General features: G+C 40.2%; 2 protein-coding genes and 1 pseudogene across 17 annotated transcripts; 1 reads left to right on the top strand and 2 right to left on the bottom strand.

The window, feature by feature from the left end:
• Positions 1-866: 866 nt before the first annotated feature.
• Positions 867-1037, bottom strand: LOC112636682 (annotated as a pseudogene).
• Positions 1038-23689: 22652 nt separating this feature from the next.
• Positions 23690-70571, top strand: METTL21A (methyltransferase like 21A). Of its 12 annotated transcripts, none has more exons than XM_025404276.1 (5): positions 24386-24481; positions 25329-25504; positions 28189-28300; positions 29403-29456; positions 37407-39401. In XM_025404276.1, exons 2-5 carry the CDS (start codon positions 25358-25360, stop codon positions 37802-37804), a joined length of 711 nt encoding a protein of 236 aa, XP_025260061.1. In that variant the 5' UTR covers positions 24386-24481; positions 25329-25357; the 3' UTR covers positions 37805-39401. The 12 variants fall into 12 exon arrangements, with proteins under 12 accessions (XP_025260073.1, XP_025260067.1, XP_025260072.1 ...); XM_025404277.1 differs by lacking the exon at positions 24386-24481 and adding an exon at positions 24751-24892; XM_025404288.1 differs by lacking the exons at positions 24386-24481; positions 29403-29456; positions 37407-39401 and adding exons at positions 23690-24067; positions 69750-70495.
• CREB1 (cAMP responsive element binding protein 1) lies at positions 44831-124744 on the bottom strand. 5 transcript variants are annotated; one of them, XR_003122117.1, is made up of 10 exons: positions 124502-124744; positions 96586-96707; positions 91951-92097; positions 91167-91208; positions 84758-84858; positions 81997-82139; positions 77102-77284; positions 74899-75049; positions 50754-51323; positions 44831-49160 (listed from the first exon to the last, which is right to left on the bottom strand). XR_003122117.1 is itself a non-coding variant. In XM_025404272.1 (9 exons), exons 2-9 carry the CDS (start codon positions 96697-96699, stop codon positions 51179-51181), a joined length of 1026 nt encoding a protein of 341 aa, XP_025260057.1. In that variant the 5' UTR covers positions 96700-96707; positions 124502-124744; the 3' UTR covers positions 44831-51178. The 5 variants fall into 5 exon arrangements, 4 of the variants coding, with proteins under 4 accessions (XP_025260057.1, XP_025260058.1, XP_025260059.1 ...); XM_025404272.1 differs by having other exon boundaries at positions 44831-51323; XM_025404273.1 differs by lacking the exon at positions 91167-91208 and having other exon boundaries at positions 44831-51323.
• Positions 124745-144179: the final 19435 nt, after the last annotated feature.

Raw genomic sequence — 144179 nt, 5'->3', positions numbered from 1 at the left:
CTGTAATCCCAGCACTTTGGGAGGCCGAGGCGGGCAGATCACCTGAGGTCAGGAATTCGAGACCAGCCTGGCCAACATGGTGAAACCTCGTCTCTACTAAAAATAAAAAATTAGCCGGGTATGGTGGCACGCGCCTATAGTCCCAGCTACTCGGGAGGCTGAGGCAGGAGAATTGCTTGAACCCAGAAGGAAGAGGTTCAGTGAGCCGAGATGGTGCCACTGCACTCCAACCTGGGTGACAGAGTAAGACTCTGTCTCAAAAAAAAAAAAAAAGCATAATGATCACGATAAAGGGGGAATGGAATTAAAACTCTTTCCCTGCATAGTCCCGGCTATTCCAGAGGCTGAGGCAGGAGAATGGCATGAACCTTGGAGGCAGGGCCTGCAGTGAGCTGAGATCGCACCACTGCACTCCAGCCTGGGCAACAGAGCAAGATTCCGTGTCAAAAAAAAAACAAAGCAAAAAACAAAACAAAACACCTCTTTCCCTGACATTCAAGGTCTTAGATAGCAGGGATCTAACTCCCGTTTAAAGCTTAATCTCTTCCCTATGAAAAACTTTGCTGAGGAAAACTAGTTACTCAACATTCTCTCCCCACCACTATTGCTTTATTAGTGCTCACTGCTCCCTCTGGAATGCTGCTCTTACAAAGGCTGTCTGGCAGTTCTGTCAAGGATCATTTCAAATGCTACTTCCTCCATGATACCCCTCTTCTATGAACTCTTTTCTACTCTGATGAAGTTTCTTTTCTCTTTTTTTTTGAAATTAAAGATTTAAAAAAAATAAATGCTTATTTTATGTACAGAGAACTGTCATGGTTTTTCATTAGGTAGATGCCTTGGATAATCCTTTGAAGGAACATCATTTAGTTTAACTTAATGAAACCGATATCCTTCACATACTGACAGAAACACTGGTGGCACATATTGAGGCCGTATTTCTGGATCAGACCATGCTGGTTTGAGCAGACGCGACAAGAGCCAGAACCCTGGCCAAATTTTTGCGGGTGGCTCCAGTACAGTTGTTGGTGACCCATCTTGCTCTTGCTCTCAGGAGTTTAATGAGGTAAAGGTAATTTTTTTTTTTTTTTTTTTTGAGGTGGAGTTTCGCTCTTGTCGGCCAGGCTGGAGTGTGGTGGCACAATCTTGGCTCACTGCAACCTCTGCCTCCTGGGTTCAAGCCATTCTTCTGCCTCAGCCTCCCGAGTAGCTGGGATTACAGGCGCACGCCACCACACCTGGCTAATTTTGTATTCTTAATAGAGACGGGGTTTCTCCATGTTGGTCAGGCTGGTCTCGAATTCCTGACCTCAGGTGATCTGCCCGCCTTGGCCTCCCAAAGTGCTGGGATTACAGGCGTGAGCCACTGTGCCCGGCCTGAAATCTGATGTTTTATTCCTACAGAGCTAGAGCCATTTCCCTGACTAGTACAGCTTGGTATCCTTTTAGTGCTTGGCTCATTTCATTTCATTTCATATGGCAGGTGCTCAAAAAGTATTTATTAAAAAGGAACTGAAAAGTCAGAGACAAACACAAAGAAAATATAAATTAGGTTATACTGTTAGAAAATAGTTTGAGATGTCTGATGACACAAAAATACTCTCTCAACCCTATTTTTCATTGAGAAAAATGCCTCTTCCCCCAAGTCATTTGTTTTATAGGTTAGGTGCTTACACTTTGAGATCAGTTGTCACTTGGTTCTTGGCAAAGAGAAAATAAGATGTTTTGAGAATTGACGGTCATTCCGGTTGAATATGGATGCCAAGTTTTCTTCTGGGTAGAAGAGCCAGATGGCATAACTGTGAACAGATAACAGCAGGATGAAAGCTATCCCTCTTTGATTGTCAGATACTTGGGTCAGATTTTCAGATGATACATAATTAGTGGACGGGGACCCTTGGCCAGTAGCACATCCATTCACATTTCAATTAGAGGTACATGGTAAGGGTATGATATTATTGCTGGTATTATTTCTGTAGTTGAGCTAAGTACTGAAAAAGGGAGATAGCCCCAAGCCCAAAATGTCATCAGGCCAAAATGAGACTGGGTCACCCGCCTTCCAAATCAAACTTCAGGCTAATTCGATATGATTGGATGTGGTGTTAGTAAGTAGGAATCTAAAGCTTGAAGAGTAAGAGAGGGGAGATGATCAGAAGTGTGGAATACAGCTTTTGTTTTGTGTATTAAAGTTACGCTTCAATCTCCTCTCAGAGTGCTTTTTTTTTTAACCTCTTTCACCCACTTTATTTGTCCTACATCTCAATAAGCAAGCTTCCTGTGGAGCCATGTTTCTCTCTCCATTCAGAGACACGTTCCCATGATTTCTTTCTGCTTGGATTGTATGATTTACCTGGCTGGGCTCCTGTTCCACCAGATTGTTTCCCATAAAAATGCTGATAAACATTTATTTTTGAAAATATTTTCCAATTTTTTTTTTGTTTCTTCCTTAAACAAAAAGCCAAACACATACTTTCTCATAACAAGTAGACTAATTATGATTCAGACCTGTTTTGGGGGACCCATTAGTAGTCATAAAAATCAACTTACTGAGGCTGGGTGCAGTGGCTCACTCCTGTAATCCCAGCCCTTTGGGAGGCTGAGGCGGGTGGATCACTTGAGGTCAGGAGTTCAAGACCAGCCTTCCCAACATGGTGAAATTCTATCTCTACTAAAAATACAAAATTAGCCAGGTGTGGTGGTGCATGCCTGTAATCCCAGCTACTTGGGAGGCTGAGGCAGGAGAATCGCTTCAACCCGGGAGGCGGAAAATTGCCGTGAGCTGAGATCACACCATTGCACTCCAGCCTGGGCAACAAGAGCAAAACTCCATCTCAAAAAACAAAAAAACAAAGAAAAGAAAATATCAGTGTGTTATAGTAATAGGTAAATATCAGTTTATGAAACGCCTATTTATGTCACTTATATGTTGTTATGTTCTATGAGGCAAAATAAAATTTTTTCTTTTTTTTTGGATGGAGTTTTGCTCTTGTTGCCCAGGCTAGAGTGCTGTGGCGTGATCTTAGCTCACTGACACCTCCACCTCCCAGGTTCAAGCAATTCTTCTGCCTCAGACTCCTGAGTACCTGGGATTACAGGCATGCACCACCACGCCCTGCTAATTTTTGTATTTTTAGTAGAGACGGGGTTTCACCATGTTGGCCAGGCTGGTCTCAAACTCCTGACCTCAAGTGATCTGCCCGCCTCAGCCTCCCAAAGTACTGGGAATACAGGTGTGAGCCACCATGCCTGGCCACTTTTGTCTTTTAAATTAGGTAGGAAAAGAGTTACACACAAACACAAACCCATTTATAATGTTATTTATATTTACCTTTGCAGTTTTATTTTTACCTTTACTGGTGCTCTTTATTTCTTGGATTCTGTATTTCTTGGATTCAATTACTGTCTAGTGTTCTTTCATGTAGCTGAAGGATTCCCTTCAGTATTTCTTTTTTTGTTGTTTTGAGATGGAGTCTCGCTCTGTCGCCCAGACTGGAGTGCAGTGGTGCGATCTCAGCTCACTGCAAGCTCCGCCTCCCAGGTTCATGCCATTCTCCTGCCTCAACCTCTCGAGTAGCTGGGACTATAGGCGCCCACCACCACGCCCTGCTAATTTTTTGTATTTTTTAGTAGAGATGGGGTTTCACCATGTTAGCCAAGATGATCTCGATCTCCTGACCTTGTGATCTGCCTGTCTCGGCCTCTCAAAGTGCTGGGATCACAGGCGTGAGCCACTGTGCCCAGCCCAGGATTCCCTTTAGTATTTCTTATAGAGCAGGTCTACTAGTGATGAATTTTTTCAGTTTTTGTTTATCTTTGTTTATTTGAATGTCTTAATGTCTCAATTTTCGAAAGCTATTCTGCTGGATGTAGAATTCTTGTATGATGGTCTTTGTTTCAGCACTTTGAATATGTCATTCCACTGACTTCTGGCCCCTACAGTTTCAGATGAAAAGTAAGCTGTTAATCTCTTTGAGGATCTGTTGTACATTATGTGTCATTTTTCTCTTGTTGTTCTCAAGATTCTCTCATTGTCTTTGACATTAGATAACTTGACTATAAGGTGTTTCAGTGTGCATATCTTTGAGTTTATCCCACTTGGAGTTTATTGAGTTTCTAGGATGTGTAAATTAATATTTTCCATTAAATTTGGAAAGGTTTTGGCAATCGTTTCTTCAAATATTATTTTTACCTGTTTTTTTTTCCTCCCTCTGTGGGACTCCCATTATGCATATGTTGCTTAATTTGATTACCTTAGTGAACATTTTTATTACAGGCATAAGTACTCCTATAGGTGTATTCTTTAAGTGGAACTGCTATGTTATGGCAGTGACATTAAGAATTTTGATAAGGTTGGGTGTGGTGGCTCATGTCAGTCATCCCAGCATGTTGGGAGGCCAAGTCGGGTGGATTACTTGAGGTCAGGAGTTTGAGAACAGCCTGGCCAACATGGCAAAACCCAATCTCTACCAGAAATACAAAAATTAGCCAGGCATGCTTGTAATCCCAGGTACTAGGGAAGCTGAGGCACAAGAATTGCTTGAACCTGAGAGGCAGAGGTTGCAGTGAGCTGAGATTGCACCACTGCACTCCAGCCTGTGTTACAGAGTGAGACTCTGTCTCAAAAAAAAAAAAAAAAGAAAATAATTTTGATACATATTGTCAATTGTCAATTGCCTTCTCAAACCTTTATAACAATACATCTTCATACCAACAACGTATGAGCAAGCCCATTTTTCTTAGGAAATTTTTGGTTGATTACACTGAAGATGCTTTTTAAATACTAGATAAAGAACTTATTTTTAGTTGGCTAGAGTTCCTTAGATGTGGCTTACTTCCTCTCAGAATCTTCCATCAATGCTGCTGTTACCTACTCCTCTAGTTCCTTCTAGAATCATCCTTGAAAAACATTCATGAAGTAGGGGAACTACTGTTCAGTAAACTGAGCCCACTGCCCTCTCATGCAAACTGATACAATGAACAGCCAGAGAAGCACACAGTGCTGGCCGTCTTTCTCATTCTCCTCAATCTCCAATGCCTCAGAATTAGTAGTTAATCCTTTTATTCAAAAATTGCCATTGGAAAGACATAGTGCTCATGCTTGTAACTCCAGATTTTTGGGAGGCCCCAGCAGGAGGATTGCTTGAGGCCAGGAGTTTGAGATTGGCCTGGGCAACATAGTGAGACTCTGTCTCTATTTTTTTTTTAATTGACATTTGAGTAAAGGAAAGCAACAGGAGGAGACTTGGCAGGACCTATCCTATGCTGTTACAGTTTTTTTCCAATTATCCAATTGAGTAAAGTAGTGTATCACATCATACTGTGTGATATGGTTTGGCTGTGTCCCCACCCAAATCTCATCTTGGCTTGTAGTTCCCATAATCCGCACAGTGGGGGGTAATTAAATCATGGGGGCGATTACCTCCATACTGTTTTCGTGATAGTGAGTGAGTTCTCACGAGATCTGATGGTTTTATGAGGGGATTTTCCTGCTTTTGCTCAGCACTTCTCCTTCCTACTGTCACATGAAGAAGGACATGTTTGCTTCCCCTTCTGCCATGATTGTAAGTTTCCTAATGTCTCTCCAACCCTGTGGAACTATGAGTCAATTAAACCTCTTTCTTTTATAAATTACCCAGTCTCAGGTATTTCTTGTTAGCAATGCAAGAATGGTCTAATACATATAGAGACCTTTCATGTTTACACAGTGTATTAGTCCAGTCTCACACTGCTATAACCTGACCAAGACTGGGTAATTTACAAAGAAAACAGGTTTAACTGGCTCATGGTTCTGCAGGCTGTACAAGCATGGCACAGACATTGCTTGGCTTCTGAAGAGGCCTCAGGGAGCTTTTATTCACAGCAGAAGGTGAAGTGGGGACAGGCACTTCACATGGCAAAAGCAGGAACAAGAGAGGGGGGCAGACAGTTGCCACACTTTATAACAACCAGCTCTTGCAATAACTCACTATTGAGAGGACAGCAGCAAAGGGATAGTGCTTAGCTATTCATTAGAAATCCACCCCTATGGGCTGGGCACAGTGGCTCACACCTGTAATCCCAGCACTTTGGGAGGCCAAGGCAGGAGGATCACCTGAGGTGAGGAGTTCGAGACCAGCCTGGCTAAATGGTGAAACCCCGTTTCTACTAAAAATACAAAAATTACCCACTGCATGTGTGCCAGGCTCCTCTCATAAGTATGTATAGCTTTTCACTCCAACTTGCTCAATATGTATGATACTAGCCCTGTGAGTCATAAAACCTAATCTGTCCTCTCAAGAGGGAGCACCTTTATTTGACACTGGGGACTTTCTCTTCACGGCTTGGAAATTGATGTGGCCAATAAAGCTCTAAAATAACAATAGTAATATGGCTGGGTGTGGTGGCTCACGCCTATAATCTCAGCACTTTGGGAGGCTGAGGCGGGTGGACTACTTGAGGTCAGGAGTTTGAGACCAGCCTGGCCAACATGGTGAAACCCTGTCTCTACTAAAAATACAAAAAATTAGCCGGGCGTGATGGCGTGCACCTGTAATTCCAGATGCTCAGGAGGCTGAGGCAGAAGAATCACTTGAATCTGGGAGGCGGAGGTTGCTGTGAGCTGAGATGGTGTCACTGCACTCCAGCCTGGGTGACAGAGTGAGAGTCAGTCTCAAAATAAATAAATAAATAAATAAATAAAATAGTAATAAAAGTAACAACACACAAATAAAAGTTATGAAGGAATTTTTCACCCTCCCAGAGTTTTGGGATTATAGGCATGGGCCACTGCACTTGGCCCAGAATTTCTTTACAGAAAAATTTACTATCAAATGTTTTCATGGAAATAGTTTTCCCTGAAGAAAGAAGGAAAATCAGCTGGGTGCACTGACTCATCCCTGTAATCCCAGCACCATGGTGGGAAATTGCTCGAGGCAAGGAGTTTGAGACCAGCTTGAGACACATAGCATGACCTCATGTCTTAGGAAAAAAAAAAAAAGAAAGAAAGAAAATCCTCCAATGGATTTTAGTTGAAAACTTGGCGGGGGTGGGAGGGGAAAATACGAACATCAGGACCAATGTCCACTGATGCCATCCTGAATAACCAGGCTGTATTTACCAGGGCAAAGGGCTTTGGCCCTAGACAGCTAGCTTTGAACTAGCTTTGGGCCCCAAGCCTGCCATCTACTAGCAGTGTGACCTTTGCAATTGAGATTTTTGGTCTATAAGGAAAGGATAATCATCCTGTTACCTTAGAGTTATGATATGGTTTGGATCTGTGTCCCCACCCAAATATCATGTCAAATTGTAATCCCCAGTGTTGGAGATGGGGCCTGGTGGGAGGTCATTGGATCATGCTGGAGGATTTCCCTTCAGTGCTGTTCTTGTGATAGTGAGTGAGTTCTTGCAAGATCTGGTTGTTTAAAAGTGTGTAGCACGTCCCCCCGCGATCCACCTTCCTTCTGCTCTGGGCATGTAAGGTGCCTGCTCCCATTTTGCATTCTGCCATGACTGTAAGTTTCCTGAGGCCTCTCCAGAAGCAGAAGCCACTATGCTTTCTGTACAGCCTGCAGAACTGTGAACAAATTAAACCCCTTTTCTTTATAAATTATCCAGTCTTATCACAAGGTCAGGAGTTTGAGACCAGCCTGACCAACGTGGTGAAACCCCATCTCTATTAAAAATACAAAAATTAGCTGGGCGTGGTGGTGTGTGCCTGTAATCCCAGCTACTCAGGAGGCTGAGGCAGGAGAATCGCTTGAACCTGGGAGGAGGAGGTTGCAGTGAGCTGAGATAGCAGCATTGCACCCCAGCTTGGGCGACAGAGTGAGACTCAGGCTCAAAAAAAAAAAAAAAGAAAAATGTATCCAGTCTCAGGTATTTCTTTGTAGCAACGTGAGAACAGACTCATACAAGTTATATTATGAAACTCAAAGGAGAGAATGCCCACCAACCATCTTGCATGTGGTAGTTGCTCAATAAATGTTCATTCCTTTCTCACTTTTTTTTTTTAAGCCATGGGAGTTTCCTTCATTCCTGCTAACTTTGTCACTCTTTTTTTTTTTTTTTGAGATGGAATCTCGCTCTGTCACCCAGGCTGGAGTGCAGTGCCATGATCTCTGCTCACTGCAACCTCTGCCTCCCAGGTTCAAGCAATTTTCATGCTTCAGCCTCCAGAGTAGCTGGGACTACTGGTGCCTGTCACCACGTCCAGCTAATTTTTTGTATTTTTGATAGAAACGGAGTTTCACCATGTTGGCCAGGCTGGTCTTGAACTCCTGACCTAAAGTAATCCACCCGCCTTGGCCTCCCAAAGTGCTGGGATTACAGGCATGAGCCACCAAGCCCGGCCCAAAGTTTGCCTCTTTTTGCTTTCAGCATTGGTAATGTAAAACATTTCTCCTAGGGTTACTTTAGTTAAAAAATAATCTTAAGCTTGAAACTTGTATTAGAACAATCTATGTTCTATTTGATCATCTCCACGTCTGTAATGCAACCAAATGGGTTTACTGCTGATAAAAGTTAATGGACAGAGGCCGGGCTTGGTGGCTCACGCCTGTAATCCCAGCACTTTGGGAGGCTGAGGTGGGCTGATTGCCTGAGCTCAGGAGTTCGAGACCAACCTGAGCAACAGGGTGAAATCCTGTCTCTACTAAAATACAAAAAATTAGCTGGGCATGGTGGCAGGTGCTTGTAAGTCGCAGCTACTCGGAAGGCTGATGCAGGAGAATGGCTTGAACCCAAGGGGCAGAAGTTGCAGTGAGCCGAGATAGCACCACTGCACTCCAGCCTGGGCAACAGGGCCAGACTCTGTCTCAAAAAAAAAAAGAAGTACCCAATTCTCTATCCCTTTATCCACTAACTTTCTTTCTTTCTTTTTTTTTTTTGAGACAGAGTCTCGCTCTGTCACCCAGGCTGGAGTGCAGTGGCGTGATCTTGGCTCACTGCAAACTCTCCCGGGTTCACGCCATTCTCCTGCCTCAGCCTCCCGAGTAGCTGGGACTACAGGCGCCCGCCACCACGCCCGCCTAATTTTTTTGTATTTTTTAGTAGAGGCGGGGTTTCACCATGTTAGCCAGGATGGTCTCGATCTTCTGACATCGTGATCCGCCCGCCTCGGCCTCCCAAAGTGCTGGGATTACAGGCGTGAGCCACCGCGTCCGGCTGAGCCTTGGATACTTCTGTAATGTGACTGGCGTCAAAATTATTTTTGGCATCAGATTTTTTCCTTTTCTTTTTTTAACTGTAGGTAACACTGGTGTTCTAGAAATTCACATACACTGAACCCATACACACACACACACACACACACACACACACACACACACACAAAACCTGTCTTGAGAGAAAGCTTATCCATCCAGCTCTTTCTGTTTAAATTTTCTTTGCTCCTGATTCAGTTCTGTAAATATAGATTTATATTTAGCCACTTTTTGACTCTCCATATGTTCCTTCTAAAAACATTTCCTATTAAGGAAATTTACACAGTTGTTCTCTTAGAGAACTGCTGAGTGAACATGACTCTATACAGGTATGTGTTAGGTTTGTCTGCTGGTGGCATCGTGATTACTGAATCAGGAGTCAAGGAAGGCCCTGGAAGGAGGTTATCCTGCCACACAGCTCCCCAGCGCTTCTGGAAACCTTGTTGCTGATGTCTGGAGAGGGTCAGAAACGGTGTCTGTGGAGGCTGATTTCATACCCCTGCGTGTTCAGCTTTTTCCCACCTTCCTTCTTTGGCTAGATGTGCTCTGTGGTGTGGAGTGGGGACTGGACAGCCAGAGGAGGGGTCAGTCAGGTCACAGCACCACAAGGAAGAGGATGAACGGGAAGACGAAAACGAGCCCTCGTTAGCAGGGAGATGCGCCAATGCTTGGTCTCCCTGGGTAGGGAGAGCCTTGAGTTTCCAGCCCCAGCTGAGAGCCTTGGCTCCAGACCTGTCCTTCTTTTTATTTTATTTTATTTATTTTTTTGAAACGAGGTCTTGCTCTGTGCCCAGAATGGAGTGCAGTGGCATGATCATAGCTCACTGTAGCCTTGACCTCCCAGGCTGAAGTGATCCTCCCACCTCAGCCTCCAGAGTAGCCGGGACTACAGGCGTGTGCCACAATGCCTGGCTAATTTTGTTTATTTTTTGTAGAGACAGTGTCTCGCTGTGTTGCCCAGGCTGGTCTCAAACTCCTGAGCTCAAACAATCCTCCCACCTCTGCCTACCAAAGTGCTGGGATTACAGGCGTGAGCCACTGCACCCACCATGCCCTTCTTTAAAGGAGCCCATTCCAGCCACCCCAGAGGCCTCAGGCTGCTCCTGCTCTCTATGAAGCCCCATTTGTTTGGCTGAAGCAGCAGGCAAGGAGAGTGGAAAGGTTCCTTTCGGAGTCAGTGGGGCTGCCTGTGGAGTCTCTCCGCCGGCCTTTCGGAATCACTCTCTGCTTCAATTTCCTCATCTCTAAAGTGGGGTTCACATGCCCTTCTTTGCATCGTCACAAATGTGCATGGCACCAGCTAGTGCTCAATGAATATGGTGGTTATACCTCAGTCACTGGCCCCTGGGCCCCGCTTGGCCACCTGTCTGTGCCTGGGCCCTTTCTTGTTTTCCTCAATTTAGCATCATCTTAACAGCACATCTTGGATTCTCTTTTGATTCTTTTTTTTTTTCTTTTTTATTCTCTTGTCTCTCTTTGGTTTTTATTCTAGTTGATTTGCCCCAGTAGATGGTGAGTTCTGCTTCTTTCTTCCTAGAAACTTTGTGTTTCCATGGTAGCTGAATGTTACCATATTTACTTGAGCTAAAAACCCCTTGAAAAAAAAAATCAGCATGACCATGGGGAGGACATCAGGTATTCTTTGCTTGGGATGTTAAAGAAACCATCCTGTAGCCTTCATCAGCTCCAGACCTGTGAGGCCCGGGTGAGTTGAGGAGTGCTGCTTCTCTTCAACGGGAGCTCTGTGAATGCCTCCGGGCCTCTCTGCCCTGGAGCATGCATTGGCAATAAATTCCCTATGTGTGGCTCAGTCCAGATCTTTCTGCCTCTAGGACCAGGCCTGTGGGCAGAACCTGCACTCTCCTCTGCTCCTCCATGCTATAGGAATTACATGGGAGGCCTGCCCTGATCCAGCGCTGGGTGAGTCACCTTAGCATTCTTCAGAGGTCCATCTGCCTGCAGATATAAGCCTAGCCCTCCAGCCTCTTCTCGCTCAGTAAATAGACGGAATGTTTCTGCCTTCAGCTTCAGTCGTTGTTTTATTTCTCAGCTTGTTTAGAACCCAGAGAAGATAAAATGAGAGGCTTTTTACCGGTGCTCCCTCACAGACCCTGCCAGTACCGTAAGTAAATGAATGAAGCTTGTGGGGACAAGACAACAAGGAGGGGAGGGGACAATGGCACACTGAGGGGAGACCATAATGTCCAAAGGGGGAAGAGCCGGCTTGGCTCTAGCTCATTGCCATCTTGTGGGCATTTGGACCCATGTTTGCCAGATATTTCAAAATTTTCAAAGAAAGCCATTTCAAATAATTATCTCAATTTTACTATCTTGATTTTTATCTGACGTCTTGCTCTAGTTTGAATGTGTTCCCCCAAAAGGCATGTATTGGAAACTTAATCCATAATGCAACAGTGTTGGGAGGTGGGGCCTAATGGAGGTGTTTAGGTCATGAGGCTCCACCCTCATGAATGGATTAATAATGATTATAAAAGGGCTGGAGGGTGCAAGTTTGAACTCTTGCTCTCTCTCACTCCTTCTTTGTCTTTCCTTCATGGAATGACGCAACAAGAAGTTTCTCCCCAGATGCCAGCCCCTTGATCTTGGACATTCTAGCCTCCAGAACCAGAAGTCAATACATTTCTGCTCATTATAAATTACTCAGTCTCAGGTAATTCTTTTATAGCAGCGCAAAATGGACTACGATACATATCCCTACTTTCAAATGTTGACGCTAAACTAAAAAACAAAACACCATGAGAGTCAAGTCTGCATGGGACACACAAAGCACATCTGTAGATCAAGGCTTTCTGGAGGCTGCCAGTTGGGGACACTGCCTCCATCCTGCCCTGGATCCTCAGCACTGCATCCTCCCTGGTCACATTAGCATGTAACTCCACTCCCACTCCTGTACACACCATCAGGAAAAGAGCTCCAAATGCCCTGTGTCACCTGGGAGGAGGCACTGCTATAAATACATGAGCTCTTGGAATTACAAGCTAGCATTTTCACTTGACTATTTACTATTCTCCCCTTGATATTGTCTTTTGGTTTGACTTACTTAAAATGTACCCTCTTTTCTAATTACACACAAATTAATCTATAAACTATGAAAAGGCAAATGGCTCCTTACCTTTTCTTGGAATCATCAAAAGATAAGACAGTCAACAGCTTCTTCCCCAGACATGTACTACACCTATGAATATTATTGAATTCTAGGTTAATGAAACACAAATAATGAAAGGAACTACAAATTCTTCAGCATCATTAACTCAAAGGTATCTAATAAGTCAAATTCGCATTTAAACACTTTTGGAGTGAGGTGGGCAATAATTTGATGTGATGTAACATTCATTCATTCATTCATTCATTCATTCATTTATTCATTCATTCAACAAATAGGTTTCCAGCCGTTTCCAGCTAAAAGCCACAGATGTGACTCTAAAACCCAACAGAACACAACTCTGGAAACTTCTCCCCTAGCTGCTGCTTCTATTTTGTTGTAGAACAAGAGCATCAGGCAAGGCTGCAGTTGTAGTTGTCCAGGAGCTGTGATAAAAAATGTGATTTCATCAGCAAAATGAAGAATCTAAATGTAACTATTTATGCTGCATATTCCCCCAAGGTAGCTGAGCAGTTGTCTTGTTTTTTCTCTCTGCAGTCAGGTCTTACGGAAATACTGAGAAGCTAGAGAAGAACTTAAAAAAGATGGTGGTGAAAACAGTTATACCAAGACTCTGTCTATGGTTGTCTTTCTCTGGCACCAACTGGAGCTTTATTCCTTAAGGCTTTTTGAATATCCTTAAGCCAACTCCTCAGCTGTATGGTAGTGTCTTCAGGGCAGCCAGCCTCATCCTTGAGGGCACCCAGGGTCTGTGACTCACACAGAGAGTTGGGTAGTGATGATGCAAAAATGGCTCTCCTGCAGGATGTAAGTTGTTAGTGGAGTTTGGGTAGTTCAAAGCTTTCATTCTTCTGTTTTACTTAATCTTAAGAGTTATCTTGTGCCCCTTCCCCCTTGCTCCTGGCCGGTCAGTTGACAGTTTCTCTCTTCTGCCTGGCGGCTTTTGCAGTTTCTGTTCCCTTGTTTGAAATGCCTTTCCCTTGACCCTTCAAGTGGCTGTTTTCTTCTACTTTTAAAAATTTCCATTTAAATGTCACCTCTTCAGAGCCCTCTCCTTTCCCCAGCTCAAATGGCCTGCCCCTGTGTATTAATGGAGATAGGCTATATGCTGCAATAGTGAATAAACTCCAAATCTCAGTGGCTTAACATGACAAAGATTGATTTCTTGCTCATGTCACAGTCCACTGTGAGTTGAGCAACTCTCCTCTAAGCAATGACTCAGGTATCCAGCTGCTCCAGTTTGCCCACCTCTGAGGGCGTGCAGGTGGGGAAGAAAGGGCTTTTAGGCAGGGGCATTACGGCCCACATCATACTGGCCTGGACCCGGGCATATGGGCAAATGGCCTCAAGTTATTTCAAAGGAGGGGTGAAAAACCAGTTTTCTTCTACATTGAATTTTTTTTTTTTTTTTTTTTTTTGAGATAGGGCCTGGCTCTGTCACCCAGGCTAGAGTGTAGTGGTGCGATCATAGCTCACTGCAGCCTCAAATTCCTAGGCTCAAGTGATCCGGCTACCTTGGTCTTCGAAATTGCTGGGATTAAAGGCGTGAGCCACTGCGCCCAGCCAGTTTTTGTTTTTTCTCCTAATAAAAATTTTACTTTATTTTCTTTCTCTACTTTTGAAGAATAGATTAATTCACTTAATTTTCACAGCAAAGATAAATAGTAATATAATGATCATTTTACAGATAGGACATTGAGGCTCAGAAGGTTAAGTGACTCACCCACGGTCACCCAGCTAAGAACTGGGATTAGAATCCAGGACACCAGCCTCCAAAGCCCACTTTGAACACACTCTCTATCTTGCTTTCATGTTAAAGATAACAAGAAAACTGATAACATGTCAGTTGTATATTTACAGTCAGTGATAGGAAGTCAGTATTATAAGTATTCTTATTATTTAGTCCTTGAACAACAGTAACTTAGACAAAAGGTAGTTTTGCTAAGAAGGCTAAGACGCAGTGTAGACTAGTGGTTCTTAAAATATGGTCTGCAGCTTCTGGGGAACTCTAACACCTCTCTAGAGCATCTATGAGATTGCAACTATTTTTGTAATAATACTAAGATGTTATTTGCCCTTTTCATTCTCATTCTCCCGTGAGTATACTGTGAAGTTTTCCAGGGGCTCCCCGATATGTGATGATGTCACTGCTGTGATGTTAATCCATAATGGAGGTATGGCTGCTACCTTTATGTAAAATAACAAATAGTTTATTATTTTAAGTTTTAACTTCTAAAAACTTAACATTTCTAACACAATAAATATGAATGGTTCATATTTTTTTAAGGAGTGCAATAATTTTAAGGAGTGTAATAGATCCTGAGACCAAAACATGTGAGAACTGCTGCTGGGTTAGACAGTGCAAGGAAATGTGTTTTCTGATATCAGCTTAATCTCTAGTGTATAGCAATTAAGGATCTCAGTTAAAAAAAATCTTTAAAAATGTCTGTGTCTTAATTTCTTTCTTTCTTTCTTTCTTTTTTTTTTTGAGATGGGGTCTTGCTTTGTTACCCAAGATGGCATGCATGGGCGTGATCTCGCTGACTGCATTCTCCACCTCGTGGGTTCAAGCAATTCTCCTACCTTAGCATGCTGAGTAGCTGGGATTACAGGGGTGCACCACCACGCCTGGTTATTCTTTGCATTTTTAGTACAGATGGGGTTTCACCATGCTGGCCGGGCTGGTCTTTAACTCCTGACCTCAGGTGATCCACCCGCCTCAGCCTCCCAAAGTGATGGGATTACAGATGTGAGTCACTGTGCCTGGCTTTCAATTTCTGTTTCCTTTTTTTTTTCTTTTTTTTTTTGAGACAGAGTCTCGCTCTGTTGCCCAGGGCTGTAAGTGCAGTGGTGCAATCTCGGCTCACTGCAAGCTCCGCCTCCTGGGTTCACGCCATTCTACCTTAGCCTCCCGAGTAGCTGGGACTACAGGAGCCCACCAGCACGCCCAGCTAATTTTTTGTATTTTTAGTAGAGATGGGGTTTCACTGTGTTAGCCAGGATGGTCTCGATCTCCTGACCTTGTGCTCTGCCTGCCTCAGCCTCCCAAAGTGCTGGGATTACAGGTATGAGCCACCACACCCGGCCTCAATTTCTTTAAAGTGAGATTATAGCACACTTTTAATACTACCTATATTATAACATTGAATAAAAGATTAATTTAAAACATCTCATAGTAACCTGGATTAGAATCAAGAACTCTAAAAAACTTACAGAGGAGTATTAATAAGAAATTCAAAAATTTCCTCAATTTTCTGTCTCTTTTCCCTAATTCCATTCTTTCTCAAGAATATTAGGAAAATGGGTCCAATTTGTTATCAGCACAAGATTCAATCACTGAGGTCTTCTGTTTATTGGAGATTAGTAGTCTAATCAATTTATCTTCATTGATTTACTCAATTAATGAAAATTGGGTACAGGTGAAATTCCACAGCAACAAAACCCATTCTAACTGCCTGCTGTGTGAACGAATAGCTCTCAAACTTGGCTGATGGTTGAATGTGTTGTCCTATGTCGTTGTCATTATGGTAAACTTCAGTTTAAATAAAATCAAGTGGCCACTTTCTTCTAGTTCATTGCAATAGCTATATGTCATAATAACTTGATATTAATATTCATGTTACCTTATATAAAAAAATTGCTGTGTGGCACAAAGTAGCCCATTATCATGCACGATTAAAGGCTTGATAACAATGGATTCATTTAAATTATTCCAGCTTTTTGGAAACTTAAGATTCTAAATAGTAAATTAAAAAAACAGAGCCAGGCGCAGTGGCTCATGCCTGTAATCCCAGCACTGTGGGAGGCTGAGGCGGGTGGATCACCTGAGGTCAGGAATTTGAAACTAGCCTGACCAACTTGAAGAAACCCCTGTCTCTACTAAAAATACAAAATTAGCTGGGTGTGGTGGCACATGCCTGTAATCCCAGCTACTCCGGAGGCTGAGGCAGGAGAATCACTTGAACCCAGGAGGTGGAGGTTGCTGTGAGCTGAGATGGCGCCATTGCACTCCAGCCTGGGCAACAAGAGCAAATCTCTGTCTCACAAAAAACATAGTAATAAAAAAATAAATAAATAAACCAGGTGAAATTATCCCATACTCCTGTGGATTAATAGTGGCTAAGTGCTATTGAGTAAGTAATAACTCTGTGCAGGTGTACACATGGTGATTGGTATGTTTCAATGCATTCACTACCACTTCCCAATACTCCAAAGATGTAGGCATTATTATTATTCAATTTTTTTTTTTTTTTTGAGAAGGAGTCTCCCTCTGTCACCAGGATGTAGTGCAGCGGCAGGATCTTGGCTCACTGCAACCTCCAATTCCCTGGTTCAAGCGATTCTCCTGCCTCAGCCTCTTGAGTAGCTGGGATTACAGGCATGTGCCACCACACCCAGCTAATTTTTGTATTTTTGGTAGAGACAGGGTTTCATCATGTTGGCCAGGATGGTCTTGATCTCCTGACCTCGTGATCTACCCACCTCAGCTTCCCAAAGTGCTGGGATTACAGGTGTGAGCCACTGCACCCGGCCCTATTATTCAGTTTTTTACAAAAGTGAAGAAATTGATCTTTGCAGGATTTAAACTCAGTATGAGTCAATAAACCCGGCTCTCAACCACTATCCTATGCTTTTTTTTTTTTTTTTTTAAGACTGTGTCTCACTTTGTCATCCAGGCTGGAGATCTCGGCTCACTGAAGTCTCTTCAATCTCCCAGGTTCAAGTGATCCTCCTGCTTCAGCCCCTCAAGTAGCTGGGACTATAGGTACACACCATCACACCTGGCTAATTTTTGTATATTTTTGTAGAGACAGGGTTTGCCACGTCGCCCAGGTTGGTCTCGAACTCCTGGGCTCAAGTAATCCACCCCTCTTGGCCTTCCAAAGTGCTAGGATTACAGGCGAGAGCCACTGTGCCCAACCTATCCTATGCTTTAAAAACAAATCCCTAACAGTTTTTTTATTTTATTTTACTTTATTTTATTTTATTTTATTTTATTTATTTTATTTAGAGATGGGGTCTTGCTATGTTGCCAGTCTGGACTCAAACTCCTTGGGCTCAAGTGATCCGCCCACCTCAGCCTCCTGAGTAGCTGGGACTGCAAGTGTGTGCCATCACACCGGATCAAATTCAGAGTTTTGAAATAGAAATCTCCTTATTACAAGTTTATCCTCATTTGCTTGTCTTTGCTGTTTTGGTTTCTGACTATTGCGGGTTGAATTGTTCCTCCCTCTGCCCCGCTCCCCGAAAAGATACGTTGAAGTCCTAAACTCCGTCTCTGTGACTGTGACCTTATTTGCAAATACGCACATTTGCAGATGTAATCAGGTAAAGATGAGGTCATACAGGATTGTGGTGGATCCTAAACCCAGTGACTAGTGTTCTTCTACGGAGAGGGAGAACTGGTGACACAGACACATAGGGGTAGGACTGCCTTGTGAAGACGGAGGAAAATTGGGATTAACGTGACATCAGCTAAGGAACACCTAGGGCCACCAGAAGCTGCAAGAGGCAAGGACGGATTCTGTACCGGAACCTCTGGAGGGAGCATGGCCCTGCTGACACCTTGATCTTAGACTCCCAAAGCCTCTAGAACTGTGAGAGAATCATTTTTTTTTTTCCTAAGCCACCCAATTGGCAGTCCTTTTTATGGCAGCCATGGGAACTAATACAATGACTTTCTAGGCTGCGGTCCCACATGAACCTAGAGTCCAAGAGAGACCTTGACTTTTGTATCCCCAGGGAGACAGCAATCAAATGAACAGATGACCTGAGCACACTGAGCTCATAATTTAGTCTGGGTTCTTGAGTTATTTTGGTGGTTAGTTTTGGAGTGAGATCACTGTGAGTCATAAAAACCATAATAATGAGACTGCCTGAAAGTTTCTGGAACAAGGTAGAATATTAAAAAAAAAAAAAACAGCAGGCTTTTGAATTGAATGTAATGATGACGACAGTAGGTTTTTAGGGGAGGGTGGTAGAGTGATCATCTGCAAAGGCTGGGCACTGACCAATGGGAGACATGGTAATATCTCCATTTTGCAGATGAGAAAGATGAGGCACAGAAATGCTAATTCATTGGTCAAGATGGTCCAGCTAGGAAAAGACACAGCCAGGAGTTACATCTAGTCCTTTGACTCCAGGCTGGTTTTCTTCATTCTTGTGTTATAGACTGTGTTACTCTATGGTATGTGCTGCAGTGTTCAAGGAGTGTGTGCATACATCATGAGTTAGGTATTATTACCAATTCCATTTTACACTTGAGGAAATGGAGGCTCAAGGAGTTTTAGTGCCTTGCCCACGGTCGAATGGTTAGAGAATAGCAGATGTGGGACTCAAGTTCAAGTCCTGCAATCTCAACCTCCCCACTCCTTCCACTACACTGTTGTGACTGCTGACCAGAGGACTTGGCTTGTGTGGAGTTGGTACTCTTGAACATGTTGAATCTGAAATCACAGTAAAATGGTTAAGTAGGCAAAAGTGCAGGAAAAAAGAAAAGCAAGCCTTCTGAGAAGCTGCACTAGCCTAGGAGAAACCTAGAGGTTGAGTGGAAGTAGTGGGAGCGGGGGAAGGGGGTAAGACTGGAAACTGGTGGCCCAATGTCATGGGAAGGAACCCTGCAGACAGAAGGGCCTCTCGGGTCTAGTGCCATAAAGAAGTCTGGGAGGTCCAAGACAGTGGCAAGACCTGGTGTTGGCCAGGAGTAGCTCATCTCAGTAGGGCGCAGAGAGCAGAGACAGACTCCAGGCAGCTGACTGAGCAGTGCAAACCCAGAGGCAGTAAGCTTGGATCACTCTTCAAATCCTGCTTGTGACGGAAGGAGCAAGTCAGCACGGTAGAGAGAATGAAAAGAGTTCGAGTCTTCAGCTAACAGGGGACTCTCATACACATGTAAAGGCAAAAAGGAGATGGTGGTGGGAACAAATTAAGGGGCAAATCTCCTCAGGACTGGAGAGGGGACAGAACACTCAGGGTCATTTGTGGTGGTGGTGGTGGTGGTGGTGGTGGCAGGGGCAGGCAGCGTCTGCTTTTTCGTCCTGGAATGGACAGAAGGATAGAGCCAGAGATCATGCTTCCATTTTACAAACATGCATTGATGTTTGTGCTAGCTCACTTCGCTTGCAGACGGCAAGTGTGGTGAGGGGACTGATGTCTTTGAAATACAAGCCATCTGTTAGGATCAGGTTGTTTGGCAAATAGGATGGAAGTCAGCCATTATCAAAGCAGGTCTGAGGAACTAATAGAATGTTTATATTCTGATTACATTACTTCCTAAAAACAAAAAACATCCTTTTCACCGGGACTCTGGTTGCGTGTCATAGGCACTCCAGCCAGCTTAAACAAGAAAGGAAAATGTCTTGTCAGGTTAACCTGGGTTCCCATGGGACCTGAGAGCCCGGGTGCAGTCAGCAAGGGCTCAGGACAAGAGAGGCATCAGGAAACTGGCAGCTGGCAGCTCAGCCCCAAGTTTCTGCTGGTGTCTCTGTAGAATGGTTTCTTCACCTATACCGCACGGTGAAGATGGCCCATACAGGCATGGCTTTATATCTGTCCTTTGCTCAAGGGACCAGCCCAGACTGGATTGTTTTTCTTCTTCAGGAGACCAAAAAAAAAAAAAAAAAAAAAAAAAAGGCTGCTCAAATGACAGCTTAAGCTAATTACAGAATTTAATGGCTCAAATAACTGAAAATTCCAGGACAGCTGGATCCAGGTGGTCAAACATCATCAGGAGGCAGCCTCTTTCCCCACCAGCTCGTTCGCTGGCCACATTTGCTGCTAGTTTTGTTCTCTTGGGACCAGATGACCAATAGGACCTCTAAATTTCTATCCTTCCCCAACAGGCTGGTTCTCTGAGTCTCAAGCCTCAGAATGGGCTCTGGTTAGGCCTAGCTTTGGTTACCTGTTCATGTCTCACCTGCCTGTGGCCAGGTGGAAGGAATGTCCGAGGCCTGGGACATGTGCCTGATCAGGTAGTGAGGGCTGAGGATAGACCCAGTCCAAACACATCACAGTGTAAGCAAATGCTCTGCAAAACATGTTTGTTGGGCGCAGTTCTAAGTAGATAAGTTAACTCATTTTAATCTCAGGTTATCTTTTTACTAATATAATAATATATTGTTGTTTACTAATATAATAATCATATTATCCCTATTTTATAGACGGGGACATTGAGACACAGGTTAATACATTTCACCCAAGCCCTCATAGCTAATAAATTGCAGAGCTGAGTTGATGCAGAACTTAACTCCAGAAGCTGGGCTTCTGACCATCAGCAGAAGAGAACTGCCGCTACCAGGAAAATGAGAAATAGATGCTGGGCAGGCAATAACAACAGATGTCTGACAGCCACTCTGCATTCTCCTTCTGCAGAGAGAATTACATACCCAGTGCAGAGTTGGGTATCCACCCTGGCCTAAAAAGGGAACACACCTAGGGGGGACATCGGGATCAAGCTGTGCCAAGGTAGTAGCAAGGTGGCTGCTTCTACTATGACCTCGGACATGCACTAGTTCCAGAAGATAGGAGGGACAAAGGCCTAAGTGTCCTTCTACCATTATTTTTGCAGTCAGGAGTCATAGGATTGGGAAAAGTCCATTTCAGTCATTCAGATAAAAGTAAAAATCACCTTTTTTTTTTTTGAGACACAGTTTCACTCTTATTGCCCAGGCTGGACTGCAATGGCACGATCTTGGCTCACTGCAACCTCTGCCTCCCGGGTTCAAGGGATTCTCCTGCCTCAGCCTCCTGAGTAGCTGAGATTACAGGCATGCACCATCACACCCGACTAATTTTGTACTTTTAGTAGAGATGGGGTTTCTCCATGTTGGTGAGGCTGGTCTCGAACGCCTGACCTCAGGGGATCCGTCTGCCTAGGCCTCCTAAAGTGCTAGGATTACAGGTGTCAGCCACCTCGCCCAGCCAAAGCACTATTTTATACACTGTTACATTACGATTAAACTGCACTTCAGAATTACAAATAATGCAGAAAGTAAATCTATCTTTTTGCATATTCCCAACAAGACTGTCAGGAGAGGCCAGGCTCAGTGGCTCATGCCTGTAATCCCAGCACTTTGGGAGGCTGAGGCAGGAGGTAGGGGGAATCACTTGAGGCTAGGAGTTCGAGTCCAGCCTGGGCATCATGTCAAGATTGTCTCTACACAAAAAATAAAATTAGCCAGGTGTGGTGGTGGACACCTGTAGTCCCAGCTACTTAAGAGGCTGAGATGGGAGGATTGCCTGAACCCAGGAGGTCCAGGCTGCAGTGAGCCGTGATTGCACCACTGGACTCCAGCCTGGATGACAGAGTGAGAAGACCCTGTGTCAAAAAATAAAAAAATAAAAAGACTGTCAGTGTTCTTTTTTTTTTTTTTTGTTAGGCAGTTTCTTGCTGTGTCACCCAGAATAGAGTGCAGTGGTGTGACTTCAGGACTCATTGAAGCCTCCACCTCTGGGCTCACATGATCCTCCCACCTCAACCTCCCAAGTAGCTGGGACCACAGGTGTGCACCACCATGCTCAGCTATTTTTTAAAAAAATTTTTTAGACATGGGGTCTTACTATGTTGGCCAGGCTGATCTTGAACTGGGCTCAAGTGATCCTCCCACCCTGGCTCCCAAAGAGTTAGGATTAGAGGTGTGAGGCACCACACTCAGCCGACTATTCTGAACAATACATAATCTGCCACATACCAACTTGTTTTTAGGATTAAAAACTTATTTTCAAATATTCACACTGGACCACTGGCTTATTTTGATAAAAACAGAGCTCTGCTTAATGGCTACACTGCTATATAAGTTGCATAAGTTCCTCAGTATTCCTTTTGGTGCTTCCTGAGCCATCTGATACAACTTAGAACATTGGGAGGACAAGACAGTAAATGACAGCTTCCTAGAGAACTCGTAAGTAAATATAATGAGGCACATGTTCTATGTTAGAGCGCTGGAGAGGTGGGGAAGGTTTTGCTTTATTTTTTGAGGTCATATGCATGATTTCGGCAGAAAGGATGGAGAATAGGAAGAAGAAACAGAAGCGGCCCAAGGTTCCAGGACAGGCTTCAGGGATGAGCAGCCTGGGGTCTAGGGAGGTTTAGTAATTTCCCAAGGTCATCCCACTTAAAGAGTCAGAGGAAGAATTTAAAGTTTCCATATTTGTCTGTCCCCAAAGCCCGTACATATTCTTTCTTGTGCCCAATGCTGGTTCTCCCTGCAAAAAGGGGCAGAGAGAGAGAAAATAAGGGCAAGAAAGGGAGGTCTTAGATAAAGTGAAAGCTGAGAGGCAAGCGCAGGAGGTAAGAGAGAAAGTAAATACTAACAGAGAAAGCGAGAGGACCAAAAAAGAAAACGAAAAAGGAGGTGAAGACCCTCATTGGTGGTCTTCCAAGTTCCCTTGTTACCCTCGAAGCCGCAGTCTCCAGCCTTCCGATGGAAGATTAATCTGGAGGCCGGGGACGCCGCCTACAGGACGGAAGAGGCCGGGAGAGGGAGGTTCAGGCCCCCGCCAGGCTCCCACCGCGGGCAGCAGACGCGGGCCCCGGGGGAGCTCTTAAAAATATCTGCGCTCCGGGCGGTAGGGGTTGGGGAGGTGGCGGTGGCTCACGCCTGTAATCCCAGCACTTTGGGAGGCCGAGAAGAACTATCACTGGAGGTCGGGAGTTTGAGGCCCGTCTGGGCAACATGGTGAAACCCCGTCTCTACTAAAAATACAAAAAAAGCCAATTAGCCGGCCGTGGTGGCGGGCACCTGTAATCCCAGCTACTTCGGAGGCTGAGGCAGGAGAACTGCTTGAACCCGGGAGGTGGAGGTTTCAGTGAGCCGAGATCGCGCCACTGCACTCCAGCCTGGGCGACAGAGCAAGACTCCATCTCAAACAAACAAACAAACAAAAAATCCCACAAAAATTTCTGGTGTAGGCCATTTATCCCAGCTACTTGGGAGACTGAGGCAGGAGAATCGCTTGAACCCGGAAGGCGGAGAATGCAGTGAGCCGAGATCGCGCCCTTGCACTCCAGCCTGGGCGACAGAGACTCCGTCTCAAAAACAAACAAACAAACAAAAAATCAGCGCTCGGGGCCCCCTTCCATGGCCGGCTCTCGGGGCCGGGGCGCGGGTAAGGGAGTTTACCCCAGCTCGCTCTAATGTGCAGCCGCGCTGAGTGCGGCGGGCGACGTGGGGCGAGGGGGCCCTGGAGGAAAAGGAAGCCTGCCTCGGGAGGATGCCGGCCCCGCGCGGTCCCACTCAAGGGGACCCACTTCAGCCGCGCTCTCTGCCAGGGCCTGCGGCCAGGGTGCCAGGCCCTCGACACCTTCCACGTCCAGCGTGGGTCGTCACGGGTAGGTGAGCCTCGGCATCGGGAGGAGGGAGACTGGGGCACTGGAGTCTGCAGCGCCGCCCGGGGCAGGGGCTGGGACCGAGCGCGCGCCCGCAGCTCCGCGCTCCCGACTGCAGCCGGAGCCCGCCGCGTTCCCCGACCCATTTAAAAAACTTAACACTCGGGCGCCACGTGTTCACTTCCCCCACCGCGCTTTAGTTGAGAAGGGTTTTGTGACTTTTCCACTCGACTGCCGCCAAGCAGGCTATTACGCCGTTTCGGACCCCATAGTGGAGACGCGGGGACCAGAGTGACCACGCATTCTTCGGAGGTAGCTTTCTTCATCACCCGCTAACCCGCCACCTTTAAAAAACAGGCACAAGGCGCAAGCGAGAAAGTCAGAGGCAGAGAGCGGCGGAGCACATGCTAGAAAGGTAAGGAGCACATTCAGCGCCAGGTGGGTGGCTTTTCCCTCCGGCTGGGAGAGCCCGGGGCACCCCACGCTCTCCCTGCGCACCCGCGGCTGCTCGGCACCCCGGTCTCGCTCTCGCTCCTGCCCCCACAGCGCTTCCCTCGGCGGCCGGGGAAACGGATTAGGTCGTCCGTGTACTTGGGGATGCACGCGGGAAAACCCCGGTCCCCCCTCCCCGCAACGTCACTCCTCCTCCGCGCCACGGCCCGGCTCCGCCCTAGGCTCCGGGGGCACCTGCAGGGGGCGGGGTGCCGGGAGACCGGAAACGCGTGGCTCCGGGCCGGGGCGGCCAGCCTCCGCCTCCGCCTCGCGGGCTCTTTAAGGCCGGCGGTTTCCGCAGCCAGCCCTGGGCGGGGAAAGCTGAGCGCGCGGGCCCCACTCGGGGCCGCCTCCCGAGCCGTAAGTACCGGCGTGGCGACGCCTCCGCCCGGCCTGGGCGAGTCCTGGGCGCTCCGCCGGGAAGCTCACGGCGCCCCGCATGGCTGGGGGTTCCTGAGAGGCCCTGTGCCCCGCCTCGCCTGGTCTCCCTCTCACCCCTGAAGGGATGCCGGGGCCCGCGGGCAGGAAGGGCGCACTGGTCGGCCCGGGGAGAGGGGTGAGTGGGGGGCAGCTCTAGGGGGACCTCGGGGAGGCCTCCGAGCTCCTGCTGTCCCGGTGAGCCACTCGGAGGCCCCCAGTGTCGCTCCAGTCCCGGGAGGACGGAACTGCGGCGACCGTATATTTCTGGCTTATCAAACCGCTAACACCCAGTTTAAGGGCATGTTCGGTCCCATTGTTATCACTGTTGAAGCAGCCGATGGAGGAGGGGAGGTGGGTGGCGAAACCGTAACAAAAGAACCCGGGCCGCCCGGCTGGCTGCAGCTGCAGTCCCGACTCCCGGGTCTGGATTGGAAGCGCTGCTTTCTCCGCTGCCCTGGGGCCCTGGGCGGTCACCGCCAGTTTCACCGCCTGTGCAGCTCTGAATTCACGGAGTGGTAGCAGTGCAATGTGTAGGGTATTCTGCGGAAGTTGGAATGTTCTGGGCTTTTTTTTTTTCCTTCCCCGAAGACATCCGTTGACACAAATGCCGAGCCAAATCTCACTCAGGTTCGAAAGAACCATGCAAAAGAAATTGGACAAAGGCTTCCTTCACCTGTTTCTTTTTTTTCTTTTGAACTTGTAAAACAACCGTAAAAGCATTTGGAGTTAGTTAAGAGATAATGTATCTTTTGGCCAGAGCGTCACCCAGGATTCTTTTGCACGACAGGTCTGAGCAGAGGGCAGGGTGCTGGCGGAATGGCCCTGGTGCCCTATGAGGAGACCACGGAATTGGGGCTGCAGAAATTCCACAAGCCTCTTGCAACCTTTTCCTTTGCAAACTACACGATCCAGATCCGGCAGGACTGGAGACACCTGGGAGTCGCAGCGGTGGTTTGGGATGCGGTAAGTAAGCCCTGTGGGACCTCTGAAAACGTCCACACTTGCTTGTAAGACTGACTTTTTAAATTTTTTTTAAAACAGCCTTATTGAGATGTAATTCACATACCATACACTTCACCTTTTTTTTTTTTTTTTTTTTTGAGACAGAGTCTCGAGTCTCGCTCTGTCGCCCAGGCTGGAGTGCAGTGGCGCGATCTTGGCTCACTGCAAGTTCCGCCTTCCGGGTTCATGCCATTCTCTTGCCTCAGTCTCCTGAGTAGCTGGGACTACAGGCGCCCGCCACCACGCCAGGCTAATTTTTTGTATTTTTTTTTTTTTTTTAGTAGAGACAGGGTTTCACAGTGTTGGCCAAGATGGTCTCGATCTTTTGACCTCGTGATCCGCCCGCCTCGGCCTCCCAAAGTGCTGGGATTACAGGCGTGAGCCACCGCGCCCGGCCAGCTTCACCTATTTAAAGTGCACAATTTAGTGCGGTTTTAAAAATTTAGCATATTCCCAGAGTAGTGCAACTATCACTGCTTCAATTTTAAAACGGTTTTACTATGACTGCCATTCCAAACCGGTATCCCTTACGTCACTCCTCTTGTCCCCCCACATAGATTACATTTTTAAGGTGAGTAAATGAAAGCTGAGGAAAGTTAATGACTTGCCAGTAATTACCCACTGGGTAAGAGAGGATCGGAAGGAAAGCTCCCAGCTGCTTTGGACACGAATTATCTCTCTCTCTCTCTCTCTTTTTTTTTTTTTTGAGACGTAATCTCTCTGTGTTGCCCAGGTTGGAGTGTAGTGGCGCAATCCCGGCTCACAGCAGCCTCCCCTTCCTGGGGTCAAGTGATTCTCACACCTCAGCCTCTGGAGTAGCTGGGGCTACAGGTACGCGTCACCACACCTGGCTAATTTTTGTATTTTTTGGTAGAGATGGGGTTTCGACATGTTGGCCAGGCTGGTCTGGAACTCCTGACCTCAAGTGATCTGCCCGCCTCAGCCTCCCAAAGTATTGGGATTACAGGCATGAGCCACTGCCCCCGGCCGAGTTAGTCTCTTTATTCACAGAGTATTGTAAAGTGGCAGAGCCCAAAATGAAGATTATGTGTTTTAAGTTTTCCATAGTTATAATCATTAAAAAATTGTAACTGCTTTTTCACTTCTTCCTCTCGCAGCACTGTTCTGACTTGTGCCCCTAGCATCTAGCCCAAACCTAGGACTCAGTGGGAACTCAATGTTGAATGCATGATTGGCATAAATATAGTTTGACAGTTTTAACATTGTTAGGGATGTTAAACACGTAGGAATAAAAATCTCAATATCGTAGTAATACCACTTCTAGGAATCCAGTCCAGGTAATTACATGAAAATTACTCTGGTAATAATAAAGATACAGGCCTGGTGTGGTGGTTTGCACCTGTAATCCCAGCACTTTGGGAGGATGAGGTAGGTGGATCACTTGAAGTCAGGAGTTCGAAACCAGCCTAGCCAACATGGTGAAACCCCATCTCTACTGAAAATGCAAAAATTAGCTGTGGTGGCTGACACCTGTAGTCCTAGCTACTCGGAAGGCTGAGGCAGGAGAATCGCTTGAATCTGGGAAGCGGAGGTTGCAGGGAGCTGGGATTGCACCACTGCACTACAGCCTGGGTGACAGAGTGAGCGTACATCTCAAAAAAAAAAAAAAATAATAATAATGATGGGAAGTCTCCTAAATGCCATGAGGAATTGCCAGTTATACTCACAATATGTGGCTGTGAGAAATAAATTATAGTAAAAGTTATGTTAACTTTATATACTTCTTTCTGTAGGGTCATAAGCAAATGCTAAACCACACATCAAGTATCTAAAACTTTGGCCAGAACTTACCTTCTGATGCCCAAAATGTATGGTGAGGGCCCCTGTGGGGCGATGACCGTCAGTGACACAGCTCAGAGAGCCTTGGGCAATGTGTTGCTTTTTCCCTATGGGTGAAGTTGTGGCTTTGCTGACTTGAGTTTGGTTTAGGAACTGGGCGTTCCCTTAAACAAAATCATAGAAATTGTTCACGTCAGTTCTTGCAGAATAGTTGTGTAAACTTCAAGTGTAAAAGTGCCGTGATACAGTAAAAAGTTAAGTTTTCCAGGCTGGGTGTGGTAGCTCACGCCTGTAATCCTAGCACTTTGGGAAGCTGAGGCAGGTAGATCACTTGAGCTCAGGAGTTCAAGACCAGCCTGGCCAATATGGCGAAACCCCATCTCTACCAAAAAAACTACAAAAAATAGCTGAGTGTGGTGGTACATGACTGTGGTCCCAGTTACTGGGGGGCGCCGAGGTGGGAGAATCACTTGAGCTTGGGAGGCGGAGGTTGCAGTGAGCCGAAATTGTGCCACTGCACTCCAGCCTGGGTGACAGACGGACTGAGACTCTCATCTCAAAAAAAAAAAAAAAAAAAAAAAAAAAAAAAAAAAAAAAAAAAAAAATTAAGCTTCCAGATCCAGCAGGACCCCATTTAGTGTGGGCATCGTCTCTGGGCATTGCTGTGGGACCCTGTGCTTGCTCTAAGGGGGAGGTTACCTTGCTTCACCAGCTAAGTTCCTGTGTGTGTTAAATTGGGAATTGAACCTCGAAGTGGGAGAGGTGTGTGTGTAGCTGACCTGAAACCCTGCAGCTACTCAAGCACATGTTGACCTTAATCGTCCTCACACTGTGTTTTCACTCAGGCCATCGTTCTTTCCACGTATCTGGAGATGGGAGCTGTGGAGCTCAGGGGCCGCTCTGCCGTGGAGCTGGGTGCTGGCACGGGGCTGGTGGGCATAGTGGCTGCCTTGCTGGGTGAGTGTCATGCATTGACTCCTTAGTGAGTAGAACTCATTGAGAGGTGCATTTGCTGTTTTCTTAGCACAAAACCCATTGTGGGTTTTCCCCTTACTGGGTTATTATCTTTTGCTTATACTTATGAGTTGTGGGCCAACTGCTGGGGCTCTTAACTCCAGTGAGGCTAACAGGCTAATTTCGCTCTCTCTCTCTCTAATTTCTCTCTCTAATTTCTGTCTCTCTCACACACTGTTAATTTATACTTCCCATGGGAGATTGCTCTGCTCCCCTCAATTCTGTGATGCCAATAGTACGGTCTTAAAGTGAGTTGATTCCAGGAGAATAATCTTACCCATGCATAGAGTTTTTTCACGTTAAGGGGCTTTCTTTCCCATAGACTATCAGATTTAACCCTGTGAGGGAGATAGAACAGATAATCTTTTCTTCATTGCTGAGGGAACTTTCTCTTGTAGGGAGGTTTAGCCCCCACTATAGTTTGTACTGACTTCTTATTTTTAAAATTGTATGAACAGCATACCGTTCTGACTTGATATCAAGGCTTGTCATTTTAAAATTTGGTATACAGACATTAATTGAGGCCTGGAGCTGGAGCATTTTTAGGCTTCATTGTTATTTTTATTATTGACTATTGACTCATTTCTATAACTTCTGACATATATAGTTCAAGCTATCTAATCATAAAGATAGACCAGCTTTCAAGATTCCATGTATATTTATCACTTCCATATTGTCACCTGGTGCTCTTGTTAAAATGCAGATTCTGATTTGGCAGGGCTGGACTAGGGCCTGGGAACCTGCATTTCTAACAAGCAGTAGAAATGTCAGTAGTGATGCCGACACTGCTGGTTCTCAGACCACACTCGGGTAGGAAGGATCCAGGATTCTAGAGTATTCTAAACCCATCACATTGTCTACAGATATTTGAGGACCAGCTGAAGCCCCTCTTTTGTTTTGCCTGTTTTCCAGAAACCCAATTCTTTTTCACTATTCCTTTTTCTGCTTAGCTGTTACTTTCCAAAATTCGATAGGGAGCATGGGCAGGGGTGGTGGTTAAAAGTCTGTATAAATTGACGGAGATGTCCGTCTTCTTCGACCACAGCACTTAAGTCATCAATGAAGCCCTGGCTGGTACACTGCCTTTTATTCTTTTCAGGTGAGCCTTATAACATCCCCGTGTATGTTAGGTATTATTTTTAATTTTCATTTTTCAAACAAAGCTGGAATTCTGGGAGATTAAGCTACTTTCTGAAGTCCTGATCCCTGGAGATCTGGGACTCAAAACCAGGCTTGTTAGACACAGTTAGTTATTTTATTTTATTTATTTATTTTTTGAGATGGAGTCTCACTCTGTTGCCCAGGCTGTAGTGCAGTGGCACGATCTCGGCTCACTGCAGCCTCTACCTCCTGGGTTCAAGCGATTCTCCTGACTCAACTTCCTGAGTAGCTGGGACTACAGGCGCGTGCCACCATGCCCGGCTAATTTTTTATTTTGGTAGAGACGGGGTTTTACCATGTTGGCCAGGCTGGTCTTGAACTCCTGACCTCAGGTGATCTGCCCACCTTGGCCTCCCAAAGTGCTGAGATTACAGGAGTGAGCCACTGCGCCTGGCCTATTTTATTTTTTTTCTGTAATTCCAACTTCTCTCTCTGCTGATACGAGAAGAGTTGCATAAGGGGAAATGAAGTGTCTTCTGTTTCCTCCTGACAACCAGGGCTTCATGCAAAAACTATTGGCTGGTGTATAGACATGTTAGTGTAGCAAAGTGCATAGGCTTAGTTATACTTGGTTTTGACTTTTCTTTTCATTCTTACTAGTTTTGTGACCTTGGGCAAGTCGCTTAACCTCTAAACATTGATTACCCCATCTGTACATTGTGCATACTAGTAATATTTACTCCACAGTGAGGAACCAATGAGATGTGTGTATAACATCTGCTGGCTCATTGAGTGACACAAAGGAAGTGCTCCACGAGTGTTGATTACTTTCTGAGTACTGCTTTTTCTGATCTAGCAATCTGGATCTCTGAGGTTGGGAAAATCAGAATACGGTATTTCAGATACCACCATGAAGCAAAGCATGCTTCATGGCCAGGCTACACTGTGGCCTTGTGGAGTCCTTTCCTGCCCCACTGCAAAGGGTTAATTTCTGCCTTCTTTTCCCCATAGCGCTTGGAATACCCCCGCCTCTATCACAGCTCTGTCACATTTTATTGCAGGCAGGTGTTTCATGTGTCTCTCTCTCCCGGCAGGCCAAGGCTCCTGAGGAAAGGGACCATGTTTCATTGTGTGGCCTTGGCCCTTGGACAACACCTACCACTCAGTATTTACTCAAATAACTCTGGAATAAGAGATGAACAAACTAGATTGAAGGCTTTTTGAAAATCACGGAAATTTATTCTGATTCAAGCAGCAGAGACAGAGAAATAATTTTTAAACTTATGAAAATATTTTTGTTATAAAACTGATGTAACTCTATTACAAAAATAAGCTTAAAGAAAAGGGAAAAAAACTCACCAGTGATTCGAATTATTCATGACTCTGCAACATAGTTACCATTAGTATTTTGGTGTGTTTTGTCTCTCTCCATCTGTATTTTTAATCATCGTTGTAATTATGATTATATATATGTGAATATATATGTCTGTGGATGTGTGTGTGTGTTGTGTATCTGTATACACACACCTATACAAATGATGTTTTCACATTATGTCATAAGCATTTCTCTGCTGCTGTATGATTTTCATACTCACTATCTGTAGTCGCCACAAAGTATTAGGCTGGAGAAGTTTTGCTGTTGGAGCCTGAGGGTAACAAGATGTTAATCTCTTCAAAATAGAATCAGTGAGTACTAAAACAGGTAGCGATTTTGAAATATCAGGAAGAGATTAATTATTATTCTTTTAAAAGTAGCTTCCCTTTTTGTAACCGTAGTCATTTATTCCTGAATTTGGGGAGAACCCACCACAAGCCTGGCGGTCCACTGGTTGGAGCAGTAAACAGGCTGGCAGGTGTCCCTGGAAGCTTACGTTCTGAGTTTAGTGGGTAGAGGTAAAGAAAGAACACACACACACACACACAAAAGCAGTGCTATGTAGATATTTATATAGGGTGATGAGACTTTCCTGTTAAACCAGCTGCTAATTCCTGAGCAGTTCCTGTGTTCTGAGGACTGTGCATTACACCCTTTCATTCTCACAGTGACCCTGCATGGTAAGTAGGCCTTACCTACTTATAGCGCCCTTCCAGGTGAAAGGAAGGCTGCTTGGAGGGTAAGTAACTTGCCTGAGGTCACAAAGCTAATGGATTGTGCTTAGAATTTAATCCAATCTGACTCTCAAACCCTGGTTCTTAGTTTGAAAATCTCCCTGGCCTTAATGCTACTTGGAACCATAGTAGTCCCCCCTCATCTGTGATCACTTTCCCCGGCTTCAGTTACCCACTGTCAGCCTTGGTCTGAAAACACGTGACTAGAGTATGATATTTTGAGAGAGAGAGAGAGAGAGACCACATTCACATACCTTTTGTTGTTGTTTTTGAGACGGAGTCTCACTCTGTCACCCAGGCTAGAGTGCAGTGATGCGATCTCGGCTCACTTCAACCTCCGCCCGCTCCCTCCCACCCCCCCACCCTCGTTCAAGCAATTCTCCTGCCTTAGCCTCTTGAGTAGCTGGCATTACAGGCACCTGCCACCATGCCAGGCTAATTTTGTTTTGTATTTTTAGTAGAGATGGGATTTCACTGTCTTGGCCAGGCTGGTCTTGAACTCCTGACCTTATGATCTACCCATAACTTTTATTATGGTATATTGTTATAATTATCCTGCTTCATTATTTATTGTTTATCTCTTACTGTGCCTAATGTAGAAATTAAACTTTACCATAGGTGTATACATATCGGAAAAACATCTTATATACAGGGTTTGTTACTATCTGTGGTTTCAGGCATCCACTGGGGGTCTTGGAACATATCCCTTGCAGATAACAGGGAACTGCTGTATCCATAGAATAAAAACACCCCATCTTGAAGATAGGAGGATTCTGTAAATTGGGATGGGGTCAGGGAATCTGAACTTTAAAAGCTTCCCATGTGATTTGATGCCCAGCCAAGCCTGTGGACCACTGTCTTGAAATATAATGCTCAAGAAGATCCTATCTTCAACTTTTCTGTAATTCGAGTGCAAATCTCAGCTGAACTTTTGGCTTGTGTGTTTAACTGAAAGCTGGATATCTGTCCCTGGCTATTTCCCAGCACCTCAAATGGTATCTGTTTAAACCCAAACTCTTCTCTTTCTAAATGCGTTCTTCCTCCTTTATTCTGAGTTGGCATCGCCTTCCAAGTAGTCACTGTCCCCGCAACTCCTTGACTCCCCTTCTACCTCCCCTACCCCTTGGAGTCCCACTGATTCTGTCTTTTAACTGTTTCCTGGATCTATCTCTCTCTGTCCCCTCCCACTGCCTGGCTTGAGCTCTCATCATCTGTCACCCGCCTGCCTGACCACATCACTCTTTCACCTGGCCTATCTGCCTCTGTCTTTTTAAACCTACTTTCTCAATAGCTGTTAGAGTGGCCAATCTAAAATGCAAAATCGATGGCATGACCTGTGCTTGAAAGCTTCTTTGGCTTCCCACTGCCTGCCTGCAGGCTAAATCCCAGCTGTCTTAGTAAGGCTTTGTTATCTCATCCTGTCTGACTCTTCAGCCTCACTTTTTCTCAGCAAGATTGCAGTGCATGAAGTTCCTGGACACACATCCTGCTCTGGCCTGTCCCATCTGCCTTGGATGCCCTTTCTTCACACCTTTCCCTTGGTTCATGCCTCATCTTTTAAGTGTAAGCTCAGATTTCCCTTCCTTTGGGAATTTTTCTTTGACCTCTGCTCCTCTTGAAGAATTTCTCCTTTGTAATTTCCTGTGCACACTCATGCTTCTATTATTTTTCTTCCCACACGGCATCACAACTGTGTTTATATGTCTCTCCCGTGTGAGACTTTGAGTTCTGGGTAAGGACTTTCTTCCTCATCTTTGTATCTCTAGCACATAGTATGTGCTTGAATGTTTGCATAAATAAGGTGTTATAAAACTAAAACAAAAAGTGCTGACATGTTTATACATTCTTTTCCCATTACTAATTGACAGCATACTGTGTTGTCTTATTGGGTCAGTTTCGATTAGTCTTTTCTGAACTAAATACTGTCTCACCCTCCTTACCCAGCATAAATCTCACGGGCAGTCATTTTATCACCATCTTCATGTACGGTTGACACCGACACCCTGCCTTTCCTTGCTTCAAAACAAGCCAGGTTAACTGCAGCCTTCCACTGTCCCCGGTCTGTGCCTCTGTGGCTGAGAGGGACTGAAGGAAATGCTGCTGCTGGGTTTCACTGTATTTTTTTTTTTTTTTTAATAGGAAGTTTTACTCTTGTTGCCCAGGCTGGAATACAGTGGAGTGATCTTGACTCACTGCAACCTCTGCCTCCCGGGTTCAAGCCATTCTCCTGCCTCAGTCTCCTGAGTAGCTGGGAGTAGAGGCACCTGCCACCACACCTGGATAATTTTTTTGTATTTTTGGTAGAGACAGTTGGCCAGGCTGGTCTCGAACTCCTGACCTCAGGTGATCCACCCATCTTGGCCTCCCAAAGTGCTGAGATTACAGGTGTGAGTCACCGCACCCAGCCGGATATTCTATTTTTAAAAAAACATCTTACTGCCTATCTCTCACTTGAATGTAAGTTGTATGAGGGGAGAGGTTTCTGTCCTGTGGCTGATGGTAGTCGTTCAGATATGTGTGGAATTACAGGGAGTGGTCAACTGACATTAAGATCCTATTCAGACTTCTGGAATACCTACCAGATTAGAAGTAGTCTTTGAAATGCCTGGGACAGACATTAGAGAAGGCCTTTATGAGCTGGTAAAATGAATACTGAGGTGATGTGCAGATGACTCAGTCACTCCAATATTGCCTGCAGAGTGCTCTGTGTACTGTTAAGAAATTTCAGAGATACAGTTCTAACTCAAACCCTGGAAAAGGCTGTCTGCATTTTTTTTTTTTTTTTAAGAGATAGGGTCTCGCTCTGTTGCCCAGGCTGGAGTGCAGTGGCATGACCATGGCTCATTGCTCACATGACAAAATACCAAAAATAGGGAAGGCCTGTTTCGTGAGGTTAAAATTTTAAAAAAGAATGATAGGGCTGGGTATAGTGGCTCAGGCCTATAATCCCAGCACTTTGGGAGGCCAAGACAGGTGGATTGCTTGAGCCCAGGGGTTGGAGGCCAGCCTGGACAACATGGCAAAACCCTCTCTGTATATTTCTAAAAAAAAAAAAAAAAAAATCATAGAAGAGAGAAATTGGCTATTAAGAAATCCCAGTCCACCTCTCCTTAGGCTGTTATGAAGCAGCCAATCTATATGTGTTTATGTAATACATATATAATCACTGAAAAATTACTGAATTGTATGACAGTAATGTAAGTGAAAATACTTGTTGTTTAAGTGCTAAGTTAAAGTTGCTCTTTTTTTTTTTCCTTTTTTTTTTTTTAAAGACAGATTCTCACTGGGTTGCCAGGCTGGAGTGCAGTGGTGCGATCTCAGCTCACTGCAACCTCCGCCTCCCGGGTTCAAGCAATTCTCCTGCTTCAGCCTCCTGAGTGGCTGGGACTACAGGCGTGCGCCACCACTCCCAGCTAATTTTTTTGTATTTTTGGTAGAGATGGGGTTTCACCATGTTGGTCAGGATGGTCTTGATCTCTTGACCATCATGATCCGCCTGCCTTGGCCTCCCAAAGTGCTGGGATTACAGGCATGAGCCACTGTGCCTGGCCTAAAGTTGTTCTTTAAGTGCAGCCTTGACCTCCTGGGCTCCAGCGATCCTCCCACCTCAGCCTCCTGAATAGTGCCACCATGCCTGGCTAATTTTTTTATTTTTTGTGGAGATGGAGTCTCTCTATGTTGTCAGGACTGGTCTTGAACTCCTGGGCTCAGGTGATGCTACTGCCTCAGCCTCCCAGAGGGCTCAGATTACAGGTGTGAGTCACTTGGCCTGGCTGTCTGCAATTTTTATTGTCAGAAGAGATGAAAACTATCATTGAAATCTGCCCATTGGGCAATACACTGTCTAGCAATGAATGGTCAAAGTGGTAGGTTCAGGCTTCTAAAATTCAACAACTTGAGCATTTTCATCAGTATCTCATACTAGGACTGTAAATTTCAAATTGAATTACTGCCCTAATTTATGTGTCAAGATAAGAAACACTGAGTTTCAGCTGCCACTGAAATAGTGCTTACTACAGCTAGTCTGGAATCTTGTGGGAAGATTACCTATGAAGATTACAAACTGAAGAAGGATGCAAATGGAAAGAATTTTATGAAAGATTGAAACATAATTTTAAATTTCAGAATTTCTGGGGCCAGAAGTAAAGAGTATTACACGTATTATATCTTTCCTACAACGTAGATGAGGTGGATCCAACCTGATCTTATGTGCTTGTTCCACCTTAAGGTTGTCTTTTACCCACATTGGTTCAAAAAAAAGGATCTTTTTGTCAACAATCCATAAGAAACAGTTTAACTTTCTACACTGTGTGTAGAAACTTAGCATTAAGAACAAGCATTTTAACTTACAGTACTGTAATATACTTAAGTAATTTTTAAGCTTACTATTTTTCAATAACTATATACAGAAAACATGTAAGTTGGCTGCTTCATAACAACCTAAGGAGAAGTGGACTGGGATTTCTTAGTAGCCCATTTATTTCTTCCATGATTCTTTTTAAAACTGTAACCTTACAAAACAGCCTTTCCCTGTTTTTGGTATCTTGTCGTCTTTGCAATAACAGTCTGCTCCCAGATTTTTTTTTTTTTTTTTTTTTTTTTTTTTTTGAGACCGAGTGTTGCTCTGTTGCCCAGGCTGGAGTGTATTGGCATAATAACAGTTCACTGCAGCCTCAACCTTCCACGCTCACATGATATCCCACCCGTGCCTCCTGAGTAGCTAGGACCACAGGTGTGCACTGTGCTTAATTAAAAACAAAAATTATTTGTAGAGATGGAGTCCCCTGTATTACCCAGGTTGGTCTTGAACTCCTGGGCTCAAGGGCTTCTCCCACCTCAGCCTCCCTAAGTGCTGAGATTACAGGCATGAGCCACCCTACCTGGCCTGCTCCCAGATTTTTCATTCTTGGATTCCATGTTACCCTGCGGCCAACTGACTTAAAGATAATGACCTTTGGGAGGCCGAGGCGGGCGGATCACGAGGTCAGGAGATGGAGACCATCCTGGCTAACATGGTGAAACCCCGTCTCTACTAAAAATACAAAAAATTAGCTGGGCATGGTGGCAGGCACCTGTAGTCCCAGCTACTCGGAGGCTGAGGCAGGAGAATGGCGTGAACCCGGGAGGCGGAGCTTGCAGTGAGTTGAGATCGCGCCACTGCACTCCAGCCTGGGCGACAGAGCAAGATGCTGTCTCAAAAAAAAAAAAAAAAAAGATAATGACCTAATGAATAAAGTATGGGCCAGCTCTGTTGGCAGAATTCAGAAGCATCAGCCGTGTCACTGCTTAATTCTGCATTTTTTTTTTTTTTTTGAGATGGAGTTTTGTTCTTGTCACCTAGGCTGGAGTGCAGTGGCGAGATCTCAGCTCTGCAACCTCCATCTCCCAGGTTCAAGCGATTCCCCTGCCTCAGCCTCCCGAATAGCTGGGATTACAGGTACCCGCCACCATGCCTGGCTAGTTTTGTATTTTTAGTTGGCCATGTTGGCCAGGCTGATCTCCAACTCCTGACCTCAGGCGATCTGCCTGCCTTGGCCTCCCAAAGTGCTGGGATTAAAGGCATGAGCCACCGCGCCTAGCCAATTCTGCAATTTATGGGCACAATTTTAGCAAATAGCAGGTATGTCATAGAGGGAAATCCAGAGTCACTTTTGCCAGTAGTTAGTGCAAAAGGAGTTATGAGTCATTTTTCTATTGCAGCTGTCCATGAAAGGCATGATTGATATTCTGCGTATCAGATGCAATATTTAAGAGACACTCTACATTTAACTTGACCCCCTCTCTACCTAACAGAGCTCTACTGATGTGCACATCACTTTTTCTTTGTCCCACATTGTAGGTGCTCATGTGACTATCACGGATCGAAAAGTAGCATTAGAATTTCTTAAATCAAACGTTCAAGCCAACTTACCTCCTCATATCCAACCCAAAACTGTTGTTAAGGAGCTGACTTGGGGACAGAATTTGGGGAGTTTTTCTCCTGGAGAATTTGACCTGATACTTGGAGCTGATATCATATATTTAGAAGAAACATTCACAGATCTTCTTCAAACACTGGAACATCTCTGTAGCAATCACTCCGTGATTCTTTTAGCATGCCGAATTCGCTATGAACGGGATAACAACTTCTTAGCAATGCTGGAGAGGCAATTTACTGTGAGAAAGGTTCACTATGATCCTGAAAAAGATGTACATATTTACGAAGCACAGAAGAGAAACCAGAAGGAGGACTTATAATTGGCTATAATTTATAAGAATGCTGTCATTGAGTGTGTCACTTAAGGTCTTAGACTGCAAATCTAAACATATTTAATGAAATGTCTTACTGTACAAAAAGTCTAAAGCAAAGGTTCTCAGGGGAGAAAGCACATGTGCAGTTTTAAAACAAAGCAGTGCTTTGTCCCATTGCTATGAGTTTTAGTCATATTTACTCACACTGAAATCCAATTAACATTAAAGGATTAAGTGTGAGATTTTGGTTTATGCTATTTCTGTATCTCATACTACTCCCTCTTAATAAAGTTTCCACTGATGACATGAAGGCTGGTATAAAGATGTCTTTAAATGAGCAAGCTTTCTTTGGTAAGATTAAATCTTAACAAATTATTTTTAAAACCTTCTGATATATACAATGTTTAGCCAAGTTTTCTAATTTTCTGGATGTAAAACAAAAGGTTTAACATACATTCCTTGAGCTGTTAGTGCTATTGAAACCTTTTGCCCTGTTTAGATCCTAAAAACTTTTAGTTGGTTGAGTAGGATATGAGTTTTTTTGAGTCTCATATCATACTTTTTGCCTTAATTTCAGGTTTATATATGTTAATAAAGGAATTAAATAAAAATGAAATTTCAGTTACTTTTTGAAAGCACCTGAAATCTTGCTGGGTGCGGTGGCTCATGCCTGAAATCCCACCACTTTGGGAGGCTGAGGCGGGCAGATCACCTGAGGTCAGGAGTTCAAAAACAGCCTGGCCAACATGGTGAAACCCCATCTCTACTAAAAATACAAAAATTAGCCGGGTGTGGTGGCAGGCGCCTGTAATCCCAGCTACTTGGGAGGCTGAGGCAGGAGAATCACTTGAACCTGGGAGGCAGAGGTTGCAGTGAGCTGAGATTGCACCATTGTACTCCAGCCTGGGGGACAAGAGCAAGACTCCGTCTCAAAAAAAAAAAAGCACCTGAAATCTTGAATAGGTTGTCTTATTTCAAGTCAAAAGCTGAGGTGTTCCCCTTCTGCTTTACCCTTGCTCAAATGTCTTAATGCAGTTCTTTCCCGAGCTTTCCTTGCTTCCTTAATGCATAGGATGACATTAGAAGTTTTAAATCTCATCCCTCCCTGAGAGGTTAGCTTCCCACATATAAGCTCCTTTTGTATTGTACTTGTAATTGCTCATTCAACATTAGTATTGCCCCATAGAGTGTAAGCTTCTTGAGGGCCAAGAATGCTTCTGCCTCTTCCACTGTTGCTTCCCGAGTACCTTCTGTATATTTCATAACCAAATAATGAAAAAGATATATTCCATTTAAAGGACATTGACTTTGGGTTAAATGATTGTTATACTGTTTGATGATTATCTTTGATACACTTTGACATCTCACATACACACGAACTTTTCTTTTTACAATGCAAACGTTTAAACAATAGCTTAACTTTAGACTGCAAGAATATTATAATCTCAATATGGTATTTGGTACTAGAGATAGATTTCTTTTATAAAATCTTAAAAACAGGACGTTCTCTTCCTTTTGATCCCAGAGGTGAAAATATTCAGTATGTTGTTTTCTACATATATTGAAATAGCAGTTTCACTTTAATAAAGATGGATTAAAAGTTGTGAGCATTCTGTGATATACTAGTTCAACACAATTCTAATACACATGAAATGGAAATATCCATTGCTTACTGAATCCATAAAATGTCAGTGCTGCACCATGAATATGAAAGATGGTTTAAAACAAAGCCTGGCAGTATCACCAACACTATAATGCCAAGCCAGTCCCACTTAGGTATGTTATCGGAAATGCATATATTAGTTAGAGTTCAGTTTCTTTAAGATCCATAACTTTGGAGATGGGTGTTAACATGAATGGGGCAGGGTGGGTTAGAGGTGGGAGCTTCAATAATATGCCTGGGTGATCTGCCAAATGAGGTAAGCTATTATTGGGTTGTTTTCCATTTTCATAAAACATTAAGAATCAGGAAAATTTGAAAGCAGCTTTTTTCCTTTGACCTACAAATTAGAAGCACAGGCAAGAAAAAACAAAAATCATCAGAAATAGTTAGGTTGTCCAAGTGAAAAATCAAGTGATTTTCTTGGCTTGGGGCTTAGAATGTTGTTGCAGGTCAGGTTCCTTGGGGAAATAGACTCAAAGATTGAGATTAGGGTGTGAAAAGTTTAAATGGGGACGCTTTCTCCAAGATGAATATTCTGACCTTGGAAAGCAGACAGACTGGGAAAGAGGAAGAAATTGGGCTGGATGTAGTCAGGAAAGTCCTCAGCGAATTCTTTAGAGTTGAGATGGTCCTGCAGTTAAGCCATAATTAAGGCAGGTGATGGTCCTTTATGACCCTGCGTGGACTGGTGGATACAAGGGTCATAACCTGAAGCTGAAGACAGTACTGGAGAGGGAGTCTGTTGGGAGCCATCAGCCATCAACATTCCCAGAAGCTGGGGAAATGAGTGTTTCAGGTGTATGTGTGTGACAGAGAGCGAGCGAGAGCGTATCTGGGCAGCACACCACAGTGTCCACTATCAATGTCAGTGAAGTTGGGATGTATTTTTTACTTAAATATTTTATCCCATAAATGCACATTTTAAGTGTGCTTGTTTTGTCCTCAAGTTAAAGATAGAAACCTAATCCAAACCTATTTTACTAAGTCTTGATTCTCACTCACATTGCCCAATTTCTTTAAACAGTTATGCATTTAAATAATCCAGTGGGTGTCACTAACTTTTCCCCCAATTAATACCAAATACTGCTGCCAAGATGCTATGTTAAAATGTATGTACGATACAAGGTTCTTGGAACCCCACTATAAAGAATGCTGTTTTCCAAGTAGATTATCACTTAAAGGGTAGCTTGCTTTAGTTCATGGTAGATAGCCTGGATACCATCTTCAAATAGTAGTTATCAAAATGCTTTTATCTGTTAACACTAGATAGATTGCAAACTCAGGGCAGAATAACATCATTTGGAATGTTTTATCTTAGCAAATACAATTTATGCTCCTAGAAGGCAAGGATGATAGCACATGTCCATATATCGTTTTCTTTTTTTTTTTGAGATGGAGTTTTGCTTGTTACCCAGGCTGGAGTGGAGTACAGTGGCGTGATCTTGGCTAACTGCAGCCTCTGCCTCCTGGGTTCAGGCGATTCTTCTGCTTCAGCCTCCTGAGTAGCTGGGATTACAGGTGCCCGCCACCACGCCCAGCTAATTTTTTGTATTTTTAGTAGAGATGGGGTTTTAATTATATTGGCCAGACTGGTCTTGAATTCTTGACCTTGTGATCCACCCACCTCAGCCTCCCAAAGTGCAGGGATTACAGGTGTGAGCCACCATGCCTGACCTTATATTCTGTATTTCAGGTGGTAACATGGTGCCCTGTTCATAAAGGGAGTTCACACTGACTCATGAAAAATACACATTCTTTTACAGATGAGTTACCATATGCCTAATTTATGTGCTTTATTTCTCCTTGCCCAAGGTATAGGAGAGATAAATTTGCAGGAATATTAAAGTATCAAGGCATACTCTGAATAACAAAATTACCATAATGTAAAAGATTCACAAAGATTCACCTCCAATAATACCATTTAATTGCTGTTTATGGTAAGCATTTACTGCCAATTCTTTAAAAATGAACAAAAATAAAATTTTAAAGTACTTAAAAAAAAATCACTATATAATGTACCCCAGTACTGTTAAGTGGCCCTAGGTATAGGACTTCACTTAATAGTTGGTAAAACAGACCAATTTGTGTTAGTGTTAGACAAACAGTCACAACCTCACTGCTCCCCAGAATGTCTCTCTAGAGAGAAGTAGCTTTCTCAAGGTCTTTAACACGAATGTAGTAAGTGAGTATAGAGAACCCTGCTCTGGGAAACTGGAGACTTTTATTGTCTTAGCACTGACATAAACAGCATGACACCGGATAGTCCTTAGTTCTGTTTTACCTTAAAACGTGAAGATTTTTTTTTTTTTTTTTTGAGACAGGAGCCTTGCTCTGTCGCCCAGGCTGGAGTGCAATGGCACAATCTCGGCTCACTGCAACCTCTGCCTCCCGGGTTTAAGCGATTCTCCTGCCTCAACTTCCCAAGTAGCTGGGATTACAGGCGCCTGCCACCATACCTGGCTAATTTTTGTATTTTTTAGTAGAGACGGGGTTTCACCATGTTGGTCAGGCTGGTCTCAAATTCCTAACCTCAGGTGATCTGCTCGCCTCTGCCTTGGCCTCCCCAAGTGCTGGGATTACAGGTGTGAGCCACCGCACAAGACCCAACTTGAAGATTTAATTGTTAGCTCTTTCTGCTCTAAAATCATGTTACACCTTTCCTTCTACAACCAGAGAGGAGTTAAACATTTAGTAACACTAGAAAAGATGGCATATTGAAAACTTGTTTCTTTGCTGAGAACAGTTGTTTCTGAGGATGAGATTAGAAAGAAAACAGTATTAACAGAGATGAGAAAAGGAAAGTCTTATTAAAGTCTGTGCCACTTCTAATTTTAATTCCAGAAAAAAATGCCTAGACTGTAAAGTTTGACATAAAAACAGTAATCAACATAACTTAATAAAAATTGCTTAGCAGATACCTAATAATCATTAGGAAACAATATCCAAATATGAAGAAAACCATAATTCAGAAATAACTTTTACTTCTCAGTATTCTGGAGATATAACTTGTGTAGACCTAGTTACCAACCTGTGTATATCTGTAACAGTAAAAAATTTCAAACAGCCAAATGTCCCCAAAAGAGGGTACTGGTTAAACTATATCTGTACAATGGCAGCTGTTTATAAACCACTGTTTGTAGCTACCTTTTGTGTAAAAAAGGGAAAGGGAGGAGGAGAGAACATACATTATATTTGTGTATATATGTACAGACTGTCATGAAAAACATAACACAGAAAACTGCTTCTTACAGTTTGCCCTTTTGCATGTTCCATTTTTTTTACAAGTGTACATATTTCATAAAGTTTGAAAATAATGAGGACATTATAAAGCAAAAATTTATAGGTGAAATATTATAAGGGCCTAGTACCCAGAATATATAAGGAACTTAGAACCCAACAATAAAATTTCAGTGAACAAAGGACTTGAACAGACATTTCTCCAAAGAAGATACACAGGTGGCCAAACACAAGAAAAGATGCTCTACATCATTAGTAATCAGGGAAATGCAAATCAAAACCACAATGAGAGACCACACCCATGAGGATGGCTATAATTTTTTGAATGGCAAAATAAGTGTTGATGAAGGTGTGGAGAAATTGGAACCCTCATACGTCAATGGTGGAAGGTAAAATGGTACAGCGGCTGAGGGAAAGTTTGACAGTTCCTCAAAAAGTTAAATGTACAATTTCAATATGACCCAGCAACTCCACTCCCAGGTATATACCCCAAATAATTGAAAACAGGGACTCAAATACTTGTACAGGAACATTCATAACAGCACTATGAACATTAGCCAAACGATAGAAACAACTCAGCTGGATGAATCGATAAACTTATGGTACATATCCACAATGGTATACTTACTATAAAAAGTATACTTAGCTATAAAAAGGAATGAAGTACTGCAAACATGCTACAATGGATCAACCTCAACAACACGTTAAAGAAGCTAGACCAAAAAAGTAATACACATATTGTATGATTCTCACATGAAATATCTGGATGTAAATCCATAGAAATAGGAAGCAGATTGGTGGTTGCCAGGGACAAGTGGGGAGGAGAAAATGGAGAGTAACGGGGCTTTATTTTGGAGTGATGAGAATGTTTTGGAGCTAGATAGAAGTGGTGGTTGTACACCCTTGTGGATGTACTGCCACTTAATCGTTCACTTAAAAAGTTAATTTTGTTATGTGAATTGCATCTTAATTAAAAGCAAGGATAACATTCAATCCTGGACATTATCCTTCCTTTCCATTTAGTGTCAGGCCCCTGTTAGAATTCTCGTCCGGTTTGGTCAGTGCACTTAAGATGTGGAGAAATTAGAATGCAGTTAAGAGGGAGGATAAAACTGATTAAGGTAGTGCTTTTCTAGGTTTCCCCTAAACAATTTAACAGGTGGATAGTGGCACCACTTATAAGATGGAAAAACCAGCTGAAGGAAGATTTGGGGGAGAAGTTAAGAGTTTTATCTTGGGCCTGTGTTTTGCAACCAGAGTGTAAAAGACACGTTAACTCTTCAGTGGAGAAGCACTAAAACTAGAAATGGATCAGAATTTTCTCTTTGGATGTGACTTCTCAAGGATGGTCTTGTCACTTCAGTGCCTGGTCAAATGACAAAGATGGGCAATCTTTTCCTGAAGGTCCAAGCACCTGAACATGGCAGGGTGACCTCAGATTCCGATATGCTCAGAACAACCCTGGTTCATGCCTATTGTCCCCCATGTAATTAATACCACTCTCAAAAATGTCTCATTTTGTGCAATAAATTATGTCATCATTGTTGTAGAAAATAAATGAAATTAATTAATCCTTCCAATACAATGGCAGGTATAGCAGGCTTGAACACATCTTGACAGTGAAGAAACATACGAATATGCAGCTGCTTATTTTCAGATGTCTCAGAACTTATTTCAGAAGTTAATAGTCTAAGAGGTAATTTTATTATTCTTACATCTTAAGCAAAGATTAACCATATCCCTTCCCCTTTCCTTCCAATTTATATGATCAGAGTTTTAGAATTGCAAGGGGACCTGAGAAGGTATATATTCCTATTGTCCTTTCAGTGAACACATGTGTTTTATGACATCAGAGACAGCTGGTCATATGTCTCCATTGGTCATCTCGACAGTAACATCTCCAAATCCACAAATAGGCACTGTTCAATCTTACTGAAAAACAGGTTTTGTCCTGAAAATTAGGGATCCAGTAACTGAAGGTATGTTCTTGTTGTCTGAATTAGTTTTGTTGCCTTCCATCACAAGCTTGTAATATATTGTAACTTTAAGTCCAATAAAACATGGCTTCACTCTACTAGCAAAAAAACCCAACAAAATATCAAGAGATCCCATTCCCAAAAAAGAGACTTACAGAGTTTTTAAAAGCATGTTTATGTGACTGCACATAAATGTTTGTGTAAAAAGAGCATTGACAGTTGATACCACAAAGATTACAGTAAGAAAAAGCACTTTATGACAGTATTTCACAAATTCACAAGGATCACTTTAATATACAAAGCAACTGCTACCATTCTGAACACAAAGCAGCTATTATGTACATAGTGTTAATAAAATGCATTGTAACTCAGTACATTTTTTTCTTTACACATAAAGCACAAAAAGATTTAGGTAAAAAAATTAAAACAGGGATGTTTCTAGAATGTAGGGAATTTTATTAGAAATGTATTTCCCTCATTATTTATTTATTATTTCAACTCCAATAGAAACATCAGAGTTAAAAATCAATACCCTGTTTTGTGCTGACAGTTTTGGGGGAAGTCTTTACCCCAATCCTCAAGGAAAAACCAAAAAGCCAAACACCTTTCTAGGAACTTCCCTGATTATTTTGCTTTTAAAAAGTTTCAAGTGATATATCTGGGTTAGAAATAATTCCTTTTGTAGGGAGTGGGGGAGTTACAACTGACATGTGGACAAATCAGTCAAGGACAACTTTACATGGAAAACTGCTAACTAGCACTCTTCGTTGCCACCCCTAATAAATCTATACTCAAAAAAATGTTGACAAATTATTTCCCACTTTTAATATAAATAATTTTATTACATACACAAATTGGAGTGGCACTTGGATAAAAATACATCTATAAAGCATTTACCAATTCAATTTTAAAAACATAAGAAAATAAAACCTCCCAAACACAATGATAGATCATTTCACTTGGCCAACAAACATAAAATCATTATTTGCAGAGATTTTCTTCCTTCCCTACCAATTTTTAAACTATCTCAGATTTACTCTCACATCTCTGAGATGCTTCTCAGACAAAAGCTTCGAAATGCCATACTTCTATAGGCAAGTAATGTTAGGTCAAATGTGAATTTCCTACTCTTTGATAATTTTCAAAGACATTTCCAGAAGATTGTTCATTTCCTTTTACTTGCTGGTGAGAATAATTAAAAATGTATCATGTCATACCCAGCTGGGACCTGCACCCACCGTACCAGAATGCAGACAGGTCAGTATTTTCTTTCTGTGCTAAAACTGCCTGTTTATAATATCAACTTGCATCACCGGCTTTGTTCTATTTTATTTATATATTTTTAAAATTTTTCTTTTTTTAAAAAATAAATTTCAAGCTAAAACACCTGAAATATAATCCCTCCATTCAAACGTTATCTGGTCCCTCTTAAAGTCGGTCTGCCCCCTGAGGACACATACAAAGGCTTAAGCTACATTCACTAATCAATAAGAACTTATCATAAGCAGATGAGACAGATGGAACTTCAGCACCCTGTTTATTTGAAAATTTTCCATACTGACTCAGCTTCATGATATGTTCAGCCCCTCAAAGATTAATGCCTCTCCTAGCCATTGATTCTACAATGTCAAGGAAACCAGTTCCTAGTACATACAGTGACTGTGTAGTCAACTTAATAGTCAACATTATTACATTAAGAATATTCAAGATGTAAGCCACCCAACAAAAAGTTCTAGTTGTGCTTTGTACAACTGAGTGAACAAATTTATCTCACAACTCTTCACCTTCAGGCTTACTATGCACACTTTACTTTATCCTTCCTCATCTGCAATCAGTCAAATTTAGGCAGCATTTCTTTGATGTTAACAAAGCCATTAAAAATGAAAATAATTCAGTAAAATGATTACATGTGGTCTCTGTGAAGACAATTGCTCTAAAAAGTCTTGTACTATTCTAGACAAATTAGTGGACATTTTGGCATACTATGTACAGTATTAATGTGGTGAGGATAAAGTCTCATTAAAAATTGAAAATAAGTATTATTCACTTGAGTTATTTTCCCTTCAATCTTTATCCAAGATGAAAAAGAATAAAACAAGGTTTGAGCCCGTCTTTTAATTAAGTGGGCTAGTCATATCTAATTTCCTGATGTTCTTCTTTTACAGCTGTTTTTAAGGCTAGCTTTTAGGTGCTAAAATATTTTAATTAATGAAAAACTTCCATTTAAAAAGTCACATGATTTGAAGAGAGGAGAAAGACTAAAAAGTTGAGAATTACTTGATGAGGGAATTTCTTAAGTTGCTAATACCCAAACTGGGTCATTTTAAAAAGTGCAAGTTACACCAGACATTTACAAAGGACAGAATGTAAATATATTCCAAATAAATATACAACTTTTCTATTAGGTCCATGGGGGAAAAATATACCAACAGCTTTCAGGGCTACAAAGGCAACAAAAATAAAGCCTCTTGAAAATAACTGAAAAGGTATGTAACACTATTCTAAAACCCACTTTAATTCAAGATCTTAACTTTAAGATATATTAGCCCTATTTAATCCTGCAAAATGAAGCAACCGTGATCTTCAAAATAAACAGAGACCAATTTCTGGTAATAGCTGACTATAGCTGATCATAGAATTAAAAACTTGTTAAATATGAAAAGAAATCTAGATTGAAGTCACTTCAAGTAAGTAAAAGCATCCTGGTTTAAACAAACATATTTCCTCCTAAGCCTTTGTATGATTCCACATGTGACTCCAAAAGGTCAAAATGATAGTAGGGATTTGTCCTGAGAGACAAACTTCAGCCAGATGACATCTGATGGAATAGGCTGCCTGACTGGTATTGTGCTTTCAGAGACTAGCACTGCTGCTGACCTACTGTCAAAACACATTTTCTGACAAAACCCCTGCTCAAATGAAATGCCAAAATTCCTCCCCCAGGATGATTTTTGAAAAAATCAGTGGTTCCTTTAAAAAGCTATCTTCAAAATGTTCTTACCACTGTTATAGCTGCCACAGACAAATCATAAAAACCAAATACTTTTGGGGGAGATGCTTTCAAGTGACTAGTAACATATTTAAAAGTATCAAGCCAAAGAAAACTAATAAAAAATAAAACACTTGGAAGAAGATTAGAAGATAAAATCAATTGTTGAGTGCTGGAGTAATGCAGTCATAGAAACTACCAGAAGGGATGCAACAGAACACACAAAAATGTAAAATTTCATCTGACCTCAATATACTATAATACTCAGCATTCCTGACTTAAGAGCTCTCAGAGCTTTAGATTATATACTGTATGTATATATATATATATGTACACATATATTATACAAATGCCACCCCCCCAATAATATCTAAATGAAGAGAGCACCTATGACAATATTATGGTTGCCAATATGGTACTTGAGTTTGAAAAATAATGAACTTAAAATTGTATCTGATAGCAATTATTTAATAATGAACACACTGGATCTAGCCCTTTCTAAGCCACTTTTCAGTTAAACACTATCAAAGCTTGAAAACTCATAAGAGTAATATATCAAAAATAAACCCCTCCCCACTTCATTTTTATTAGAGTTAATCTGTCCTATAGATAAAAGTGCCACATGGCCCTATATTTGCAAAGTGAGCAATATGAAACTTGCTATTTTCTAGGCAAATCAGTAGCATATATACAAATTCCTATGATGACATTTTTATTCCCTTTTGGCCAATATAAAGAGAAAAACATTTATTACTGGTAATGTGGCCACATATGTTCTTGGCTACAAGGTTTTTAAAAATTATGTCATTTTCTTAATAAAGATTCTCAAAGTTTCATGCTTACAAACAAACCTCCCCACCATTCTTGCATTAAAAAAAGAAAAAACCTGCACAAAAGATGCTTGATTTTTATCTTTATAAACTGAAATCTTCAAGTCTCACCAAAGGTCTAAAACAGATTTAGCAACAGGATACATTTCTCACCTCACCATTAAGTAACTGACTTCAAAACCAGTGCAGTCATCCTCAAGGTATGAAGGACAAGGTCTTTATAACTTATAAATTCATCCAGCTCACATGAATGTGATTGCCTTGATTTATCAGGGACTAAGAGGGCCACCAACTTCCCAGTAAGTAGAAAGCCTCAACTTTGGAAAAAAAGCTTTAGAGAATACAAACTGCTAAACATCAGGCAATTTTTCATTTATAACACTTACGACATTCAAAATGTTCAATTCGACATTTTGACTCAATAAATAATTCCAACTTGTGAACATACTGTGACTTTGCTTGATTTCTGTTAAACCAGTTTTTTAAAATGACATATCTATGCTGTTACACAATTTTTATGCTATAACTTTCCCCATTAGCTCAGCAGGACAAACATCAAACTTTATAGTTGTTTGAAAGCCTTCTTGAGAATCTGGTGAACTGTCCAAACATAAAGACTAAATCACTCAATTCTTAGAATGATGCTCCTTCATAAACTCTGTTCATCCTTGAAAAAAGACAATGGTTTGTTACAAACAAAAATATACCATTTACAAATGTAATTAAAATCTTACTTTTTAAAATGGATCTAGCAATTAACACTTAAATCTTCATATTTTGTTATTAAACAAGCTTGACTTTCTTAAATAACTCTTGACTAAATAAAAAACATTAGTTTTCTAAGTGTCTCAACTCTTTTTTAAAAGGAATTTCCTTCCCAAATGAGAAATTTTTTTATTTTTATTTTTTGAGACAGAGTCTCACTCTTGTCGCCCAGGCTGGAGTGCAATGGTGCTATCTCGGCTCACTGCAACCTGTGCCTCCCAGGTTCAAGCAACTCTGCTGCCTCAACCTCCCGAGTAGCTGGGATTACAGGCGACCGCCACCAGGCCCGGCTAATTTTTTTGTTTTTAGTAGAGATGGGGTTTCACCATGTTGGCCAGGCTGGTCTTGAACTCCTGACCTCAGGTGATCCACCCACCTTGGCCTCCCAAAGTGCTGGGATTACAGGCGTGAGCCACTGCGCCCGGCCCCAAATGAGAAATTATAATCTAATATTATGTCAGTTTCCAATTTTTAAAATTCACCTTAGTCTTTTTTTTTTTAAAGAGTAACAGATTTATCAAGCTTAGTGAATAAAATGAGTAATAATTAAAAGTGGTATTGAAAACAATGTATGATATACACAAATACAGACTTTTAATCAGGAATTAAAATTATAAAATGACAAAGGCTATACAGCATATTGGAAAGCTAAAGCAGAACTAATAACTACTCTTTTTACAAGAGAACAAAAAATGTTTTGTAAGAATGACAATCCAAATATTGCAGTACAGCAGTCATTCAAATATGTCTGGAAATAACTTCCCTTGTGCACATCTAACACTGTACTTTTTATATCCTTACAACTTCTTTCATTTAAAAAATTCAGTAGAGATTCTCTGTTAAATTGTTAATATGGAAAAGATTTAAAATCAGTATTTTTCTACAACATGTAACATTTCATAAACAAATATATATCACTGCTTTATTTGACATCTTGAAGGCTTTCTTGGTGGTGGTATAATGTAAGTGCAATGGGCAACAGTAAATTAGAAATATCTTTTTATGTAAATGAGTGACAATATAAATATTTTTGAAGGTGAGGACAATAACATTTATTTAAAAATCTTGTTATATAACTCAAGGGATTGGTTTACTGATCAGCATTTTACTAAGGATTTAGTACTAACTAAAATATGCTTTGTACTTTTATTTACTTTGATTTAAAATTCAAATACCATGCTTTTTCATTCAGTTGGTTACTTCTTTTAATGTATTCAAAAATGTTGAACACATACAGAACTGAATTAAGAAGCAACAACTGTCCTATGGAAGAGCTGTATTAGTACAGAATGCTTTTAAGAACCAAGGACAAATTTTCAGTATTGAAGAAGAGAACATACATAGAAAGCACTCCAAATTCATTTCTAATTCCTTCAATACCATATTAAAGTTCTTTTTAGAGGGTATGTCTCTTAACAGTTTTACATAATTCACAATGAGAATGTGAAAACATGTCAATTTGGCAATCAACACTTCTTCATTGCACCTTACTTACTTTATGCATGCGGCCCACACATTACTTCAGCTCAAGAGGCTGGGGTAATTCTGTCCCTAAGGCAATCAAGGAGCTCAGCACAAACCTTGAAATCATTTTAAAAAAGATTTTCTTTTCCTCATTTCTCCCATCAATTTACAAGTAAACAAATTATTACTTCTTGAGGAGGGTGGGGGTTGAAAAGCAGAAGTCTCTTCATGATTCCTGGCGTTGAAAATTTCTTGAGGGGAGAAGTGGAGGCAGGTGTTGGAACATTCACAGTTTAATGCAAAAGCACAAATGAATGAAATTCTGTAGTTGCTTTCAGGCAGTTTTGCGCATAGAAAAAAAGAAATGTTTAGAAAATAAAATGTTTATTTTGTCTTTCAGGTTGTGGCCAAGCCAGTCCATTTTCCACCTTAACAGGTGAAAATTTAAATCCCAAATTAATCTGATTTGTGGCAGTAAAGGTCCTTAAGTGCTTTTAGCTCCTCAATCAATGTCTTGTTTTGATTTTCAAGCACTGCCACTCTGTTTTCTAAACATTTCACATATTCTTTCTTCTTTCTACGACACTCTCGAGCTGCTTCCCTACAAGCAAAAGATGGGAAAAATAATGCAAATGATTTCCACATATTTATTTTGGATTACCTTTTTTTTTTCTTTTTTAAAGAAATAGCTCACAGCAACCAACATTTTAGTATATATTAAGAATTGGAAAAGATATACAGAATGACTTGGAAATTACCTTATATTAAAAATTTTAATCTGGCCAGGCGTTGTAGCTCACGCCTGTAATCCCAGCACTTTGGGGGGGGCCAAGGCAGAGGGGGGTCACCTGAGGTCAGGAGGTCAAGATCAGCCTGGCCAACATGGCGAAACCCCTCTCTACTAAAAACACAAAAATTAGCAGCATGTGCCTGTAGTCCCAGCTACTTGGAAGGCTGAGGTGCGGGCATCGCTTGAACCTGGGAGGCAGAGGCTGTAGTGAGCTGAGATTGCGCCACTGCACTCCAGCCTCAGTGACAAGAGTAAGACTCCGTCTCAAAACAAACAAACAACTCCATAAACAAATAAGACCTAAATGACCACTTAAAAATTATACCTCTCACTATTAAGATATTCTGCGTAATTCCTGCAAAACTTGAAATTCTATCCATATCAACAACTAAGAAAACATTAAAGCTAAATTTCAATGTGTAACAATCCTTTAAATAGAAAATCTTACAAACTAATCATTTCAGGGCATTTAAAAAATCTAACAGTCTCTTCAATAAATGGTGCTGGGAAACCTGGATATCCACTGCAAAAGAATGAGGTTGGACCTCACCTTATGTCATACACAAATATTAACTCAAAATAGATCAAAGACCTAAACATAAGACCTAAAACTATAAAACTTCTAGAAGAAAACACTCTCTGACATTGGATTTGGCAGTGATGTCTTAAATACAATACCAAAAGCAGAGGTAACAAAAGCAAAATAGACAAATAGGGCTATATCAAACTAGGAAACTTCTGCATATCAAAAGACACAATAAATAGTAAAAAGGCAACCTACAGAATGATAAGAAATATCTGCAAATCATGTATCTGCTAAGGGGTTAAGATATAGAATAGGCAAGGTGTACGGCTCATGCCTATAATCACAGCACTTTGGGAGGCTGAGGTGCGAGAAATCTCTTGAACCCATGTGTTCAAGACCAGCCTGGGCAATATAGTGAGACCCTATCTCTACAAAAAATATTTTAAAAATCTAGCCAGGTGTGGTGGCACATGCCTGTAGTCCCAGCTGCTCAGGAAGCTGAGGTGGGAGGACTGCTTGAGCCCAGGAGGTCTTAGGTTGCAGTGAGCCATGATCCTGCCACCTGCATTCCAGCCTGGGTGACAAACCAAGACCCTGTCTCAATTAAAAATTAGTTAGGTGGTGTGTGTCTGTAGTCTCAGCTACTCAGGAAGCTGAGGTTGGAGGCCGGGAGGTCGAGGCTGCAGTAAGCCATGATCATGCTGCTATAGCACAGCTTGGGAGACAGCTAGTAAGACACTGTCTCAAAATAAAGGAAAAAAAAAAAAAAAAAAGATCTAAAAAATAAAAAGAAATTTTGAACCCAACAGCAAAATAACCCAATTTAAAAAATGGGCATAGTGACTTGAACATAGATTTCTCCAGAGATATATAAATGGCCTATAAAAAGATGCTCAACATAGACCGGGCGCGGTGGCTCATGCCTGTAATCTCAGCACTTTGGGAGGCTGAGGCGAGTGGATCACGAGGTCAGTTCAAGACCAGCCTGGCCAACATGGTGAAACTCCATCTCTACTAAAAATACAAAAATTAGCTGGGCATGGTGGCAGGTGCCTGCAGTCCCAGCTACTTGGGAGGCTGAGGCAGGAGAATCGCTTAAACCCGGGAGGTAGAGGTTGCAGTAAGCCGAGATTGCGCCACTGCACTCTAGCCTGGGCAACAGAGCAAGACTCCATCTCGGGGGGAAAAAAAAAAAGATGCTCAACATCACTAATCATTAGGGAAATGCAAATCAAAACCACTAGTTATCACCTCACAACCATTAGGATGGCTACTATCAAAAACCACCACCAGCAGAAAATACCAGTTGTTGATGAGGATGTGAGGAAACTGGAACTCTTGCATACTGTCGGTGGGAATGTAAAATGGTGCAGCTGCTATGGAAAATGGAATGGAGGTTCCTCAAAAAATTAAAAACAAAATTTACCATATGATCCAGCAATTCTACTTTTTCCTACATATCCAAAAGAATTGAAAACAAGGTCTCAACACCTGTGTTCATTGCAGCATTATTCACAATAGCCAAGAGGTGGAAGCAGCCCAAATGTCCATCAGCAGATGAGTGGTAAGCAAAATGTGGTATATACATACAATGTAATATTAATATTATTCAGACTTAGGAAGGCCCTCTGCATGCTAAAACACAGATGAACCTTGAGGGCATTATGCTAACACAAGCTAGTCTCAAAAAGACAAATATTGTGTAATTTCTCTTATGAGGCATCTAAAGTCAATGATATTCATAGAAACAGGACTTAGATTGGTGGCTGCCAGGGGCTTGGGGGAATGAGGAAATGGGGAGTTGTTGTTTAATGGGTATAGAGTTTCAGTTTTGCAAGATGAACAAGTTCTGGAAATCTGCTGCACCACAATGTGAATGTACTTAACACGACTGAACTGTATACTTAAAACTGATGAAGATGGTAAATTTTGTTATATTTTTTACCATGATTAAAAATAATATTATTTAAAAAATCTAACATAGATTAAAAATAATTAAAAATTATTCTTTAGCAAGTTACTCAATCTAAACCACTAAATTATTTTTTTAGCTCTGTGTGGTCAACGGCCACAATCTTGTTACTTAAATCTTAATTTTCTGACTGTAAAAAAGACATGGTAATATTTTCTACCTCAAAAGGTTTGTGAGAACTGGTGCGGTGGCTCACCCCTGTAATCCCAGCTCCCAGCACTTTGGGAGGCTGAGGCAGGCAGATCACTTGAGGCCAGGAGTTTGAGACCAGCCTGGCCAACATGGCGAAACCCCATCTCTACTAAAAATACAAAAACTAGCTGGGGATGGTGGCAGGTGCTCATTAATCCCAGCTACCTGGGAAGCTGAGGCAGGAAAACTGCTTAAACCCAGGAGGCAGAGGTTGCAGTGAGCCAACATAGCGCCACTGCACTCCACCCTGGGTGATAGTTTCCGTTTCAAAAACAAAAACAAAACAAAAAGTTTGTGAGGATCAAATGAGTTAATATATGTAAAGCACACAATATAATGCCTAGAATGTTGAAGATGTGTTAGCTATTATTATTTTTAGGTAACTTAAAATGGTAGTATACTGCAATTCCATTGATGTCTTCATCCTCATGTAGCCTATCGATTCAGAAAAAAGTACCATTTGCTTCTATTTTTCATTTTTATTTTTGAGATGGGGTCTTGCTCTGCTGCCCAGGTTGGAGTGCAGTGGCACAATGAGGGCTCACTGCAGCCTTGACCTCCCAGGCTCAAGTGATCTTCCCATCTCAACCTCCCAAGTAGCTGGGACCACAGGCAGGCACCACCATGCCCAGCTAATTTATTTTATTATTTTTTGTAGAGACAGTGTCTTGCTATGTTTTCCAAACAGGTCTTGAATTCCTGGACTCAAGCTATCCTCCTTGCCTCAGCCTCCCAAAGTGCTGGGATCACAGGCATGGGCCACCGCACCCGGCCTTGATACAAATTTTAAGTAAGTACGACTGATTTGCTAAAGTATGACTAATATGCTAAAGGCTCTAATAGGAACGGTGGATAACATGTGAGATCAGATGGGTTATTTCAGTAGTGGCATGGAAATTATGAAAAGGAATCAAATGGAAATGAGACAAAGAATATGTCTGATGTACTCGTAAGTAAAACTGACACAACTGAGGAAAGAATCAGTGAACTTGAAGACAGAACAACAAAAAGCTGTGTGACAGTCTCCAACATCTTAACATATTTATAACTGTAATCTCAGAAGAAGAGGGAGGACAGGACGGAAAAATATTTGAAGAAAATATATCTGAGAATTTTTTTGTTTTTTGAGACAGAGTCTTGCTCTGTCGCCAGGCTGGAGTGCAGTGGCCCCATCTCGACTCACTGCAACCTCTGCCTCCCAGGTTCAAACAATTCCCTTGCCTCAGCCTCCCGCGTAGCTGGGATTACAGGCACACGCCACCACGTCTGGCTAATTTTCTGTGTTTTAGTAGAGATGGGGTTTCACCATGTTGGCCAGGATGTTCTCCATCTCCTTATCTCACGATTTGCCTGCCTTGGCCTCCCAAAGTGCTGAGATTGCAGGTGTGAGCCACCACACCCGGCCGATAATTTTCTAAAATTAATGACAGACACCAAGCCACAGACAGAAGAACAATAAGTAAGATAAATATGGTGGGGATGGGGGAGGAAGGAGGGAAGGGAGGGAAAAATCCCTAGGCATATTATATTTGAAATGCTGAAAATCAGAGGCAGAGGGAGAAAAGGAACATTATATACACACAGATTTCTTGTCAGAAACCATTTAAATCATAAGAAAATGAAGTGACATCTTTTTTTTCTTGAGATGGAGTCTCACTCTGTTGCCAGGCTGGAGTGCAGTGGTGTGATCTGGGCTCACTGCAACCTCCGCCTCCCGGGTTCAAGCAATTTTCCTGCCTCAGCCTCCCGAGTGGCTGGGACTACAGGCATGTGCCACCACGCCAGCTCATTTTTTGTATTTTTAGTAGAGACGGGGTTTCACCATGTTGGCCAGGATGGTCTCGAACTTCACACCTTGTGATCCGCCCACCTCGGCCTGAAGTGACATCTTTAAAGTTCGTCACTTCAAATAAAAAAATGATAAACCCAGAATTCTATACCCAGCAAAAATATCTTTCAAATATGATGATGAAATAAACTTTCTCAAACAAAACTAGAGGGAATTCATTGCCAGGAGATCTGTTTTCTAAGAAATGTAAAAAAGAGTTTTTGCGGCAGAAATATAATAGATTAAAACATGGATTTATATAAGGAAATGAAGACAATTGAAAATTAAATATATGAATGTAAAATTAAAAATTTCTACTTGTGCCATAGTTTGCCAATCCCTGATCTAAACCATTTAAAAGACATGTAGCTCGGTAAAAAGGCAAGAGCTAAGTATATGCCACCTACAAGAATCCCACTTCAAGTATAAACACAGAAGAAAAAGGATGGTGAAGGATATATTATGCAAATACTAATCCAAAGGAGGCTGGCAATGGTGGTTCACGCCTATAATCCCAGCACTTTGGGAGGCTGAGGTGGGCGAATAACTTGAGGTCAGGAGTTTGAGACCAGCCTGGCAAACATGGCAAAACCCTATCTCTATTAAAAATACAAAAATTAGCTGGGTGTGGTGGCGCACACCTGTAATCTCAGCTATTTGGGAAGCTGAGGCATGAGAATCACTTGAACCAGGGAGGTGGAGGTTGCAGTGAGCCGAGATTGTGCCATTGCCATTGCACTCCAGCCTGGGCAACGGAGCAAGATTCTGTCTCAACAAACAAAAAAACCAACCAACCAAACAAACAAAAAACCCAACAACCCAAAGGAAACTGGGGTAGTTTTATTAATATCAGACAAAACAGACTTCTGAAGAAGGTATTGTCAGGGATAAAGAAAGATATTATATAATAATAAAGAGGTCTATCCTCTAAGAAGACATAATTCTAAATGGGAGACCTAATTCTCATGTATGAGGCCAAAGCTAATAGAACTGAAAGGAGAAATGAACAAAGAACTGAATACCTTAATACACTCTCCTCTCAGTGATGACAGACTGAGTCTCAGAGATGACAGAACAAGTAGAAAATTAAAAATGGTATAGTACATCTGAATGACATAATCAACTACACCTATTTGACACTGATATGATACTTGATAATTTAAGAGAATAAAAATAACACAAAGTATGTTCTTGGGCCATAAAACACCTGGGAAGATCCTTGATTATTTGGAAATTGAATATTAAACATTTCTAAGTCTATAGGTCAAAAAAGAAGTCTCAAAGGAAATAAAACAATTTTAAACTGAATGCAAATAAAAATATGACAACCCAAAATTTGTGGGACACAGCTAAGCCAATGCTAACATGGAAATTTACAGCCCATACTTATGTTAGAAAAAAAGGGCTTAAATCAATTATTTATATCAAGGGTTGCCAAACTTTGCTTCCCTGCTTGTTTTTGTAAATAAAGTTTTACTGGAACACAGCCATGCTCATTTGTTTTTGTATTATCCATCGCTGCTTTGGTATTACAACGGCAGAGTTGAGTAGTTGTGACAGATCACTGGGTCTGCAAAGCCTGAAATATTTACTCTCTGGCCCTTTATAAAAGATTTGCCAAACTGATCCAACTATTGTCTTAAGAAACTAGATACCTGCAGATGTTTTCTTAGAAACTGAAATAAGACAAAGGTATATATTAACAGGAAAAAATTTACAGTTAATGGAGAAAGAAACTATAAAGAGAACAATTAAAAAAACCAAAGCAAGAGAAAATAATAAAGATTAGAGTACAAATCAATACAATTCTTTTTTTTTTTTGAAACGGAGTCTCGCTCTGTCACCCAGGCTGGAGTGCAATGGCCTGATCTCAGCTCACTGTAAGCTCCGCCTCCCGGGTTCCCGCCATTCTCCCGCCTCAGCCTCCCGAGTAGCTGGGACTACAGGCGCTGCCACCTCGCCCGGCTAATTTTTTTGTATTTTTAGTAGAGACGGGGTTTCACCGTGTTAGCCAGGATGGTCTCGATCTCCTGACCTCGTGATCCACCCGCCTTGGCCTCCCAAAGTGCTGGGATTACAGGCGTGAGCCACCGCGCCCGGCCAAATCAATACAATTCTAAGGAGAAAACTAATGAAACTAAGAATTTTGGTTGCTTAAAAACAATCAACAAAATTGATAAACCTTTAGCCAGACTAACTAAAAGGAAAGGAAGGTGGCTGGGGTGGGGGTGGCGAATAGAGAGAGAAAGAGAGAGAAGACAAAAATTGTCAATGTTAGGAATGAAGGGGGGGACATCCCTACTGACATCCCACACAGTAAAAGAATAATTAACACTACAAACAACTGTATGGTCATGAATTTGATAACTTCCAAGAAATGGACCAATGTCTTAAAAACACAAACTTCCAAAACTCACTGAAGAAGAAATAGTCTGAATGATCCCATTATCTATTAAAAAAAAAAAAAAAACTTCTCAAAATAGAAAACTCCAGGCCTATGTGGGTTCACTGGCAATTTCTACCAACCATATTAAGGCTTAAATAATACAAATATTACAATCTCTTCCAGAAAAACAGAAGGGAAGGGAAGACTTCCACCTCATTTATAAGGTCAGCATTACCCTAATGACATGAACTCATGACAAAGAAACTAAAGTCCCATATTAGCCATAAACGTAGATGTAAAAATCCTCAACAAAATATTAGCAAATTGAATTCAGTAATGTATAAATGATACCTCATGACCAATTTGGGGGTTCATCCCAGGAATGCATGCATATCTCAAAATTGGAGTATGAATGTAATTCACTCTAATAACTAAGTAAGAGAAACGACATAATCACCTCAGTAGATTCTGGAAAAGCATTTGACAAGATTAAACAACAATTTATGATGAAAACTTTCAGAAACTAAAAATCAAAGAGTTTTTTAAAACATGTAATAAAGAGCTTTTACAGAGACCCTACAGCTATTACATTATTTAAGGTCCCCCAAAGGTGTCCATGTACTAATCTCTGCAGTCTGTGAGTATGTTACCTTACATGGCAAAGGGGAATTAGGTTGCAGATGGAATTAAGGTTGTTAATTAGCTCATCTTAAAATAGGAAAATTATCCTGGGTTACCTAGGTGGGCCCAGTTAAACCACAAGCATTCTTAAAAGTAGAAGAGGAAAGCAGAAGAAAACGTGACTACAGAAGGACAGAGATACACTATGTTGAAGATGGAGAAAGGGGGCCATGAGGCAAAAATGTGGGTGGCCTCTAGAAGCTAGAAAGGGCAAAGAAACACATTTTCACTTAGAACCTCCAGGAAGGAATGCAGTCCTGCTGACACCTTCATTTTAGCCCAGTGAGACCCAATGAAGGCCTCTGATCTTACAGAACTGGAAGACAATAAATTTGTGTTGTTTAAGCCAGTAAGTTTGTGGTAGTTTGTGACATGCAGCAATAGAAAACTAATATACCCCCTAAGATCAAGAATAGGGCAAAGATGTCCTCTCTCACCACTCCTATTCAACATCACAGCGCAAGTCCTAGACACTGCAATAAGGAAAAAAAAATTAAAAGGCATGCAGATTAGAAAGAAATAATTAAAACTGTCCATATTTGTAGGTGACATGATTATTTGTGTAGAGAATCCCAAGGAATCGACCCCCCCCACAAAGCTCCTAGAACTAGTAAGTAAATTTAGAATGGTCATAGGATAAAAGTTAAATATATAGAAGCCAATTTTATTTCCATATACCAGCAATGAACAATTGAATATACCATTTCAAATAGCACATGTCCCTGCCCCCACCCCCCCAAAAAAAAACAGAAAACAATTTATACTTGGGTATAAATCCAGTAAGATATGTACAGTATCTATATGCTGAAAGATAAATTAAGATTATATTGTATTCATGGAATCAAAAACTAAATATTGTTAAGATGTGACTTCTTCACAATTAGATCTATAGACACAACACAGTCCTAACCAAAATTCTAGCATGCTTTCCGTAGACATCAACAAGCATATTATAAATATATTAAAATGCAAAGGAACCAGAACAGCCAAAACAATTTTAAGAACAAAGTTGGAGGACTCACACTATCAAATTCAAGACTTACTATAAAAGTACAGAACTCAAGGCAACATGGTATTGGCTAAAGGACAGACACAAAGATCAATGGAAAGATATCCCAGAAACAGACCCACAAACATATGGTCAATTAATTTTTGAAAAAAAAAGCAAGGGCAATTCAATAGAGAAAGAATAGTCTTTTAAACAAATGATCTGGACAAATGGATGTTCCTATATTAAAAAAATGGATCTTGACACATCCTCATACCTTATACAAAAGTAAACTCAGGAGGAAATTACAGATCTAAATATAAAACTCTTAACATAAAACAACACTTTTAGAGGAAAACAAAGTCTGTGTGATACTGATTTAGGCAAAGAATTCTTTTTTCCCTTTCTGGTTGACATAAAATAATTGTACATATTTATGAGATACAGTGATATTCTGGTATGTGTATACGGTATATAATGATCAAATTATGGTAACTAGCATATCCATCACCTCAAACTTATTTTGTTGGGTTCTGAACATTCAGAATCCTCACTTCTAGCTTTGTGAAAATACACAAGTTGTATTTAACCATATTCACCCTATGGTGCTACAGAACACCAGAACTCATTCTATCAACCTAGATGTAAGTTTGTATCCATTAACCAATCTCTCCCCATGATTCCTATCTCACCTTCCCTTCCCAGGCTCTAATACCCACAATTTTACTATCTACTTCCATGAGCTCAAAAAATTTTTAGCTCCCACATGAGTGAGAAAATGTGGTATTTATCCTTCCATGTTTGAGTTATTCTGCATAACCCATAATGTCCCCCAAGTTCATCCATATGGCCACAAATAATGAATTTTCATTCTTTTTAGTGGCTCGATAGTATGCCACTGTGTATATATACTGCACTTTTCTTTATCCATTGATAATGTTGATGGATATTTAGGTTGATTCCCTATCTTAGCTACCGTGAAGTGATGCAATACTGATTTCCTTTCTTTAGAATAAATACCCAGTAGTAGGATTGCTGGATCATATGGTGGTTCTTTTAGTTTTTTTGAGAAACCTCCACACTATTTTCCATAATGGCTGCATTAATGTACATTCTGACCAACGCTGAGAAAATTCTAACACAAAGAGTTAGAAAGAGTTCACCTTTTTCTGCATCCTCATCAATGTTTGTTACTTTTTGTCTTTTTGATAATAATCATTCTAACTAATGATACTTCATTGTGATTTTAATCTGACAATTAGTAATGTTGAGCTTTTCAAATATATTTCTTGGCTATTTGTATGTTTTCTTTTGAGAAATGTCTATTTATACCTTTTGCCCACTTTTTAATAGGATTTTTTTTCCCTGTTAGGTTGAGTTCCTTGTATATCCTGTTTATCAGTGCCGTGTCAGATGAACAGTTTGTAAGTATTCCTCCCATTCTGCAGGTTGTCTCTTCACTCTGTTGTTTCATTTGCTGTTCAGAAGCTTTTTAATTTAGTATTTCCACTTAACTATTTTTCTTTTTGTTGCTTGTGCTTTTGGAGTCTTAACCATGAAGTTTTTGCCCAGTATAATATCAGGAAACATTTCCCCCATGTTTTCTTCTAGTAGTCTTTAGAGTTTGGGGTCTTATGTTTAAGTATTTAATCCACTTGGAGTGGATTTTTGGGTATGGTGATAGGTAGGTATTTAGTTTCATTCTCTGCACACAGATATCCAGGTTCCCCAATACCACTGATTGAAGAGAGTGTCCTTTCCCCAATGTACGTTCTTGGCACATTTGCTGTAAATAAGTAGATTTATTCCTGGTTCTTTATTCTGTTCCACTGGTCTATGTGTCTGTTTTTATATTAATACTATGTTTTGGTTACTACAGCTCTGTAGCATATTTTGAAGTCAGGTAGTGTGATGCCTCCCATGTTGTTCTTTTAGTTCAAGAATGCTTTGGCTATTTGGGCTCTTTTTGGTTCCGTAAGAATTTTAGGATTCTTTTTTCTATTTCTGTTACAAATATCATTTTATTTTGATATGGATTGCACTGAATCTGTAGATTGTTTTGGGTGGTATAGTCATTTTAACAATAGTAATTCTCCCAATCCATGAGTGTGGAATGTCTTTCCATTTGCCTTCCTTGATTTCTTTCATCAGTGTTTTGCAGTTTTCAGTGTAGTGATCTTTCACCTACTTGGTTATTTATTTATTTTTTGGCTATTGTAAATGGAATTGCTTTCTTCATTTCTTTTTCAGCCAGTACATTATTGATGTATAGAATTGCCGCTGACTTTTGGCCAGGCATGGTGGCTCACGCCTGTAATCCCAGCACTTTGGGAGGCCGAGGCGGGCGGATCATGAGGTCAGGAGATTGGGACCATCCTGGCTAACACAGTGAAACCCCGTCTCTACTAAAAATACAAAAAATCAGCCAGGCGTGGTGGTGGGTGCCTGTAGTCCCAGCTACTTGGGAGGCTGAGGCAGGAGAATGGCATGAACCCGGGAGGTGGAGCTTGCTGTGAGCTGAGATCACACCACTGCACTCCAGCCTGGGCGACAGAGTGAGACTCCATCTCAAAAAACAAAACAAAAAAAGAATTGCTACTGACTTTTGTACGCTGATTTTGTATTCTGCAACTTTACTGAATTTGTTCATCAGTTCTAATAGTTTTTTGGTGGAGTCTTTAGTTTTTTCCATATATAACATCATTTCATCTGCAAACAAGGGCAATTTGATTCCTCTTTTTCCAGTTGGGATGCCCTTTCTTTCTTTCTCTTGATTAACTGCTTTGACTAGGACATCCAGCACTATAGTGAATAAGAATGGTAGAAGTGGGCATCTTTCTCTCATTCCAGTTCTCGGAGGAAAGCCTTTCAGCTTTTCTCCATTCAATATGATGTTAGCTGTGGGTTTATCATACATGGCCTTTACTATGTTGAGGTATGTTCCTTCTTATGCCTAATTTGCTGATTATTTTTATCAAGAAAGGATGAATTTTACCAAACGCTTTTCCTGTGTCTACAGATGTGATCATATGGCTTTTTTCCTTCATGCTGCTGATGTGATATCATGCAATAACACACCATGAGCATATGCAAATATGGTCCAACAATCATACTTGAATCCCTGGGATAAATCCCATATGATCATGGTGTATTATCTTTCTGATATGTTGTCAGATTAGGTTTGCTAGTGTTTTGTTGAGAATTTCTGTATCTATGTTCAACAAGTACAGTGGTTTGTAGTTTTCTTTTGTTGTGCCCTTGTCTGGTTTTGGTATTAAAGCAATGATGGCCTTGGAGAATTAATTAGGAAAAATTCTCTCATCTTTAATTTTTTGGAATAGTTTAAGGAGAATTGGTGTTAGTTCTTCTTTATAAGTTTGGTAGAATTAGGCAGTAAAGCCATCTGGTCCTGGGCTTTTCTTTATTGGTAGACTATTACTGATTCAATATCATTACTCATTATTGGTTTGTTCAGGTTTTCCATTTCTTGATTCAATTTTGATAGATTATATATGTCAAGAAATTTATCCATTTCCTCTAGGTTTTTCAATTTGTTGGCGTATCATTGCTGATAATAATCCCTTATGATCCCCTATACTTCTGTGGTATTAGCTGTAGTGTCTACTTTTAGTTTTTAATTTCATTTATTTGGATCTTGTCCCTCATTTTTTCTTGGCTTATCAATTTTATCTCTTCAAAAACCAACTTTTGTTTTCTTTTTTTTTTTTTTTTTGAGACAGGGTCTCACTCTGTTGACCAGGCTACAGTGCAGTGGCACAATCATGGCTTACTGCTGTCTCAGTTTCCTGGCTCAAGCGATCTTCCCACCTCAGCCTCCTGAGTAGCTGGGTCTACAGGCTTGCAACACACCATGCTAATTTTTGTATTTTTTTTTGTAGAAATGAGGTTTTGCCATGTTGCCCGGGCAGGTCTCGAAATCCTGAGCTCAAGAATCCACATACCTTGGCCTCCCAAAGTGCTGAGATTACAGGTGTGCGCCACCATGTCCAGCCCTGTATTGATTCTTTTAGACTTTATTTCATTTAGTTCTCTGATTTTTACTATTTCTTTCTCTCTACTAATTTTGGGTTTGGCTTCTTCTTTTCTAGTTCCTTGAGGTGTATTGTTAGGTTTTTTATTTGAAATCGTGCTACACGTTCCTGATATAGGAATTTATTGGTACAAACTTCCCTCTCAGCACTGCTTTTGCTGTATCCCATAGGTTTTTATATGTTGTGTTTCCACTTTCATTTGTTTCAATAAATTTATTTCCCTCTTAATTTTTTCACTGACCCAGTAGTCATTCAGGAGCATGCTGAATTTCCATTTATTTGTACAGTTTCTGAAGTTCCTCTTATTACTGTTTAATTCCATTGTGGTCTGGAAAGATACGTTATGTAATTTTGAGTTTTAAAACTTTGTTGAGACTCACTTTGTGGATATATGGTCTATCCTGGAGAAAGTTCTATGTGCTGACGAGAAGAACGGAATCTGCAGCTTTTGGATGAAATGCTCTGAAACTGTTAGGTTCAGTTGGTCTACAGATCATCTTAAGTCTGATGTTCATTGATTTTCTGTCTAGATGATCTGTCAAATGCTGGAAGTGGAGTTTTGAAGTCCCCAGCTATTATTATATTGGGGTCTATCTCTTCCTTCAGCTCTAATGTTCGCTTTATATATCTCATGCTCTGGCATTGGGTGTTACATATTTATCATTTTATGTCCTCCAGCTGAATTGATCCCTCTATCATATAATGACCTTCTTGCTCTCTTTTTACGGTTTTCAACTTAAAGCCTATTTTCTCTGATGTAAGTATAGCTACTCCTGCATACTCTTGGTTTCCACTTGTGTGGAGTTTTTACCCCCATCCTTTTATATTCAGGCTACATATGTCTTTACAGGTGATGTGAGTTTTTTGGAGGAAATACACAGGTTGACTTTTTAAAATCTAACTTAGCCAGTTTATATCTCTTAATTGGGGGATTTAAAATTTATATTCAAAACTGTTATTGATATGTGAAGGCTTATTCCTGTCATTTTTGTTTGCTGATTATTTTGTATATTCTTTTTTTTTTTTTTTTTTTTTTTTTGAGACGGAGTCTCGCTGTGTCTCCCAGGCTGGAGTACAGTGGCGTGATCTCGGCTCACTGCAAGCTCCGCCTCCCGGGTTCACGCCATTCTCCCGCCTCAGCCTCCCAAGTAGCTGAGACTACAGGCGCCCGCCACCACGCCTGGCTAGTTTTTTGTATTTTTAGTAGAGACGGGGTTTCACCATGTTAGCCAGGATAGTCTCGATCTCCTGACCTCGTGATCCACCCGCCTCGGCCTCCCAAAGTGCTGGGATTACAGGCTTGAGCCACCGCGCCCGGCCTATTCTTTGTTCTTTTCTTCCTTTTTTATCTTTATAATTTGGTATTCTGTAGTGCTAACATTCGGTTCCTTATTTTTTTTCCAATTGCATGTTTACTTTACCAGTGAGATTTATAATTTGTATGTTTTAATGATACAGCAGGTATCATCCTGCCACTTCAAGATGTAGGATCCTCTTACACATTTCTTGTAGGACTGGTGTAGTGGTGATGAATTTCCTCACTTTCTGATTGGGAATGACTTTATTTTTCTTTCATTTCTGAAGGACAGCTTTGCTGGGTATAGTATTCTTGGCAGGCCGTATTTATTTCCCCCTTTTAATAAAACTTTGAATATTATTATACCACTCAGAAATGTAAAATTTCTGCTGAGAAATCGGCCTTTAATCTGATTCCCTCATGTGACTTGTTATTTTCCTCTTGCTGTTTTTAGAATTCTTTTTTCTTTGTCTTTGACTTTTGAGTTTGAAAAGAATGTGTCTTAGAAAGGCCTTTTTGGATAAACTGTTTTAGTACATATGAGCTTCCTGTATCTCGATATATATTTCTCTCTCAAGACATGGGAGGTCTTCAGTGATTATTTTGTTAAATAGGTTTTTGATGCCTTTTCCTATCTTTTCTCCTTGTGGCACTCACAAAATTGAATTATTTGTTTGCTTTATGATGTCCTATGTAGGTTTTCTTCATCCTTTTTAGTGTGTGTTTGACTGGGTTATTTTAAAAGACCTGTCTTAAAGTTCGGAAATTCTTCTTCTGCTTGATCTAGTCTATGGTTGAAGTCCTTGACTGTTTTTTATTAAATTCTTCAGTTCCAGAATTTGTTTTTTCTTAAAATATTTACCTCTTTAATTTCTCATTCAGATCATGAATTGTTTTCCTGATTTATTTGTATTGTCTATCTGTGTTCTGTTGTTTCTTGCTGAGTTTTCTTAAGATCATTATTTTCAACTCCTTTTCAGGCATTTTATTGATTACCTGCTCTTTGAGATCTGTTAGTGGAAAATTATTGTGTTCCTTTGGAGGTATCATGTTTCCTTAGTATTTTATGTTTCTCGTGCCCTTATCTTGGTATCTGTGCAACTGCTGCTTTATCCAATTTTATGGACTGGCTTTTGTAGAGAAATACTTTTACTGTAGATGTAGCTATACTGTTAGCTGGGTAGGGTGCTCTGGATTTGATTCTAGGTGGCTTCAGATGTGTTGTCTCTGTATGATTTCTTTTACTGTCATCAATGGTGGTATCTATGATTCTCTCAGGGCATCTATGATTTCTTCAGTGGCTTAGGCTTCGGTTGTCAGTGGAGGCTGTGATAAAGCTTTGCTGAGGATGGGGATGCCAGGTTGGCTGGTATGTGGACACAAAGGTCTTGACGGTGGCAGCAGGTCGGGCAGGCCTGTCTGCAGGCCTCTGGGTGGCACACGTGATAGCGAGAGCGAGCTGATCCTCATGACTCCAGACAATGGGTGCTGGTGGGCAGGACCAACCAATCCTCAGGCACCCCAGATGATGCATGTGGGCACCAATGGGCCTGTCCATAGGCTCTTAGACATGTGTAAGTGGGCTGGGCCTATCCAGGCAGAAAATTCATAAATACAATACCACAAGCATGATATACAAAAGGACAAAACTGATAAAATGGGCCTCATCAAAATGGCAACCTTTTGCTCTGCAAAAGATAATGTTAAGAAAATTAAAGAAAAAGCTATAGACTGAAAGAATGTACTTGCTCTGACAAAGGATTTGGAAAAAAGGTCACTGAAAACAAAAGAAAGCAAACAATAGAAATGACTAAAAGATCTAAGAAGACATTTCATCAAAGAAAACATATAGATGGCAAATCACATAAAAGTCACTAGGTGAAGGCTGGGCACAGTGGCTCACACCTGTAATTCCAGCACTTTGGGAGGTCGAGGTGGGTGGATCACCTGAGGTCAGAAGTTCAAAACCAGCCTGGTCAACATTGCGAAACCCCATCTCTACTAAAAATACAAAAAATTAGTCGGACATGGTGGCAGGTGCCTGTAACACTGGCTACTCAGAGAGGCTGAGGCACGAGAATGTCTTGAACCCAGGAGGCAGAGGTTGCAGTGAGCTGACATCCTGCCACTGCATTCCAGTCTGGGTGACAGAGGGAGACTCCATCTCAAAAAAAAAAAAAAGTCACTAGTGAAGTGCAAGTTAAACCACAAGATATCCATTATACAACTTCTAGAGCTGGGGGACAAATAATAAACCTGACAACGTCAAGTTTTGGCAAGGATACAAAGCAACTGAACTCTCCCTGGTGGGAATACAAAATGGTACAGCCATTTTGGAAAACAACTGGACAGTTTATTTAAAAGGTTAAATATACAGTTAGTTACATTCCACGCAACCAGCCTACTCCTCTTTACTCATGTTAATGGATAGTTCATATAAAAACCTTTATGTGTTGATAGTAACTTTATTTCTCTAAAACTGGAATTAACTGGGATGAAATTCAAGGTGAATAAACAAAGCACAGTACATCAATAAAATGGAACCATCTGGGATAAGTCCCAACTACTGATTCATGCAACAAAATCAATAAATCTTGAATGCATTTTACTAGATGAAGGAACCAGATCTAAAAGGCTACAAATTATAATTTAAGATTCCATTTATAAGAGATTATGGAATAGGCAAAACTGTAAGGGTAGAAAACAGTTCAGTGGTTTTCAGGGTGTGGGAGAAGCTGACTTCAAAGGGATATAAGAGAATACTTAGTATTATATAACATGCAAATTTAAGGATAAAAGCTTAGGGATGTCAGAAAATCCCAGAACTGAAGATGGTGACAAATCTAACTGTACTATAATCATATGATATAACCTCACTGAAAGGGGTAGAGAAAAAAGGAGCAGAGTGAAGTAACTTTAGAAAACAGCACTTTTGCTAAATACTATTAGGCCAAAACCAAAAAAAAGTGTATATAAATACTGCACTGTAACTGGTAAACTTGTTTCTCACAAGGGTACATATTATCAGTTCTTACAAGTTTTCTGTATGTATAGTAGATTTAAACAAACATATAAGCCAAGTTTCTGTCAGAGAAAGAAGTTACAAATAGGCAAAGAGAAGTCTACAGTGAGCCATGTGGTTAAAGCTTAGAATCAGATATGTTACTGCATATTCATATTTATTTTAAGTATACAGTTGTCCCTCAGTATCTGTGGGGGATTGGTCCCAGGAACTCTCATGAATATCAAAATCCACAGATGCTCAAGTCCCTTATATAAAATGGCATTATATTTGCATATAATCTATATGCATCCCCCTATATACTTAAAATCATCTCTAGATTACTTATATTTAGTACAATGTAAATACTATGTAAATAATTTTTATGCTAAATTACTTTATTTGTATTATTTAAAAAATTGCTATATTATTACTTTTTTTCTTCAATGTTTTAAATCTATGGATGGGTTGAATCCACAGATATGGACTATGGAAAACAAAGCCAACTAAATATAAAGATAGAGAAGTAAGAATGTGTGCGTATATGAAGGTGTGTATATATATGTATGTATTTTTTTTTTTGAGACAGAGTCTCGCTCTTTTACTCAGGCTGGAGTGTAGTGGTGCCATCTCAGCTCACTGCAACCTCCACCTCCCAGGTTCACGCAATTCTCCTGCCTCAGCCTCCCGAGTAGCTGGGATTACAGGCATGCACCACCACCCCAGCTAAATTTTCTATTTTTAGTAGAGACAGGGTTACACCATATTGGCCACCATTTTCTAATAAAGGAACTATGGATCATTGGAAAAACAGCTCATTCCAAGGCTAGGGAAGGGAAAACACAAGATGAGAACTTGGACAATCTTGCAGTCTCAGCAAGTAAAGATGTGCTTAAAAAGAAAAAAATGGGGCATGTCAAAAGGACACAGAAGACACTTATAAAAGATGCCAGTGGCCAAAGCTAGAACAATATGAACAAATAATAAATAACAATAGTACTGGATTATAACTCCCAAAATACATGTCTGTATTGATAAAATAATGTGGAGAAGAAACAAATCTTGTTTATAGAATTCAGTTGTTAAGCTGTTAAATATAGAAGGGATGGGGATATAGAAAATTCCCATCAGAATAGCAAATAGAAATAATTACTGTAGACAAGATTTACTGATGAATTCTAAAATTGGTGGGCAAAACTTTAAAGAGAAAATAATGTATCTGCATAGCCTCCCAAGTATTTCTTCTAAAATACACCTAATTACTGTGGTGGTTTTAACATATGACCACAAATTGTTTCATATTCTCCCTTTTAGGAGGTGGAATTTAATTCTCCTCCCCTTGATTATGGGCTGGACAAAGAGAAAAATGGTAGCTCAACAGTGGAGACACCTGGACAGCACTTTAACCAAATGATCAAAGTTAACATCGCCAGTTATGTATGTGCTCCCTGATGTGATGTTATGAGAAGGGTACACTATACCTCTGTGGAATTTCTCCCCAAAACCTATTATCTCAATCTATCCATAAGAAAACACTGGACAAATGCAAATTGAGGGATATTCTATAAGAAAACAGATCACTGCTCTTCAAAAGTGACAAGGCCATCCAAGACAAGGAAACAGAAACTTTCAGACTGAAGGAGACTATAATTAAATGCAATATGGTACCCAAATTGGATTATATAAGTAAAAAAACTGGGGAAATAAAATGTACGATTCAGTTAATGGTATTATACCAATGTACTTTTATTTTTGATAAATGTACCCTGGTTATGTAATATACTAAGATTAGAGGAAGCTGGATGAAGGGTATCTGGAACTCTGCAGTACTATTTTTACAACTCCTTTGTAAGTTTAAAATTACTTAAAAATATATTAAAAATGTATATTTACCTTTCTTTGTACTGGTTTGAGTAAAAAAACTGACTTTAGAATGTTAACATTTTAGATGGTGAAATTAGAAGTAATTAAATTTTTAGGTAATATTTCTTAATTTACTTATAATGAACATGTTTTACTTGTGCAATAATAATAAATAAATAAAAACTGATAGTAATGTACATACTCTTTGGTAACCTGCTGTTGTCCGAGAACATCTTCCCATCTTAATAAAAATACATCTTTATTTACTGTTAATGGCTAGATGTATATAGTTGAATGGATATATTTTAATTCGTATCAAATATACTTTAATTTTTTTAGAATTTTTCAAATTTTTTACCCTATCCATTTTCTAAGAATCTGCCTATTTATATCCCTCAACTCATTAGTTTTCTGACATTATTTGTTAAAATGTTTGCTACTTTTCTTTTACTTTGCTAAATAGGGGGTTTATAGTTTCATACGATCACATTCATTTAACTTTTTCCTTTGTTACTTCTGCCTTTAGGGAATCTGCTTTTAAAATCCCCCTCCAATGTAAAGTTACATAAAGGCAAAGGTCACAGACTGCATTACTTTCACAATTTTTCACTCCCCATTCCTGTAGGAAGAGTTCATTTCCACTACACTGACTTCGGGCTTGTCCTTGCCTGTGCTGTGGCTGACAGAGCACAAGTAGATGTAATGTTCACCACAATCAAGCAAATGTTTTCAAAAGCATTGCCCTTTTCTCCAAGAGGTGCTGCTCTAGCCCAGGATCCTAGACTCAGATGGGCATATGAAGGAGAGTCACAACAACTGACCTGCAGCTGCCAAAATGTAACACATGTAAGGAAGAAATTTTAAGACACTGAGATTCGTGGTTATTACTGTAGCAACACAAATTAATAGAACAGCTGTCTACACTTTCTTTCAGAATGTTTACCACTTATCTTCATCTTGAAATAAATGCCAATTTGGATAGTGACGAATTTTTTGGATTACAATCTTTTCCTATCAAAGTTTAGTTTAAGATAGGCTGTGTTTGATGTGCATAAGGGGCATTCATCCTAGTGAGCATGCTTAGGAAGAGTGTGCTTCTCTTAACTTTTCCACTGAAACAGTCACACTAGAAGAGGAAACCAAATATGGAGATTCTGGTGGTGCAGCAAAACCACTGCTGGTATAAATTTCTTTTAAATCTCTTATTTTACCTTAAAAATAAGGTTTATTTCTCTCAAATATTTTAGCAAAATGAACATTCAAGGAAAGCACTCCACATTCACCTCCTAAGGCTACATACACATCCCTAGCATACTGCCATGTGCTCTGGTTTGAGAGGCACAGCAGAAGATGGCTGCATACTGGAATCAGTGAAGTAGCATGTTTACAGCCTTTGGTGCCAGATATGGGTTCAAATTTCAGTTCTACTAATCTCATAAAGTGTGTGACCTTTGGCAATATATTTGATTTTTCTCTGATATTTACCTTCTCCTCCTCTAAAGTGGGGATAAGCTTCTACCTCACTGTAGGTAGAATTAATAAAATAATATATACTGGGGCTTAATAAATAGCACTCGGCAGAAAGGTCAAAGCCAGAATATATAGAATTAGGAGGTATCAGCATATAAAGTAATGCCTGAAATACATGGATATGGATGAAGGTTCAAAGGAAAAATTTGAAAAGTAGTCAGAAAACCAGGTGAAGCCAGCCAAGGAAGAGTTTAGAGTAATGAGAAGTCGACAGTGTCATACTCCATAGAGTTAAAATTAAATGAAAGAAAATACTAGATTTGCCAAGTGGGAGGGAATTTGTACCTTTTTATAGACATATGAGGGGTATGCTAGTCACAGAAGCCAGATTCCAGTGAATGGAGGCTGAAAAAGTGGAAGCAGCAGTAATCTGGTAAGGAAAGGGGAAAAGAACTATAGCAGAATCAATAGGAAGTTTCCTTTTTCAAGAGTAGGGTAACTACATCTAAGCAAAGTAATGTTATGAAAGAGTCCATGGTAAGTCTCAGGCAAGCAAAGGCTGGTAGCAACTGTAGTTACGTGTGGCCTGTTCCTAACTTGTTGGTGGCAGTGGTCCTAAATCTGAAAAAAAAGTAAATAGAAGAAAAAGGAAATTTGGTCTGCCAGTCAACGCAGTGAAACATTTTTTTTTTTTTTTTTTTGGGGATGGAGTCTTGCTCTGTCGCCCAGGCTGGAGTGCAGGCGCGCGATCTCGGCTCACTGCAAGCTCCGCCTCCTGGGTTCACGCCATTCTCCTGCCTCAGCCTCCAGAGTAGCTGGGACTACAGGCGCCTGCCACCACGCCCGGCTAATTTTTTTGTATTTAGTAGAGATGGGGTTTCACCATGTTAGCTAGGATGGTCTCGATCTCCTGATCTTGTGATCCGCCCGCTTCGGCCTCCCAAAGTGCTGGGATTACAGGCGTGAGCCACTGCACCCGGCCAACGGGGGGAAACATTTTGTTCCACAGAGCCAAACTACACAGACATAAACAGAAGTCCTTCTGTTGTGTTTTATAATCAAAAGGATTTATTTTCTGATTTTGCTCCTATGTTTGCTTAGAACTGTTTTCTTTAGTAAGCAGTGTTGTCTTAAATATTACTACTCAGCCTTTGCTTGAGACTTCTTAATCAGACTTGCTTCTAATTTTAAGTTAAGAGTTTCCTTATAACCGGCCGGGCGCGGTGGCTCAAGTCTGTAATCCCAGCACTTTGGGAGGCCGAGACGGGCGGATCACGAGGTCAGCAGATCGAAACCATCCGGGCTAACACGGTGAAACCCCGTCTCTTCTAAAAATACAAAAAATTAGCCGGGCGCGGTGGCGGGCGCCTGTAGTCCCAGCTACTCGGGAGGCTGAGGCAGTGGAATGGCGTAAACCCGGGAGGCGGAGCTTGCAGTGAGCTGAGATCCGGCCACTGTACTCCAGCCTGGGTGACAGAGCGAGACTCCGTCTCAAAACAACAACAACAACAAAAAAGAGTTTCCTTATAAACATTTTTAAAAACTGAAAAGATTTTTTTATTTACAGATTTTAATTTATATTTTAAAATATATTTAAATTATGAATGCAGCCTTTATGCTTCTGTTTAGTAAAACCTAAATACTCAAAATCACAGACGGATGGAACACAAATAAAAGTCACTTGAGGGCTGGGCACCATGGCTTATGCCTGTAATCCCAGCACTTTGGAAGGCTGAGAAGGGTGGATTCATGAGGTCAAGAGTTCAAGAGCAGCCTGGCCAAAATAGTGAAATCATGTCTCTACTAATACAAAAATTAGCCAGGCGTGGTGGTGGGCGCCTGTAATCCTAGCTATTCGGGAGGCTGAGGTAGGAGAATTGCTCGAACCTAGGAGGCAGAGGTTGTAGTGAGCTGAGATTGTGCCACTGTACTCCAGCCTGGGCAACAGAGCAAGACTGTCTCAGGAGGAAAAAAAAAAAAAAGTCACTTGGCTTGTTGTAACTCTTTTTCTAATATCAGAGAAAAATCTCTGCCAGACAGATTTTTCTCTGAGTTCAGATATAATTTACTAACATTGTGACAGCTAAGAATATTTTAGGAACAAAAAAGCTGATCTGAGCTGTAAGTGAAATCGCACACACACACAGACACACACACACACCCATTTCAACAGAGCACTACAGTTACAAAGTGCTTTCAAAGGAATTATCTTACTTGACTCTTAAAACAATACTTTGGGTGTGTGCTGGAATCCCATTTTGCAAACCTGAGGTATAGAAGGTTAATACCGTCTCCCAAAATGGAGGGACAGGGCTAGGACTTGGAAGCCCTGCTTCTTTCACTTTATCAGTGTTTGAAGTATCCTGGGATGAACAGTGAAATACTTTCATCAATTTCAAACTTTTTAAAACTTTACATACCCTACTTTCATTTTCTTCTGTTTGTCTCGGTCACTTCTATATGAAAGTTCTAAACTAATATTTAGTAACTTGTTTTTATTGTTTTTGATGGCAAAATCATTTATAGCAATGAAGTTACTTTCTGAGAACTGCTTTACCAACATTTCATAGATTTTGAAGGTAGTAGTTTTTGAAGACTGTATTTTAAGATTTTTTTCCATAATGCGGTATTCTTAGAATATATTTTTGAAGAATCTTTAGGTGTTAAAATGTTATTATTTTGAGTAAAGATATTATTCATTAAAACATGAACTGGCCACCATACATTTACTTTGTATCAAGTAAATTTAATATAGATAAAATTTAACACACAGTTAATATACATATGTGAAACTCTTGATCTTCTTGAACAATACTATATATGAAAAGAAACCATTTTGAAATAACCTGGCAAGCTGGTTGGAGTGCAAACATAGGAAGGTTGTGCATTAAATCTCCTGTGGGGAAACTGCATGAAAGAAAACTACTCCATGATCAAAGATTGACCCATAATCCTATAGCTATCTTATAAATGCAGCTCATTAAATAAAGTTTAGCAAGATCCATTAATTCTGCTGGAAAAAAAAACCCAATGCAAAGATCCTATTACCAGTAGATGTAAAGATACACATCCAGTAGAATGTGACGACACACTTAATCCACAACAATCTAAGTAAATGCAGTATATGTACCTGTTCTTCATTAGACGAACCTCTCTCTTTCGTGCTGCTTCTTCAGCAGGCTGTGTAGGAAGTGCTGGGGAGGACGCCATAACAACTCCAGGGGCAATAGTGCTAGTGGGTGCTGTGCGAATCTGGTATGTTTGTACATCTCCAGAGGCAGCTGAAAGAAACAGTGATTATGGTGTAAGACAGAAACACTGCAACTTGATTCAATTATGTGTATCAATCATCAATCTAAGCATGTATTCTGGACTAAAAGGGAAACAAAAAAGAAAAGATGATTCTGGCTAAAGTGTTGAAAGAATCAGCACTCTTTGCGCCACTACTAAGAAATAATTCCCAATGTAATATATTTATTACAGTAACCTATGTCTGCTGGATCTTATATTTTATTTTTCATTTGAATGCAGTTCTATTCTGTTGTTAACATGCTTACCAACCTTAAGTCTAAAAGGTAAGTGGGGCACAGCTTGGATGATCTTCCTAGATAGAGTATAGTCCTCAATGTCTTCCTTTGATATTGGTAAATTCATATTAAAAAATTTCAAGTAGACTCTTGCCACGACATAAAAACGACCATGATTTTTCATAAAATAGCAAAATGAAAAAGAAGATAAAGCATTATGGTCAACTATTATAGATTTTGAATTAAAACAAAACTGAAAGTATGAAAAAGTGTATCACCTGATGCCAATTATATTTGAAAACATATTGTTTTAATGTAAATGATAATGACTAAATAAACTGAAGTTTTATTTTTCTGATTCACCATTTGTAAAAACAAACACAATCACTATTTGTCAAACTGCTTCTAAAAACAGTGTAATAATATGCTCTCCTAAGGAACCTAATGTTACTTAAAAAATTTGAAGGTCTTTATTAAATTATTAATATTAATTATTAATATCAATTAAAAAGTATGCTTTGAGTGGAAAAGATTTATATACTAAACATGTTACCATCTTCAAACTGACGTTCAGAATTCAAATTCACTGACATCCTGCTTTACAATTTTTGAGTACCTGCATGTAAAGTGAAAAGGTGTTTTACTCTCATCAATAAGCAAAATAGTATCTTTTTCAAATACTCGCTTAATAACAGAATATATTCTGTAAACATTAGGGCTCTTTAAATAAGTTATGACTCTCTCCAGTTGGTGTTTCAGGATTATTCAATTATCCATGGTGAAAGGATAAAACTGTCATTACCTAACACAGGCAAAATACATTATCATTTATAAAAATATTTTCAGAAACAGATTTATTATTATTTCCTCAATCAGCAAATTTCTAACCTGGCATTAACTATATTCCTGAAATATTCAAACGAATCCAAAGAAAAATGGTTAACTGATATCCATAAAGATTCCTGAAATAGACAGAAAAAAACAATTAAACTAAAAAAAAAACAAGAAAAACCCCAAAAAACAAAAAAGCAACTTCTATAATTTGTCAAGAATTTAACAACTACTTTTTCTCTAAAGAACAGCATAAGATGGTATAAGATTTTGTGGAATATAATGTTTTCATTTGAAATAAAAACTGGGTCAAGTGCAGAAGCATCCCAACACTTTGGGAGCCCGAGAAAGGAGGATTCCTTGAGGCCCGGAGTTCAAGACTAGCCTGGGCAACACAGTGAGACCATGTCTCTAGAAAAAATAATAATAATAATACTAAAAACTGATGATCTCAGAAGATTTAAATTTCTTTTGAATAAAAAGCAGAGAAACAGAATCCTGAACTTCTAAAGACTGTTTTCAGAGATTTAGTGCAACTCTTATTTTACACATGAAAACAAAACAAAACAAAAACAATAAAAAATAAAAAATAAAAAAACCACTTTTCTGAGGCCCAGAGGAGCTTTTACTCAAGGCCTCATAGCAGATTCATGCAGTTAGATATAGAATCCATCTTTTCTAACTCCTGATTTCCTGGTCTTTCCTTCTAACCTGTCCTGTTTCTTCTACCCCAAATAGTAAAGATGTTAAAGGTAGATGCAATATTTTAAAAACTGAAAATAGTTGTTTTTATGCCATGACATTTTGGTCCAATTGGAATAATGGAAGAGTTCATGGAAAATACTATCTATATTGAAGAAATGTTAACTACATTTGAATGGAGCTTTGTAATATGATACTTACTTTTTCTGTGAGTTTATAAAATTTTAGTATTTTGAAGAATTTACCACACCTGTGAATTCTGAAGTCCCTTACCTTGAACAACAACTTGGTTGCTGGGCACTAAGATCTGCTGTCCATCAGTGGTCTGTGCATACTGTAGAATGGTAGTACCCGGCTGAGTGGCGGCTGCATTGGTCATGGTTAATGTTTGCAGGCCCTGTACCCCATCGGTACCATTGTTAGCCAGTTGTATTGCTCCTCCCTGGGTAATGGCAACTAAAATCCAATGGATTTTATTGTTACAAGTTTAATACCATATAAGACTTTTAAAACACTAAATCCAATGTAGAATAATTTGTAAAATAGTCTAGGAGAAATTATAGCAAATAACATCACCAAGAAGTGTCTGATATATTCAAGTAACTTGCTGCTCAGGAAACCCATATTCAATTTCTACAATAGAAATGCACTCTATGAACTGCATTCTAATTTATAATAATAATGCCTGTTAACAATTTTTTAAATGGAAAAATGTTAAATTCCTTCTGAAGTTATCTGGTTCTGCAGAGGTTCCACTCTGTGATCCTTTGTTTTATTTCAGCATTAACTACATAATGTATTAACACTTGTCCCACTAATAAATAAATTTCTGGAGAGTAGGAATTTTCTTATCTACTTTCATACACTTAGCACAGTGGCAGCCATGAAATAGGCACCCAATAAATGGTTGTTTTAACATATAACTAATAAAGCAGTTCATCAGTGCATTCTATTCCCTAACTCTTGTAGAAATTCATTAATGGTATCTAATCTACTGAATGAAACAACTGAAATATCCTATGGAACTTAATTATCAACAGTCTCTCATGGAATTTTAAAATCAGAGCTCAAGGTCATCACTTAGAAAAAAAAATCTTTTACTGTCAATTTCTAAATTATTTAATACATATCCAAGCATTTTCACATGGAACCCGTTATTTACGCCCTAATTAGCCATACCTGCCATTCATTTGTTAAACAATAAATCAGTCAACTTTTGCTCATACTAGTAGATATTTCACTTTATGAAAAACCAAATCAACTTTATGCTACAGTACATAGAAAAATTTAATTTAAAAATTAGATTGTTTATTTGGAAGAAGGATTTAGATAGGTGGCAATATCCTCTCTAGACAATTCACCCTGTAGGGGGTCAAGCTTTTCAGAACGAGAAGGACAGAAAATCACAATATCACATATAAAACTGTACAATTGATTTTAACTAAGAAAAAAGTAAACAATGCAGGAAAGTCAACATGTCTGATTAAGCATGTCCATTAGAAGGGAATTAGTTTGGGATCAGTTATCTACCAGCTATGGGATATAACATCCTGAGTCACCTGTACATGGGAAATTGATTATCTATTGCCTAATCAAGAAATAAGAAGAGTTAATGGCTACAGTGTGATAAGTTTAGCAAAATGATACTTGTGAAAATTAAGACGCTGGCATATACACTGAATCTAGTTTAGCGAATCCCAGAAGTTTTACTTCTCTTAGGCAGGGAGAAAAATGAGTAAGAACTATTCTAAGATTAATTTTGCATGATTACTTGAAAGAATCAGAAGGTTAACAGAAACAAATCACAATTTCTCATTTAGAGTTAATGAGTGAATTCTACTGTATTTAACATACCACTTTCTTCTTGGCTACAGAGCAGTAAACTCAAGGTGGGAAGAAGAAAGCAGAAATAGTAAACCATGTATGACAAGACTGAGTTGTAGTGTGAGTTCCATCACTGAACAGTTTAATTTTTTTCTTTTGAGACAGGGTCTTGTTCTGTTTTATAGGCTGGAGTGCAGTGGCAAGATCTCAGCTCACTGTAGCCTCCAACTGCTGGGCTGAAGTGATCCTCCTGCCTCAGCCTCCCAAGTAGCTAGCACAGGCCATCAGGCCCCACTAATTTTCTAAAAACATTTTTTTGAAGAGATAGGGTTTTGCTATGTTGCCCAGGCTGATCTTGAACTCCTGGCCTCAAGCAGTCTTCCCACCTTGGCCTCCCCAAGTGTTGGGATCACAGACACGAGCCACTGTGCCCAGCCATCACTAAACTGTTATTTGATTCTGTTATCTCTTCTCTAAAAATAAAAGCATCTGAGTTCTAGCCACTAAGTACAATTTTGTAAATATCAAATGAGGTCATGTATATGAAAATACTTTGGAAAATGAAGTCTAATCCTACTGGTTTTTCTCTATAATATTTATGTATATACTTTATTATTCTCAAAATATTTGAGATAGCTTTCAATAAAACACAATTCATTAAAACAAAATTAAAAAGATAGAAGTCAAGTAATGGATGTATCCTTAGTTATATAAAACAATTGTAGAAGAAAATCTAGACTAAGAAAGTAATACAATTAAACAGAAAGTTAGCTAAGAATCTGAGTGGCCGGAATAAAGAGGGAAACATCATGAGTCATAGTTTTATTTAGTGAAACAAAAAAATTCAAGTTCAAAATGACAGATACAAGTTTTCTATCTAAGAGCAGAATCACTAATAAGACTTTACTATCTGGGACACTGAACCAAGTAACAGATAAATCTAGTAACAACATGAATTTAATAAAATAACCAATTTAAGGAAGGAGTGGAAATTCATGCCTCCACCTGGAAAGGTACTTGCAGAGGATATGCTTTAATTTGATAATTCCACTCTTAGGATATTTTCATAGCATTGTTTGAAACAGTAGAAATGTCCTAAATGTTCAACAGCAGAAGAATGTTTAAATAAGTGCTATATTTATACAGTGAAACACAATGCAGCTATTAAAACAAAATACATAACTATGTGTGTTTATATACCTATGGTGAATTCCAACAACCATATGTTCATTTTATAAGAAATATATAAATGTTGCTGTATATGTATTTACTATATTGCTCGTAATGAAAATCAAGAATATAATGTTAAATCAGTTCCATCAAAGCCATGTGTGCATATACAGAGAGGACAGAGGATAAAAATAATGAACAAAGTTTATAATTTCAAAGTATTAATCTCTCTCTCTCTCTTTTTTTTTTTTTTTTGAGACGGAGTCTTGCTCTGTCACCCAGGCTAGAGTGCAGTGGCACGATCTCAGCTCACTGCAACCTCTGCCTCCCGGGTTCAAGCAATTCTTCTGTGTCAGCCTCCTGAGTAGCTGGGATTACAGGCATGCGCTACCACGCCTGGCTAATTTTTGTATTTTTAGTGGAGACAGGGTTTCACCATGTTGGGCAGGCTGGTCTTGAACTCCTGACCTCATGATCCACCGCTTTGGCCTCCCAAAGTGCTGGGATTACAGGCGAGAGCCACCGCGCCTGGCTTAATCTCTTAAAACTAGCAATTTTCAGCTGCTGGAGGAGAGGAGTGTACCAAATTAAACATCTGTGGGGGCGGTGGCACTTCTCTAACGTTCATTTCCCCTTTTTAGATTCTGATAGGCCTCTTTCCTAAAGAGCATGCTTCCTAGTTCCAGTGAGAATCTCTGTAATAGTGAATCTGTTACTGATGGGAGTATGTTGTATCCCTCAGGTATGCTGAAGTAGGGGAAAAATAAAGATCATGTATCAATGTCTTTGAATACACATCCTGAATAACTGAAAGCATCTGGTATGAGGCTATCAACTGAAAATCACACACACATATAGAGTTGTAGGTACAGAGTTGTACTTTATATCTTCCACAAAGATCTTAAGAAGAAAAAAGATGACTAAGCTAATTGAGCATAGTGGATAAAAGCTTAGTCAAAAATGCCTTCCCTCTACTTAGTCTCAAAAGGTTCAGCTTGCAGAGTTAAAAAGTTTGCTACTTGAGAACTTGTCTTTAATACAGTTGGGAATGCAAATTAGAGTTATGCAAACCAAGGTTGAACTGGAACTAAAAAATAACATGGGGGTCAAACTTTCATGCATATTTCTTAATTTTTAGATTATTTTTATAAATAGGGATGGGGTCTTCAACTCCTGGAGGGCTCAAGTGATCCTTCTACTGTGGCTTCCCAAAGTGCTGGGAATACAGGCGTGAGTGCGGGGAATACAGGCATAAGCCACTGTGCCCAGCCTCAAGCTTTTACGCATATTTCTGATACAGATTCCCTCAGGGCATTAGGAAACGAACTCAGTAAAGAAGTTTCAATGTGTACATTTAATTTGCAACTAAGATGGGTGGGGGAAAGGATATAAATGGGCAGCACTGGGTTTAATAAACAAATCCAAATGAAAAAAATCACTGAATGAATAAAGCACTTTGAGAGGCAAAAAAAAAAGAAAAAAAAAAAAAGGTAAAAAGAGAAAAAAGTACCATTCACACAAATGCTTTTGATCAAACAAAATAAAATTCAAAAGGACCTTATAATAGATTTTGGTTAAAGATAAGAAGACAGACCTAAGTGCCAGACAGAGACATCATAGAAATGAAAACTTTGTAATTTTGTAAGAGCAATCGTTGCTTTATGCGGGCCAAAAAGTATATTACTATCTTTTCATATGAAAAGGAGTAATTGAATGTGCTGACTCAACCAAGCCATGCTCATCCCCACTTGAAACATTCTAAAATACAAAGATATTAAAATGCTATTTTCAGAAGGCAAACAAACTATTAAAATGAATACAGAGATATATTCAAGGAATGATTTTTTTAAATCTAAAAAACTCATGTTTTTTCAACACATATGAGGACTAAAACCTAGGGTCTCAATTAGTGGTTCAAAAACTTCAGACTTTTCATGCATCTGCACAGAAACAAAAGGACATCTAAAAGGCTTATATACTTGACTAATCCTAACTAGAACTCTCTGAAGAAAAGAAAATACTACCATTACAGAACTTTGCATAGTGAAGAGTAAAGAAAATATAATAATGGCAGCAAAACTGAGAAGACTTGGCACTTATACGGTTTCTCTGAAGAGAATGCAGCTATTAGCTTTTCTCCTCACTTTTTGAAACAGAAATTGTCTATTACTCACTATACTGTCCACTGCTAGTTTGGTAAATTGGAGTTGGCACCGTTACAGTGGTGATGGCAGGTGCTGAGGTCTCCTCTTCCGACTTCTCTTCTTCAATCCTTGGCACTCCTGGTGCATCAGAAGATAAGTCATTCAAAATTTTCCTACAAAATTAGAAAACTAGAATAATTAAAAATATAAGTAAAATTTACTGGATAAATACAAATAATAGTTAAAGATGAGAAAACTGACGGAAAGCTGGTAGTGCTTAGGACAGAAGGTTTTTTTTTTTTTTTTTTTTGAGACAGAGCCTTGCTCTGTTGCCCAGACTGGAGTGCAGTGGCACGATTTTGGCTCACTGCAACCCCCACCTCCCGGGTTCAAGCAATTCTCCCACAACAGCCTCCCGAGTAGCTAGGATTACAGGTGCCTGCTACCACGCCTGGCTAATTTTTTTGGTATTTTTAGTAGAGACGGGGTTTCACCATGTTGGCCAGGCTGGTCTCGAACTCCTGACCTCAGGTGATCTGCTCGCCTCTGCCTTGGCCTCCCAAAGTGCTGGGATTACAGGTGTGAGACACTGCACCCAGCCAGCAGAAGTTTAAAATATATAAATTACATGAATAAACTCTTCATGGGTCAGGGATTGATCTAGACGAAAAAAAAAACCAAAAAAAGTAAAAAAAAAAAAAAAAAGATGGATTCTCTTTAATATCAACGTAAGGAAGGGTGCAATTAAGGGTGATAATAAGACTGACTACATTAAAAAAAATCTTTTGCATCTCAAAGAACACACACACACAGTCGGAAAGTAAAAAGTCAACAATCAATTAAGGGGAAAAAAGATCAAAACCTGATTTTTAAATTCTCACTTCTCAGATTGCGAAACAAAAAAGTTTAACAATATCTGTTAGCAAAGCTACAAAAAAACCCCCACACTCTCATACATTGCTGCTGCGAGTATGAAACTGGCACAACCCCGATATAAGGAATTGGTGATATTTAAGGAAATATAGGTGTTCATGCCTCAATCCCATTTCCAGGAATTCACCCCAATTCCAACAATATGAAAATAAACTCGCTTAAGATTATTTCCATTAGCACTGTTTGTAACTGCAGAATAGTGGAGATATATATCCAAAGTCTAAAATAGAAAAAATAAAAAATAAAAAGGAAAATAAATACTGGAAACACTCTATATGCCTATATATAGGCGAGTGGTTGAATAAACTATGGTACATCCAAATAATGGATATAGCATATCTTTTGTGTAAGGAAAAAAGGGAAATAAGAAAATATACATGTACCTGCTCATTTGTTCAAGAGAAAAAATCAGGATGGATAAACCAGAGAGTAATGATTTTAGCTATTTACTGGGGATGGGTAGGAAAGAAATGAAAATGACAGAAGGAATGGGGAGGCACTACTGAGTATACTTTTTTGTGCAATTCTGACTTTTGGTACAGTGTTAAATGTTTCACTTACTAGGGAAAAAAAAGCAACAAGGATGAGTGGAGAAACTCTAAAATGGAACCCAAAAACAAAAGAACCATACCATATTTCAAGTGAACAACATAATCACACTGAAAGGCGGGGAAAAAAACCCCTAAAAACCCTAACCCAAGTAATTTTTGATATCTTAAATTTGTAACAAAATAGTTATAAACTCTGTCCCTTTATGCTATTATAAAAAATGACATCTTCCTATATCATGTGCTTATTCACATAAATTTATAGTTACTGTTTTATGCCTTTGTCTTTCAAATCACATAGGAAAAAAGGAGTTATAAACCAAAACTATAATAATCCTGGCTTTTATATTTACCTAGGTAATTACTTTACTAGTAGTATTTGGTTGGATTTGCTTCAGGATCAAATGTGTTATATACTAACATGAGATACACTTCAAAGTTAAAATCTAACACTAGCTGTACTTAAAATAAATTATGAATATAAATACATATAACATATACTGGTAATATAAGATTTCTTAGACCTCAAAATCAATTTATTGTTAGTCACTTAGGATTCTTAATTTAATTGTAAGGACAGAGAAAGGGGTTAGTTTAATAGCCAAGCGGGGGAAAAAACTACCCCTTTGAAAAACAGAAATATATCAAAATAAAAATAATTTACACTAACAAGAAGGAAGATAATTATGAGTCTGAAGTTTCTTAAACGCTCAAGTAAACGTGTCAAGATTTATGGAACTGTCCTTCCTGAGATACTTAATGTGGAGCTAATTTTTACACTAAAAAACGGTTTTGGTTCACCTTGGAGGCAAGGCATGGACTAGGCAACATCAATAACTGAACACAAAAATTACAGTAAACTACCCCTAAAATTAGGGGATGTTAGTAAAGCATCTTCCTGAGACAATTATCAAATTAATAGCTATCTGTTAAACACCATGGCATAAAAAATGGTTTGCAATGTGTTATTAAGCAGATAAATAACGGAGCCTCAGAGTTGGCTTATAACTAAAAAATGCTATAACCTTATCAAATGTATTCCACATTTTTCAACAGAAAGACAGCCAGCACAGTCTACAGAAACAGAAAAAAAAAAAAAAAAAAAAAAAAATCAGGACTGGTGAGAGTAACAAGTGCTCTTCTTATTCTGTAGGATAAGCTTCACTTTATTTGAGACAAATAACTCAAGATGAAGAAAAGTAATCTATAAAGAACTGACCTTAGCAACTAACTGGTCTTCTGACATCTCTTTATCTGCAACTACCTAAGACTTCCTCCACATCTTAGATTCTAACTATTAAAATCCATACCTGTAAGAAGGCCTCCTTGAAAGAATTTCCCTTCGCTTTTGGGAATCAGTTACACTATCCACTGACTCCTGTGAATCTTCACTTTCTGCAATAGTTGAAATCTGAAAATAAATAAAAACTTTATCTTGATAATCAAATTTAGTTCCTATAAAATTTTTGTTAAACAGTCAAATACAAAAATATATATAAACTTTATACATGCTTCAGTAGAAAAAAATCAGTTCTTATGGGAGACAACCATACCAATCACTCTCCCCTTCCCTTTACTTACCCTATAAACTAAGATGAAGTTAGAGAACCTAAAATAGCTACAGTTTAATTTTTTTTCAGGACTCCATGTAATCAATCCTGAATGCATCAGTATTACCTATCAGTTTTTTCTTACATCTGTTGGAACAAAACTACCAACTAAAGTAAGGTTTCTGATATAAGGGATAAAATGGATGGCTAAATATTTGGTACTAAGTCTATATAGTGACTATACAAATATTATTCTTTAACTTTATAAACACTTATGAATATATTTACAGTTATACAGTAAGACTGGCGATCCATCATCACATCCCTGACAGTTGTTCCTAGCAAGTTAGGAAAAACTCCTAACATGTTTCAAAGTTAGCATTCTATAATCACGTTTAAGTAAAAATTCAAGGTAAAGAACTATGCATTTCTGAGAAGAATCCCTAGACTGAAAAGTAATAAAGTGAATAAAAATTTTACATGGGATATTAATGATAGAAACTAGAATTTACAGATGACTATGTGCCAGGTGTTATGTGAATGCATTTACATATACTATATTACTTAATACTCATAGTAATGTAGGCACCAGATGGTACTATACTATTATATGCATTCCATAGATGGAAGAACTAAGATACAAAGTAGTAACTCACCCGAGTCACAAAGCTAGGAAGTAGTGGAGCCACTGTCAATATTTAGTACCTCCATTTTAGAGATCCTTACCAGCATCAAAATCCTGGTGGTTCCAGTCTCAAACCAGACTGTTCTAGTCTCAAACCAGGTTTGTCAGAAGCAGCAACCAGTGGCATTTTCACACCTTTTCTAGACTAGAAGAGTTCACTTACCTAAGTTGCTTGATTGTCAAATTTACACTGCCCACGTTTCTCTAATCAGCAGAAACCTTATGCTCTTTCCTGAACTAGGGACACATTATGCTGTCAGATTAAGAATTACACTTAACCAAGACAAAAGGGTCGATGTAGGTTAGCTCCATGTCAAAACGTATGGCAATGGCAGTAAGGAAACATATTCAGAGGTTCTTGAGAAATTCCAAGTGTACCCTATGTGTGGTCTGAGCCTAACGGTTCTCCCAAGTGGGCATTCATTTTGACAAGGCTTTGTGATATGCATGCTCATTTTAAAATGAAACCAGGTAAATCTAGTAACTTGTAGTAAAGCATACTTATAATGAAGTAATTTGCCCCATTCAAGCACTTTAAAGTCTACGTACAGTCTGAAAGACCTAAAAATCAACAGGCAACATATAATGAATTCATAAATGACAGATAAAAAGATTAGTAATGCTGAATTTAGTCTGTGATTCTCAGCAGAGTAATAATCCTGTAATTACTGCCAAAGGAGCACACAGAAAAGTTTCACGTTAATCAGTAGCTGCTGTAACTAGCCCACACAAGAGTCTCTGCACAAACTTTCTCATATACAGAAGATCAGGAACTATGAAAAGGCCCGAGCAAAGGATCAGAAATTCAAGGAATAACAAGACTGAACTCAAAGTGGATAGTACTGTGACAAGTGTTGTTTTCCTTCGTTAATACTCCACTCAGAATTCACTTAGTTCCTCTTTGGCTCTTTCTGTGTTCACTGCTTGGCTCTCACATGCCCCATCCTTACACCCTTCTCTTAAGGACATATAGTGATTAAGGAACACCCCCCGCCCCCTTCCAAGTTGGAACTCATTAAAACAACAACATCAAAACATGCCATATAAACTACCCACAGGATAGTTTTGAAATGAAACAAATTAATGTTGTTTTTAAATCTGTATCTTTTAATTTTTTTTTTTTTTTCTAACTCTGGATCTATGGCCCTTAATGGAAAAAAAAAAAAAAAGGTTGCCTTTCTCTGACCTATAAGATTTTGTCAATTCACACAGAAGGAATTAACTTATCACTATTTAGTGCTTGTAACTCTGTAAATGTAAAGAGAATTCAGACCACTGAAATGAACACAACACTTCCTCTTTGGGAATACCATCCGAAGACAAGTAAGCCATGAAGCCAATTCCTATGGAGTCCCTAATCTATCACTTAATCAATAATAAAAATACTGCCACAGGATATACCAACCCAAGAATGAAGTCTAATGTAAACTATGGACTCTGGGACATGATGATGTGTTAATGTAGGGTCATCAAATTATAACACAAATGTACTGGTCTGGGGGGGGGCGGATGTTAAGAATAGGGGAAGCTATCCACGGAGTTGGGGGAGGGTGTACATAGGTAATCTCTGTAGCTTCCTCTAAATTTTGCTGTGAACCTAAAACTGCTGTTAAAAAAAAAAAATCATACTGGACCCACATAACTGAGATCAATAAAACTCATGTCAAAAATCTATTTTACAAATAACAGAATAAAAACATACATATGAAAAAGTATATCCCAATTATAAACATCACATATCATCACCTTCCAATGATGGAACCCTTTCCTTTTGGTCTCATCTCCTATCACTTATTAACTTCTTTCTGAATTTTTTCAATAGGTCTTTAATTTTGGCTACTTGTAAGTCAAGAAATTTTCAAAAAGCTAAACTACCACTTGTAGATATAAAGTTTTAGGTCTGTATTTCTCAACTTTGGTTTATTTAAACACATACTACCTGTTTATATTGGAAAGGTGGAGGACTCTGTTTTGATTATTTGAAATCTTAAAATAAACTATAAAGTAACTAGAACCAATCAAAACAATGGTAATATTCGATGTTTACTAAAACTATACATGGTCCTCTGGAAACTTAAGTACTCTCCCTTGGTAGAGTTGACACTCATGGTTTGGATATAGTTTTTTTTTTTTTAATTAAAATTTTTTTTTTAAGAGACAGGATCTCATTCACTCATCCAGGCTGGAGTACAGTGGTGCGATCACAGCTCACTGCAGCCTCAAACTCACGGGCTCAGGAGATCCTCTGGACTCGACCTCCTGAGTAGCCGGGATAGCAGGCATGCACTACCACTCCCAGCTAATTTTTACTTTTTTTGTAGAGACAGGTTCTTGCTATGTTGCCCAGGCTGGTCTTGAACCCCTGGCTTCAAGCAATCATCCTGCCTGGGCTGGGATTACAGGCCACTGCGCCTGGCCTTAGATACAATGTTTTACTCATTGGATCAGGAAGCTTACTGAAAGTCTAGATCAATGATCTTCAAACTCTTTTGATGTGCATGTATCTCTTATAAATAAGAAAAATTTTACATAGGCATACATTTTTCTTATTTCTAAATTTTAAGTATTTGTATTATAAAACAAGAGTTCTTAAAGAGATAGGATAAGCACAAATATTAAAAATTTATATATTTCTTAAAGATAAATAATGTAGTTTTTCAGGATAGTGAGAATGACATGATTTAATATGCTTCATTAAAAAATCATTTAACACTTTTTTTTTGTTTTTTTTTTTAAGACAGAGTCTTACTCTGTCACTCAGGCTGGAGTACAGCAGCATGATCTTGGTTCACTGCAACCTCCGTCTCCTGGGTTCAAGCGATTCTTGTGCCTCAGCCTCCCGAGTAGCTGGGATTATAGGTGCCTACCACCACCCCTGGCTAATTTTTCCATTTTTAGTAGAGATGGTGTTTTGCCATGTTGGCCAGACTGGTCTCAAACTCTTGAGCTCAAGTGATGCGATTGCCTTGGCCTCCCAAAGTGCTGGGATTACAGGCATGAGCCACGGAGTCTGACTTCATTTAACACTTTATAACAGTCATTTAGAAATCAGATTCTAAGCTTGGGTTTTCTGAAACGTGATTTAACAATTGCTGGCATTGAAAAAGAAAACTCATGTAGATAACAAAACTAGGTGCGTTTGAGGTGTGCTTACTAAATAATCATTTTCATCTACCAATTATGCAAGCTTTCAATGAGATTTATCTAGTTTATTATTTTCATCTCCCTGGCTCTAAGTCAGTTTATTGCATGTTAATAGGAAGGGGTTACAATTTTGTATTTTTAACAAACAAGTTTGACACCTGCTGAAACTCTGGAAGACTTCTAAACAATTTAGAATGTTCTATTTCTAGGGTTTTCAAGTATTTAGATTTGAAATTTTAACACTTATGTTGTAAACTGCATCTCCAATCACTTCCTTCCTTGCTTACTCTATTCCAGCCATACCTTTCTGTTATTCCTCGATATCCCAAGTATACCCTCACTTCCAAACCTTTGGATCTGCGTGCCTTAGCCTCCTTCATTGCCTTCTGGTTTGTGCTGTGCTCCCTGAGCACATTACATAAAGTAGAACACCCTTCCCTCCACATCATTCTCCATCCCCTTCCCCTGGCTTTATTCATCTCTCTCGTACTTCTCAACTGACACACTTTATTTTTTCATAGTCTGTCTCTTTTCATTAAAATATGATCTTCATATTATTTGCTCATTGCTGTCTTTTATAGCAAATAGAACAGTGACTGGCACATAGCATGTCACCAATAAACATTTGTTTTATGAATAAAAGATAATTTAAAGCAATAATCTATTCTCACATCAAGAGAAATGTACCTCATATATTTTGGAAACTTTATTCTAAAATATTAATGAGATCTCCCATCTACAAGATCCTCTCCTTGTTTGATCATCTCTTCTGATAGAAACTATTTCCTAGTTGTTAACACTAATCACCATTAACTGGCTAAGATAACTATTAAAATAGATACTCCATAGTTTAGGCCTTTTAAAGAAAAAAAATTATATTTATATCTCTGTTTGTAGAATCCAGGGTTCAAAAAGTCCAACTTTTATTTTATAAATACATACTCTTAAATTAGAAGTACAGCTCACCTTAACGGACCTTAATGGAAAAATGTGTTCCTTAAAGATGAATACAAGCAAATAAAAAAAAAGAATATTTCTATAGTTAATGGCCATAAAATCTCCACGTCCAAATTATGTTGCCCCAGAATAAATATTAAAATCAAGAATACAATCAACAATAACACCTATTACAATCAAAAATAGTAATCTTAGCAAATGTTATGGCTGTAACTTAATTTTTGTGTTCTTTATAGAAAGATCTTCTGTAAGTGAAAAAGAGAAAGGTAGATGTGCCCAAGGTCATTTGACTTATTAATGTCCAAACTGGTTCTGGAATCTAGGTCTCCTCACTAGCAAATCAAGTTTTTTCACTATTATCAAGAGGAGAATATGGCTAGGGAATTAGTAGTGACACAGTATGGACAATGGTAAGGTAGGACTCAATGGAATAAAAACTAAGGCAAAGGACTATTGCTCAGTCATTGTGATTTCATAGAAATATCAAGTTCTTAGATCTTTACATGCACAACACTATCTTTTACTTGTTAACAAATGTCATTCCCAGTGTCTTATGGAAATTCATACAACTGATGATTTCACACAAAAACATTACTTCTCCTCCCCCACACTCCCACTTAAGTGTCAAAGCGAACCAAAAGCACAAAGACAGAATGAAGTAGAGGTGGGTAATAGCAGTTCAATGACTCAATAGTATAAAATGGCTGACAAATTATACTGAGGACATTAATAGAACGCTTCCAGGACAGAGACAGCACTTCTCCCCTCTACAAATATTAATCAGTTCTGGTTACTGTATGTAAAGAAAATATAACAGCTCTCACCCAGAAGAAAACAACCAGGATGGTGAAGAGGAAACAAAGTTATACCATCTAACAAATGGCTAAAGAAAAATAGTTTGTTTAGTCTGGAAATTTTCTTAAAAATAGGAAGGGTGCGGGGGATGGGGAAGAGGAAGCAGTCCAATAGAACAGGAATTAGACTTGCTAATCTAGTTTCCGAGAATAGAACCTGTGTTTACCTGGGATCTCTAGGTGAAAGTTTTAGAAAGATACATTTTGGATCATCACAGGGAAGAATATTTTAGTAATCATTCCTAACTGTAAATAGGTTACCTCAGGAGATTGAGCTTCCTTTCTCTGAAAGTGTTCAAGTAAATGCTGGACTACCATTAGGAAGAGGGGAGAAATGTTAAACAGAATTAAGCAACAGACTAAGGGCTGGCGAGGTAACAAGTATGGCCTAGACCCAGAAGATCTCTGAGGGTTTTGTTCAAGTGCTGAAATTCCATGTTTATAGAGGAAAAGGACAAAGACATAAAGAATAATTTCTCACCTTCCTTTCTAATAATAGTTCTCTCCAAATCTAGGACCTAGGACTCACCTGTGTTCCGGAGAAAAGTCTTTTTAAGTCCTTACAGGAAGACTGTGAAGCAAAAAATATGAAATGGGAGGCTGGGGTTATGGCCTACTTGAATGAACGTTCAAGTCTTTTTTTTCAATAAGCTCAATTGCAATGATCTATACTGCTCTCGGTTCCCTACAGTTAAACAGAGTAGTCACCTTCAAAGGTCTACAGTGCCTTTATTACCTGTGGATCAAACCCAAAGGAAAGATCTCTCCAAAGAATAAGATAACATGCATAGTATAATCCCTGACCCTCAAGATGTACCCTCTGAATATATTATTTAAAAGTTATACACTGTAACTGAAAACCCTAAGCACAGTTGATTTTACAAATGCTTTATGTAATTTCTAAGTTCAAATAATATCTTAGGTAAGGGTATTAATTTTTGATCAAGGGTTTATTTTTCTCCAATTGTAGATTCAGAAAATTCATTACTATTTTTGCATCTCAATTTTTCTTAACTGAGGTACCTCGGTCCTACAGTTTCTCCCAAACATTTCCACTTTATCTCATGTACTTCATTATTTTCCCCAATCATTTTTCTTCCGCAGCTTAAGAAATTAGTCATTTTCTTTTGTTTGTTCTTCTGTATATATGTTCCTACACATAAGGTGACTATATAGATGCAGCATATTCCTATACTGTGAATAAAATAAACTCTGAACTAGATGTGTCCTTATTTTCATAACTAGTGAAAGGAGAGAGATATGGCTATAAACAATAGTTATTAAAATAAATGCAGAACTTTTTATACACATACCTGAACTGTTTGGACTTGTGGAGACTGAATAACTGATGGCTGGGCCGCCTGAATGACTCCATGGACTTGAACTGTCTGCCCATTGGGCAGCTGTACTAGAGTTACAGTTGGAGCAGAAGATGTTGCATGAGCTGCTGGCATAGATACCTATGGTGTTGAACACAGAAAAGAATTATCATCCCAGACACTCTTTGGCAGTACTCATGTTCAATATGAAATAACATTTTAGAAGCAAAAACGTGACCTTTTTGCTAGATATGTATTTCCCCGATATGAAAGTAATGACTAAATTTAATATTCTTTAACAAAAAAACACTATAAAAAACACCAAAAACTATACCCCTACCCTTTTCAGCTGTTCCCAAGTGACAAAAAAAAAAAAAGCTATTTCAATGTTATACCAAATATATAATACTGACTCTCAGAACATGAGGTATCACTTTATTTGTATGGCACTTTACATTTTCCCATCTGCTTTCATTTCCAATTTCTGATTTCGCTATTTGAAGAAAATGAAGACTCGGTGATAAGGATCTCCATTTTAAGAGCAAAAATAACTGCTCAACGAGATTAAGTGTTCACCCAAGGTCAACAGATATACTATCCTTGAAGAAACATAAAATTCTTCAGAATATGTTAAATAAGTCACATTCTAAAATCTAACTGCTCTCAAGCACGAGCAAACCTGACCTACTAAGTCTAGAACTAACGCAGTTTTAATGAGTCAATATCCAGGTTAAAAGGGTCCTTAGATCATACATGTCTATCAGATGTTATTTATTGCTCCTATGCTTGAACGCATTCAAGGATAGGAATTCTATTTGCTAATTCAGGAAACAGTTACTGGGGACCTATGTTCCAGGATTAATGTTAGAACTGAAACTATAGAAGTGAGAAAGAGAGGGGTTTCTGACCTCAAATAAATTATTGGGGGTATGTATGTGAAGGAATGGGGAAAAGAGACACAAGTAAATACAATTCAGTTTAGTAATGAGGTTTGCTAAAAGAAAAATGGACACACTGAGGAGAATTACTCTACCCAACCTAAGAGAAGGGGAGGCTACCAGGTAAGAATGTGAATTTAAAACAAAAGAAAAAATTTAGAGTTGCTATTATTACTTACAGGGAAGAGTCAGAGAATTTCAAGCAGAGTGGAGCAGTGGCAAAAGCAAAGAGAAACAGCATACATGGCAGAGTGGGATAACCAGCAGCTCAGCACCAATGGGCACATAAGTGTGTTACTGTATGATGTTTGAAGTAGGGAGAGAGAAAACAATGGAGGCAGGTGGGCCTAGAAGTGCTAGTCATAAAAAGCCTGTATTATGTCACATCAAAGAAATTGCATTCTATCCTGAGGGAACTGTAGAATCCACTGAAGGGCTTTTGAACTCCTAAATACCAAGGTGATGTTTGCTTTTAGATAGATCACTTTAGGCCAGGCGAGGTGGCTCACGCCTGTAATCCCAGCACTTTGGGAGGCTGAGGCGGGTGGATCACCTGAGGTCTGGAGTTCCGAGACCAGCCTGGCCAACATGGTGAAACCCCATCTCTACTAAAAATACAAAAAATTAGCCGGGTGTGGTGGCAGGCGCCTGTAATCCCAGCTACTTGGGAGGCTGAAGCAGGAGAACTGCTTAAACCGGAGGGGCAGAGGTTGCAGTGAGCCGAGATCGCGCCATTGAACTCCAGACTGGGCAACAAGAGCAAAACTCCATCTCAAAAAAGAAAAAAATCACTTTAGTGGCAGTGTGAAAGATACGTATTTTGGGGGGAAAACTGGTGGTGGGGAGACCAATGAAGAAAGCCCATGCAGTAGTTAAGGAAAGATGATGAAGGCCAAAAGTAGGGCAGTTAGTAGTAGCAGAGATGGGAATGAGGGAAGTGATTTTATGAAAATTTGGAAGCAGTCCAGAAACGGCTTTATGAATGGTTAAAAGAAGTGACAGAGGAACTGCAGATGACCCACATTTCATGTCTGAAAGAGAATTGGTAGACTATGTCCTTAATTGAAAAAGAGAATGCAAGAAGTAAGGACAGCCTTTTGGGTGACTGGAGTTGTAATAGATGATGAGCCTAATCTGACATCTGAATTTCTAGAGATGTTTATTTTAGCAGGCAGTGAAATATTTGACTGTGAAGCCTGGGGGAAAGATCCCTATAAAAACAGAGTCTTTGACATATAGGTTAAAACCAGGAGCTTCCATCTCTGGATAGTAATAAAGTCCTTCCTTATTAATCACTTTCTCTCTGGCCACTGTAAGTCTTGCTTAGTCTTATTTGGTTCTCAAAATGTGGTCCATGGAATAGCTTCATTAGAGTCACACAGGATACTCTGTAAAGTTAAATCTAACAGGAACCCAATCGTACTTCCCCTGACACTGAAGTTTGAGAACCATAACCTTACTCAGAGTATCTCATCTCAATTCCATATAAATGCTCTTCTAATATTTGAAGCAATTACTATGTTCTCTTTCCTGAGCCTTCTCTAGGGAAAATATACCTAGCTAACTCAATGAATAATTCCTTTTCTACACTAATAATTTTATATAATGGCTCCTCTCATTACAAATTTATAAAATACAGACATAAAAAATAACCCTTTATATTCCTATCACCCATAGCTAATCACTTTTAATATTTTTGCTGTAGATCTTCTAGATGTTAAGGCACATGTACATTCAATTGACTGACTGAGATGGAGTCTTGCTCTGTCACCCAGGCTGGAGGGCAGTGGTGTGGTCTCGGCTCACTGCAAGCTCTGCGTCCCGGGTTCCTGCCATTCTCCTGCCTCAGCCTCCTGAGTAGCTAGGACTACAGGAGTCCACCACTACACCCGGCTAATTTTTTGTATTTTAAGTAGAGACGGGGTTTCACCCTGTTAGCCAGGATGGTCTTGATCTCCTGACCTCATGTTCCGCCTGCCTCGGCCTCCCAAAGTGCTGGGATTACAGGTGTGAGCCACCACGCCCAGCCCATACATTCAATTTTTATAACATGCTATCTTTACTCAGCCAACCCTTCTTTCTCATAAAACCATTGGAAAACATGCTTTACCATACCAAAAACACAAATTGTGAGAAAATGGAAGTAGAGTGAAAGGAATTCCCAGCATGACGCAATACAGCTGACTCTGGGGACAACCAGAGTGGACAAAATAGTGTGACTCCAGAGATATGTTGAGGGTTATCATCATAAAGATGCCTACTGGCATTGCATCTTCTTCTTCTTCTTCTTTTTTTTTTTGTTGAGAGGGAGTCTTGTTCTGTCACCCCGACTGGAATGCAGTGGCGCAATCTTGGTTCACTGCAACCTCTGCCTCCCGGGCTTAAGCAACGCTCCCGCCTCAGCCTTCCGAGGTAGCTGGATTTACAGGCGTGTGCTACCACGCCTGGTTTTTTGTATTTTTAGTAGAGATGGGGTTTCACCATGTTGGCCAGGCTGGTCTTGAACTCCTGACCTCACGTGATCTGCCCACCTCAGCCTCCTAAAGTGCTGGGATTACAGGCGTGAGCCACGGTGCCCAGCCTAGCATTGTGTCTTCTTCTTTCTAGAGGGCAAAATGTACAGATGAGCCCAGATTCTTATGTGTTGCCCCTGTATTGATGGAAGTCCTGGCTCTCTCCCCTTAAGTCCTGCAGCCTGCCTCGTATGAGTACATTAAATGTATCTAGCTTTGTCTTATTCCTGAAGGCTGGAGGTAAACCCTGGTGGTCTTACGAGAAAACACAGAACAGCTCACTCCTTCTGACTATATTCTTGCTGGAAATCTAGTATCTGGCTCACACTATCTCAGCCAGACACCAAGTGTGATGAGCCCTCTATTTCCCATTATTCATTCTTGCTAGGTGACTTCTCTAGGAACTTTTAAACTCTTGGAGAAACTGAAGCTACATATATCAGAGTTTCTGTTAGGATTATATTCTCCTGGGAACCTTCATCTGAAAGAGGCGGTATCACACTATTACCTAGCAGGTCTGTATTTGCTATTTGTTTTTTAAGTTAACCACCTTTCTCATTCCTATCTATGTAAACAGCTGTTAATAAAATATCTGAGGAAAATACATGCAAACAAATACATAAGAATGAGAGAAAATATTCTTAAAGATAGGATGTTAAAGACAAAGATGAAATGAAAGTATCAGGAATTATATTTAAAATATACAGGAAACAAGAAAACTACTATCATCCTTAAAATTTCCTTACATGTCAATTTATTTGCTTATCCTAATTTTTAGTTTAGGTATATAAACTTAGGCTTTCATATTATCTGCATCCGCACTGCTGAAAAATAAATCTGTGTCATACAAAAAAAAAAAAAGCAGTTGTCATACAGAGCCAAGGTTTTCCTTCCTTATCTAAGAGCACCAATTAATTTACCCATAAGTTTAAAATGTAATTATTTCTGGGTCATTTCACTAAAAATACTGTATTATTGTTTAATAATACATTTTACTGTTGTTATTGAATACTATCATTTCTAAACATACGCTAATACTAAGTAAATAGGAATTTTGATATTGTAAGAATTATCTCTTGCTCATTCTATGTATATCTATGTAATAACAACTGAATTCTCTTGGAAACGTATTCCTCTAGGAAGAGTCACAAACTGGAATCTCTCCACGTATTTTATACCTGGGCTAATGTGGCAATCTGTGGCTGGGCTTGAACTGTCATTTGTTGGTTTTCAGCTTCTGTTACAGCTGCATCTCCACTCTGCTGGTTCTCGGCTCCAGATTCCATGGTCATTTAGTTACCTATAATAATATGGAAGAGTGTTACAAGCACCACAGTGCTTTGTGCTTTCATGACTTTAAAGGCAAATTTCAAGTTATAAATAGGTATATACGTGGTGGTTAAGTTACCAAGTGAACTCAGAAATCTAGTTAAAATATAATGTAGCTGAATTACTGTCAAACTTGTTCAAATATGCTGAGCTATAAAAGTTCTTGTCCTTTCAAAGAAGAAAAAAACATTTCTTCTCCCTTGGCTGTTTCTTCCCAATGAGATATTACCTTGTCTAGAAATAAAAGATTCTTCTCTTACATAAATCTCCCCTACTAACAAGGAGAGGTGCAGTGGTAGCAAAATTATAATTTTTCAAAACTATACTCATCGGGTACAGAGAGATGGCAGAGAGTGGAAGTGAGCTAATGATGACAGAGTCTATTAGATATTGGCTTCATAATACCTCCCATAAGGGTATTTCCCCCCATAAGAGGAAAGAAACAGGAATTGTAAGCTACTTCCAAAAGTGATTACTAGTGGTAGGACAAAATCAGTCCGTTTCAAGCCCAAATTTTTTTTAGAGATGAGGTCTCGCTCTGTTGCCCAGACTGGAGTGCAGTAGCGTGATCACAGGTCATCTCAATCTAAAACTCTCGGACTCAAGTGATCCTCCCACCTCATCCTCTGGAGTAGCTGAGAATACACGTGCATGGCACCATACCAGGTAATTTCAAAAGCCCAAGTTGTGGAATTTCAAGGTAGAAAGGTGGAATAAATGGCCACAGAGCCAAATCAGAGGTGCCAAACACGGAAAAAGTTAAGGCATTCTGATACCTTACCCTATGTATAGCATGCAACACTATACTGTACACATATATACATACACAGAGAAACACCTTTTATATTTTTTAATTGTAAAATTCTGTGTAAGGTAAAAATTCATATTACTTTTTGGGCTCTGCTTTGCTAAGCACTTAGTGTATCTGTTGGGTAATCTAACACTGGATGGCAGCAAAAGTGGAGTGGAGAGCAATTCCTACCAGCAGTAGCTACTGTAAATCAAGGTTAGAGAAATCTCTGTTAACTGGGGAAACAATCCTGTCTAAAGGATTCAGGAAAACAGGCAATGTTTCTAGGGCCTGTTATAATTCAGTGTCTCGCATCTTATCTGTCAAAACAAATTTGTTAATACTGACGGACTACCTTTAGTGATTCCACAAATAACACAAAAAGCCCACAACTTTTCCAGAATATATTTCATTTATTTTACAACTCTGAAACTGATCAAAACTATCACTGATCCTTGTGATCATTACACTCCATCATAATGTATTACATACTAATATATTTTGCTGTCACTCATAAGGTTCTATAAAAAGAAAGTGTTTTACAAGTGACAGTTTAAAAAATGAAAATGAAAATATCTCTGTAGAAATGAATATAGTTTGGAAATATCAAAATCCACAAAACACAGATGATAAGGAAAAAGATCAATAGACTTGAATACATTATTTAAAATATTCATAAAGCCACCAAGACAAGTGCACTGACCATATAATCAATAGTAATATCCAGAGATGTAGTTCAATGGTATTTGCTGTAAAATTTTTTAATCATAGCAAAAAAAAAAAAAAAAACCCACCTGAAAACAATTATCCATCATTAAGAGAACCATTACAAAATTGTAACAATGAAAAAATTTAATATATTGACATACTGTAAAATAGAGCCCCATTTATATTTTTAAAAAAGTAAAACAAATTGTTGTAAAGGTTTATGCATGCAAAAGGTGTGCAAGATTAAACACTAAACTATTAGCAGTAGCTCTGAAGAGAGAAATAGAATTTTGTAGAACTGTACAGAATGACTTTCACCTTTAACTCTAGACATATTTCAGTATTTTAATATTGACTGAAGTTTCTTTCTTCCCATGAGCATGGATTCAGGATTACTTGTACAATTAAACTTTAATGTCACAAGACATGTATAATATTATAAAATAATAAATCAAAACTATAATTTTGATACAAAGTTTTTAAAATCTCAGATACTTTTTAAATGAAATTACCATTTTTGTTTAAATTTTGCCTATTTACCCTATATTTCTAAATTATAAAAAATAACTTAAAAAAGTATCAAATAACTCTGGTTATCACTGGTGATTAACTTACTGAGTTATATTTTGCAATCTTTTTATTTAAAAATAAAAAACTTTATTTTTAAACTAAAAATAAGACAGACATCAAATGTAACAAACAACAACAACAAAAGTTTACCTGGGCTGGGAGCAATGGCTTATGCCTGTAATCCCAGCACTCTGGGAGGCAGAGGCAGGTGGATCACCTGAGGTCAGCAGTTCAAGACCAGCCTGGTCAACATGGTGAAACCTCATCTCTACTAAAAGCATAAAAACTAGCCAGGCCGGGCGCGGTGGCTCAACCCTGTAATCCCAGCACTTTGGGAGGCCGAGGCGGGTGGATCACGAGGTCAGGAGATCGAGACCATCCTGACTAACATGGTGAAACCCCGTCTCTACTAAAAATACAAAAAACTAGCCGGGCGTGGTGGCGGGCGCCTGTAGTCCCAGCTACTCGGAGGCTGAGGCAGGAGAATGGCATAAACCCGGGAGGCGGAGCTTGCAGTGAGCCGAGATCGCGCCACTGCACTCCAGCCTGGGTGACACAGCGAGACTCCGTCTCAAAAAAAAAAAAAAAAAAAAAAAAAAAAAAAAAAAAAAAAAAAAAAACAAACTAGCCAGGCGTGGTAGTGGGTGCCTGTAATCCCAGCTACTTGGGAGGCTGAGGCAGGAGAATTGCTTGAACCCAGGAGACAGAGGCTGCAGTGAGCTGACATGGTGCCACTTCACTTCAGCCTTGGTGTCAGAGTGAGACTCTGTCTCAAAAAAAAAAAAAAAAAAAAGGTTTACCTGTAAGTTATCCATACTTTTCATCTTGAAGAAAATGGCATATAAAAACAAAAAACTAATTTCAGTAACAATAACATAAATAAATAAATAAATAAATACTCTCAATGACAGTACTGAGTCAAGGTAATAAGAGCAGACATTCACGGCCAGGTGTGGTGGCTCATGCCTGTAATCCCAGCACTTTGGGAGGCTGAGGCTGGTGGATCACCTGAGATCAGGAGTTCCAGACCAGCTTGGCCAACATGGTGAAACCCTGTCTCTACTAAAAATACAAAAAATTAGCCAAGTGTGGTGGCAGGTGCCTGTAATCCCAGCTACTTGGGATACTTGGGAGGCCGAGGCAGGAGAATTGCTTGAACCCGGGAGGCGGAGGTTGTAGTGAGCCGAGATCACACCACTGCACTGCAGCCTGGGTGACAGAGCAAGACTGTTTTACCAAAAAAACAAACAAACAAACAAACAAAAAAACAGTAGACATTCACAATTTTTTCTCCGTTTTCTCCCCCTGCAAACCATCATTTTATCTAGAATGAAGATAAATACAAATGTATCATAATACCTCCTTTGTAGACAGGGTATACACAACCATTTTTAAAGGACTTTATTTCAAGCCACATTTTTAAAGCTATGCTGTCATCTGGTATGTGTAGTTTTACTCTACCATTTGATTAAACACAATCTAATGCACAGATTGATCATTTATTTCATTTTTATTTACAACACATTGAGACTACTTAATTTTTTTTGACATTTAAGGTACAGAACACCATTAAAACTTTTTGTTTTGGAAAATAAAATATTACTGTATTACAATAAAGGAACAAAGCCATTAGTGAATACAAGTAAATTTTCGTTACAAAGACATACTCAAAATGCTTTTCATCCTCTTCCCTCCACAACTGGATAATATTTCTTTTTAAAACAAAGTGTGATATTTCCAATGTATAGGAGCCCAATTTAAACAACTGGTGTTTTATTATCATTTCATTCAAGCAGCCTACCAATCCTTTTTAGGGTAGAGGATAGCCTTCTTAATTTTTATAATTTTTATCTTAAGTAGATACCAACAACTTAGGCAACAGTACAAATATAATAGTTCATCAGAAAAAGTAGGACTTTCCTTAAAGTGCTGGTGAGAATTATTTTGGACTCTGAAAGTTTTTTGCTCTTTTTGTTTATACCCTCAGGTATAGAGAGGAGAGATGGTATAGTATCATGTGTAGAATTTTTAATTTTCCTATTTACCCAGTACCAGTCTAGCTGGCAGTGCCATAATCCAGACACATATGTGAGTTCCCAAGTGGTATGAAGGAGATTCTTAATTCATTAAACAAATGCAAAAAATAAATAATAAAAGACCGAATAATGCTATAAAATAAGAAAGAAACCAGATACATATGAACTCAGAATGTTACATGAAACATCAGGCTTGGAACATTAGAAACAGAATGTATCGTACAGTCATAAAGTCACTTAAAATATACTATTGGCTTGATAGTTTTGTAATTCTTGTTCTTTCAATGATTCTGTTTTTAAAATTTATTTGGCATTAAGGTTTAAGATTTGGGGGTTTTTTGGATTTATCTTAAAATTAACATAAGACTAATCCTTTAGAAACTTTGAGCTTAGGTAACAAATTTTGAAATAGTGTTATGTTTAAAAGAAACAATTTTTTAACCAATTCACAGATATGTATCATTTTGCTATAATGGTCTCTGGAATTCTACCCCTTAATATAAAAAGTAAAAAGCCAAGTGATTCTGTAGTATTATTCATTCAATCTTTAGAAAAACAAAGAATGTTGTTCTAAGTAGGTGGGAAACACAGCCTAACACTTGATGACAAGCTGGATTTGTCACCAACTGGCATTGTCTCTAGTGGTTGTGAGACAAACTAAACTTTCTGTGTTTTAATTGCTCATCTGTAAAAAACAAGAGGGAAGAATTAAAAAATTAAAAGATGCCTTTTTTTGTGTGTGTGTGTGTGACAGAGTCTCGCTCTGTCGCCCAGGCTGGAGTGCAGTGGCACAATCTCGGCTCACTGCAAGCTCCACCTCCTGGGTTCATGCCATTCTCCTGCTCAGCCTCCCGAGTAGCTGGGACTACAGGCGCCCGCCACCAGGCTCGGCTAATTTAACATTTATGGTAAAGGAAGTATTTCCTTTTATTATATACTAATACATATAGCAAAGAATGACACATTGAGTAAGAGGTCACCTAGCCTCTTGATCCTGGGCAAATACAGAGATATTCTCATCCATTTGTACAATAATGAGACTGTAATACAACCTGAGATTATTAGCAGCATTTTTTTTTTAAAAAGCTACAAGCCATACTTCTACCTAGTGAAGATTCTTAGTGGAGATTGTCTTTTATCTATTATGCTGCTCTGGTCATAACTGTTGTTACAGTTATTAAACAGTTAATTAACAGTCCCTTCACTTAACTTCTAAAGTTTTTTCTTTCCATTCTAGCCTCAAGAAATTTATCTGATTAGATTTCCCAATAGTAAAGGGACTTTCATATCCCATATTGTAACACTTTCATACCCACCCCTTTCCACAGTAAAAGCAGTAGTAGATATTAAAAAGTTTAAAATGTAGTTTAGGTAAACATCTCAGCAAAGTGTCAAATGAGTGCTTCCTCGGCATTTAGAAGAAGAGACTGTGTTCAGCAATAGTCAGGAGAATGAGAGAATTCCAAAGAGGCATTAAGGATGAACACAGTATTGATAAGTTTGGGAAGAACTTTTTCTACAAGAAAAATGGAATGAGCAAAGGTTTGAATTATAGCCCTGTACAGAAACGAGTAAGTTAGTGGCTGATAAGAGACTTTGTATAGAAAACAAGGAAAAAAGATAAATGATAATAGCCACTGAGAATAAAGCAAGGAACAGAAGAAATTTTAAAAACTCTACTTTTACGTAGCTTACATTCTAGTAAACAAGTAAAACACGTAAGTCAGATGATGGGAAGCGTGTAGAAAAATAAAGCTGGGAAGAAGGTTGGAGGTTCTTAGTATTATAAAGGTTGACTATAGAACCCTTATAAATAAAGTAGCATTTAAATTCATCTACTCAAGACCCGCACAGAACTATACTGAATCAGGGACAAATTCTGGCACCACTGTTTCCTTACTTAACTACCTATAGCAAGTTAACAAAAATCTTCATCAAATTACAAATTAAAGCTCATAATAGAAAGCAAGCCCATACTACCACTTTTTCTTTCATTAAGCAAAAGGAAAGAATACATACTTTCACCTTAAAATATTTTGACCTTTAGGAAATGTCCCAGTCCTTATAATCATCAACATTCTAGTCCAAGTTTATGAAAAATAAACCCATCTTCCCCACAACCTAGTAAACTTTCTAAACTCCTAAATCTAGGGCAATTTTCATCCCATTTAGGATCAGAGATAACATTCAAAGAAATAAGTTGTGAATTTTGACTGTAAAGAAGAAATAATACATTAATAACTAATAGAACACATACTATGATTAAAAACAAAAAAATAGAATGACCTCAACTAGAAGTGAGAAAAACACATTTCCCTGCACACTAACAAGTGGGCAACTCCTCCTGAACTCTCAGCAATCAAAAATTCCAGGGATTTAAGGAAATCACATGGCAGAACTCCAAAGTCTCCAAGGTAACCACAGCAAAAGGCATTTTTGGGCACATGATTTTAAAACTGAATGACTATTTTGTTGTTACAGTCAGATACGTTAACTAAAAATACTCTTCATAAGTATATCTAGAAGTACCTACATGTGATACATAATTATTTCTAAATAGCTATGTTGTACCTATATTTAGTTTTTAGGGTAACTGAAAGCCTTGCTAATACATTTTTTTTTTTTTTTTTTTGAGATGGAGTCTCGCTCTTTTGCCCAGGCTGGAGTGTAGTGGCACAATTTCAGCTCACTGCAACCTCCACCTCCTGGGTTCAAGCGATTCTCCTGCCTCAGCCTCCCGAGTACCTGGGACTACAGGCGCATGCCACCATACACTCAGCTAATTTTTTGTATTTTTAGTAGAGATGGGGTTTCACCGTGTTAGCCAGGATGGTCTCGATCTCCTGACTTCGTGATCTGCCTACTCCGGCTCCCAAAGTGTTGGGACTACAGGCCAGGCAGGCATGAGCCACCTCTCCCGGTCAAAGCCTTGCTAATACATTCTTACACCCTTCAAATATCTTTATTTTCTAAAGTGTTATAATGTTCAGGTGCTACACAATAGACTTTAGCTTTCCAAGAATCAGTAACTATGTTACCCTGTCTACTGTTTTCCTCTACTTTTTTTCCTGCACTTTTTTTTTTTTTCTTAAGTAGGGGAGGGTTGTTAACCTTAAAATACTTGTCATTTTTCTTTACCATATGTCCAATCTGGGAGAACTGAGATGTATCTAATCAATACTGGAAAATTAGCAATGTTCCAGGTTTCTGATGCTAATAATAGTCTATTGGTGTTAAATATAGCACATCTTCATTGAGACCAGACAGTCAAAAAAGCATATTCAAATGTCATATGCATATACATATATGTATATATGTACACACACTCCTCAACAGATCAACCTCAACTGAATAAACCTTAGACTAGATTAGACTGATCACACTGTAACAAAGGTTATAAATATTTTAAGGGGACAAGTTAGAGCAGGCAATGTGATAAACGAAAATAAATTGGTATCTTTATCAAGCTGAGTTTTCCCTGTGCTCCCACCAAGGTCCTTCTGCTTTAAACAGACAACAAATCCTTATTTCAGCCTCCAATCTAGACATTAGAAAGCAAGAAAAGTTATACATGAAGTTAACTCTGTGATCTGAATCTGATAAAATTTAAATTACTTATAAGACAAGAATAAAAGCATGAAAATTTGTTTACTTTTGTAAACTATGTATTAATAGAAAGCACCAAAATAATCCAACCACCACCTTAACCACCAAAAAGAGGGCGATATATAGCAAAAAGGAATCTTTTTTCTTTTTTTGTGGGGGGCGGGCGAGGCGGTGCGGGGATGGAGTTTTGCTTTTGTTGCCCAGGCTGGAGTGCAATGGAGTAATCTCGACTCACTGCAACATCTGCCTCCGCGGTTCAAGTGATTCTTCTGCCTCAGCCACACAAGTAGCTGGGATTACCGATGTGCACCACCACACCTGGCTAATTTTTGTATTTTTAGTAGAGACAGGTTTCACCACGTTGGCCAGGCTGGTCTCAAACTCCTGACCTTAGGCGATCTACCTGGGTCGACCTCCCAAAGTGCTGGGATTGCAGGTGTGAGCCACCAGGCCTGGCCCCAGGAATCTTTTCAATATTATTTAAGAAAATAAATTCTCTGATTTATTTATTGGATTTAACTCAGAGAAACTGTTTAAGTTCAATATTTTGTATTTTATAATTGCAGTTTTGTAATTACCAGGGTATCTGAATGCCATCCTTGATAAATAAACTTGTTTTTAAAAAATGTAGCATACCCAGGCTGGGCGCGGTGGCTCACGCCTGTAATCCCAGCACTTTGGGAGGCCAAGGCGGGTGGATCATTAGGTCAGGAGATCAAGACCATCCTGGCTAACACGGTGAAACCCCATCTCTACTAAAAATACAAAAATTAGCCAGGCGTGGTGGCGGGCGCCTGTAGTCCCAGCTACTCGGGAGGCTGAGGCAGGAGAATGGCGTGAACCTGGAAGGCAGAGCTTGCAGTGAGCCAAGATCATGCCACTGCACTCCAGACTGGGTGACAGAGCAAGACTCCGTCGCAAAAAAAAAAAAAAAAAAAAAAAAAAAAAAAAAAGTAGCATGCCCTATGACAAAGATATTGTTCTTGAAGGAAGTATTTAACAGATGTGTGTTAGAGAAATGCCAGCCAGGCGCAGTGGCTCACACCTGTAAATCCCTGCACTTTGGGGAGGCCGAGGTGGGCAGATTACTTGAGGCCAGGAGTTTGCGATCCACCCGGCCAACATGGTGAAACCCTGTCTCTACTAAAAATACAAAAATTAGCTTGGCGTGGTAGTATGCACCTGTAATCCCAGCTACTCAGGAGGCTGAAGCACAAGAATGCTTGAACCTGGGAAGTGGGGGTTGCAGTGAGTCGAGATGACACCACTGCACTCCTTCCTGGGTGACACAGTGAATGACACTCCATCCCCCCTAACCCAAATAAAACGTCATCTGATAAACAGAAACATACTGCACGGTTTGACAGCCATCTCAGAATATGTGACTAAATCTATAGCACCTTTCAACAAGAAGGGTGTAGTGCTTTCTTAAAGTTTTTTTTGTTTGTTTGTTTTAAATTAAGTACTTGCAAAGTTTACTTGCCTTGTTTTCCTTCAGGTAAGACTATACTCAAGAATTTGAAACAAGTCTTCATGTATATGGCCACCAACAGACAGTGTGGCTTAGCAAAGCAGCAGCCATGACTACGCATTATTTTAGATAACATTTTTATCTCATATCTTTCCATTCCCCTTTCATTCCAAACACCCACTTAATGGGTGTTTCACAGCTTTTTACACTTTGAACATTTCGAAGAACTGATTTCACAGAAACCTCTATACATGAAGCATTACAAAATGGCTATTTGGAGCTCTTTTTTTTTTTAAGAAAAAAGAGATTATATACTTCCTACATACAGTTACTTTGACAAAAGCAATTTTTATGTTGACAAAGAATGAAGCTGTCTTCAAATGTTAGTTCTGCTTTGTAAACTAGCTCAATGCTGAAACTGTAAGGACCCAAAAGTTATTATGCCCCAAAGTTAAATACGTACAGCCTACTTACATTTACTTATGAAAACCAAAGTGATTATGTCAAAATCACTACATCCAAATGGGAGATGAATGTCCAAGTGTTTTTAAAATAAGTTTATGAAGTAACATTTGTTATTTTGAATTGTTATTCTTGGTGAATTATTTACAAATTGGACATGCAAGAGTGAAAATTCAGTTTTCTTCAGGTGAGACAGACATGTTATGGGAGGAATTATAATGCAGGAATTCTGATGTTAGCTAACTTCACAGATAGAGAACAAAAGATATTAAGAGATTTGTAAGGAAAGTTCAAGGCTTCAGGGTTATACCAGATAGCTTCCAATTATAAAAAGTGAGGAGTTCTCTGTAATATTTGGCAATGGACCTATGCGGACTATTATGTAATATGCTAATTAGTTTGATTACATTTTGCTTACTAGTCAAACAGCAAAGGAAAAAGCCCAAGAACTCAAAGGTACCAAGGACATACTGGACTACATTTAAAAACCAACCATGGTTAATCTATAAAACTGACAAATGGCATGCAGACAACAGTACATACTTTATGTACAGGCTTTGATTTGTTTTTGTTTTTTTTTTTTGAGACAGGGTCTCACTCTGTCTCCCAAGCTGGAATGCAGTGGCATGATCTCAGCTCACTGCAACCTCCGCTTCCCAGGTTCAAGTGATTCTCTTGCCTCGGTCTCCCAAATAGCTGGGATTATAGGCACCCACCACCACACCTGGCTAACTTTTTTTATTTTTAGTAGAGATGGGGTTTCACAATGTTGGCCACGCTGGTCTCAAACTCCTGACCTCAGGTGATCTGCCCACCTCAGCCTCTCAAAGTGCTGGGATTACAGGCATGAGCCACTGCACCCAGCCTACTGTTGTTGTTTACTTTTTAATCTTAGGGTTCACTCTTGGTGTTGTACATTCTACGGACAAATGCGTAATGACATGTATCCACCATTACAGTATCATACAGCGTATTTTGCTTTATGGACAGTATTGATAAAAGACTTGCTTCAAGTTCAGGCATCTTCATCTTTAATCTTGAAAGAATCAACATAAAGTCCAACTGTCTATGTAGATGTACTGTTTATCACCAACCTGGTGGTGATTTCTGGTAAGGTCATTTTGATGATCACAATCTCATGCTATTTCTCATGTCTCAGAGGCTGGAAGTACTATCATAGTAAAGTATCAGAGTTAATAAAAACTCAAAGTAGAAAACCTTCCTTTTAAGCTTTGGACAATGAATCTAATTTCCTCAGTTAAAAAAAAATATGTTTGGTCAGGCATGGTGGCTCACACCTGTAATCCCAACACTTTGGGAGGCTGAGGTGGGCATATCACCTGAGGCTGGGAGTTTGAGACCAGCCTGGCCAACATGGAGAAAGCCTGTCTCTACTAAAAAAATGCAGAATTAGCCAGGCATGGTGGTGCATGCCTGTAATCCCAGCTACTTGGGAGGCCGAGGCAGGAGAATCGCTTTAACTCAGGAGGCGGAGGTTGTGGTGAGCTGAGATCGCGCCATTGCACTATAGCCTGGGCAGAAAGAGCGAAACTCTGTCTCCAAAAAAAAAAAAAAATTCACTTCCTTTAATCTGTACAACTCTAGGCCGGGCGCGGTGGCTCAAGCCTGTAATCCCAGCACTTTGGGAGGCCGAGACGGGCGGATCACGAGGTCAGGAGATCGAGACCATCCTGGCTAACACGGTGAAACCCCGTCTCTACTAAAACATACAAAAAACTAGCCGGGCGCAGTGGCGGGCGCCTGTAGTCCCAGCTACTCGGGAGGCTGAGGCAGGAGAATGGCGGGAACCCGGGAGGCGGAGCTTGCAGTGAGCTGAGATCCGGCCACTGCACTCCAGCCTGGGCGGCAGAGCGAGACTCCGTCTCAAAAAAAAAAAAAAAAAAAAAAAAAAAAAAAAAAAAAAAAAAAAAAATCTGTACAACTCTAAAAAGGAATTGTTCCTAACTTTTACCTTTCAAATTTATGACCCTTTAATAGGGAATCACTCATTAAACAAATACTCTGTGCCTACTACGTAGTAACGCCTACAGAGCTTTCAGCAGAACTGAAAATTACTACACAGTAATAGTCCCATACTATGGGACTATATAGCATAATACATGTAAGAACCTTTCTCTGGAATTAGGCCAGGCAGAGTGGCTCATGTCTGTAATCCCAGCACTTTGGGAGGCCAAGGCGGGTGGATCACTTGAGGTCAGAAGTTCGTGACTAGCCTGGCCAACATAGTGAAACCTCATCTCTACTAAAATACAAAAATTAGCCGGGCATGGTGCACATGACTGGAGTCCCAGCTACTCAGGAGGCTGAGGCAGGAGAATCGCTTGAACCCTGGAGACAGAGGTTGTAGTGAGCCGAGATCATGCCACTGCACTCCAGCCTGGGCAACAGAGTGACTCTGTCTCATTTAAAAAAAAAAAAAAAAAAAAAGAACGAACGAATCTTTCTCTGAAATGCTTCTACATTGTTGGTGGTGTTAGTTCAACTGTTGTGGAAGAGTGTGGCAATACCTCAAAAACCTAGAGGCAGAAATACCATTCAACCCGGCAATCCCCTTACTGGATATATACCCAAAGGAATATAAATCATTCTATTATAACAATACATGCATGCATATGTTAACTGCAGCACTATTCACAATAGCAAAGATATGCAATCAACCTAAATGCCCATCAATGATAGACTGGATATAGAAAATGTGGTACATATACACCATGGAATACTGTGCAGCCATAAAGAACGAGATCATGTCCTTTGCACGAACATAGATGGAACTGGAGGCCTTTATCCTTAGCAAACTAATACAGGAACAGAAAACCAAATACCGCATGTTCTCATTTATAAGTGGGAGTTACATGATGAGAACACATGGACACATCGGTAGGGGGGTGGACAACACACACTGGGGCCTGTCAGAGGTTTGGGGGTGGGAGGAGGAAGAGCATCAGTAAGAACAGCTGGCAGATGCTGGGCTTAATACCTGGGTGATGGGATGATGCGTAGAGCAAACCACCATGGCAGACGATTACCTATGGAACAAACCTGCACATCCTGCACATGTACCTCTGAACTTATTAAGTTGGAAATAAAAAAGAACCTTTCTCTCAAGAGCTTACAAAAACTAATGAGAGATAAAATATGTACTATATATGAAAGAGCTTGACATGTATAAATTATTATAACTAGTTTAACTATAAAATCCTTCCAAACAAGTACTTAACACCAGTAATTTAAAACCATAAACTTCTATTTGGAAATGGTAGGAATACAATGAATTGTGGAAAAAAAGAAAGAATAGCTTCCTATTTGTGGTAATCTGATGCAGATCTGATTAAGGACATAATGAAATCAATGTATTTTTTCATGATCTTGGCTAGAATATTTACCCTAAGTGAGTTATTTATAAGTTTAAACTAGTATTACTTAAAAACAAAAATTTTGGCTGGGTGCGGTGGCTCATGCCTGTAATCCCCAGCACTCTGGGAGGCTGAGGTGGGCGGATTACAAGGTCAAGAAATTGATACCATCCTGGCCAACATGGTGTAACCCCGTCTATATTAAAAATACAAAAAAATTAACTGGGCGTGGTGGTGCGCGCCTGTAGTCCCAGCTACTCGGGAGGCTGGGGCAGGAGAATCACTTGAACCCAGGAGGCGGAGACTGCAGTGAGCCAAGATAGCGCCACTGCACTCCCGCCTGGCAACAGACTCCATTAAAAACCAAACCAAACCAAAACAAAACCCATTAATAAAACAAAAACCCTGAAAACTTCACTAAGAGATAATGCAGTACTACAAGAGTGATGAAGACTACGCCTTACTTACTGTGAGTTTCTACACAGTAAATACATCACTTAAATTCTCCAGGACTCAGTAAATACATCACTTAAATTCTCCAGGACTCAGTAAATACATCACTTAAATTCTCCAGGACTCAGTAAATACATCACTTAAATTCTCCAGGACTACTCACTCCCCCTTCATAGGTAAATGTTTGTAACTGTGAATTTCCCAAATATGGTAGAGTGTATGAGTTATACACTACAATCACATAGTCATTATAATAAATTCTCCTATAATAAATAATAAATTCTTGATTCATAGTTACAATTGGGCCTCCGTATCCAAAGATTCAGCATCTGTGGATTCAACCAACTGCAGATCGAAGATGTCTGCGGGAAAAAAATCCCCAAAGTCCCAAAAGTAAAGCTTAAATTTGCTGCATGCTGAGTCCTATATTGAACCCATGAGAGTCAAGTGATGGGCAGGCACTGTATAAGGTATTATAAGTAATCTAGAGATGATTTAAAGTATATGGGAGGACATTATCGGTTATATGCAAATACTATGCCACTTAATATAAGGGACTCAAGCATCTGTGGATTTGGTACCTAAGGAGGTCCTGCAACCAATTCCCCATTGATACCAAGGGACAACTGTGCTTTAAATTAAAATGTTTCACTCAAAATTATTTCTCGATTTTCATCTTTGCTTCTTTCATCTGTCACTACAAACTGAAGGATATGGACACAGAATAAAGGGAAGGCCTGAGGTAGCTGGATTGTAACTTCAAATACACATTAGTAGCTTTAGTTATTTTTCATTAAATAATGGTATCTTGTTTGCCTGGGCTTTCACAGAGATCACGGAGATATTTTTTAAATGTTTATAATAATTAAACAAGAATTTATGATGTACAAAATATAACACCAAAACACAAACAATAAAAGAAAAATTAGATGAACTGGAAATCATAAAAATTAAAAACTTTTGTGCTTCAAGAGACACCATCAAGAAAGTGAGGAAAACCCACAGGAGAAAATTTTTGTAAATCACATATCTGACAAGAGACTTGTATCCAGAATAATAAACAACTACAAAAGCCAACCCAATTTTAAAATGTGCAGAAGATCTGAACAGAAATTTTCCCAAAGATATACAAATGGCCAAATCAGCACATGAAAAGAAGCTTCATATAATTAGTCATGAGGGAAATACAAATCAAAACCAAACTGAGCTACCTCTTTGCACTCAGCAGAATGGCTATAATTAAAAAAACAAAACAAAAACAAAAACCCAAAACCCCCCAAAACAGATAATAACAAGTGTTAATGAAGATGGGGGAAAATTCAAACCCTCATACACTGCTGGTGATGCAGTAGATTGGAAAACAGTCCGGCAGTTCCTTAAATGGTTAAACACAGTTACCATAAAATTCCATTCCTGAGTATATACTCAGAGAAATGAAAGCAAGTCAACATAAATGAATATTTATGGCAGCATTACCCATAACAGTCAAAAAGTCCAAATGTCCATGAACTCCACAAATAAAATGCTGTATATCCATAAACTGGACTATTATTTGGCAATAAAAATGAATACTGATACATACTACAACATGAATAAACCTTGAAAATATTATGCTAAATAAAGGCAGCACATCACAATGGACAGTATGCTATATGATTCCACTTATACACAATGTCCAGAATATGCAAACCTATAGAGACAGAAAGGAGATTAGTGGTTGCCTAGGGCTGCAGGTATGGGGAGATTAAGAGGTGATGGCTAAGAGATGTGTAGGTTTCTTTTAGGGGTAATGAAAATGTCCTAAACTGATTGTGGTAATAGATGCACAACTTTGTGAATATACTGAAAACCACTGAATTGTACACACCAAATAGGTGTATTGTATAGTATGTGAATTATATTTCAATAAAGCTATTTAAAAAACAATCTATGATGTCCAATTTTTAACAATAATACAGTCATGTGTCACTTGATGGTAATATGTTCTGAGAAATGCATCATTAGCTAATTTTGTTGCAAAAACAAAACCTACATGGTATAGTCTGCTATGTACCAAGGCTACATAGTATAGACTACAAACCCATACAGCATGTTATTGCAATGAATACTGTAGGGAAATGTAACACAATGGTAAGTATTTGTTATTGAAACATATCCAAATATAGAAAAGGTACAGTAAAAATAAAAGACGTAAAATATAAAAGATAAAAAATGGTACACCTATACAGGGTGCTTATCACAAATGGAGCTTGAAGGACTGGAAGTTGGTCTGGGTGAATCAGTGTGAGAATGTGAAGGCCTACAACATTACTGTACACTACTGTAGACTTCATATGCACTGTACACTTAGGCTATACTTTTTTTTTTTTTTTCCTGAGACAGAGTCTTGCTCTTGTCACCCAGGCTGGAGTGCAGTGGCGCAATCTTGGCTCACTGCAACCTCCGCCTCTGGGTTCAAGCTATTCTCCTGCCTCAGCCTACTGAGTAGATGGGATTACAGGAGCCTGCCACCACACTCGGCTAATTTTTGTACTTTTAGTAGGAACAGGGTTTCGCCATGTTGGCCAGGCTGGTCTCGAACTCCTAACCTCAGGTGATCCACCTGCCTTGGCCTCCCAAAGTACTGGGATTACAGGCGTGAGCCACCGTGCCCATCCAGGCTACACTAAATTTATATAAACAAAATTTTCTTTCATCAGTAATACATTAACCTTAGCTTCCTGTAACTTCATATGCTTTTTAATTTTTTTAACTTTTTGACTTTTTTGTAATAACACATAGCTTAAAACACAGATACATTGTACAGCTGTATAAAAGTATTTTTTCTCTAAAGGGATTTTAAGTGAAAGCAAGTTTATTAATAAAGTAAAGCAAAAAAAGAATCTAATGCTTTTTCCTGCTTTTTTTTTTTTTTTACTTTTTAATTTTTTGTTCAACTTTATTTTGTTTTATTTTTTTTGACACAGGGTCTCACTGTGTCACCCAGGCTGGAGTGCAGTGGCACAGTATCAGCTCGCTGCAACCTCTGCCTCCTGGGTTCTCCTGCCTCGGCCTTGAGAGGAGCAGGGATTACAGGCATGCACCACCAAGCCCAGCTAATTAATTTTTGTATTCTCTGTAGAGATGGGGTTTCGCCATGTTGCCCAGGTTGGTTGAAACTCCTGGGCTCAAGCAACCCACCTGCCTCAGTCTCCCAAAGTGCTAGGATTACAGGTGTGAGCCACCATCCGCGGTCACTTTTTAAAACTTTTTGTTAAAAAGACATTCACACACACATTAGCTTAGGTCTACACAGGGTCAAGATCGTCAATATCACAGCCTTCCACCTCCACATCCTGTCCCACTGGAATGTCTTCAAGCGGCAATCACTTGCATGGAGCTGTCATCTCCTATGGTAACAATGCCTTCTTCTGGAATACCTATAGAAGTTCTTCTTAATAGGTTTGTTTACACTAGCACGGGACCACTGTTGTATATGCAACCTGTCATTCACCAAAACGTTCTTACAAGGAGAAGGACTGGGAGTCAGGAAATCTACATTTCAGCCCAATTCATCATTTTATTCCTCTGTTTATACCTTATCTTCTCTTATGTGAAACTCAAAGCTCCCTGCCTCATACTCAGCATTCCTCATAATGTAGATCTATAATCTAATACTTTCTTCACCAATTTATGAGTATGTCAAGTTCATTATATGTCCATATCTTCATTTTGTTGTCCTTTCCACTACCTAGAATACACTCCATTCTATCTATACTTATCTAAGTTCTTTAGTATTCAACGTAAATTCTACTTTTCCCACAAAACTTTTCCTCACTAAGCCCCTTCTCTTCTGAACTCTATAGCTCTTCAAGATAGGAAAAATTATGTCATGTATTCTGGCACATATAAATCATTCTATCTTATACTATTTCATCATCCCCACTATACCATAAGATTCTTGAGGGTAGGAGCCATATAGTCAGGCTTTAGGCAGGCTTTATTGCTTATATCAACTAGAACAATCTTCATTTAATACCTAGGTATTTTTATAAATACCTAACTGAATAAATTTTCTTGTGATTATTTCACCAACTATAATAAAGTCAATGGTCAATAAATCTTCACTGAATAAATGATTGATAAATGGCAATACATAAAGTCAAGGTGTTACTACTGATCACAGTAAACGATAGAGCTACTACTGATACTTATTATAAGAAAATGACTCCCTTTCAAGAGTACAAATAGGGCTGGGTGCGGTGGCTCACTCCTGTAATCCCAGCACTTTGGGAGGCTGAGGTGGGCAGATCACTTGAGGTCAGGAGTTCGAGACAAGCCTGGCCAACATGGTGAAATCCCATCTCTACTAAAATACAAAACACACACACACACACACACATTAGCTGGGTATCGTGGCACGTGCTTGTAATTCCAGCTACTTGGGAGGCTGGGGTGGCAGAATCGCTGGAACCCAGGAGTCGGAAGTTGTAGTGAGCCGAGATTACACCACTGCTTTCCAGACTGGGAGACAGAGCAAGACTCTTCTCAAAAAAAAAAAAAAAAAAAAAAAAAAAAAAAAAAAAAAGAGTACAAATAATTCAGAATAATCTACAATTTTCACTTCAGCAGTGAAAAGGTATTTCTGTGTCCTCTACTGCCAACTACTTACTTACACCAACAGGGATAACACCCCTCGAAAATAATGGTTAACCTTGGGTAAATTACAAACATTTTTAGTTACTTCTATACTGTCATACAATTATAACCAAAAACTTACAAGCAGATAACCAGATCCTTAGAAATTCACTTAAAATTGATGAAAGAAATGTCTTCGTTTCAGAGACGATTCACTAATCTTTGGGGAAAGACACATTCTATCATCATTGGTATATGTCAACTTTCAGATCCATTCTACTCCTAAACTATTTTATTAATAATTCCCCATTTAACTCTTTAATCAAATGTCACTTCTCTTCTTTCAGAAACAACTCACCATCAATTCCTCAGACCTCATTCTCTCCAAACCTTGCCCCTTTTAAGATTATTTTTTAGAGATCCTAGAATCATTCGAGAGGGAGAAAACCGAAAGGGTGTTTTTCATCTTTGTTCATGCAGCTAGTCTCACGGTAAACTCCTTTATCACCTTATTTCAACCCTAAGAAAAGGCAACTTAGGCACTTAGTTCATCAAGGAGTACTACTGTTTATTTTCTATTTTAGAAGTTGAGATTGTGTATCTAGCTTCAAGAATTTTTTACTACATAGTAATTTTTCATCATTGGAGATGTATAATGCATGTATTAAATTATAGGTAAAAAAAATTTTTTTTTTTTTGAGACAGAATCTCGCTGTCGCCCAGGCTGGAGTGCAGTGGGCGATCTTGGCTCATTGCAAGCTCCACCTCCTGGGTTGGCGCCATTCTCCTGCCTCAGCCTCCTGAGTAGCTGGGACTACAGGCACCCAGCACCACGCCCAGCTAATTTTTGTATTTTTAGTAGAGACGGGGTTTCACCGTGTTAGCCAGGATGGTCTCAATCTCCTGACCTCGTGATCCACCCACATCAACCTCCTAAAGTGCTGGGATTACAGGCTTATAGGTAATTATTCATCACTGGAGAAACTGCCTTCTTATCTGTTGGAATCAATGCCAGAATATGTTTTTCTAAGCGACCCTCTTTCTGGTAGCCTAGAAGACAAATAAACAAACATCTGGGCAAAATATAATACAGGGTGAGCATCCCTAGTAAAACATCCAAAATCTGACACTTTTTAAGCACTGACATGATGCCATGAAAAATTCCACACCTGACCTCATGTAACAGGTCACAGTCAAAACTGTTTCATGCACAAAATTATTAAAAATTTTGTATAAAATTACCTTCAGGTTATGTGTATAATGTGTATATGAAACAAATTTCATGTTTAGACTTGGGTTCCATCCCCAAGATAGCTCATTATGTATGTATACGCAAATATTCTAAAATCTGAAAAAAACCCCAAATTGGAAATACTTCTGGTCCCAAGAATTTCAGATAAAAGATTTTCAACCTGTAAAATCTATTTTCATAGGGCTTTGTCTGGCAGAGCTTAAAAGGAGAGAGATGGCAAAACAAAAAACAACAAAAAATGACAACAAAAAACCCAGTAGATGAGATAAGAGTATGTATATATTAAGGGGAGTCAGACATTCTGAATGTGAAGAAAAACTAATGTCTATTCTTATTTAAGTTTTGTCTCAAAAACCTACATTTTACCGATGTGATAAAACCACACCTTCTACTTACAACTTCAGCAAGCTGACCAGTATCTGGCTCTTCTATAATGACTGAACTAGCATATTGGAAAGAAAAAAAACCAGGTTCACATGATCAGTTTGTTGCTTTAATGATCTTTGCCTCCACTCCAAGAGTCAATCTACTGACGATTCCACTACACTGTGGGAAATCATTTAACTCTGGTAGTCTACAGACAGGTATGTTCCAGATAAAAAATGTTCTGCCTTTACACATTTCAATGATCTACCCCACCCCCATCCCCAAATATGTGAAGAAAAACACTCTTGTAGGCCGGGTGTGGTGGCTCATGCCTGTAATCCCAGCACTTTGGGAGGCAGAGGTGGGTGGATCATGAGGTCAAGGAGATCGAGACCATCCTGGCCAACATGGTGAAACCCTGTGTCTACTAAAACACAAAAAATTAGCCCGGCATGGTGGCCGGTGCCTGTAATCCCAGCTACTTGGGAGACTGAGGCAGGGGAATCGTTTTAACTCAGGAGGCGGAGGTTGCAATGAGCTGAGATCGTACCACTGCACTCCAGCCTAGCAACAGAGCAAGACTCTGTCTCAACAACAACAAAAAGCACTTTGCAAACATTTTAATCATTTAGCAGGTACAAATAGCACATAGTAATATTTTATTTATGAAACAGCATCTTACTCTGTCACCCAGAGTGGAGTTCAGTGGCATGATATTGGCTCACTGCAACCTCTGCTTCCAGGGCTCAAGCAATTCTCCTGCCTCAGCCTCCCAAGCAGCTGGGATTACAGGCATATACAACTATGTCCAGATAATTTTTGTACTTTTAGTAGAGATGGGGTTTCACCATCTTGGCCAGGCTGGTGTCAAACTCCTGACCTCAAGTGATCCACCTGCCTCAACCTCCCAAAGTGCTGGGATTATAGACGTGAGCCACTGCGCCTGGCCAAATAGCACACAGTAGTACTTTAAATCAAATATTAGTAAAACCTCAAAACAGTATTCTTACATTAAAAAGTTTGGCATATATGATCAATGCATAAACACCACCTTGGGAATACAAAAAACGAACTATACCATGACAGTTTTTTTTTTTTTTTTTTTAAAGACAGAGTTTCACTTTTATCCCCCAGCCTGGGGTGCAATGGTGCAATCTCAGCTCACCGCAACCTCTGCGTTCGAGGTTCAAGTGATTCTCCTGCCTCAGCCTCCTGAGTAGCTGGGATTGCAGGTACCCGCCCCCATGTCCGGCTAATTTTTGTATTTTTAGTAGAGACGGGGTTTGAGCATGTTGGCCAGGTTGGTCTCGAACTCCTGACCTCAGGTGATCCATCTGCCTCAGCCTCCCAAAGTGCTGGGATTACAGGCGTGAGCCACGGTGCCTGGCCCATGACAGCTTTACTTAATGATGCTTTTTGCAAAGAGATTTGTGTCCTTGCTGCTAATTATTAATCACTTTTTGAGTTTAATCAACTTTAAAAAGTCATAGTTATGTATTTTAAAGATAAATACAAACAGCACGTATATTTAAAATGTACTACAGCATTCAGACACGGTGGCTCACGCTTGTAATTCCAACTCTTTGGGAGGCTGAGGCAGGCAGATCGCTTGAGCTCATGAGTTCGAGACCAGCCTGGGCAATAGGGCAACCCTGTCTGTACAAAAAATACAAAAAATTAGCCGGGCCTGGTGGTGCGTGCCTGTTGTCCCACCCACTCAGGAAGCTGAGGTGGGAGGATAGCTTGAGCCAGGAAACAGAGGTTGCAGTGAGCCAAGTGTGCACCACTGCACTCCAGCCTGGGTGATAGAGCCAAATCTTGCTTCAAAAAAAAAAAAAAAAAAAAAAAAAAAAGTAAAGTACTATAGCTTAACACTGTTTCAAAAAGCTAGAGAAAAAAAAAAAAGGTAGTAAAACTTATTTTGTGCTTTGGCTGAAATACGTATTACTTAGTCCAACTGGTTGACCAAAGGTTTACACAGGGGGAAAAAAACCATTTATGCAGTAAAGTTTATCATCTCAGCAATCATATAGGTGAATCTCACTATTTTTAAATTTAGGTACAAAATATAAAACTCATAATTACATTAAGAAATACGAGAAAATCAAGGTAAGTTAACAAGTATGTAAAAAATAAATGAATGCAGGGAGAAATCTAATATAGTAATCAGCCTTACTGGGTAATAATATCCCATGAGCTGTCTGTTAAAAAAACGCAAAAAACACTGGACTATATGGAATGTTCTTTCTCATTAAGATAGAAAGCTACAAAAACCTTTTTGGCCAAAATAATAATTGAAATAAGTAGTCTGTTTAGAAGTGTAAGAACCTCAACAAAAGAGTTAAATTCACCTCGTGAGTTAACTCTTAACCTGGCTTGCTTGCCTCCTCATGTACATTTTGATCATTTTACTAAAACTTTTAAAAACTGGAGCTAAACAGGAAATGAGGACCTTTAAATAACAATTTCCTGTCACAAACTATTTTTCATTCAAATAAAAAGTTTTTCATTTAAAGAAATAAAGACAAGATGGCAGTTTCCCTTAGTTTAACAGGTCATGTAAGACCTAAAAGTAAAATCAGCTCACTAACTGGTTAATAAAGTCTACTTACATAATAAAATGCCTCAAATTGTATGTTAAAAAATGAAGAAGCTCTTTATGTGCTGATACAAAATTGCTAAGTTTAAGGCATGTTGAGTGGTGGGGGGAAAGCATGATATAGGAGAGTGTATACACAGTATGCTACCATTTGTACAGAAAGGGGGAGACAGGACATACATATTTGCTTGTGTTTGCATAAAACACCTCTTAAAGGACATATAAAAAAATGCTAACACTTAGGTAACAGGGCAAGAGAATGTAGGGCATTTTGCTGTATTATATATCTTTTGAATTACAGATCATCTGAATGAATTACTTATTCAAAAAACCAAATTGGAAATATAAAAAATATACTCCTCACTTCACCAAAGGTGATCCCTTTTTCCTTTGACTACTTTCTTTTGACACATAATTTGTCTTAGTCACTGTGTCTCCAACAGTTCCTGAGGGTAGAGATAAGACAATGTAATTCATCTTTGGATTTGTTGTAGCTTCTGATCCACTGTATTACATATAGTAATAATAAATAATTTAAAAAGTAACAGGCCGGCTGGGCGTGGTGGCTCACACCTATAATCCTAGGCATTCAAGACCAGCCTGACTAACATGGTGAAACCCTGTCTCTAATAAAAATACAAAAATTAGCTGGGCGTGGTGGTGCATGCCTGTAGTTCCAGCTACTAGGGAGGCTGAGAAAGAAGAATCACTTGAATCCAGGAAGCAGAGGTTGCCATGAGCTGAGATTGTGTCACTGCACACCAGCCTGGGCAACAGAGCGAGACTCTGTCTCAAAAAAAATTAAAAGAAAAAAACCTTGTCAACACTTGAGCACTTGACACTTGTACAACGCCTGGAACTTAGTATGTATTACTTTATAGTTAATCCCCACAATTCTGAGGTAGTTATTCTACATTGATCAGAAAGGAAAGTGAGGTATCCAGAAGTTAAGATAACTTGCCTAAGGGCCCACAGGTAGGAAGTTAAAACAAAGCTTAAGGGACTAGCTATCATTAGTTGTAGCCCTAAGGTACTTTATGTTTATCTCACAATCTTATGAAATAAGTAGTAGTATTCTAATTTTACATATAAGGAAACTGAGGCTGAGAAAGATTAAGAAACTTCCTTTAGGACACAAAATTCCTTTAGAGTAGGTACAGGAGAGTAGTGGCAATGCTTGCATTCAGACGTAGGCCTGTGATTCCAAACCTCATGCTCTTTCAACTACATTCTCTGTCACAGTGAATGCTAAATAAATATTTGAATTACCATAAACTGTTGTCTCAAGTGACACTGCCACAGAGATGAGTTCACACATGGGTAAGAAAAAGAAAATTCCTGCATTTTTCTATCTTGACATCTTACTACACTCTTAAATTTAGATTTGAGCTCTATTCAATAAAGAAGCCATCAAAGTTACACCATATATCGAGATATTTGCAAAACTATGTCACAAGCTGGCTGTAAACAAGTTTATGTAACTGATATCTGATAAGCTATTTATGGAATAAATGAAATTATAAATTTTGGTAATATACTGTAAGCATTAGGTTAAAAATAAATAATTTTCCCTACTGTTATAAAAAGGAGAAAAAATTTAAAAACAGGTGAAGACGACACATACTTGGTTTTACTATAACCCCATAACCTTACTGTACCCAAACAACAAAACCAAATGTCTTAGAATGAGAGAGAAATAAAGCTACTTCTCTATGAAGAAACCAAAACTTCTAATAATGAGACCTAATCAGGCATATGAGTTTCAGAAAGTAGAAAAAGAAAGGTGCCATTTTTATGGATCAGGTTTCTAAGTTTCTTCAGGCTCTTCATGTAGGGGGGGAAAAATTCATTCAAAACAGGTAACACTTAAGTTTTAAATTCCCAAAGAAGTGTTCTTTTAACATTGTTCAAGCAAATTCTGTCAAATAATTTATTAGCTTTCTAAATGCAGGTGTTCATGGGGAAAAAAAAAAAGATTCAAGTGGATCCAGCTGTAATTTTTACCGATGGCTGGAACAGTGGAGAAGTACAATTTAGTCACATGTTTCAGGTGAATGTTCACAATATTAATGAATATAAAAGTTTGAAGTTCCACCTGGAATTGCTAAGAATCACAAATTATGAATGTATAAATAATAAAATACGCTGGGCAAGGTGGCTCACACCTGTAATCCCAGCACTTTGGGAGGCCGAGGTAGGCGGATCACAAAGTCAGGAGTTCGAGACTAGTCTGGCCAACATGGTGAAACCCCGTCTCCACTAACACAAAAATTAGCCGGGTGTGGTGTCCTGCGCCTGTAATCCCAGCTACTCGGGAGGCTGGGGCCGGAGAATCTCTTGCACCCGGGAGGCGGAGCTCGCAGTGAGCCGAGAAGGCCCCACTGCACTCTAGCCTGGGCAACAAGGGCCAAACTCCATCTCAAAAAAATAAATAAAAATTAAAATAAAAAATACAATTTAAAATATCTCTTGGGCAAGACTGAAGAAAGAACATATCAGTAAACAATTTTTTTTTTTTTTTTGAGATGGAGTCTCGCTGTGGCCTGGCTGGAGGGCAGTGGGGCAATCTTGGCTCACTGCAATCTCCGCCTCCTCAGCTACCCTAGTAGCTGGGATTACAGGTATACGTCACGACACTCAGCTAATTTTTGTATTTTCAGTAGAGACGGGGTTTCACCATGTTGGCCAGGATGGTATTGATCTCTTGACCTCATGATCTGCCTGCCTCGGCCTCCCAAAGTGCTGGGATTACAGGCGTGAGCCACCGCATTCGGCCATCAGCAAACAATTTTTTAAAAATCTCACAAATGAAGAGTCGTATATTCTTTTTGTTTGTTTGTTTTTGAGACGGAGTCTTGCTCTGTTGCCCAGGCTGGAGTGCAGTGGCACAATCTCAATTCACTGCAACCTGAGCCTCCCGAGTAGTTGGGATTACAGGCGCGCACCACCACACCCGGCTAATTTTTGTATTTTTAGTAGAGATGGGGTTTCATCATGTTGGCCAGGCTGGTCTTGCACTCCTGACCTCAAGTGATCTGTCCTCCTCAGCCCCACAACATGCTGGGATTACAGGCCCTAGCCACCGCACCCGACTTACATTCTAAACAAACAAACAAACAAACAAAAATCTACTCAACTGATAGTGGCTTGCAGAACATCATAAAGGAAAAATGGTAACTCACCATTATCAATATTACAATTTTTTCAGTGTTTGAAAATAAAATCATTTTCCCAATCTTTATAGAAAACCTCCCTTTACCGCATCTTAAGTTTCTTGTAAATGACAAATTGCTAACGTGGTCTTTTAAAGAGAAGCAATACAGCAAAGCACGTTTTCGAAAAGTGACTAGGATACCAAAAAATAAGACAGTGCTTCTGGTGCCAATCAGTATTTGTTCCTAACCAGAAGGTTTGTACGTGTCGATCACAATGCAATCATACGGTGACAGACAAGTATTTTTAAAACAAACTTGTTCGTCTTTTGCACCACCTAAAATAACTGTTCGGGGCTTTACTTTTAAATCAGGAAATGAGCCATAAATGTAAAATATTTCAATAGGCAGCAATCAAAAGTATCTTCTACTAAACCTTCACAAGGCAGACGCCTGCTGAGGTTAGAATTATAACTTGGGATGATATTACAAACTTAAATAGGTCATACCGCATGTCCTTTAAAAATTCTTTTAATTTTTAATGTGTCAATGATTTTTCTGCTGTCCTCTTTTCCCAACAGGCGAAGAAAAAATACAGCTTGTGGCTTAAATTGTCAATCTCAAGACGGGGGTTACCTACTGCATGAGAGAGAAATAATGGATACTTTAAAGTCTATTTTTAGAAGTAGTATTAAATCTCTCATTAAAGTTCACGAAGAAATTCGTGGGAAATATGGTAGGGGGAGTGGGACAGGGTGAGGGGAGATCCAGATAACCCAAACGCGGTTGGCAAGGTTGCACCCCGCGAAATGATGTAAAACAAGAGTACATCGGCTGATAATTCGTTTCAACTAAGTGTTTCAGAATGATAGACCTCGAGTAATGATTACCTTATTGAAAAGGGTTAAAACCGAAACTGTTTTCAAACGCCAGCTTCCCTTTTATAAGATCCCAACAGTTAAAAAAGTTATTATAAATGTTTTTCTTAGCACCCTGTTTCTCCCAAAAAGCATGCATTTCCATGACTACTGACTTAAAAAAAAAAAAAAAAAAAAGCAAGGGGGTGAAGGAGTAAAAAATTTCCCCCCAAAACACAAGCTCTCATCTCTCAACTAAGCAGCACAGGGCAGAAAGCTGCATTTCCTCAACGGTGTGGGAGCGGAGGGGAAAGGGCATGAATAAAATACAGCACGAGAGGAAACCTTGGGTTTCGAACTTTATTGCACAAAGAGTGGAGAGAAGAGTAGGTCAGACGTTGCAGCTCTTCCCCTTGCGAAGCGGGCATGGCAGACACCGAGGCCACTGGGAAGGCAGCAGGCACCTTCACCTCCTCTGCCCTCAACTGTCGCCTTCTTCCTCCTCCACCCCCCACCGGCACCTAGGCGGCGGCTGCCCCGGAGGCCAGGCCGGGTCGGGCCGGGGGCGAGGCGGGCGGCGGGGGCCGGACGAGCGAGCGGCGCGGGGGGCAGCGCCGGGCCGAGCGGGCGGCCTCCCCCGGGGCGGCTCCGGGCTCCCGGCTCCGCGCCCGGCCCGGCGGCGGCGGCGGGAACGCGGGCGCCAGCTCGNGCGAAGAAACCCGAAGGCCTTCGGCAAGTTCCGTCCCCAGCGCGGGGGCGGGGCCGCTCGAGCTGCTCCGGGCCCAGCTCGGCTGTTTCCGTGCGCGGCCGCTGCGCACTCGGCACTGGGCGGCGCTGGCTGGCTCCCTGGCTGCGGCTCCTCAGTCGGCGGCGGCTGCTGCTGCCTGTGGCCCGGGCGGCTGGGAGAAGCGGAGTGTTGGTGAGTGACGCGGCGGAGGTGTAGTTTGACGCGGTGTGTTACGTGGGGGAGAGAATAAAACTCCAGCGAGATCCGGGCCGTGAACGAAAGCAGTGACGGAGGAGCTTGTACCACCGGTAAGAGGAGCAGGAGGAGGAGGCAGGAGCCAGAGAGAGCCGGGGGGACGGAGGGGGGACGGGGAGGCGCCGGACACCCGCGCTTGGGGCCTTCCCCTCGCAGGAGGGGCCGCGGTAAAGACCCACCCGCCGCCCGCCGCCCGCCGCCCGCCGCCCGCCGCCCCCCGCCATGAGCGCCGCCGCTGGCTGCAGGCAGAGTCGCTGCCGCCCCGGCCGCCGCTGGCTCCAGTCCGCCGCCATTATTCTTTGTTCGCTGCGAGCGGCGGCGATGTTGTGGGGCTCGGGCGGAGGCTCCATCTTTACCGCGGCCCCTCCTGCGAGGGGAAGGCCCCAAGCGCGGGTGTCCGGCGCCTCCCCGTCCCCCCTCCGTCCCCCCGGCTCTCTCTGGCTCCTGCCTCCTCCTCCTGCTCCTCTTACCGGTGGTACAAGCTCCTCCGTCACTGCTTTCGTTCACGGCCCGGATCTCGCTGGAGTTTTATTCTCTCCCCCACGTAACACACCGCGTCAAACTACACCTCCGCCGCGTCACTCACCAACACTCCGCTTCTCCCAGCCGCCCGGGCCACAGGCAGCAGCAGCCGCCGCCGACTGAGGAGCCGCAGCCAGGGAGCCAGCCAGCGCCGCCCAGTGCCGAGTGCGCAGCGGCCGCGCACGGAAACAGCCGAGCTGGGCCCGGAGCAGCTCGAGCGGCCCCGCCCCCGCGCTGGGGACGGAACTTGCCGAAGGCCTTCGGGTTTCTTCGCGCGAGGCGGACGAGTTCCGCCGGGAGAGGGAAGGCGAAGGCGGGCTGAGCCCGGCGGCGGGAGGAGTGGTCTAAACCCCAGCGCGGCGTTCGGATCGATAGAGCTGGCGGCGGAAATTTGAAGGAGGAAGCGGGGTTTGTGTGTGGCCCAGTAGGGGAATTCCTGAGGGGTGTCGGCGACTTGGTGGAAACCCCCACGCAGGCCTGCCTCTGTGGCGGTGAGCGGCGGGCTAAGAAGGCGGCTGCGGCTGCCCCGGCTCTGGTCTTGACCGCCGCGAGCCCCGGGAACTTTCCGACGCCGCCGGGAGACGGGGGACCGCGGGAGCCGTACGGGTTGGGGAGGAAGGTCTGCTGCGCCTCTGCCAACGTCCCGGCGCCTGGGACCCGGGGACGTCGTGGGACCCCCGTGGGGACGGGTTTTCCTTTCTGAGACTCCGCAGAGAAACCTGGCGGCCGCCGGCGGAGCATGCTTTTCTGAGGGGCTTTGGCCCCGGTACTGTGGCACCTCTCGGGGCTCTGCCCGGGCCGTCGCTCTGCCCCGGCCGTGGCTGACGTCGACGGCCCTCGGAGGCCTCCGAGCCACAACCTGCCGGGACCGCTGGAAATATGCCCCATCCCACCTGCCCGCCCTTCTCCAGACAACATCCTGTGTGGCTTGCTTTCTTCAGCCTGTTTTCTACAGCAGGGATTCGCACCCACTGCACCCTAAACCCAGCAGGGGGACTTCCGTGGCTGGAAACTACTGAACTGCTCTCTCAGAGGTCGCCCAGGACCACACCACTAGGTCCCCATTCTCCCTGATAGTGAACTCTGCGCCCCTCTCCCTGGGGTTTCAAGTCTTTTTTTTTTTTTTTTTTGAGACGGAGTCTAGGTCTTGTCGCCCAGGCTGGAGTGCGGTGGTACGATCTCGGCTCACTGCAGCTTCTGCCTCAGCCTCCCAAGTAGCTGGGATTACAGGCACCTGCCACCACACTTGGCTGATTTTTGTGTTTTTAGTAGAGATGGGGTTTCATCATGTTGGCCAGGCTGGTCTGGAACTCCTGACCTCAGGTGATCCACCCGCCTTGGCCTCCTAAAGTGGTGTGGTTACACGCGTAAGCCAGCGCGCCTGGCCTCAAGTCTTAATCATTATTTTTCTGTCCTTTAAAGGACACGTGTCTTTAGGAAGCAGAGAGTGTTCAAATCTGGACTCCGCCCATTACTCCTCTTGTAAAGAACTGTCCTTCCTGGTACTCCAGGTACCCTACTATTTTCTCATAGACTTTGCCCTTAACGAGTCTCCTTTCCTTCTGTTACTCTCAACATTTCCTTCTCTACTGGCTCTTTCTTACTAGTATTTAAACATGCTTAAGTCTCTCAATTCTTTAAAAAGATTTCTCTTCTCCCTAAATTGCTCTGCAACAACTCCAGCTGTCTCTTACCCCTGGACAGTCTCTCACATCCCACCTCCCAGCCCTCTCCAGTGTCCCCACTGCTCACCTGAAGTGGTTCTGAATTGTCCACAGACAAGCTTCATGTCTGTAAATGCAGCGGATCTTTTCAGTCCTCATTTTACAAGCCCTCATCCCAGTATTTGACACGATTGACCACACTCTCTTCCAAATACCGTCTTCCCTCTGGTCTTATGTCACAGGTTTCCTCTCTACCTGAGTTTTCTCTTTAACAACCAGCCTCTCCTTCTTGATCTACCTCTTACACATTGGAATCATGCTGAGCTGAATGAACCCTGGCCTTCTTACTGAGTCTCCCCATACACTTTCCTAGGTGGTCTTATGCTCTCCCAGTAGTATCAAATACCTTCTGTCAAAGACTCTTCAATCCATAACCCAAGCCTAGGTCTTGCTCTGGAACCCTATATTCATAGTTCCAACATACTGCCTTTGGTACACTTTTCATTTGGATGACTTAGGGCATTTCAAACTCAGCCTGTGTATCATAATTCCTTCGAAATGCTCCTCCCATAGTCCCTGGTTCAGTAAAGGGTATCTTAACATCTACTCAGTTCATGCAAGAAACCTAACACACCTCCAACACACAGCAGAATCACCTACATCTGTCTGTTCCCTGGAAAATTGGATTTGTGACCTCTCTGTTCCCATGACCATTTTTTCATTCCCATTTTAGTCTAAACCACTGTGGTCTCTTGCTTGAAGTCCCACAATAACCCATTCAGGTCCTCCAAAACTGCTCTTGCCTCATTCCAATACATTTGCCATACTGCTGCCAGAGTAATTTTTTAAATATAAATCTGATCATTGACCTGCTTAAATTCCTCCAGTGGCCTCCCTTTGCTTACCACACATTGTCTAAGCTCCATTATCTTGTCTTTCTCTCCAGCCTTTCCATCTGTCCCCTTAGCTACCTGCACTCCTTGCATAGTATTTTAATTTTTTCCAGGCTCTCCTCTTTTTATTCCCTACTGTAGGCTCTCACTTCAGGGTATTTACGCATGCCCTTCCCTTCCCCTGGAATTCTTTTCTCTCACCCATTCCTCCTACCTAACTGTAATTTATCACTTTCTTTTGCAATTCCTACTTCTCATTATTTAGTTAGTGTCCATGTAATTGTGCAGGTAGGGACCACATCTCTCTTGTTCACTACCAGCTTTTCCTCTCCCTAGCAACAACACAATGTCTAGAATATAGTGGTACTTGTTAAATATTTATCGAATAAATAGTGAATTTCTGAGTGGTCCCGGGCAAAGTTTCTCAACATTTGAGTTCAAATCCTGGCTCTCAGTGAGTTCAGGTTTCCGTAATAAAGTACCATGTGGACTTGGTGGCTTATAAACAACAGAAATTTATTTCTCATAGCTCTGGAGGCTGGATGTCTGAAATCAGGCTGCCAACATGGTCAGGTTCTGGTGAAGGCCCTCTTCAGGGTTGTAAATGGCTGTTTTTTCTCTTTATCTCACAGTGCAGAAAGAGAGCAAGAGCTCTTGGGTTCCTTTCATAAGGCACTAATCCCATTCGCATGGGGTTTACCTCCCAAAGGCCTCATCTCCTAATACCATCACATTGAGGGTGAAGATTTCAAAATACGAATTTGCAGGAGATGGGGGTGGGGGTGAATTCATTGCATTGGCTCAGCCACTTATTAGCTAATGACTTTGGGCAAATTGTTCACTCTTGTGCCTCAGTTTTCCCATTTGTAAAACAAAGATGATAATAGCACTTACCTCATAGTGTTATTGTAATGATTACATGACATAATACCTGTGAAGTATACTTGGAACAATGTTTGTACTTGGAACAATGTTAGGAAAAATGTTGCCTATTACTAGCTTTTATTTGGATATCATCCTTGTGTCAAATACGTTTTCAAAATTGGGTTCGTCGGCCAGGTGCGGTGGCTCAAGCCTGTAATCCCAGCACTTTGGAAGGCTGAGACGGGCGGATCACAAGGTCAGGAGATTGAGACCATCCTGGCTAACATGGTGAAACTCCATCTCTACTAAAAAAATACAAAAAAAACTAGCTGGGCGTGGTGGCGGGCGCCTGTAGTTCCAGCTACTCGGGAGGCTGAGGCAGGAGAATGGCGTAAACTCGGGAGGCGGAGCTTGCAGTGAACTGAGATCCGGCCACTGCACTCCAGCCTGGGCGACAGAGTGAGACTTCGTCTCAAAAAAAAAAAAAAAAAATTGAATTCATCTACCTGCTCTTCTTACCGTGGCCTTATACATGGTATCAAAACTTTGGAATTATTTACTCATAACCCATAATTATCACTCAGCAAATATGGTGAGTTTTTATTTTAAAATGTCCTCATATTGATTCTTCCTTTTTATATACACTGACCTTCATTTAGACCCTTATTATCATTGATTATTTTGCTAATTTTCTAGGTGTCTTCTAACTGGAGGCTAGCTTCCCCTATTCACTTGGGCCCTTACTGTCAGACCAGTGGGCCTCAAACAATTATTAAAACATGTATTCTTCTTGACTTCTACTCTAATGGCCTCCGTTCCCACCTAACTTTGTTCATTCATTTATTCAATCATCCATTCATTCCAATGCAAGTTATTTTACTACTAACAATTTGGGGTATACTCCAGATTTTCAATCTCTCTACTTTGACATTTCTCTCTTGAGTATTCTCTCTTCGGATATACTCTAGCATTTTCAACCTCACTACTTTCTGACATTTCTACTTTCAGTGTCCAAGTTTTGTCTCTGGGATTTGGAAGCCACCTCCATTTTAAAATGAATTTTTTTCAGGATCAGGCTCTCCCTGTGTTGCTCAGACTGAAGTGCAGTGGCTGTACACAGGAGCGGTCATCGCACGTGACAGCCCCGCACTCCTGGGCTCAAGTGACTCTCTTGCCCTCAGCCTCCTGAGTAGCTGGGACTACAGGCAACCCCCTATTTTTGACTCAGTTTTCCAATTGCAAAATGTGGTCAATATCAGGGAGATGAAGGAGGAGCGCACATGGATGTAACTTGATAGAGTATAAGAAAAGTATCTTGAAAGAGGTCCAGAATGGGGGAAGGTCCCATAAGATGATTATAAAAGGCTTCAAAGAGAAAGTGGTATTTGAGAGCTTTTCTGTAATCACAACTTCCTCTTCCTGTTATTTTTTGCCCTTTCTGCTGTCGAATATAATTTTCACCCTCATTGTGAACTCAAGTTCCATGAACCCTGCCTAGCCTAGTTCATCACCTCCTGTGATTTGCTTTCCTACCTAACCCCAAGACCATGGTGACCTATTTCATTTATTCTAAAAATATCTGTGGAGCACCTACTTTGTGCCAGGCATTCTTCTAGAGACTGGGGAAATTATGAACAAAACAGATTGTCTTTCCTCTCACATGTTCTAACATTTTCAGCCTCTCTACTTTCTGACATTTGTCTTTTTGCTCACTCTTTTGTGCCGTCATGCACTCTCGTGATTGTAAGTACTATGTCTATGTTGACAACTCTCAAAATTATATCCTCTCCCCAAATCACTTTCCCAAACTCCATACTCATTTAAAATACCATGTTTTCATATTTCCACTTCGATGTTGTCTTAGCCTCTGTTCTCCCAGATAGCATAGCCTGAGGCAAAAGGCTCTGTGCTGTTATTTTATTAGGGAGTACAATTCCAAGAAAATGAGTATAGGGAAAAGGAGTGAATTGGGGCAGGAGGTCAAGATTCAGTCAAAGGATTGCTAACACTACTGTCTCTTCCTGCTCCCCCGGCCAAACACACTTACTTTAATTTTATGGGGGCACCAAGCAGACACTCATGTGATATGTGACCTGACCAGGAGGCAAAACGCTGCCAGGTCGTTTCTGGCTGAGGTTGATTGGCCAGTGGCCCCACAGCCAAGCGAGGCCAAGATTATCTGAGGTGCTACAGATGTCTACTAGACATCTCAAACTCAGTGTGTCCAAATGGACCTAATTGTCTCCCTCACATCTGCACCTGCAGCCCTTTGCATCTTAATGGCCAAGGTTAAAAATCTTGGCATGGGCTGGGCGCGGTGCCTCATGCCTGTAATCCCTGTACTTTGGGAGGCCGAGGCAGGTGGATCACCTGAGGTCAGGAGTTCGAGACCAGCCTGACCAACATGGAGAAACCTCATCTCTACTAAAAATACAAAATTAGCCGGGCATGGTGGCGCATGCCTGTAATCCCAGCTACTTGGGAGGCTCAGGCAGGAGAATTGCTTGAACCCGGGAGGTGGAGGTTGCTGTGAGCCAAGATTGCACCATTGCCCTCCAGCCTGGGCAACAGGAGCGAAACTCCATCTCAAAAACAAACAAACAAACAAAAAACCAAAAAACCTTGGCATGATATTAGTGACTTCCTTTTTCCACATTTATCAGGAAATTTTGTTGACTATACCTTTAAAATATTAATACATCCCCAAACTGATTACATACTACCATTACAAGTGAGCCTAATAACTTCAGCTCTTGCCTGGATTACTGCAATAACTTAAGAAATTTCCCTACTTATTTCCTTTCTGGGCACCAGCCACACTTCTTCCTTGGCACCCTAGGGCTTTTCCCATGCTTAGAATGCTTTTTCCAAATATGCAGAGAGCTATCTCCCTTGCCTCCTTCAAATCATTGCCAAAATGTCACCTCACTGAGACCTTAACCACACTACTTAAACTTGCAACTCGACCCTCACCTCAGCCACCCCCCTACGCATCCCAGTTTTCTGGAATCCCCTTACCCTGTTAATCCTTTTTTTCAGTGGGACCTATTACCTTCAAACATACAATCTATTTTACTACTTTTTATGTTGTCGTTGACTGTTTCCCCTGCTAAAATACAAGTTCTAAAAAGCAGTATTTTTGTTTTTGCTCACTGATGTATCTCAAACATTTGGAATCGTGTCCTGACATAATATGTGCTCGATATATATACATACTTGTTGAATGAATTTATAACTTGCCTGTCTTCAGTCTCAGGTGGTTTTACACTGTTCAGATTTATTTTCTTGATTATTCTTTCAGTTAAGGCGAGGAGGGAGATATATTATGGGTTTCTTATTTATTTGCTAAGATGTCTTACAGTCTTAATATAATAGATATCAATATGTAAATACTTCTGGGTGAGGAATTAATTGAAATCCTCAGTATCCCTCTATTTATGATGGCTAAAAAAATGTGAATGACCCAAATGTCCCCATTACTGAATAGTTAACCACTTAATTCGTTTTTGTCTCTTTTGTATACATGTACCCGCCTTAACTCTTATAACTCTACTTATTCATTTCATGTATACTTACACATACTCTTTATTGAACCATGAACTCTCAAAGGCAAAGTTGTGTTTTGTTGAACTTGTATCCTAGTAACTGTCATGTAATAGTAGGTGCTCAGTAGTGTCTGTTGAATGAAAGAGTGAATGAATGGTAACAGTTTCTCCAGCACTGGTTAAGGGAATGTACTCCACCCTGCTGATTCAAGCATCAGATCTACTCAGAAATTCTTCCCCAGCTGAGAAGTTGGGGATGCTGAGACTCTTCACAGTTGAAATCAATGTGAAATCAATGTGAAGGGAGCTGTTATCAATGCTCACTAAGTAATCTTGTGGTTTTATTTTATTATTTATTATTTGTTTATTATTTTTGAGACAAGATCTCGCTCTGTTGCTCAGGCTGGAGTGCACTGGTGCAATCATGGCTTACTGCAGCCTCTATATCCTGGCTCAAATAATCCTCCCACCTCAGCCTCCTGAGTAGCTGAGATGACAGGCACACACCATCATGTCCAGCTAATTCAATCTTATGTCTTTAAAGATAAATATGCTCACAACTCCCAAGTCTTAAATCCAAGCTTGTATTCCAAGTACCTCAGCATCTTTAGTTGTACGTTTAATAGACCTCTTCATTTGATCATATCCAAAACAAAACTCAGCATACCCCTTCCCCTCAAAAGCTTTCTCTACCTACAACCTTCTTTATCTCAGTTACTGGCAACTCCATCATTTGATTGCTGAGGCCAACTCAGCAACTCTTTTATATCCCACATTAAGTTTGTCATCAAAGCCTGTTGCTGTCTCTTCAAAATATATGACCACTCTCCCCAACTCCACTGATAGCAGCTTGGTCCAAACTACTGCCATCATTGACTAGAATTTTGTATTAGCTATCCTTAACATTCATTCTATTCTCAACACAGCAGCCAGAGTGATACCTTTAACAGTATAGAGCAGACCATATTAAGACTGTTTAAACCTTTCTACAAGCTTCCTATCTCACTCGGAGTAAAAACAAATATTTTTACAATTAGTCCCTGTACACCACCCTTACCTCTCTGGTCTTACTTCCTGCTGTTATTCCCCTCCATTCTCTGTTCAGTCACATTGGCGGCCTCCTTGCTGTTTCTCAAACACTTTGAACACACTCTCTCCTAAGAGACTTTCCCCTTGCTGTTGTCTCTGCCCTGAATGCTTCTTCCAGATATCCATGTCTTCCTCGACTCCTCAGGTCTTTGCTAAAATGCCCCTGTTTCTGTGAGGCCTTTCTTTACTACTGTGGTGGAAATTGATCACCGAACAACTCACTTCTTTGCTCTTTTGCTCTTGCTATTTTCCTTTACTACTTATTTTTCTCCATTGCACATACCACTTTCTCTGCGCTATATATTAACTTATTTATTGTGTTTATTGTCTGCCCCCTCTAGGGCAGGGACTTTTGTCCCTTTTTTTTTTCAGTACTATATCCTTAACATCTAGAAGAGTGTCTGGTACACAGCTGGCACTCAAATATTTGTTGAATGAATACAATTGAAATTTTGGATGTAATCTCCTGGATTAGCATAAGCAGGTCTTTCTTAGACTGATCACCTGTAGGTGCATCTATAAATATTGAGCTTCTGTATTACAGCCTGAATCATGGTGGCTCCACCAAGTTAACATCTTCTTGTGGTGCCCGATTTCTACGTGGCTACACTCTGCCATTTCTGTCTGGGTTCCTTGTAACCTGAAAGAGACGTAGACCTCTTTGAAGCTTTCTGGTCTTCCCATGTCACAGAGTCAGAACTGGAGAACTGATCAGTAAGATTCTGGTAGCTTGTAATTAGCACTTCAAGGGCCAAGTGGTAGGATACTAGTGCTGCTGCATATTCCATCTTCTCTGCAACTGAAAGCAATGCCATGTAAACAAAGTCAGGTGGTCTCTTATTATCTTAGAAATTGCAAAAAGTCCAGTGTCTGGCAACTAAAACCAATAACAGTAACAAGCAAAGATTTATTGGCTGGGCACAGTGGCTCAAGCCTATAATCCCAGCACTTTGGGAGGCCGAGGCCGCCAGATCATGAGGTCAAGAGTTCAAGTCCAGCCTGGCTAACATGGTGAAACCCTGTCTCTATGGAAAATGCAAAAATTAGCCAGGCATGATGGCACGTGCTTGCAGTCCCAGTTACTTGGGAGGCTGAGGCAGGAGGATCTCTTCAACCCAGGAGGCGGAGGTTGCAATGAGCCGAGATTGTATCACTGCACTCCAGTCTGGGCAACAGAGTGACTCTATCTCAGGAAAAAAAAAAAAAAAAAAAAAAAAGATTTATTGAGTGCTTGCTTTGTGCTGGCACTCTTCTAAACACCTTTTGATACATTACCTAATTTAATCCTCACAACAACCCAGTGAGGGAAATATTAATATTAGCAACATTTTACAGATGACTAAACTGAAGCCAGAGAGGAAATATGTCTGTGGTCTTAGAGCCAGTGAGTGTCAGAGTCAGAATGTGAATCCAGGCACATTCTAACAGGCTTTAGAGCCTGAACTCTTAACCATTGTGTTCCACTGCCTGCTTACAGAATGAAAAGGGGAGAAGAACTTTACCTTGAAAAGAAAGCAAAATAATTATGACTCCATCATGGTAATTCTGTCATTCTAAAAGCACCTTCCTAACCAAGCACTTTCTTCTGGTATCAACCCTGTTGCCGTTTCATGCATAATACAAGATTTAGGCTGACTGGCCTCCAAGGTACCTTGTCACTCTCCCTAGTCAAAGGAGTGGGCTCCTTGAAACACTGCCAAACCCTTCCCGTGTATCTTTGCTTCACTAGCTCCTGCTCTTTAGCTGAGCTCTGAAGGGTGTGTCATTAACTCATGAGAGCCACACATAACTCCCCAACGCCGACACCCTAGTCTGGTTTAGGTCCCTGGACTCTACGTTTTTATTTCCGTCAAAGCACCTATCTTGTCATTGTTTTGTTAATTGTCTGTTTCCCTGCTGAACTAATCTCTGTGAAGACAGAGATTGTGTCTGCCTTATTCATTGCTGTACCCTTAATACCTAGCATGGTGTTTGGCATGTTGGAGGAGTTTGTTAAAATTTTTTTGAATGTTCCATCTGGACTTGGTAAAAAAAAATTTGAATGAATTTAAGTGGTATTTCTATAGCCTATCTGCAATTATATCCAGGTATTAAGGTGAATTTTCTCGTGGCTAGGCTAGCCTACCTTTTTAGAAATGGAAGAGATGATTTTCTTTCAATCTGCCTTCTAGCTGTTGGGTTTTCGTGTTATGGTATCACTGCCAATGCCAAAATGCTAAGTTTTCAATTAGTGCCACTGTCTGCTTCAGATACAGCTGACATTCAACTGTTCTGTGATGGATATTTTCCTACGGTCTTTTACATATATGTGCTAATTTAAATTCAGATAACTTCTCTGAGTTTCAGGTTCCTCAGCTATAGAACCAAGTTACTTAACTGGCTTCCACAAGATCAAACTTGTAAGTTTGAGAATTGGGGTCTGAATTTAGAACTTCCAATTCTAACCTTAGCTTTTTTGTTCATATATGATGTTGCCTTCTGATTCCTACCTTTGATTCTTCTCTACTAGTCCACAGGTAGTACCAGATTACTAAGTAACCTGCACATTTCATAATCTTGTCATATGCATTTCCTTTAAAAAAAAACTTTTCCTCCTCTCACTTATTTTTTCTACTTTTATTTTCTTCTCATTCCTATTCTGCCTGCTCTCCAAAACAGTGACAGCGTTTACGAGAACATTTCTGAGGCCTGTTCTAGTTTCTTTCTTTCTTTTGAAATGGAGTCTCGTTGTGTCGCCCAGGCTGGAGTGCTGTAGCGTGATCTCTGCTCACTGTAACCTCCACCCCCCAGGTTCAAGTGACTCTGCTGCCTCAGCCTCCCAAGTAGCTGTAACTACAGGCGTGCACCACCACACCCAGCTAATTTTTGTATTTTTAGTAGAGATGGGGTTTTGCCATGTTGGCCAGGCTGGTCTTGAACTCCTGACCCCAGATGATCTGCCTGCCTCGGCTTCCCAAAGTGCTGGGATTACAGGCTTGAGCCACCGTGCCTGGTCCTGTTCTAGTTTCATATGTGGATTGAGGGCTTTATTGAGATTTGATTATTTCTTTTGTTAAAAATTTAATTTAATTTAATTTTCGAGACGGAGTCTCGCTTTGTCGCTCAGGCTGGCGTGCAGTGGCATGATCTGGGCTCACTGCAAGCTCCGCCTCCCGGGTTCACACCATTCTCCTGCCTCAGCCTCCCGAGCAGCTGGGACTACAGGTGCCCACCACATGCCCGACTAATTTTTTGTATTTTTAGTAGAGACAGGGTTTCACCATTCACAGGATGGTCTCGATCTCCTGACCTCGTGATCCGCCTGCCTTGGCCTCCCAAAGTGCTGGGATTACAAGCGTGAGCCACCGTGCCTGGCTGAGATTTGATTATTTCTATGCTGTTATTATATCTATATCAGAAGTAGATGTGAGAAGAGTCTCAAAGATTGGAACCCAGGACATACACTATTTGGATTCCTGATTAAACAAGATGATTGAACACATGCTTTTTACTCTGCTCTTTCCTGACACCCCACAGTAAGGAATAAGAAAAGTATAAAACCGGCTGGCGCAGTGGCTCACACCTGTAATCCCAGCACTTTGGGAGGCCAAGGCAAGGAGTTCGAGACCAGCCTGGGCAACATGCTGAAACCCCATCTCTACTAAAAATACAAAAATACAAAAATTTGCCAGATATGGTGGCACATGCCTGTAATCCCAGCTACTTGGGAGGCTGAGGCAGGAGAATCGCTTGAACCTAGGAGGCGGAGGTTGCAGTGAGCCGAGATTGTACCACTGTACTCCAGCCTGGGTGACAGAGCAAGGCTCTGTCTCAAAAAAAAAAAAAAGAAAAGTATAAGACTTTATGTAGAACAATGCCCTCACCCCCAAGATGTCCATGTCCTGATTCTTGGAACCTGATTCTTGGATAGGAGATACTTTCCTCGATTAGAATATGAATGTGTTTTATCTCATGGCAAAAGGGACTTTGCAGATTTGATTAAATGAAGGAGTTTGAGATGAGGAGATTAATTTGGAGGTTTTAGGTGGGCCCAATGTGATTACAAAGATCCTTATAAGGAAAGAGGGAGGAAGGAGAGTTAGGATTTGCTCCCCTGCTGGCTTTGAAGAAGGAAGATGAGGCCATGAGCCAAGGAATGCAGACAACCTCTGGGAGCTAGAAAAGTCAAAGAAACAGATTCTCCCCTAGAGTTTTCAGGAGGAATGCAGCCCTGCTGACACCTTGATTTTAGCCCACTGAGACTGATTTTGTACTTCAGTCCTCCATAACTGTAAGATAATAAATTTGTGTTGTTTTAAGCCATTAAGTTTGTGGTAATTTGTTACAGCAGCAATAAGAAACTAATATAACCTTCAAAGGACAGAAAGGGCAGGAAAGGAGGTAACAGAAATTGAGATAACTCAACATATGTTTGGAAGACGAAAAGTGGATGGGAGAAAGGTAACTGACTTGGCAGAGTAGAGGAAGCTGATACCTAAGTGCCTGCAGAAGGAATCGGAGGCTATACTTTTTCATTCCATTTGCAGTAGCTAGGAAAAAAGTACAAAGGGGGGCCTGCAGAACATTAAGCTAAACATTTAAAAGATATAGGCTACTAAAAAATTGCTTACTAAAATATATCCAACTTCTGTTATGCACACAGAGCTTTCCGCCATCATTTTAGTGCCTTCTTAAATATGATTGGAAAATCAGGGATTAGCATACACTTAAACAAAGTGTTCAGCATGAAAGAGATAATTCAGCAAACTATATAACCAACTGACTAACCAAACAGAAAATCTGATGTATTTGAATGTATTGAGATGAGATTTCAACAAGTGGTAGATAGTTTTGAATTAGTGGTATCTTCTTAGAAAACTAAGTAAATGAAAAGAACAATACACTTATTAACTCCAGGGAAAACAAAGAGTTGGGTAGGAGAAGAAAAGTAATCATAGTTTATATTTGGCTCAAATCTGACTAAAATACAAGGTTCTAATAATATAAATACTGATTATTGATCTAACTGAAATAGTGATACATGGTGAAAGGTGAATGTGGTGGGCATGCAGAGAGGGAGGAGTCCTCTTATTTCCATAATGAAGCCAATAAATAATGTCTGAAGCAGAAATACCACATTGCCACAATTAAAACATTTTATTTAGAGATATGGTAGTTAATTCCAAAGACTCAGCTAAAAGAATGTACGGTGGCTGTCTATGGGGAAGGGCAAATATTCAGTGAGAGGGCTGTTGACTCTTTAAACTATGAACATGTATAACTTTGAAAAAGCTAAATTGTTTTTTTAAAAAAAGGACTAAAAGATGATCTTAAGGAGAAAAATGATGGGAGATACTTTCCTAGATTAGAAACACATGAACATTAAGATTGAAAGAGATATTTAAATCTCAAAAGGACCGGTGACCATGCCATTTTGGAATAACAGTTATTTTTTAAAAAGCACATATAACCTTGTAAGTGGGGATTAAGGGTTACATACAAAGGATTAGGAGTGAGATTGGCCCTGGACTTCTCAACAGCATCATTGAAGCTAGAAAATAACTTATCAATGCTTTCTAATTCTGAGAGAAAATTATACCAAATCCAGTATTCTGTTGTTTTCAGACAACTAGGTCTTTGCCTGTCATGAATACTTTCTCAGGAAGCTACTAAAATACCAAATGAGGGATTAATCCAAAAAAGAAGAGCCAAGAACAAGGATATATCTGTCAGCTTAGGCTACGATGCAGTAACAAATGGCACTAAACTCTCCATGGTTTACATCATAGGTTTATGGGATGCAGGCTAATGGAGCATGCTCTATCTGAGACATTGCTAGTCTTATGACAGAGGGAGAAGACAGCGATGGTGAGTCTGCCTTTTTAGCTTTTACCTGGAATTGATGTATCACTGGCTATTCCAAATCACCTGGTCACTTCTGAGTTTAACAGGGCAAGGATATAAAATCCTTCTATTACAGCATGTCTATAAGGTGGACATCACAAATCATGGCCAAGACTCATATCAATGGGATGAAGAAGTAGCATCCACCCCAATGCAGGAATAGCGAATGTTTTAACAATAATACTACCTATTTCAAAAGGAACCTTTATATAGAAGGGAGCAAAAAGAATGCTCAGGACAACATCTGTGCAATGGTCTCAGAAACAACAACTTGGGATTGAGAAGGATAGGTAAGAGAGCTCTGAGAGGAAGGTCAGGTTGGAAGGTGGGTGGGTGACATCTGTTGCTTTTTTGACAGGTTTAATTATTAGATAGCTGTCTCTCTGGGTGGGCACTAGAAGATAGGGAGAGATGGGGTAGGGGACTGCTGTTTTCTCATCAACTTTTTTTGTATGAAGTGTTTTAAAAAACTGCAATGTAATAATATACATTTAAACTATTCTTTAAGTGGATAGAAATTTACTTTATCTGATATGTCTGTGTGTGTGCATCTGTGCTGTGTATGTGTTCTGTGTGTATATATGTGTGACTAACTGTCAAACTGTAGTTACGGATAGTTTGTTACTGTCTGCAGCAAGATAAGTGTAGGCATTGAGAGTAAGCATTTATAAACTTGAATAATAATTTGATAGAATATTTTATGTCTATTGAAATCAATAATACGAACTTTATAGACTTATATTTTGTATTCTTGGCTTTAAAAATTTTGCTTTTCTGGTAATTCATTTTTACTATATTTTACGAAGGCACTGATCTGCAATGGATTGGAAATTTTAAAAAAATGGGTCCATCTTTACGCAGTTTAGAAACCCTGGTTTAGGGTATAAACGTAAGATTATAGGATAAAAATATTTCAGAATTATTACGCTAGAACAATCAGCAAATCACCAATGCTACATTTTCTGACCATCTTTCCTCCACAATTCTATTGATGAGAATTTATGTAGAAGAAACAGAAGCATGTTGAAGTCAGCACTCCCTGTCTTTCCATAATTAAGTGATTTACAACAGCCTCGTCTTCCTCCATCTTGCCCTCTCAATAAAGCACCTGGAAAGAACCCAAAGAAAATAGTATTTTCCAGCAGGCCGTGGGAAAACAGCATTAGCAACCCTGAGAAGGTGGAGACATTTAACTTTGTGAGAACAAGATCACTTTTTTGTACTTCTGTCCAAATTCTGCATTTTTGACTGTACTACTTTCATATTAGTGAGTGTTAGTAGTCAAATACGTAAAGCATTAGTAGTAATAATGCAAAATGATAGGGATTCTCATGCCTTTTTAACTGATTCATTGGGTTCTTGCTTCTTTCCCTTCAGACTTTATGCCCATGCTACCTGATGCTAAAAGAAAGCAAAGAAAATGTCCATAGCAAATGTCTTTTGGGGCTTAAAAACTGATGCTTTACTGGGATAAAGTAAAATAAATTTATCATAGGATGTATTTTTAGGAGCACAGACAAACAGTTCTTGTTAAGAATAGTGACATTTCTTTCAATACGTAAGTAACAAAAGATATCAGTAATTCTACCCATCCTAAAGCTGAAGTTCACATGCATCTTGATAAAGCACTTCTGTTCTCTGTGTTAGTTGTGGTTCAGTCATGAGTGTTGTCTTGGTAATACTGGAAAACAGAACACAGAAGACTCATGCCCTAACAGGAATCGTTACTACCTAAACTCAGTTACAGGATACAGTGGTTCATGCCCCAAGGAGCGTCCCATCTCTGCATAGGAAAATGTTGTCATAACATGGTTAGGAGTTATCCACAGTGTTTCTAAAACTAACCTTATCAGAGTATCTGACTTGTGTGTTCAGATACTTAATCAATGGTTGTCTTCCCCTCGCCCCGCTCCAACACATACAACACACTTACCTTAATAACATCCAAAGAAGGGCTCCGTCTATTTTCAAAAGCTCCTCCCAGCAAGACTTTTATTCTCTCTCTACCCTCCCCACTTCTGCAAGGATTTAGAAACAGGTTTCTTGTCTGGGTGTGTACATATGATGGGGAAGGGGAGAATGAATCTGTTTTTGTTGTTTGTTGTTTTCGTCTGTTTATTTGCAACTCTAAAGTAACTTTCCTTTGACAATAAGGCTGTGAAGAATTATGTCTCTTTTCAGGATTTCCCCCCCAATTTATTAAAGTATAGTTGACAAATAAAAATTGTATATGTGTCAGGGCATGGTGGCTCAAGCCTATAATCCCAGCACTTTGGGAGCTCAAAGCAGGAGGATCACTTGAGGCCAAGAGTTCAAGACCAGCCTGGGCAACAAAACGAGACCCTGTCACTACAAAAAATAAAATAACATTAACTAGGCATGGTGGCATGTGCCTATAGTCCCAACTACTCAGGAGGCTGAGGTGGAAGGATCACTTGAGCCCAGGAGTTGGAGGCTGTCGTGAGCTACGATCATGCCACTGTATTCTAGCCTGAGTGACAGATCCAGTCCTTGTCTCTAAAAAGAAAAAAAAAAATTACTAAGAAAAAATTGTATGTATTTATAGTACATAGAATGTGATGTTTTAATATATATAGACATTATGGAATGATTAAATCAAGCTAATTAACATATCTATCACCTCATATACTTATTCTTTTTTGTGGTGAGAACATTTAAGATCTACTCTCTTAGCCATTTTCCAGTACATAATACATTATTCTTAACTATAGTCACCATGCTGTATCATAGATCTCAGAACTGAGAATAAATCTTTTTATCTGTGTACATCCCTGGGCAGCAAATGAGAATAAGAACCCTTAAAAAATTCAGTGTCATGATTGCTAGTGTTCTTTTTCTGTGTAAACTTTTCTTAGCAAGGAATCTCTTCCTATTAACTAAATTCTTTTTTTTTTTTTTTTTTTTTTTTTTTGAGACGGAGTCTCGCTCTGTCGCCCGGGCTGGAGTGCAGTGGCCGGATCTCAGCTCACTGCAAGCTCCGCCTCCCGGGTTTACGCCATTCTCCTGCCTCAGCCTCCCAAGTAACTGGGACTACAGGCGCCCGCCATCTCGCCCGGCTAGTTTTTTGTATTTTTTAGTAGAGACGGGGTTTCACCGTGTTCGCCAGGATGGTCTCGATCTTCTGACCTCGTGATCCACCCGTCTCGGCCTCCCAAAGTGCTGGGATTACAGGCTTGAGCCACCGCGCCCGGCCCCTATTAACTAAATTCTTAACTATTTGACATACTTTTTAAAAAAGTCCTGTCAAAAATGACAATGATTTATTGTACATGTTTGTTTTTTCTTCCAGGAATATCTTCTTGCCAACAGAACTTAGAGGAAGACACATATGCCTATGCCTCCCCTGCACAAGCAGATTTTCATATCATTAGGGTCTTACATTTATAGATCAGGAAACATGTCTATTCTATCCCAATCCATGAGTTGGAGCAGATACAATTACAGTTCTGAGATCCTTTTAAGATAAGAGGCCCCTTAGTACCTATAGCGTACCTATATTCTCAAACTACGAATGAGAGTTATAAAGAGTGAAATGGAATTGAATTTGCTAGAATTTGTTGTGCTCGCAGTCCTGGCTCTTGCCAGTATAATTTCTTAATCAAAGTCCACAATCTCCTTAACTAGGCTTCTTCCATTCTTCCAGGACAAACTACTTTTTTTTGTCCCTCTCTTCCCCAGTACAATTACCCAGTGAAGATTCATGGACTGAATCTGCAGATGTTATTGTCTAATATGTTACTGTCTGATACTCTGTAAGTGTTACTAATATCTTTCCATGGCATAGTCCTAAATAGTTTTCGTAACTGTGGTTTTGAGCCTATGCTTTTGTCATTATGTGTCAGAGTTTCTTGCACATTTTCCAGGAAGCTGCAACTGAATCATTTTCAGGACTTTTATATAACCTAGTCTATCATCTGTAGTCCAAGATTAAACAAATACTGCATGCTCTTGTGGTCTAAGTGATACAAGATGTGAAAGGGTTATAACCAAACACTCCCTAAGTAGCTTGCTGCAGCCCAGGAATGCTTACTGAAATTATCCATAATATGTGATATAGCCAAAGGAGTTTAAAAAACACCCTCTCTTCCTTTCCTTAGGGCTTGTCCTAAGTTGTCCCTTCCTTGTCGGAGCTTGCTGCATACACAGAGGCCGAGCACCTGTCATGTGTTATGAATTATATTACGTATTCAGGTATTTGTCTAACCCCTTAGACTTTAAGTGTCCCAATCCTCTTAGCCTCGACTCTTCCTTCTATGCCTGAATTTTGACCTTAACAGAGAGAACCAAACTTAGCATTCTAAACACAAAAGACACAGGAAACTAGAATTCGAGGTCTACATGGAACAGAGATATAGGCCACGCTTGCGATAACATATGCAGCAGGTATGAAAGGCTTGTGCTAAAGATTTTGTTCTTAAAATTCTTAAATGTGAGGAATTATTAAATAAGAGGCTGATGACCTTTTTCCAAGAAAAAATATTGCAAAGTATGAAAATCTTATGGGACATACAGAAAGTATAAATTTTCTTTGCTATTTTGAGCTTTTGCTGAAGAGGAAAATAATGGCAACTACTTCATAGTATTGTTGTGAGGATGAAATGAAAAGATAGAAACGTATCACTTTGCACTGCCCCTGGCACATTGTAAATGATTAGTATTGGATATTACTATCATATTTCATTACATCTGATTAAAATGTCATTTTTTGTATCACCAATAAAAATTAATTTCCAATTAAACTGACACAATGATTTATCACCAAATTATTTTATATTTATTGAAAAAATATTAGACTTATTTAGACAGGTTTTTAAAATCATATTTCATTATTGTGCCATAGATATAAAGGCAAATGTAAACAAATCTGTAAACATAACATTTCAGGTATTTCTAGGACTTTTTCATGATCAGAGTCTAATTCTTCAGGATCACTTTTCAACTCAGAGACACTGATTTCTGTGTTTTTTTCCTCAAAATATTGTCTGTGATATCAAGTATTGAAAGTGAGAAATGTAACATTTCTAAAATGTTTCCCTCTGCTGAATCCCAGATTTTCTTTCAAACTACTGTGCTCACTCTCCTTGTGTTTGCTCCATCTTACTATAGCATGTCAATGCAAGGTTTTTAGAAAATGGCCAGGTTTATATTCTTTTCTGAATTCCTGCTCTTTGGATCCTAACTTGTTTCTTTCATAGTCTCCCCGCTTTGTTCATGATAACTCCATTGTAGTAGTTGCTTAGATCAAAATCCCAGGAGTCATCCTTGGGTTCTCTTTGTCTCTTACATCCCACATCTAATCTACCAAGTTTCTATATAGAGAATCTGCCCTCCTTTACTGCTACTATTCTGGCCTGAGGCATCATCATCTCTCACCTATAATTACCTCTTAACAGGTTTTTCTGCTTCTGTCTTGGCCCCACTACAATTCTATTCTCAACATAGTGGCCAGAGCAAATCTTACAAAACTAAGTCAGATAATGTCTCTCCTCTACTCAAAACTCAGCTCTCCCAGCTCCTCATTTCGCTCAGAGTAAAAGCCAAAGTCTTTGTAATGGCTACAGGTCCAACAAAATTAATGCTCCCTGCTTCACCTCTCTCCCTCTCTTCCTTGCTTCTGGTGCACTTTGCTCAAAACTCACTGGCCTCCTCACAGTTTCTCAATCTCAT

The sequence above is a fragment of the Theropithecus gelada genome, chromosome 12 (assembly GCF_003255815.1).
Source record: "Theropithecus gelada isolate Dixy chromosome 12, Tgel_1.0, whole genome shotgun sequence".
NCBI lineage: Eukaryota > Metazoa > Chordata > Mammalia > Primates > Cercopithecidae > Theropithecus > Theropithecus gelada.
The sequence above is the reverse complement of the archived record's forward strand: the minus strand, read 5'-3'. Positions and strand labels throughout refer to the sequence as shown.

Coding starts and splice junctions, on each gene's coding strand:
- METTL21A (XM_025404276.1), top strand. CDS start 25,358: ATGGCCCTGGTGCCCTATGAGGAGACCACGGAATTGGGGCTGCAGAAA. Junction 28,301..29,402: donor CATAGTGGCTGCCTTGCTGG/GTGAGTGTCATG, acceptor CTTCGACCACAG/CACTTAAGTCATCAATGAAG. Junction 29,457..37,406: donor CTGCCTTTTATTCTTTTCAG/GTGAGCCTTATA, acceptor CCCACATTGTAG/GTGCTCATGTGACTATCACG.
- CREB1 (XM_025404272.1), bottom strand. CDS start 96,699: ATGACCATGGAATCTGGAGCCGAGAACCAGCAGAGTGGAGATGCAGCT. Junction 82,140..84,757: donor TCAAGGAGGCCTTCTTACAG/GTATGGATTTTA, acceptor CTAATTTTGTAG/GAAAATTTTGAATGACTTAT. Junction 77,285..81,996: donor AACTAGCAGTGGACAGTATA/GTGAGTAATAGA, acceptor ATTGGATTTTAG/TTGCCATTACCCAGGGAGGA.